The following is a 144,179-nucleotide window of genomic DNA, read 5'->3' as shown; positions in this document are numbered from 1 at the left end:
AGGTGGGTGAGAAGCCTGTTCTTCCTTCCTGGGAGAGAGAGAGAGAGAGAGAGAGAGAGAGAGAGAGAGAGAGAGAGAGAGAGAGAGAGAGAGAGAGAGAGAGAGAGAAATGTCCTCTGGGAACTCCTCCAGCTTGCTTAATGCTAACTATGGGCAAGGCCCATCCCTTGAGTCTATGGCTTCTCTTCCCTACCCATCATCACTGTCTCCAACAAGGTCACTTTTATTTATTTCTGGGAGTACTGCAAAGCCTCCCCTTGATCTTGCTGTCTCCACTTTGACTCCGTCTAATAGATCTGTCCCATCTCGCTGATCTTTTCACAATGTCCAGGGGGGCGGGCACATTTTGTTGTCTAAGACCTTTGAGCAGCTTCCCACTGCACTTTGAATAAATCCATGCTATGGCATCATGCCAGGCCACTGACCTGCCACCCTCTCTTGCCGTCTTGCCAAGCTCTGCCCTCGTGGGCCAGCTGTGATCCCTCCAACATGGCATGCTCCATCAGACCTCAGGTCCAGGCGAGCCTCTGATGGGCAGCTCCTCCTGCCCTTCCCTCTTCAGCCACACTCTCTTGCCTCTTAGAAGTCAGTGTGGATCCTCTGGTTTACCTGACATTTCACCCTTAATCTAAATTGGGCTGTTTTCCTCTTGGGCAGTTTCTACAGTGCAGCTCAACCTGGTACTTACGTTTTGAGGCATTTCGGTTGGCACTCCCCCCCACCCCCCGTCCCTATTACTTACCTAAAGCCACTAAAGCTGGAGCTAGACTATCACTTGTCTAAAGCTGGAGCTAGACTATCAGAGCTCAGGATTCAATGATTCTGTGAACAAATGACTGAATGACTGGATGAATGTTAATGGACAACTTTTTGAATAAGTATGCTGTACTGGGGAGACAGGACCGATAAAAAGTAATAATAAAGCTGACTCCCTAGACAGGCATTGTGTGCTCTATCTCACCGCACACACAAAAGCACCACCTCCAAGTATCACTCTTGGCCCCAGAGATGTCATTCGGCCTATGGGTGTACAGTCCTCATCTCTGCAGCCCAAATGCCCTGGTGAGGAACTAAACCAGGGCTATAGGCTGTGACTCCACGGTGCTCAAAAACGGGCAAGTGAAAAGGGCAGCCTGGAAATTAAATAGGCAGAGTCAAGAGGACAGAAGAAGGAAACAATGGAGGTCGCTACACACGTAGAAAGGGAAGTGTACACAAAATATTAAAACTAGCTTAAACGGGTTTCTGGATTTCAGGTCACACCGCCACACCGTATAGTCGGCATTCCCTGAAACACACCAACATCTACAATATCATCCCACTAAGATACAGAGAGAGTTAAGACGTGGTCGTGCACTGTCCCTCACAGGCTCCTAGGAGGTCTAAGTCTCTAGCGGGTCACTGTTTTTGGAGTTTCAAGAGGGTTTTTTTGAGGGCTAACTGGAGGAAGAATGTCTCTGGGGACACATGCTTAGGGTACCTTACTACAGCCATTCCTATATCCCCATCTCTGCTCCCTAGCCTTCAGGAGGTGACCAGCTTTCCTCCACCAAGCCCTGATGTCCTGCCTCATCGTGGGTCCTGCCTCACCGTGGGTCCAGAAGCAGAACGTGACCATCTACTGAACACTTTGAAAAATGAGCCGAAGGAAACCCTTCTGCCCCTGATTAGTTTTCAACAAGTATTTTATCCTACCAGTGAAAACTGACAGAGATGTGCAGAGACATGTGCACACACAATACATGCGCAGAGACATGTGTGCACATGCAACACCCGTGCAGATGAACCTGAAAGAACATGTGTGTGCACATGCGATACATGTGTGGATGCAGCTGGAAGTGCAAACGTGTGCATGTGCATCTATATTTGTGGAATTCTGTACGCTAGAAAGAATGAAGTTACAGCTGACACAGTTCCATGGAAGAAGTCTACATTATATTACGAGTTAAGAAATCAAGTTACAAAGTAGTGTGGACCCTAGGAGTCCACTTCTGGAAGAATGAGTGAAGGAGAAGGAAGAGAAGAAAGAAATGTTCACAAGTCTGGTGTATGTCCACAGTTCACTTCAGTCTCCACCGCTTAACGAAGCTCTGCAGTGGTTGGCCAAGCCAAAGCTCGGTAGCTTCTGCCTGGTTTCTTTGCGGCTTCCGCATTCACCTATATACTTCATCCATTATCTAATTTTATTATCTGGCTTTCCTGCTTAACTTTTACAAAGACAGATACCTAAACTCTTAGGCTCCCCTCTACCACCGCAGCAAAGGCAACTAAAAGAAGTTGGATTTCAAAAGTTGACTTGTGAATAAATTCCTGAGAACATTAAGGATTAATCTGGAAAAGCCTAGAAGAGACAGTGGAGGGAGGGAGGGGCATCCTTCATTTTTATCCCGGTGTTCTGCTTTGTGTTGTAAGGACACACCTCTACTAGAAGAAATAAAAAACGTCAATCTCAAGCAGGAAGAAGCTTTACTTATAGCTCTCTTGCATTTGTATTTACATCTTTACTTATTTATTTATCTCTGCGTGCAGGTACACACACGGCTCTGCATGCATGTGGAGATCGGAGGGCAACTTGCAAGAGTTGAGTCTTCCTTCCTACCACATGGGTTCCTAGGAATCAAACTCCAGTCTCAAGGTTGAAAAGATATCCACCAACCAGTAGCTTCCCAGAGCCAAGCAAAGGAAAGAACTGCCCTTCAGGTAGGGAATGGGAATTCCACAAGAAGAACAACAGAGCCAACTAATCTGGACCCTTAGGGGCTCTCGGAGACTGAACCACCAACCAAAGAGCATACAAGGGCTGGGCCCGGGCCTCCTGTCCATATGTAGCAGACATCGATCTTCACATTGGTCCCCCAACAACTGGAGTGAGGTTATTCCTAAAGCTGTTGCCTGTCTGTGGAACACATTCCCCTACATAGGCTACCTTGTCTGGCCTCAGCGAGAGAGGATGCCGCTATCCCTGCAGAGACTTGCTGTTCCAGGGTGGAGGCTTTAGTGGGGAGCCTCCACCCTCTCAGAGGAAAAGGGGAAGGAGAGGAACTGCTAAAGGAGGACTGGGAGAGGGATCATCTGGATGACCAAAGTAAATTAAAAAGTTAATAAAAATTAAAATGACTAAAATCTAGCAAACAAATAAATAGAGCTGCCCTTCAACCCTCTGACTGTCCATTGTTAAAATTCTTCCGCCTCAGCCTGACCTGACTCACTTCTTTCCACTAAAGTCAAACAAGGAGAGATGGGCACTGACCTCTGCTGTACCCAAGACAGGGAGCATTAACTGGGAGGGACAAGCCGAAAGAACAAATCACTGATGTCTAGGCAGAAGAGTGCTTCTGCTGAAGCAGCTTCATAAAGGACACAGGTGAAGCACTTAACAGGAAAAAGAACCATGCTGGTCAAAGCAAGCAGAGTGAGCATGCCTGAAGCCCCCATCCACTCGCATGGTGTCTCTCAGTCTTCTATCATCTGTGCCTGCATGGGCTCAGCACATGCCCCCTTCAGCAGCCATCTACTAAAGGGACTTGGATTTCGCTAATTTGATTTGATCAAGATCCCCCCAAAAAGGCAGGCAAGTGCCTGCTTTGCATCCCTTTTTAATCTGTAACCCAAAGGACAGGACAACCATGTGGCCAGTCACAGCAGTAGGTCCCCCCACACCTGGTGTGGGCTGTGTGCACTGGAGACTCTAAACAGCAACCTTTTCACCAGCAGGACCATGTATCTCCCACCGCACACTTGGGGAAAAGGCAGATTTAGGAGTCCCTCCCCTAGCAGTCTAACACAGGTGGCAGATTTCTAGTGAGCTGAATCACAAGTTCATAAATCAGGGCAGGAAACATCTGAATGCTCCCTAGCCTTGGAGTCTGCAGATTCTCATCTCAAGCACTGTAAGTAGAGCCTCTTGCCACTGGAGACAAGGGTCATTTGGGCAGTGGGGTGGGAACAATTAAGAACTGAAGAGGAGAGTGGGTAATGGGGGGGTGAGGGTGTGTCTGGGAGAGGAGTGAGGGAGGACTTTGATCTTGATATAGAGCAAGTGAATAAATAAATAAATAAATAAATAAATAAATAAATAAATAAATAAATAAATACAAGAAAAAGGAGTATTGTTACATAGCTCTGATTGGGCCAGAACTCACTATCCAACACAGGCTAGCCTCCAGCTTACAGAGAATGCCTCTGCCTCCTGCCTCTGCCTCTGCCTCTGCCTCTGCCTCTGCCTGCCTCTGCCTCTGCCTCTGCCTCTGCCTCTGCCTCTGCCTCTGCCCTGCCTCTGCCTCTGCCTCTGCCTCTGCCTCTGCCCTGCCTCTGCCTCTGCCTCTGCCTCTGCCTCTGCCTCCTGGGTGCAAGGAATTACAGAAAAGTGCAACTACTCCCTGCTAAACTGGACATTCCAGTAAAAATTAAGATTTCTACCCTACTCATCCTAAGTGGCTAGAGAATGAGCTATGTGAATTACCAGGACAGTCTGATTAATACCTACAAAGGGGATAAATTCTGAAGAAATTTGCTAACACTGACTCCATTCTCTCACACCTAAAGTTACCTGTCTTCAGAGCACTCAACCCTCAAATGCTCAATCCTGTAGTCTCTCTGACAGGCACTCTTGGCCTTGTGTACTACTGGGGTTAAGATCTGGTACTTGTCTCTCCTGGTTGGTTCGCTCCACGTTTGCAAGCATTGTGTAGCTTTCCTTCATTTCTCTAGAGTTCGTTTCCTCCCTGTATTCTTACCGGAACAGTGACCAGCACGTCGTGCCATAAGGGCCTATAAACACCGAGATGCGCCTCAGGTACTACATGGCTGTACTCCCTGAGTCACCAGCGACCTGGGCCTTTTTTTCTTTGTGTTTCATCAGCCCTAAAATCTCCTGTGGTTGATTTCCCCCTATATGCTCAAAGTTCTTCCTAACTCTACAGTGTGACCTTCTCATTCAATATGATCGTTCCTCTCAAGAACACAATCATCGAGTCCTCTCTTCTTATTCTGAATTCCCAACCCCATCCTCCACAGAGCCTCAGTCCTTTCCTTTGAAAAGCAGAGCCTGAAGCTGATTGTCTTTGACCAAGTCCCTCTTCCCAGCTCCAGGCCACAAGTCTGCTCAGCTGTAAACCTCCACAGAACAACTCTGCTTAGACCACAAACACTTCTTTATGCAACCTCTAAAATCCCTCTCCCATCCACAGGTAGGATCTGTCTACAAATATCTGCTCCCCCTTGCCATCAACAGAGTCCTTTACCCCAAATCACGTCACATCAAACCCTTTACCCTGTGAAGTCTAATTAACTGCTTAAAGCCTCCAACTTCAAGCTTTCCTACTATGGCATGACATTTTCTCACTCTAAATTCCACCAGGCTTTTGCACATAGTAGGTACTAAAAAATAAAGACACATAATCCCCACAACTGTAGCGAACCGGGCACATTCAGGTTTTCACAGGCACTAAACCTCCCTTCGATGCTTTCTTACCAACAAAGTACCAAATACTTGGCCAGGCACAGATAAGTTCTCCACTACTGGTTCTATTAATACCACTTCAAATCATAACAGTCTTTCTGTTCTGACTCTGTGGGGAGCATCGGGGTAAGAATTTATAGGGACTACGGCATTTAACCTTTGTTACTACCCTGTGAGGTGGCGTTAAAAATCCCACTTCACAAGTGGGACAGCTGAAGCATGGGGTAAACTGAGTCACTTCCTGCCCTTTAAAGGGCTCGGCTGAATAAAGACAGAGAGTAAGGTATCATTGTAAGGACAGGGAGTGTTATGGAGTTAAAAGCACCCGGTACTCTGGGCTTACAGGGGTTTATGACTTGGGCCAAGGGCCAGAGGTGCTTCCCTGGAAAAGCCACACATAGGTGAGTGTCTGAAGGAGGAAATTGGACTAAACCTGGAAACAAGTAATGGAAAGAAAAAAAAAAACCCTATCACATAAACAGGCTAGCCTTGAGAGTTTCACGGTTCTTTCACAAAATGAAATAAGCAAGAAGCTTCCTTAGGAGGGTGCCTCTGGTCTGTGGTCTCCCTGGGTACTGGAAAGGAGGAATGCCTATTGCCTGCTGCCTGCAGGGGTACCAAGTCCCCCTACTAAGCTGAGTTCTTGGGTTTCATTTGTGTTGAAACACTGAAATTAGGGTACTCATACAAGCAAACCCCTTATAGAATCCTACTCTTAAAAAAAATAAATAAAAAGATTCATAGAGCTATGTTATCTGTAGAACTTCACCACCACCACCACCCGTGATGGGTGTGATAGATTCCAAGGCTCCCAAAGGCAGAGCTTCTCTCATAATGTTACAGAAGTGCTCTGCATCTCCAAATCAAAGAGGGTTTGTCTCCGAGTGTCAATAATTATAAACTAATGATGGTAATTCCTTCAGCCATCTCGAACAATGGGGTCACCTTCTCCACAAAACACAATGGATTTTTTTTTCTCTTTCTCCTCCTCCTCCTCCTCCTCCTCCTCCTCCTCCTCCCCCTTCTTAATTTACAGCACCTGAGACAGGACTGTCCCTTGCTTATCTCTTCCTTCTCCCTTCCATTTGGCTGTAATGAACAGAATGCACCAAGCCCTTTTCTTGGGGATCGAAATTCTGTCTCCCTCCATCATAGGCAGCGTACTGTAAGCGTACAGCTTCTGTGACATCCACGCAAAGTTTTATTGTGCCGTTAGCTTTGATCGAAAGCACTGCGGAAAGTTGTTTAGAAATTAAATATCTAAAACAAGCTATTTTAAAATCCAGGGCCTTCACTATTTCACGTCTGCAATGAAGAAATTTCATCTTGGGGAGAGCAAGCTGTCTTTCACACCATATGGCTAATGGTGGTGCATAGCAATTAGCCAGGCTGATTAATGGCGAACAGACTCTAATTTTATGCTTATAATTGAGGCTGCATTTGCACCCCTGGTGCAAATTCAGCACATCCCAACTTCCACTTACAACAGGCAAGAAATCAAGAGAAATAGGACGGTATGGAAAGTGAGAATTTTTTTTTCCTAAAGCCCCCTAAAGAGCATCAGATTTGCAATTTAAAAGACTGTTAGCCACACAATAGATGACAGGTTTGTGTAATGGGGTCAGGGTAGCCCGTAAACAAACAGTACCCCTTCCACATCTATAGGCAGCCCGGGAAAGCAGTAATCTGTAACATTAGCAAGATGACATTTGGAATATGGCTTTCCCCCTCTTAGCCACGCGGTACAAACAGCAGTCATTTGCCTTCCGTGGCTTGAGAATTTTATTTTATATTTTATTTTATTTATTTATTTTATTATTTTTTTTTTTTTGCTATTTTTATGTTTCTGAAAAATAGAGAGAACGTCGGCAGTAAAGCACACCAACCAGCATAATAAAGCACTTTGGACCAATGAATTTTAAAAACAAGGAAAATATAAACTGCATTAATGGGGGGAGGGGGCTGTGCATGAGAGGCATAATATATCTCTAAGTAGTTCAAGAATAGAATTCTCTCCAGCATAATCCAAACATATGCAGATACGAAATGCAAATCGATGATGTATAGATAGCGCTTGGCCTGTTCGAGGGGATCCATCTTCCTGTTTCCTGTTTTGCTACAGTCATACGCAGCTCTACAGGGAGAGTTCAGTCTAATGGCATGTTAACGGTCGATGGCTAAAGTAATGGAGGGATGGTTGGGGAAAGAGTAACACAGACAAGGTTATGTTTCCACCGCTTTCCAGAACAGATTTTGCTCCTTTCCTTCTAGAACGGTGGGGCTCAGCTAGGTTACACCCAGTTCATCCACACGGGCTAAAACTAACTTCTTCCCTGCAATGAAGGAATCCCACACCGTTTGGGAGTGTTCTGCTACTGTCTTAATGAAGAAAAACAACCTGGTTTTTGGAATAATTAACAGGTTTTACAAATCACTGAAGTGAAAAACGTGTGAAACTCTTGTATATCTTAGAACTATAAATCAGACATATTTTTTTAAAAGAGGGGGAAAAAAACAGGACTTTTATAGAAACAAATGTTAATATTTGGGATTTCACTCAGAAAACACACAAAGCCCTTTCGAGTCTCTTTCCACCTGTAGAGTTGTGGATTTTTTTGCCCCAAGAATCCACAAGCAGCCAGTGAGGGCCAACCATGCCGAGAGGGCAGCTGAAGACCCATGCAGCCTGGTCAATGACATTCAGCAGCCAAACACACTTTGTGCCCGGGAGAGCCTGCTCAGCTAACAAAGCAATTAGGAGCCCTCCTCTGATGGCAAGTGGCATCTCCCAGCTTTGTCCAATTACTTGGGAGATGTTGGAAGCCAAACGCTGGGTTATTTTACAAGAAATAAGAGCATAAGTTAAAAGGCTGCCCCCTTGTCCCTCTCCAGTGCAGGTCTGGCTGAGGCCACGGATGGGGACTGTGTTCTCAGATGCCACTTCAGCATGATCACAGCAGAAAGTGAAGAGACTCATCGGTGAGGAACATGATGTCGTCTCTTTCTCACTATCCTTCCCCAAAACCCCAAAGCTCACTACCCCTAAGAAATGTTAGCTTCATGTTCAGATATATACAGGATAACTAAAAAAAAAATCCACAAGGAGAAAAGGGAGAGAGAGAGAGAGAGAGAGAGAGAGAGAGAGAGAGAGAGAGAGAGAGAGAGAGGAGATCAGAGAGAGAGAGAAAATGAGGCTCAGGTATCAGGGGGGGGTGTAAGAACTCAAAGGAGGAAGTGTAACTTTCAAGTTGACCCAAACAGAAGCCTCTGCTGACTTCAAGAGAACTCATGTTTTACTAAGCGTGCAGTTGAGCGCAAATGTCACCAAAAAGGAGGTTGTACTCGATTTGACTCCACTGGGAAGGATGAGGGAGAGTGCCACTCAGTGACCATGAACCGTGAGGTATCAAAAAACGCAAACCGATGTCTTCCGAGATGAAATGTAATGACTGAGAACCGCCGTGTGATCCTTGACAGGACTGCACGTGTCTAAGAATTCTTCTAGACGCTTTACCGAAAGCAAAAGGAGCATACGCCCCACCCCCACCCCCGGGGGAGCTGATTTCACCTAGGTTTGTGATCCAAATTCATCTTTACCTCGATGATGATGATGATGAGAGAGAGAGAGAGAGAGAGAGAGAGAGAGAGAGAGAGAGAGGTCTTACCTGCACATGATCTCGTGTGTGAGCAGTACTCGGCACATTTCCGGGTTCTTGTCTTGGCCTTCGTACACTATGGCCTGAAAGTAAAGGCATGCTTTTAGCTAAAAATAGAAGCAAGTACCAGAGGGTTCCGTGTAACAGTCCAGTTCTTCACCACCTTGCCCCTGCTGGGGGCCAATTAACTTTTAGGAGCAAAAAACCTTACTGGCCTGATTATTTCAGGACACATTGCTCAGGACCCGGCCCAGATCGAGTGGAGTGGGATATGATCCTCTCCGCCCTATCGGCCACCTCATTATGCACATCTTTGGACCAGAGCATGTGCTGGGCATCTGTTGTCAAGACAACCATGGTTCTCTTCTCAATACAGAATAAAAATAAGTCTAATCAATAGAGAGGGAAGCTCCAGAAGGCTGAAGAAGCTGCAGTATTTTGTATTTCAAATATAGAGGGGCCTGTGGGTTGTTTGATCAGCCAGCCGGGTACACTTGCTTTCCACACCGCTCCCAGCCCCCCACATTTAGCGTTCCACTGGCGAGTGAGTAGCAGGAAGCAAGTTTGGGAAAAGCTATGCGTCTATGCACCGACTACGTCATTTCTGAAGCGATTCAATCAGGGAAAACCCCTCTTCCTACCGAGAGGCTGAAAGCTAGTGCTGTTGCAGGGTGTACACCCGCCCAGATGGGAACCCTTGCCAGCATATGCTGTGTGGGGGTTTGAAATCACAGAGTCAGCTCCCTGAGCAGAGAATTACATCTCACTCTCAAAATCTGGATTCCCTCAACCACCATCCTCGGGTGCTCTGCTCCCTTTTCTTCTTTTGCAACACAATCAACATTTTGCCTTGGGATACCCATCAAGTTCCCCAAGCTTGCCATGGTTCTACAGGTTACTACCCCAGCCAAAGAGATACACAAAACGTCATTGGTAGACCCGGGGCTCTGCATCAGCATACATTTAACTCACTTAACACTGTATCACTGCATAATACTAATGTAACACAGCTTCAAATTGTTAATAAAATTACTTTCACACATTCACAGAACCCTCAGTTTCTTGGTGACAAAACTATTTAAATTAACCAGAGATTATTCGTACTGTTATGTGGTGCAGAAAAGTACTTCTGTGCTTAACTCGCCATACGCACTATGTATGGTTTTGAACTTGGAGACAGAACCACGGTGACCTAAGACCCAGTGTAGACAGATCCGTGGGTCGTGACCTGATTATAGTATCTAAGCACAGAGCAGAGTAAACTTTACAACAAATTAAAAAGGAAGAAAAAGTGGTTAGGCAAAAAAAAAGGGGGGGGGAGAAAAGAAAGAAAAAGCACATTTCTCTAACATTGGCCCATCAAAACTATCTTCTATGACTAGCTCATCATAACCTTGTATTTAAAAAAGTAAACTTGTTTTTACTTTAACTGTAGAATTCTAAAATGGTTGAAAGAATATATTTAGAAGTCCAGGATAGAATATTCATTACCCAGATTCCTCAAATGTTTGCGCTTTACTCTAAATTTGTTTCCTATTTTTCTCTTTCTCCTAAATCACTTTTTAGCAAATTGCAGATATATCCTCAATATATCTGCATGCATTTCCTGAAAACCAGGCTTTTTCATGCATAATCACAGCACAATTATCTAAATCAGAAAATTAGCATTGATACAATAGAATAATCTAATCTCCAGACCTTATTGAGATTTACCAATTACCTAATAATGTCCTTTACAGCGAAAGAAAATCCTGTACTAATCACCGCGCTCAGCTGTCCTGCCGACTTCCATTCCGAATATCCTCCAGTCACTGTGGGGCATGGCATTGGCACTGATGAGAACACAGGCCACTTACTTTGTAGAATACCCTTCTGTCTGGGTTCTATTCTGGTTCTCCAGCTCATATGGAAGTCTTAGACGGCAAGGCAGGACAACAGCACACAGTGATGCTGAATTCCCTCTGAACCAGGTTCTACCCATCCACAAGTTTATTAACAGCATTCGTTCTAACCATTTGCTCAGAGCGATGCCCACCGTCTACCAGTGACCACAGGCTAGCTTTTCACAATAGAATGTCGTAGTCCACCCCTTATTAGTCATTCAGAACTGTTGTCTGGGGCAATGACTTGCACTATGTTAACGTCCTACTATGTGTCAAATCTCTAGTCACTAGTTTTAGTGTGACTCTTCCTTCATTCTTGTTATAGTTATTTATCATATTGGGAGGGTGTGCACTACTGTGTGTGAGTGTTTGTATGTGAGAGTATATGTGTGTGTAGGTTTGTGTGTGTGTGTGTGTGTGTGTGTTGTGTATGTGCGTGTGTGTGCATGTGTGTATAGGTCAGAGAACAAATTTCAGGAGTTGGTTCTCTCTTCCCATCATGTGGAGATCGGAATTGAGCTCAGGTCTCCAGGCTTGCTCAGCAAGCCCCATTACCTTCTGAGCCTTCTTGCTGGCCCTTTCGCCAATATCTTAAACGACTTCTTCAAAGGCCCCAAAAGTTGCTTTATCCAAGAAAATGCATTAATTAAAAATATTCTGGAAACCAAACATTGAAGCAAGCAAGGTGGCTCATCAAATAAAGACGCCTGCCAAAAAGCCTAAGGGCCCAAGTTCAATTCCTGCGACTTACACTGTGGAAGGAAAGAACCGATGATTGTCCTTTGACCTCCACACATACGCTATGGAGTGCACATACATGAGCGTGTAGGTGCACTTAAGCACACACAAGCTAAATAATAAATAATTTTAATATTTTTAAAAACATAGATGTGTCTCTTCTATTTCCTACAATCGCTGTTTAAAAAAAAATTCAAGAAAGGAAGAAAGAAAACACAGTAAATTACTGATTAGCTCTCAAGCATAGTGCTGGAAAAAAAAATTCAAGTGACGCGTTTCTGCTAGCTCCCATTGTCACTACATTGGCTCTATGTTCTCCTGAAACTCTGCATAGCCTCTGCTGCAGCTCCAGCGTTTGCCTTGCTGCTAAAATAATAATAGTAATAGTAACAATAACAACAATAATAGTAACTCAATAAGTCAGTCTACAGGTCTGGAGAACTTTTCTGTGCTGGAGCAGGGAGGTGGCAGAGGAGACGAAATGACATGATTTGGGGGGACATGGCAGGCATATCAGTTACATAAGATCTCGGTTTGGAACTTTCTAGAGGAGATAAACATTACTATTACCAAGGCTGCTAGTTGAAATGAATGAGGCCACAATAATACCCAGTTAATAATACGCTTCAAAGCAAATCCACTGAGGACTCCCCCAGGCAATGGATGACAGGGACTCCCAGAAGTCCTGTGTTTTCTCCTTGGTAACTGAACATCACTTGTTAAAGGCCCAGCCCCTCCATAATACATCTCTTTACCAGATACTGAGTTGCCGCTTTGCTTCTGGCGGTGGAGTCAAAACAGAGAATCTTTCTCCAAGTCGAGCATAGAAAAATGAAACCAAGAGTTTGGATTTGCTCAGAAATAATTAAGAACTCTGGGGAGATCTGGAATCGGAGGTTTCTGCCCTCCCTCTCTCTCTCCCTCTCCCTCTGCCTTCCGTCTCCCTGCGCCTGGATAGAATAAGAAGGGTTCTCGAGGCACAGGGGGTAGAAAAAGAAGTACCTGCTTCTGGGGAATTCTGCAGTAAAATAGAGTGGAGTCTACCATGGGATAGGAAGGGTAAAATTCCTGCCCCTAGAGTAAACCGCACTGTCGAGTTAAGGGAGCAAGCTTCCCTTAAACACACATGCATGCATGCATGTACATACACAAGAGAGAGAAAATATTGGTCCAGAGGTGAGTGTTTAGATGGGACCAAGCGTAGGTAGATATGATAGATTTATTTGGGTGGCTCCAGTATCATGGTAACTTTAAGACAGACTCTCCCCCAATCCCACCCCCCACTGCTTCAAAGTTCCCACTCCAGCTTGCCCCCCTACTAAAAGCATCTCTACTGTGTACATTTAGCACGCACAGCAAGACTGCCTCACAGTTGAGCAAATCCAGACGTTAAACACCACCCCCAAGGGTAGGCATCTTCTAATGCCAATTTTGGAGGACAGGGGGCTTCAGCTTCTCTCCCTAATTTAAATGTATGCTTCTGTGGGGTTTGAGGCGAGATGGTTGAGGTTGGATCAGCTGGGAGATCCCAGGGGCATATAAACAGCCTTGACTATTTTAAGTGAAACCATTTTAATAGACAGCTGGCTTAGGATGCAGACAATGGAGCCCTGAGAAGAAGGCTTATTGTCATCCTCCACAGTAAATCATGCGTCTGCTCACTGGGAGGAAGGTGGTCTGCTGAGAAAGCAACAAGGACAACACCGGCTTAAATAAATCAATGTGTTTATCAGAAGTGTGGATGGGGGAGCTGCCACTCAGACGGGAGGGAGAGGGAGAGAAATTATAAAAATGCATTATTGAAATAGATCCATCGAGGGTGAATCAAGTTGAGCTTTATCACCATAGAAATAATAATATAATATATATGTGTGTATATATATATGTATATATATATATATATATATATATATATATATATATATAATCAAGTAGAAAATGCTGTTTACATTAACCCTGCCAAGGGCAAACAAACACCTCAAGGCCATAGGGATGCTTGGACAGAAAGAAACGTAAAACAATAAACAGAAGTAACTTCACCTCAACTTTCAAAACCTATGCTACTCAAGAGACAAGTTGTCCAAAGCGGTCATATTTGGAGACCCAACTTTCTGATAGGTCAGTAGTTCCTCTCTCTGAATGTCAGCCCCTAACAGAAAGTAACAAGCAAGCAGAAACGAATGCCTGTTCTTGTTTTCTGAATCATATTGTGTGTGTGTGCATGTGTCTATGTATGTGTGTGCGTGCATGTGTGATATATATTAACTAAAGAAGAAAACCTGGGCATTGACAAAACCTTCATACCCTTGAAGAACAACAGTTTCGTTGTCCGAAAGAGAAAATTCCATTCGTTTTAACTGCTTAATTAATTATATGTCAACATGGGCAAGTCTTAGAAAATCAATCCCTGTACCACGCCTGCCTCAGTTACCACTGTTTTAAAAGTCATCCCTAGGTTTTCAAAAATATTGCTGAGTCTTAAAATCTCACTGAGACTTCTTACTTCAGGGTAGAGACCACACAGCCAAACGTGGGGGTTGGGGGGACACACGGGGATCACACTTCAATGGGATGCCCACAGAAGTTCACAGAATTGAGCTTGCTTTCTTTTGTTTACTTTTCAGATAGTTTTAACTCCTTCTGTCCCAGGCCACACTCAAGGGAGCAATGAGAAGGCACATTTTTCTCATTAGGAATTTGTCCCCGATTTGCAATAAGGGGGGAGGGGGAGGGAAGGAGAAGGAAGAGGAGAGGTAACAGAAACTTGAATTTCCCACATAAATCAAAACAATAACCCTGAAAATGATACTTCTATTTCTGAAAACAAAACAAAAAGCAAAGTCTATTTGTCACCTCAGAGAAAGGGCCATAAATATAAAAAAAAAACAGCCTTCTTCAACCAAAAGAGGAGTACCTTCCAAATATGAACTAAGGATGATAGCAAATTACTAAGAATTCAGCTAATCAAAAGGCAATAATGATGTCTATAGTATCAATACACTGTACAGTAATGACTACATTCACCCACCATGTTCCACTGCCTTTCATTAAAATACATATATATAAAATAAAAGAGTGCTACGTAATATAGTCCAGTTTCCAGTAGGTGAAAGAACCCTAGTTAAAAAAATTAAGCCATGCCAAAGAAAACACCACAAACCTGGCATTCCATAAACAATTGTGTCACGCAGCAATCTAACATTAATAGGAGAGTAAAAAATCAAAACTCATTTTGCCTCAAGTAGCAACTTGGCTACTGGCGGACAAATTGCGAAGATGTAATTTCAGCTCTGCAGCTAAGCAGGCCTGTTTTCAGAACTGAGTGAGGCAAGATATCAGATTCACTGTGCTGCTCAGTTACACCACAGCCCCGACTAAAAGGCAAGCACGTTCCCAGCGCAGGGGGACTTTCTGTTACATCCCTTCTGTCTGGAAGATCTCGAAGCCCTTATATTATTCAAATGCCCTAGGGTTGGGTGGGGACTAAATACCTCAAATAATTCCATAGGACATTTTTTTTCCCCTAGAAGTAATAAACGATCTTCTACATAGATAGTTACTGCATTTACTGCGTTAGTAGATACAATTGACTTTGTCAACTCAGCCAGGCAGGAATGATAAAATCATAAAAATAGCTAGTTTATTATATATTTAATATATGCCAATCACTGTTCTAAGGTCTTAAGATCTATTTAATTTCCACAGCAGAACTTTGAGTTGGGCGCAACCATTTTTCCCATTTGTTTGATTCTAAATTCATACATACTTTTTCATTCCTCGCCAAAACCCAATCTTCCCTGCTCCAAAACCTATGTCAACAATTCACGCATGCCCACGTCCTAACAGTCGTCATCCCCAGTAAGAAACACACAGATAGCGGGCTGTCTGTACAGCCATATGAGTTCGATAAATGCATCCCGACTAATATGTTCGTTTTTAATGCTGTTCAAACATTCACATGGAAACAGCTCTAGCGTAAATATCCCCGAACAAATGGCTGTATATTATCCAGGAGGGAGCAGTTGGGCCGCCAGACTGGGGAAGTACTAGGCCATCTGGCTCCGGCGAGCTCTCCAAAACCATCAGCTTTGTTTTCACCCCCAGACTCCAAACAACACATTTTCCAGTGTGATGAGTTTACATTTTCCCAAACACAGGTCCTGATCATGCATAAAAATTCCAAACTTCTTCATTCCTCTATGTGCAAGGAAATTTAAATCACCTGCGTTTTCTGACATGTTACCGAAGGAGACAGAAAGCTGTTGAAATCTAGCCCCTGACATAAACCTGCTCTGTCCTCTCTTGTTTGACTCCCTGGGTATATGAAAGAGCCTCTCTGCTGGCCTGGTAAATTCCTTAGGAACTTATAGATACGTCGAAAAAAGAAAAACAAAATAGTGTCTATCACCAAATGAGCTGAAAGAGTAGTTAATCAAACCTATGCAGCCATGGTAGAATATAATGATATAACCAATGAGGGTAAAGTTAAAGCAGCAACTTTAAGGGCTGGGAACCTCTGAATAAATACAGAAAGAAACAGATCTGACACCCTTCACGTTTACTGTCCCTGCGCCCCCCCATTGTATCAGCACTGTTCACAGCCCTGCACCCACCCCACCTTTAAACCAATACATACAAACGTGCGGTGACTTCTGTTTGCCCTTCACAAAAATAAATAAATGAAATAAGGGGGGGGGGCGGAGAAACACTTTGGCTTGGGGGCAGGGAATGTGAGGTTGGGTTTCTTTTCTTTACTAAGTGTCACTAGGAAACACTCACTCTTAAAGCAAACTAGCGTAAGAAATGAGCTGGTTCGGCGTGTATTAACTACTTAAGGACAGATCTCTCTCGATCTCTCTCTCTCTCTCTCTCTCTCCCTCTCTCTCTCTCTCTCTCTCTCCCTCTCTCCCCCTCTCAATGAATGAACCACAGAGGACATCGCATCTCAAATCACACATGCAAAGCTGAAGTGAGACAGGTTAAACCTCAGGCCTCCCTAACTGGGTCCACGAGAGCTTCTGCAGTTGACACTGCTTCTGGATGCATTAGCCATAAACTTCTGGATCCTAAGGGCTTCTGCCTGCTCACTAATAGAATACCAAAAACAGCAACAACACAAAAACAATCTATTTTTAGGCCAGCTAAACTTGGTTTTCTCGAACAACCCTTCCCAAAAGCAAGACATTTCTTTTCTGGCCGAACGGGTTTTGATTTGGTTGTCGCTCTGTTTTGTTTTGCTCAAACTTTTATATTTTATACCCCATGTTTTACAAAAGAAAAAAAAGGGGGGATACGGAGAGGGAATCTCAGAGCCTTCTGTATTCGCTCCTAATGAGATTCCATAGTACTACTACAGAGTAGGGCCCAAAATTAGGAATCCTTCCTCCAAATAGTCTAATGAGACACTTTAGGAAGGTGTGAAACACTGTGTCATCCTCAGACATCTGGGTTGATTGAGTGCATTTCTGTCTGGCCTCCGTGTCGCTGCTAGATGTACTCAAAATGAGGAACAGCCTGGGCAGCTGTAGCCCAGCCACTCTTGCGTGGGACTGGCTGACGATTCCGTCTGAATGTTAACCCCAGCTTGTGAGTCAAGGGTACGACATCACGTGCGCAAAGGCACGTGTCTATTCACAGGAGGGGTAGTAGTAGGGTCACCAAACAACGGAGACAAGATTTCACGGTGGCCAGGTACTCCTTCCACCAGCTCTGGTGTCCTTAGACCTTGACAGTTGTACTCTGCTCCACACTCTGAATATCAAAATCTGAAATGCATCAGGAAGCCCTTCGCAGAGGGCAACGGGCCACTGTCTATAGCTACATAGAACCAACACTTTTAGAAGGTTTAAGTCAGACTGAGCGTTTAATTACCACAGAGTAATTTCAAACTACTGGGAGATCACTCCTGGAGCTGAGTGTAAACATGACCCCCCCCCCCCCCGCAGCTAAGAAAATACAGCTTCCGGGATCTCTATCTGCCTTTTTGGAGTGCATGATATTAACTGAGCCCATAAGAGGGTTACCTACTTCTAAAACTTTGGCAGCCTGGACTCAAAGGACAAGCAACTGGATACTGAACACAGATTACCTTTCAAAGTGAAAGTTATAGAAAGGGCGGGTACCCAATCACCATGAAAGCAGATGGAGACATCTTAAACTGTCTTTTGTCTTGATACTTTTACACCAACTTAGATAACTGTTAATTTTTTTTTTCAGATTGCTCCTGGCTAGAATATATAACTACATGTATTTATAACTTAAACTTACATATATGGCAAATGTCTTTCTCATACCTGTTATTTTTTATTTTTATTTTTTTTATTTTATATTTTTTTAAAGGAACCATTTCCCCTCTCTCCCTCCCCCATGGAATTTATGATGCTGTCATAAAGATACCTTCAGCTGTAGCTTAAAAAAAAAAAAACTCTATGGCCCTGTTAGTAAAATGTTTGTCATATTGCTTTATATTTTTTAAAAAAAATTCCTTCCACTGTTCTCATATGAGAGAGTTTGTTGATAAGAATCAATTCTTAGTAGCAATATTTGCTTAGGGAGGTAGGAATTAAAGTTTTGGGGAGATTTAAATCAAACAGAAACAATCTCTCCAAACTTATTGCAACTTTATGCTCCTTGGAGTAGAGCAACTCATAGCTCTCGGCCTGCACTTGCAGTGGTCAACGCTACATAAACACATCGACTCTGTACAGTTGTTGGTGTAGCTGTCCTTTCTCTTAAAAAGTAAGTCCTAATAAATACGTGTGGAGTAGGGGTTAAAGTTCATTCTTTTCCCTCTGGCTTCCCTGTTTTCACTCCTCTCTGACGAGAAGGACAAGAAATGACACCCATCGTATCAAAAGCTGTTTTTGAAAAACCAAATTCCATCTAATATATTTTGTTTTGATATCAGAAAACATTTTTAAAAAAACACTAAATCAAGTTTTTTTGTGTGTGTTTCTGTTCAGGAAAAAAAAAAAAACCAAAAGTTCAGTGTCCAAAGGAGAGAGAATTACTCTATGTAGCAATCAAAAGAATTCAAGAGAATAACTGTAGCTAGAACAATAAATGGGAATTTACTCTGAGCTGTCAACTAAGAAATAAACACAGTCTTCCAGGGGCAAAAATACGTAAGGGAAATAACACGATAGCAATTTTAGACACTTATTACTTTAAAAATATACTTCCTGTCCATAATTCCATATATTTTATTTGCATTACAATATAAACATGATAATCAACATGAGCTGTGATTAAATGCTTCTTGTTAAGATTTCCGACTCCCAACAGCTTATTAATGTGTACTATGCACATTATAGCCAGGCAGATCTAAAGCTATTTTCAATTATCCATGAACACCCTAATTCCAAACTTTCTAAGCCAGTGAAGGAAGAACACCCTTCCTTGTTTTGAAAGGAATATTTAAAATGTCAATCAAATAAACACATTTCAACCCTGCGATAAATTACTGTTTGCTGTACAAGAGATAACTTTTCCTTTTGTTTGGAATTCTCCCCCCCTCAATAAAGCCATCTTCTCTTTTTCTGTTACTTCAACTAACTAACCAGCTACTTCATTCTGAAACTATACTTTTTCTTAAAATCAAGAAGGGGGATAGATTTAAAAAAAAAAAAAAAAACCTTCCTGTGCCTCATTAAAATGTCAAGCCTCACTTCCAACTCGGCTCATAATTGTATCTTTTAAAACATAACTCAACCTTAATGTATACTGCCTGACACTGTGTGTTGGCAAGCTTAAGAAAATGCTGTCTGTGTACCTTTAAGACAGAAAGCTAGCTAGCTCTTGTTCCCTGGCTTACAGCCAAACTTGGAGGCCAAAGCAGGAGGGTTTTTTTTTTTTTTTTTTTTCAAATATCCTTGAACAACTGTAGGCTCCCACTTCCAACACTACCTTCCAATACCATCGCCTTTAAGAAAAAAAAAATCTGTGCAGAGTTCATTTGCAAATTCCAACAGCTTCATTTCTAGAGAAGCCAGAATTACCTCTCCCCAACTCCCCACCCCCAAACCAATTCCTCAGGCCTGAGCCTTGGGGGAGACCTGGCTGGTTTGCGTTTCGAGAGTTCAGTCCATACGGCCACCCCGGAGGGGGTTGTCTCTAGGGCTCTTTTTGCTTCCCCTAGGACTCCTTGGCCAAGCCAGAGGAAGTTCAGGCCTTTTTCCTTCTCTCAGCACCCCAGGTTTTAATCGCCAGGCCTGGCTTTCCCAGGGAGACAGTGAGCCTCGAGCAGAAATGGTCTGGGAAGCCTGCGCTGCAACAACTTTGCCAGGGCCACCCTGGCTTAGAGAGTTTGCGTCCCAGTCATCTTTCAGTAGCTCAACCAGCTTTTGAACTGCAGCAAATTTGGTGACCCGAGAGTCGTCCGTCCCCTCCGTGTGGAATTTTAAGAAACTTACTTGTTTTGTCATGGAGTCGATGAGGCGCACGTAGAAATCCTGTTCAGTCCTTATCCCTGGGGGTGGAGGGAGGAAGGAAAATTAAGAGAGGGGATAAGCCCTGAAAGAAAAGAGAACTCCACAATACACATAACAATAGCAACAAACAAAAACTGCACACAGTGGGGTCCAAGGCCAAGGGGAACTCCCGCTGTCCTGAAAGGGGCGAGCCAAGACGGTCCTTCCCAGAATCCAGAAAGGATCTGCGGGCCTACTCCCTTAGAAGCAAGCCTCCTCCAAGCACTGGAGCTAGAAAAGAGGGAAACCCCTCAACCTGGCCATTCTTCATCCCCCAGGCTAGAGTAACTCTGAAGCCGCCTGGATCCATCAGGAGCACCTCCACTCCTACCCTCCCACTCCCACCCCCAAAAATAACCCGAAGAGCCATGAGACCTGGAAATTTGGCCGAACAACACAGGCCTCAAGAAGGGGAGAAAGAAGACAAGCGAGTGTCTTGTCAGGGAAAAGTGGCCTCTGGTCAGCCCTGGACTGACCAAGCCGCCCTCTGCCTCCTCAGGTGAGAAACTTCTAGAATGAAATTTCGGAGAGGCCTGTTCACCTGGAGGGTGGCTGACGGCTGAGCTTCGCTGGGGGGCTTTCGTCCACCTGGAGCTCCGTGAGCCCCCTGCCCTGACCCTGAGCCCCAGGGTGCTGGCACCGACCCGACAGGAGCCTCACCATTGCTGTAGAGGAGCTGGAGCCGGTAGTGGATCCCATTATTGGTCTTTTCGCTGTTGGCTTCCTGGTTTGCAGCAAGGCCCAAAGACACAAGAGACGAGGAAAGAGGTCTCCGTGAGCGAGTGCACCAACTTCAAGGCAACTTTTCCCAAATGGGACCCCCCCAAATCCTGTAAAGCCAGCCAGCCCCAGTAGCAACAGAAATTGTGGCAAACTTAATCTTTTCTCCACAGTCATCCCGAACTGCTTTCTTTCTACCATTCCAGAAATTTCTGTGAGGTGCACATGGGTGAGACTCTTCCCAGAGCCTGGGGACTGCAGCCTGGGCCATCTGAGGCAAGCAATGCAGATCTGATAGTTCGAGCGAGCACACCCCTAGGCTCCCAGGGCTAGAGTGAAGTAGGGTTCCGTTCATTTTCCCTGGAATCTCTCCAGTTCTGGGGGCTCCATGTTAACTTTCTGGAGCAGGACCTTGTGTCCCAGGAGCCTGGATTCGTCCAGGACGGGAAGTAGCTGGAGGCGAGGGGGCGGGGGTGGGGGGGCTCTCACAGGAGTGTGAGCAAAGCTTTGCCCACACATGGAGGCGGCTTCTAAGGAGCCTGGGCCTTCTCTCTGAGCCCGGGACTACTGGGGACTGCGCTGCGCCCACTTACTTTTTCCTTCTCCACGAACCCCACAAAGGCCGTCCTCTCAATCTCCACGGGCTGGCCCTGTCTGTCGTAGAGGGCCAGGACGAAGTGGAAGAAGTTGGATTTCCGCAGGTTAGAAGGCGGCTGCTTCTCAAAGTGAGCCCGGGCCAGACCCACCCCGCTGCGACCAAAGACGCAGAGTTAGATGGCTAAGCCAGACTGTGTCCCGCACCCCTCTGTCACCCAGGACACGCGAGCGAACCCCCCAACACCCACCTTCTCTGCTCCCAAAACATCTCCTGGGCTCCTTCCATGACCCATCAGGAGCTCTAGCGCGGCTGACGAACCGCACAAATGTCACTCATGCCCCTGTCCTCCCCTACCAGAGACAGCGGGTCATCAGAACTCAGAGGTGGAAAGTTTTGTTTGGGTTTGGGTAGGGAGATGAAACGCTACAATCTTTACTCCACTGGAAGCGCACTGCGTGGAGAGGAAACGTGACCGTGGGTGAAGCGAAAGGGGGTTAAAGAGAAAGTGCGCAGTTTACTACTTCGAAGGCCAGGGCGTGGGAATGGGTTCCAACTACGCCTCCAAATCTCGCAAGTAAGTGGGCAGGTGGAAATGCATGCAGGGATGCTAGGCTGCTCGCTGCAGCAGCCACCCTCCAGGAAATTCCCTGGCCTCCGCCAGCTGCCGGTAGCCGGCCTCAGCACGCTAATTTTCTACACAAACACAAGCAAGGGGAGAAGGGTCCCAGATTGGGACTCGCGGCTATTAGAAATGATCGATCGCCATTGGAAAGGGAACGGGGGCGTTCTGTTTTACTGTTGTAGGTGGCTGTTGTTGTTTGGTTTAATTGTTTAATGAAAGACCTGTCTTGACAAAGTTTTGCCATTCTGAAAAATCATCCTCACACATTGCAGAAACTCAAAGGGCCAAGGCTGCTTGGCTGAGAAGATCCGTCTGGGACTGGGGACTGAAGATTGGGGTGCCCGGGAACACCACAATGTCAGCCCAAACTGCAGGACACTGGCGGGCAACACACACACACACACACACACAAACACACACACACACACACACACACACACACACACTTTCGCTTCCAGCCTAGTTACCCAATTCACTCTCACTACCAACCACTCCCAACCCTGTGCTCAGCGGGATGGAAACAGGACAGTTGTCCCTAGTCCTTGCCCCCCCCCAAAAAAAAACTGGAAAGATGGAATTACTCTCCCTTCTCCCTCTGCACCCTATATGTCTAATGGGGCCTGGGCCCACAAACTTTTCCCTAAGCCCAGCTGGTGGCCAAGAATGAAAAGAGCAAGGTACCATTTCTCACTTGGGACCAGGAGCCCCTGGACAGGGCACTGGGTGTGTCCAGGGAAGTTCCTCAAGTTGGCCTCCAAGAGCATGGCTTCCAAGCCACTCAGTGTAGGGTCTGGAGAGTGGGAGAGGGACTGGAGGAGGCCAAGGTGACGGGGATGAGAAAGGCTTTTAGGAGATGTGAGAATTAAAGTTGGAAATCACTACTCTACAGGCAGACTGAGAAAAGCTGAAGGCTAAGGAGTGGAGAGAGGGGAGAGTAAAGAACCAGATAGGAGAAGTAAGAAGACTACAAGGAGAGAAATGGGGAGAGAATAGAGGGAGGAGACAGCCGGGTGAGGAAAGAGTAAAGAAAAAAGAAGGGTGAAACTGAGAAGGAAGGAAAGAGAAAAAGAGTGAGGAAGGACAAGGAAAAATTAAAGAAGGTAGAAAAAAGAAAGGAAAGATAGGGAGAAAGGAAAGAAATGTGAAACGAAATGGAAAGGAAGAAAGAAAGGGGAGAGAAGAAAATTAAGAAAAAAGAGAAGAGAGAAGGAACGGGGAAAGGGAAAGAACTGAAGAGAAATTAAGGAAGCGAAGGGAAGGGAAGGAAAAGGGGAAAATATATAGCCACCCAGAAAAGAAACAAGCGGTCAGAAAAGCGCAGCTATCCAACACCGTGCTGCAGAGACGCCTCTTCTGGGTTAAAACAAAACGAAAACACTCGCAGATGGGGCTGCGGAAAGTGCCGGCAAAGCTTGGGCTCGGCTCCCTCCGGCAGCTCGCTGTTCTCTGGCCAACGGCGAGGAGTGCTGCGCAGCCGGGGAGCGCGGAGCCCAGGCGGCGAGCGCAGCGCAGCGGCAGACGCACTCGCGTGGCCCGGCCCCGGGTAGCGGCGCCGCGGTCTCCGGGCTCTCCCGCTAGCCGGCGGCCTCTCCTCCACGGTCCCCCAGCGGTACCCACCTCTGCGCCGCTGTGTTGGCGTCCAGCACCCCGGCGCCCTGCATCCACGTCCGCACCGCGTTCATGCCGCTGCCCAGCGGCTCTTCCTTCATACTGCTTCCACTCCGTTGGATGCTTTCCTGGATCCCAAACATGAAAACAACCTTTTCTTGTGGAAAATCTCCTCCCCTTTGAAAATATTAAAAAAAAAAAAAAAAAAAAAAAAAAAAACTCCAACCACAGATTTTTTTTTTGAGTCGATGAAACTCGCGCTACATCAAGGCGGGCTGAAAAGCAAAATTTTTAAAAATGTAAACCTTCGCTCAAAACTGAGCGATAACAAGGAGGGGGGGCGAGGGAAAAAAAAAAGAAAGGGAAAATCCAACGAAAAGACCAAAATTAAGAAAAAACAGAGATGTATGCTTGGCTGTTGGGGGTTGTTTGGTTGGTTGGTTTTGAGTTTGGGTGCTTTTTTTTTTTTTTTTTTTTTTTTGCTTTTTTTTTTTTTTTTTTTTTTTTGTAGTAATCACAGGCCGTTGGAGAACAGGAGGGGCTGGAGTTTCCTTTTGTAGCGGTACCTTCACTTGAAGAAGCAGGAAGAAAAAAACCACCCTGATGACAATTTAAGAAACAATAGATACGACTCTCGAAGCCGGCTTGGCTACTTGAAGTGTCATTTTCCACAACCAGGCAAGTTTTTTTCTCTCTCTCTTTTTTTCCTCCTCCTCTCTCAACCAAAGATGTTTCTTTCCTTTCGGTGCGTGTAGATGAGGACGCTGGTTGCTGTAGACAGATACACCGGAGAGGGTGGGGGGAAGGGGAGAGAGAGGGAAAGAGGAAGGGGGGGAGGGAAAGAGATAGAAAAAGAGAGGAGAGGGAGAAAGAGAGGGGTGGACCCTGCTGGATGGAGATTCTGTTTTCTCCTTGCTAAAATAGAAGTGATTTGCAGGCTCTCCCTGTGGAATCCAGTTTGACTCTCCCTAGAGCTAAACACAGGCACACTAACCCCAAAGGGAAGGAGGCGGGGCCCTCGCAGCCTGGACACGCCCCTTCTTTGCATAACGTCATCCTTCCGCCTTATCGCAGCCAATCGCAGCTCCCGAGCTGGCTTGTTCACAGAGCCTGGCCACACTCCCTCATTAACATCCTTCTCTGGGTGGCGCAGGGGAGCCGCCAAAGTTCCCGGCAAAGTGGCGAACGAGGGAGCTCTGAGCACCAGCATCTAGGCTGGAGGGAGCTCGGCCGTAAAGAGCAAGAAAGGGGGCAGAGGGAAGGAGATGGAGGTATCCTGAGCCGAAGGGGTATGCGCCATGGCAGTTCCTGAGCATCCCCTCCGCGCCCAGAGCGCGACGGAGGCGTACTGACTGCGTTCTCCCTAGGCAGACGCCTAGTCCCTTGCTCGGCTGTCCTAGGACTTCGGGGGCAAACGTGGAGGAAAAAGGACTGACCAGGCAGAAAAGCCAGGATGCCCATCCCAGGTGCCCAGCTCTTCGCTCTGAAGCAAGGGTAGCGGGTTGAACTTTGTGTGCGAGCAAGATCGAGACTTGTGGGCCCTCGGAAGACACACTGTCTCCGTGTCAGGAGAGGTAGAGAAGCCTATTGCCCCAACGAATACTTTAGTAGATCGCACAAGGGATTGTGTGATCCAGACTCGGTCCTTAGCAGGCCTCTGAAATGCCTCTGATTCTGGTGTTAGCCCAGACACAAACGCTGTTGGGCGCGGTTCTTACTCACTTCAGCAGTCTCTAAGAATGAATAGGTCTCTGGGGCTATGCCAGGGTGAGACTCTAAATGTCTTCAGATCCCCAAACCCCTCTCCTGCTCCGCAAAGTAGCTTTATTTTTCCTTACCAACACAGCAAGGATGTTGCCTTCTCTGATTAGCTGGTTATTTGGCACTCAGAGTTCTTTCTGTTAAACGGGAAGGGGGCTTAAGCCAACTTCCATCACAACCGCAGGGAGACTGGGAAGTAGGGAAGAGAGATGAGAGCGAGGGAGGGAAAGGGGGGAAAGAGGAGGAAGTGGATAAGGTGGAAGAATGTAAGGGGAGGAAAAGAAGGAAGGAAGAAAGGATGGAAGGAAGGAAGGAAAGAAGGAAGGAAGGAAGGGAAAGAAGGAGGAAGAGGGTAACTTGTCTTCCACTCCCACCTCAGGCCTATTGGCCTTTGTGTTGTGGCTGAGGAGGAAATGGGTGGAGGTTTATGGGTAATATGCCTGCCCCATCATTATTTTTTTAAAAAGATGCAACGTTTAATAAGCTCATGGTAAACTGTATCATTACCCTCAGAGGACATCCTGGATGCAGTCAAGGCTGCTAAGGACTCCTTGGGGGGAAATTCTTTGCCCCAAATCTAGATTCCCTTTTCTTCTGGTCTTCCTTGGCCCTCTGATTTATAAAATGTATCACTGTCAGTGATGGAAAGGAACACACATCCCTGTTGAATGGAACAGTTAAGGCCAGCAAATGTAATGCTTGGTGTGTCTGTCCAAGGAGGAAAGTGGAGCCCTTTTGTGATGAAAGATTGGGTGTATTCCAAGACTACAGGTTGAATGCATGGCCACTATCTTCAGACACAACTTTATCTATTATCTAGCTCCCAGACTATTTATCTGGACTACACATGTGCTGGGACATTTTTTTTTCTGGTACCATAATTAATGCCATCTCCTCCAAGCCATCTCAGCAGAGAGCATCTGATCCCATAGCATATGCCAGAGTTTCTGGCAAACAGTAGGTGTGTGTGTGTGTGTGTGTGTGTGTGTGTGTGTGTGTGTGTGTGTGTGTGTAAAACCTTCCCCATCTCTTTAGAATTTAAATGTACAATTGTAGCTGGGCCTATTAAACTTTTTCCAAAGCTCCAAGCTTTTGCTGATGTCCCAGACCCAGGATCCTCTTAACCTCAGGGCTTCACAGAATGAGCTCATTCCTTAGGTTCAGAGGTGATCCTTTAAGGTAGGGGCGTCAGGAAGCAGGGGCCACCCTCCTGCAATGGGTCCCGGGAAGTCCTAGCTTAAGACTCAGGCCTCCCTCCTTAAGCACTTGAGTCTCAAGACTTTTTAGTAATCAGGCCAAAGCATTTAAAGTTGTATGTAGTAGGGTAGAGGTCCTGGTGGTGGAAGCACACAGTCAGGAAAAGATCATTGCTGGAAAAGGAGAAATGCAGTCATATGGAGGCCCGTGGTTAGCAAGAGTCACAGAGAATATAGACATCTGGAGGTCATCCACGAAGGAGCCTGGTGCCAGTCAGTACATGAAACCCACTATCCCAAAAAGAGAGCCTGGTACAGAGAATGCTCTTTAGCTGTCCAGTTCTCCAGAAACTAACTAGGAAGGAAGCAATGTTCATATCCATCCACTAAGCTAAAGGAGGAGAAGTAGAAGAAGTAAAAAAGTAGTAGTAGTAGTAGTAGTAGTAGTAGTAGTAGTAGTAGTAGTAGTAGTATTGGGAGGAGGAGGAGGAGGAGGAGGAGGGGGGGGGACAAGAATCTTTGGACAGCACAGCACAGATCCCCTTTGGCCTGACAGCCAGTGGGCACCTCACCTGGGATGGTGGGCATATTTCACTGTCATTAAGCAGAGTGCATTTGAAGGTTTTCATCTAGGTGAATTGCCTTTTAACATGGCTTTTGCAGCCAATAATAAATGTTTAAGTATAAGGAGACTAGAAAGAGAGTGGAAAAGAGAGAGGGGCGTTACAGAAAACTGAGTTCTCTCTCTCTCTCTCTCTCTCTCTCTCTCTCTCTCTCTCTCTCCCTTCCTCCCTCCCTCCCTCCCTCCCAAGCTCCCTCCCTCTCCCCCTCTCCCCCCTCTCTCTGAACATTCAGATTCCTGGGCCTCGTTCACAGCTGCGGATCGGAGCCTCTGGCAATGGTACCTAGGAATCTATATTTAAAGACATTTAGGAAATCTTGCCTTCTCTCCAAACAAAGAGATAGGGAAGGAGCCACTGTAAAGAACAGGTTTCTTCTGGAATGCTGTTTTCCTGTTGAACTTCTGGCAGTTTCTTCAGCTCATGGGGGGTGGGGGGTCATGGATAGGTTCTCAGAGGGTCCACACTGCCAGGCAGGGCTGCCCAGCTGTCCTCCAGTGCTAGAGGAAGTTGAGGCTAGGGCACAAGAATCCCCTCCCTCTGTACCCTTCAAGCCTAACTTCTGGCACCCAGGCTGTCCCAAACATCTGTAAACCCAGACTCCTTCTCATGGGGCATATAAAATGATGCAATATTTTCTAGGGGCTCCGGTAGAACTATGCTCCCCTGCTTGCCCTTCAGTAAAAAGAAAGACGCCCCTGAATTTAGTGAAACTGGGACCAGAAGGAATGTCCCAAGAAAAAAAGGGGATGGCTTTTGCTTGTCTGCCCCCAGGAGGCAGGCTTGGGACTTGTCCTGAAGCACGTTCTACTTTTCTCTTCTTGAGGACCCCCGCCCCGAGAGCCAACAATCCGGGAAACAACCCCTCACCTTTCTTAGCTGTCTTGCCAGAGGTAACTGCGACCCCAGTGGGAGAGCAGGCTCTTCATTCAGTGGTGGGAGGAACGGGAAGTGGGCGACAAAGCGCCCGAGGCTCAAAGGCCCTCTGTCTCTGCGTGCTTCTGGGGAGTTGCGGGGGCCACTAGACTTCTGAGATGTGTGAGTGGGGCGGGCTGAAACCAGGCCACTATCAGGGGAACCCGGCAGAGTTCGTAGCGACCTGGAGTCCCTGGGAAAGTGGGGTGCAGCCAGACAAGGACGAGGGCGATGGGAAGATATTACGGATGCAGCTTGGAGCTACCTGACACTGGGACCCACGCACCCACTAAACCCTGGTCTGTCTGTCCCCGGGTGGCATCCACCCACCGCTATGGGGAGCGTGGGAGCCACAGGCCAGAACGCCACCGGAAATCCGGACTCTGATCCGGGCTTGCGACCTCACGGCGCTCCGGAAAAGTCCCTCCTTTGCTCATCCAGTCTCTGTCCCTGGGATAACCCTCCTCTTGTTGGAACCAACTAGAAAACTGAAGAAGAGAGTGACAACCACTCGCAGGAGGTAGAGAATAGGCTGTGTCGCAGAGACACAGTCAACGTGTGTGGGACCAGGCGCAGTGCGGTACCACAGAACTGTCCCTTCTCGCAATGAGCTGTGGCCTCTCTCTCGGGTTTCCCCCGGGATCGTCCCAGACAATAAATAGATCCCTTTTGTTGCTAGGTTTACCAGACATGAAATTACTCAATCCGCACCACAGTCCGCTCCCATTGTACAGGTGAGGACATGGAGGGTTTGTAAGAGAAGTGGAAGCAGAAGAAACCTTGCTTCCGCCACACCGCTAATAAAGTTACCAGGACGTTGTCTCCAGGAACAGTGCTGTTAACCTTGGAGTCAAACCTCCACCAGGCAGAAGCATCTTACTGTCTGTTCACCACCACTAGAACTCGCGGGTACACTGGGTCCTGGTTACACATAGCGGGGTGAAAAAGAGAGAGAGAAGGCACTTGTCATCCTGAGGACAAACCACACAGGAGCGAGAAGAGAGTGGTTTCGGGGAAATCTTAACGAATATGACTATTTGAAAAACAAGTTTGTGCTGGAATGTAAGTGGGTGCTTCTCTCCCAATCTTCCCCAGACAAGACCCCTCAGGGCCACACCAACTCCAGCCCCAGCTGTATCATGTCACCTCTCCCTGTCCCAGCTGAGGTCCAAGCTGTGGCAAGCTTGCCTAATGAACAACCTTAAGTACAGGACTTTGCCACAACGTCGGGTATTTGCGATGCCCGTTACAGGACAAAAGTCTGGACGGCTGAGTACACGTTTTAATTGTGGGCTGGGGGAACATGGTTCAGTCTTGGCCTGAGCACAGATAGCTAAAACTCGACATGACTCTGGGTTGGGGGAAAAACAGCTGACGGTGTTCCAGAAAAAGAACTGTAGTCTGGTGCTACCCTGGGATGGAGCCCGACTGGTACCCCACTTTGAGAATTTTGCCTATCTGTCTAGGAGACTAGAGCCGGCTCTCTCCAAATAGGGGGTGGAGTGGGGTTTCCAAGGATTTTAGAAAGGAGCTCTCTAGCAATTTATAAATTAACACTGCTTAAGTTTTAAAGCACAAACTGAGGTGGAAGAAAAGAAACACGGGACGATGGGGAGTGAGGGTGGGGGCTAAAAAGATTTAAGAGAGAAACGGGCCTGTTTCCCTAAAGGAAAGTTAAGAAAGGAAAAGCGCATTGGGGAGATGGGCTTAAGAAACCCAAGTGAGGAAAAACTCTGTGCGCTCCTTTCTTCGGTGGCTTTCTGGGTATTTGCGCGGCGCTGAACGCCTCCTGGTCCTCGTTGCTACCTTTGTTTAAAATGCCCGTGAATGTACACACGGGTTCTCAATCAGCGAGCGGCGGCTGCATATTTGGGGGGATCTATTCAGTGCACTCTTGGCTCCGAGCGAGCGCGCGTGCTCGAGTGCGGGGGCCAAGGGAGTGAGCACAGGTGCACCTCTATCAAGCGTGTGCACGAGAGTCACGCTAAGACATATTTTGTGTGAGTATCTCTATACTGCAAGCGCAGAAGAACTTTGTGTGTGCGTGTGTAGCAAGATCGTACACGTGAGCCCGCACTCACGCGTGTTTCGTGTATGCAGTTGCTTGTGTTAACTGCCGCAAAATCCTAAAAATCAAAGTCCAGCTAGGGCAAAAGCAGCAGGCTGCGTGGAAATCGAGGTGTCAAGGGCAGCAATGAGACTGCAGGTCCCTTGGCCTTACCGGTGGGAGGGAGCCTACTGAAGAAGTGCAGGGCATGGCCACAGGCCGGGGGTGAGCGCCCAGCTCAGCTCCCTGCAGACCAGGTGTAATTTCCACCCACAAATTACCCGAACTGAGAGCGCAACGGTCCCTGCTGGACAGTTCCGCGCTCTTAATGGTTCCTCGCGGACAGTTTCTGATTATTGATGCCGCGTCCAAAAAGAGACCGCTTCCGGGAGATTTGCTTGTGTGTTCATTCCCCTCATCTCTGTAGATTCGCTTGGCTGCTACAAAGACCCAGCCAAACCTACCAGAGCCACCAAGAAATCCTGAGCGGATCCCGTGGTGCAGGATACTTGCCGGCCAGAATTGTCTTCCAAGGTGGAGTCACAGCGCCACCTTGCGATCTTCTAGCTCCCTCGCGGCACTGCCACTCGAGAAGGAGACTTTGCAGGTCCCCAGCCTATAAATTCTCAATGCTGGTTCCTGTTCATATTCACAATTTCTTTTTCAGTTATTATTAAGTTCTTCATTTCCCCCAGGCACACTTTGAACACCTCTGGACTATCCACCCGTCAGGGTTCAATCTCCAAGGTTGCCTAATGAGGGAAACTCCAAGGCAGCCCAATGGTACATTTGCCCCTAAGGCTCATTTCACACTGTCAGAAATACAGTCTCTCTCCCATCCTGGTCAAGGAACTCCGTAATAATGTCGAAAATTGTTCTTCCTACATCAACCCAGTGTAGAGTTTATTGATGAGCAATTGTGAGGGAGTCTCTGTTTTATGCTAAGCACAAGACAGTCTTATTTAAACATGCTAGCAAAACCACATACCAAGCCCCAATGTTGTTGTTACTTATTATTATTATTATTATTATTATTATTATTATTATTATTATTCACATTAAAAATAAACAATGTTAGAAGGGAAAAAGTGCCCAGCCAAGGTCATGAGCCCAAGTTAGTCTGATGTCAGAGCACACCTTTCCCTTCTGTGTCTAGCTGACTCCATCAGAGCTATGGCTTCAGGCCATGTGACCAGACAAGGTTCAGAGTCAGCATTCATGTAAACCCATGCTCTAGAGAACTGAGCCAGGAAGAGAACTGACCCCTTGATTGCTGACAAAGCATATTATACCACTCTCTACCCAAGGAACCCTAGTCAAGTCGCTATCCTTCCTCCATCCTCTTCTTCATTAAAGATCTTTCACTATTTACTTCTACCATACTCGTATGTGCATTTCACCTGCATTGTGTCTGTACAATGCATAGAAGCCTGGCACGGAAGGTAGATACCCGGGAACGGATGTCAGCTCTCGTGTGGGTGCTGAGAACCAAGCCCAGGTCCTTTTGCAAGAGCATCAAGTGCTTTTAACCGGTGAGCCATCTCTCCAGCTACTCAACCTCCTTATTCTTAAAAGTAAGCTTGTTGTAAGGGACAAAGGAGAGACGTGGATGCTACATATCTGATATACTGCTCCATGCTCTCCAGCCAGCACAAAGGCGGCATTTGTGAGCATTGAGTCCACAGCTCAAAGAATGCAATTACTAATAGTCACCAACAAACACACGAAACAGTGAGTCTATCATCCCTACAAAGAGTTTATTACGAAACTACCTCGTGGTTATATCTTCATGTTCATTGTGGGCATGAGTTATGTAATGGGACATGTTTACTTTATGGTGGTTTGAGTGTTTATATTACCCTGATATTTAAAAGACACATTTAAAGGGTGGAGAGGGTGAGAGATAGAACTAAACAGTGCATCAGTAGGCTTTGCCGCTTGCCCTTCCCTTCCTTTGTAGACTTATGCCAAGAAAGATTTAAAGGGAGACTATAAAAATGTTTCTTACTCTGGAGAGTACAAAATTCTGGGGTGTGTGTGTCTGTGTGTGTGTGTGTGTGTGTGTGTGTGTGTGTCTGTGTGTGTGTGTGTGTGTGTGTGTGTTTAAGTTAGGGGAGATTCTGAGCTAGTCTGAGAAAACTAAAAAAAATTGTTACAACTAACACAGTAGATGCTTTGAAATTAAGCTAAGCAAATGTTTGTGTACAAATAGTGGCGCTCAAGTAAGAGAAACAAATTAGGGTTGTTGGAGGCAAAGGCCAGGCTTTTGGACATTTCTCTAAATTACATTTTAAAAGTTCAGTGTCTCTTTCTAGAATGGCTCCTCAAAGAGCTACTCCTGTTCAGTTTGCTGACTACAAACTTTGCAGCCTTCTCAGGTTAGACCTTCCGTGCTCTAGAAAGGCTGACGATCAGTAGTCACGTCATAGCTCTGGGTGATTTCTCCTCAGAGAAGCGAGGCAGAAAGACCCACGAGAGAGAGAGAGAGAAGTGTGCCTCCCATTCTGCGGACCCATGATCCATTTCGAGAGACCCCACCACAGGCTGGATCTAGTCCAATTCATATGTACTTGTTTCTTGTTTCATATGATGCTCTTACACAGGGAAAAGAGATGTGGGCAATTCTACCTGCATTAAAGGGGTCTGGTTGCATGACCGATGAGATTTTATGATCCTTGACTGGGGATTTGGTTCATACTAATGCCACGACCCACTGACTTTTTGGCAACATGGGATCTATTCTGTTTCTCCCTCCTCTTTCCCCTTCCCCTCCTTTTCCTCCTAATGTTCTTCCTCTTCCTCTTCTTTCTCACCATGACAGTCATTAGGGATAGCCACCAAACTCCTGGCTCTTTCTCTCCTCATAGAATACTACTTCCCACATTTCCTGGTTGGGGTACCCCAAGTCCTCTGTATGTGAAGAAGCCCTGTGATTTGCCTTGGCACATGAGGAGTTAGCAGGCATGGCATACCACTCATGGGCAAGAGGCAAGAAGAACCAGGGCACAGTTCACCAAATTCCCTCCCCTAGCGGCAAGACCTGATGGGTCCCCAAATGGAGTTTACAATCACCTGCCACTCTTTGTAAAGCTGATATGTACTGGAGTCCCCCTGTACTCATAGGGGCATTTAGCATGAGTGGGAAATTATCCTGTTACTATAAAGCACAGACAATTCTTTCCTGGAGGATGGCCTAGCCTCCTTGACTAATGCACTTAGGAAAGTAACATCTTTTCCTCTGGGAGACAAAAAGAAAGTTCTTCCCTTGAGTGAAAAAAAAAAGTGGCTTATTCCGTCTAATGAAAAGAATGATCAGAAATCTGAATGTCTTCGCTTTAGTCAAGTCATTCTTGGAGTTCCCAACATCATTTGGAAACTCCCGAAGAGAGAAAAGGAGATGCATTGCAGAAATCATTAAAAGGAAACTCGAAATTCTTTCGGGAGCCCCGCAGGACTTTCCAGGAGCATTTTGCTCTCTTGCAGACACGCTATGAAGAGCCTCCTTAAGGTCTGACTGGAAAAGACCTTCCTAGCAGTTCCATGGCGGGGGGATACAGAAACATTTCTCAGGACAGTAAAGATGGCTCAGCCGTCCAGGTTGTTGCTGGCTGGTCTTGCAGAGGACCAGAGTCAAGTTCTCAGTGCCCCCATCCGGCTGCTCACAACCACAACAACTGTACCTCCCGCTGCAGGGGTCTGACATCCTCTTCGGGCCTCCATGTGTACCCGCATGCACGTGGCAGGTCTCTGACAGACACGTTCATATATAATAAATAAAAATAACAAACCTTTATTTTAAAAAAGGAAAAGAAAAATTTCCTCCCCCATTACATTCCCTTCTACAATTTCAAGTTGACAGCAGTAAAAGTACTTAGCCAATTAAGTCTTTAAGAAATATAGCTAGGACAAGTTAAATTTCCCAGAATTTAGTTCCTCATCTCATGCTATAGAGTAAATGTTTACTATGTCCCACCCACCAAATCATATATTGAAACGTTGCCACCCTACCCCTCCACTCCACCCCAGTATGCTGGTGCTGCCTCCCTCCGGGCAATGGCAAACACAGTGAGAAAGTAACCACCCAAAGGGCAGGAGAGAGCTGCTTCACTGGGGAGGGGCCAAGATTCACCCGCCATGATTGAGCAGCAAGTTCCTATCACCCTAGAACCAGAGCGGAACATAACCGATCTGACATTGATCTCAGACTCCTATACAACCTGAGAGGATGAAATGTCTGTTGGTTAAAGCACCTGGTCTATGCTATTTTGCTACAGCAGCTTGTGCAGACTGCACATGGAAAAATTAAAAACAATTAGACCAGAGGGCCCGCAGGATAGCACCCCTTTCCAGCGAGCTGCCTTTGAAGGTATTTGAGTGACAGGACAGCCTTTTCAGGAACAGTGCCTTCAGGAATATCTCCCAAACCCAAACCAACACTCCCCCCCCCCTTTCTACAGTGTTCTCTGTGTTTTCTCATACTGACCCTGCAACCACAGCTTCCCGGATAAGCTAATGTCTCTACTCCTCAGCCTCAGATTAATGCAAACGTGGGGCCTGCTGGAAAACTGGAGCTGGGTTTGAAGCACGGGAAAGGCTTTGTCACTTTCTGGCTTCTATACCGAACACGGTTAAAGATTAAAGATTCTCCTCAGGTGTTCATGAGCGCTGGTCCTCTGAAGAAACTTCCAGAGAATTTCCAGGAAACTTTTGTGAGAAATACTGCTTGCGCGAGGAATGTCCTGGGCAAAGCCATTCTTCATCTTTGGAGTGACACGGCTGATGACCATCCGTGCAGCTTCTTTCATTCAGAGAATAACTGGAAGTTGACAGGGAGTTGCTGCTGCCTTGACACCTGTCAACAGGGCGGAGGAGTAAGGTTAAGCTTGGCCCACAGCTGCCTGCGCTATCAAGAAAGCTGCCGGCAACTTTGGCAGAGAATAGAGAGCATCCTACCATGACTGGATCTGGTGGCACCTGCCTTCATCTCAGTGCCAGAAAGGCAGCGAGCAAGCGGCAAAAAGCAAAAGGAGGTAAGGAAAGGAGGAAAGGGGAGGGAGAGGACACAAAGGAGGGAGGGAGGAGTGGAGAGAAGGAAGGAACTTACCAACTCCATAGGGCAGCTTTGTATACACAGATGCAGCGTGATGTTTCTCTTGTTAAACATCGGATACCTGGTTCCACTCCCCTGGGTGTCCGAGACGATGACAGTACTGTCTTCGAAATGCCATGCGGCCTTCTTATTTACTGAATACAGCATCCAATGGGAGATGAGAGGGCCCTCGGATCACTCCTTCCAACAAGCAGAGGTGGACGCATCAGTTTGCCTTCTGTGGTGATGAACTCCTGTTCTCCAACAGTACGCAGTGGGCGGGGTTTCAGCGAGCTCCGAAACCACTGAGAACCCGGCCCTGCTTCATAACACATCCCACGTCAGCCTGTGCCCGATGGACGCAGCTTCCGGTTTCAAAGGCAAGTCTGTTGTAGAAGAAAACTGCCTCCGTTGGGTAGACATTTAAACTTAACCATAGACAGATACCTTTTTAGAAAAATTCTGTTAACCAATTTATGCGCACATTACTTCCTTTTTAGTTAATTATCTACATTTGGACAGGCAAGGTGAAGAACCACCCTGACTCCGTTTTAGGCTTAAGAGTTACCTTTTTAGCAAAGACGAGCTGGGTTCATTCCTGTTTGCGATTAAACCTCTGTTTTTCAAGAATTGTGCTATGCTCCCACCCGCAATCTTAAGGAAAAATGGCTCTGTACCGCCTGTCCCAGGAAGAGCAAATTATGCCTTTGTTTCAAAATGTGGTTTAAAATCATCTTGCGACTCTACCTTTGTTTCAAAAGGTTGTATGACCACCACCTATGACAACACTTGTTGTGTTGCTATGACTGCCTTGTTTTGCCCACCTTGCAAGCATGTCTTTGTCTCAGGAGAAACCAGCTTGTTGGGCTTCTTCTCTGCCCCTATAACCCCGCCTCTTTTTTTCCCACCAAACCTTTCATTTGGAAACCCTGACCAATGGCTGAGATATAAAAGTCTTCTCTTCCTCACATCCAAAGCAGACCTCAAAGCCCTCACCTAGGAGGCAGCCCGTAGACAGGAATTTTTAAAAACCTGGCTTTAATTAATTTGGCCGTGGTGATTTGGGTTGGTGGTCTTTCTCCTCCCATCTCTGGGATTAACATTAAGACTATGAATTAATGCTTATATAACTAATGAACGACTGTGCGGGTTGAGCGAATTGGTACAAGCCTTTAATTCCAGAACTCAGGAGCCAGAGGCAGAGGCAGAGACAGGGAGAGATCTACAATTTCAAGGGAAGCCTGGTCTACATAAGAAGTTTCAAAGGGTTGGGGATTTAGCTCAGCGGTAGAGCGCTTGCCTAGCACGCGCAAGGCCCTGGGTTCGGTCCCCAGCTCCGGGGGAAAAAAAAAAAGTAGTAGTTTCAGACCGGGTTGGGGATTTAGCTCAGTGCGCAAGGCCCTGGGTTTGGTCCCCAGCTCTGAAAAAAAAGAAAAAAGAAAAAAAAAGTTTCGGACCAGCTGGATCTGAAAAATGATACCCTGCCTCAATAAATAAATAAATATATATATATAAATAAACAAACACGGCCATGGAAACCAAATTCTAAAGTAAATGACAAAGGAAACCCCACAAAATTAAAGATTTAAAAATAAACAACAAAATGTGTGTTCCATATAATGTTATTTTGCAGAAATGAAATTGTCACCAACCATAATGTCAACATAGTTCTGATTTCAATTAAATAGGTTCCTTAGGGTGTGGCGTGTTTATATAATATGTCTTCTGAGATGGCCCATTTTCTACTACTTTGCTGGTTTTTTCGAACTACTGCAAGATCCTCCTTAATTTACATTTAGCATAGAAAAAGCTCACTGCAATCATTTTAGCATAAGAAACTATGACAATTATGGATCACCGTTGGCGCCAATAAGTACATCCTAAAATTTGAGCTTAAAACGCTGTGCCAATATTCGGTTTTAAACTAATTGCCCAGATGAGCCTAGAGATGTTTAACCTTCTAAGATTATGACTGAAGTGAAAATACTGTTTAAAAATTCTTATTCAGCCCCGGGCTGGGGATGTAACTCCAAGGCACAGTGCTTGCCTAGCTTACCCCCCAAGGCCCTGAGTTGGATCCCCAGCACCACAGATAATCAGGAAAACAGCCAACCACTTAGGAACATCCCACTCTCAGAACACATTTTAGATGGCACTGAAGTGTACAGTTAAAAGATTAAAAACCACTAAAATGTTACCTATGTTTTTTTCTCCATCCAAATTCCTCTTTTCAGGGGACTAAAGAGATGGCTCAGCAGTTAAGAGCACATACTGCTTTTACGGGATCCTACTTTGGTTCATGGCACCCTCGTGAGGCAGCTTACAACTGCCTATCACTGTAGCTCCAGAGAAATCTAATACCCCTCAACTGCAGGCACCTGCACTGGTGCTCATATCCACAAACTAGAAATAAAAATTTCATATGTGTGTGTGTGTGTGTGTGTGTGTGTGTGTGTGTGTGTGTGTGTGTGTGTGATGGATTGTATATGCTTAGCCCAGGGAATAGCACTATTAGAAGGTGTGGCCTTAGAGTAGGTATGTCACTGTGGGTGTGGGCTTTAAGACCCTCATCCTGGCTGCCTGGATGTCAGTATTCTGCTAGCATTCGATGAGGATGTAGACCCCTCACCTCCTCCTGCACCAGGCCTGTGTCAATGCTGCCATGTTCCTCTTTGATGATAATGGACTGAACCTCTGAACCTGTAAGCCAGCCCCAATTAAATGTTGTCCTTATAAGAGTTGCCTTGGTCGTGGTATCTGTTCATAGCATTAAAATCCTAACTAAGACAGATATATGTATGTATACCCCCTGAAACCCCTCTCAGCCAATCTTGTTATCTAGCTGCTCTGGGAGCTAAAGGAAGAAAAGGAAGAAGAGGAAGAAGAGAGGAACAGGAAGAAGAGGATCGAACTTCCAAGGCCTGCCTGGGCTATGGAGTAAATTCAAAACCAGCCTAGGCAGCTTAGTGAATTCCAGTCTTAAAAAAAAACCACCACAATCTTAAAAGGGACTGGGATATAGAATACTTCCTCAGCGTGATCTGGATCCTAGTTTCAATCCCTAATAACTCTCATCCCCAAATAAAAGTGGGTGACTGTTCACTGCCGTAGTGTCATTTGGGGAACTGCTAAGCACTTTCCTTCTGGACCACAGCTAGCCAGAATTTCCCAGCAGCCCTTGCTGAAAGACACTCCCAGATTAGTCCATAAATCCTCCAACACAGTCTTCCGTCTGCTAGCTTCCGCTTATGTGGACTTAGCCAGAAGGTCCACATTGGTTTCCGGGCTCCACGTTATATGGGTAAGCTGCTCCGTGGAGTAGAAAGCCCACTGTAAGGTCAGCTCTGGAGTGGACTTCGCTGCTACGGTCACACTCAGGATCTGCCTCCCACCAGCCTGGTGCCTCCGCCATCACAGACTTAGGGAGTCTGAAACCCAGAGGGGTTAAAGAGCTTCCCCGAGTCCTTTGACTTCGTTGCTATCCATGGATGGTAAGACCTCTAGGGTCCTACCCACTTTCCCTATTTGAAACCTGTTTGTTGGGGGAACAATTGACCTCACCAGAGCGAGTTTCACATTTTCCCATTACAAAAGGAAAATGAGAAAAATATGTCCCAGATACCACAGAGAAAAATGCTTCCTCCTGTTAATTGCCTTTCTATTTCAATCGAGGAAGGCATTTAATTATTTCTGAACTACATTCAAAACTAACTCTCTCTCTCTCTCTCTCTCTCTCTCTCTCTCTCTCTCTCTCTCTCTCTCTCATATTACCCCTCTTCTTAGGTGAGTTAACAAAGTCTGTGCCTACGATTTCTAAGGACCGAATAGTAACATTGGACAGACGTTTGTCGAGCCCTTTCTATCTGCCATCAACTGTTCTTTTCATACTGGCCCCATCTACTCCGCACAGCAGGTCTGTGGTGTGGGCAGAGTTATTATTGCCCTCTAAACAGATGAGGGACAGACTCCTCTCTTCACTAGGCTGCCACCAGACAGACACTTGGCTTCTCCACTGTGGCACCCATTGCTGGGTATGTGCACAAACGCCACGTGGGGGCGTTTCAAGAGGACTGGGGGGTACAGGTGCTTCCGAGGCATCTCAGGCTCCTGGAGATTGAGGGAAGTGCTACAGGGGCTGAGGGGACAACAGGAACAGCGTTTAGATGGCTTCTTACACATTGAAGGAAATCTTGCTTCTGAGTGGCACCGCCCTGGGGCTATGCACTCAGTCACCTCCACTGACTTCATCACGACTGTGAAAGAAGAAGAAATAAACTCTCTGTATTTCATGATCACAACTGTTTTGTCACTCGGCTTTTTCAGACTAAAGTCTACTGGCCTGGTATTCCTACCCTCAGCTCACCTGACCTGTGAAGGCTGAGTTGCAAGGAGTTTTATGGAGGCCTGAAACCTAAATAGCACTGAACTCCATATTGCCTAGGTTCGTTTCCTGTACATACGAACCTACGCTAAAGTTGAATCCATTAGTTAGTGCAATCATTATTGCACTGACAATAATGAATGTTGGAATGGAACGCGGAACACTATCCTGCAATTAAACTGCCAGCATCAGTACCCTTGCACTCTGGAGCCATGGTTACATAAAACAGGAGTCAGTGAGCATCAGCGTAATGATGCTGTGATGGTCAGTTGGATATCTGAGGTGGTTGCTATGGCACCAAAGGGCGGATGGCACAGAGGCATGGGTATGTGGATAGAGGCATGAGTCACATCCAGCTCAAGAGAAGCAGGGTGGCATGAGGGCTGCTGGCCTTAGCACTCACAACAGTGTGCAATTTAACTCCCAGGAATTGTTTAGTTCTAGAATTTTCTATTTATTATTTTCAGCTGACCACAAGAAACTGAAACCATGGAAAAGAAAACTGTGGATAAAAAAGGGACCATTCTAAAACTGGGTGGCATGATACATGTGTTATATAAGCAAGAACAAAGTATCTTCTGTGATGGGCTGAACATTCAAAAACACCTTGTATGAAACTTCCTCAGGAAATTGATTCTTCAAATTGTTCACAAGCTCTTTAAACTTAATAATCAGAAAAGTGTGGGTTATTTTATATATTCAAACCAATGGGTTTTACAATCCGTTAGCAATATTTTATACTTTGAGGTATCCTTGATTCTAGTAGCACTCTTCTTAAATATTTTAATAGAAATATTCTATTTCTGTTAACTTTGCATGTGTGAGAAACATTGTTCCCTTAAAATAAAAAATGTGGCATTCTCATGAATATGTACAGATACTATGTGTCAATCAAAATTGATAATACATTTATAGATGAAAATATGTTGCCTCTCTGCCTAATAAACCAGAGAAAGTATGGATTCTTTGTACAGCTCCGAAAGCTTCTATTGCCTAGGATAAACACTTGCTTGAGACAACGTATCTCTAATAGGCATGTTAACATATTTTTATATGCACATGGGCTAAGGAAATGCACAGTGGTTAAGAAACTGGTTGCTCTCCCAGAGGACCCTGGTTCTATTCCCAACACTCACCCAACTCACAACTATCTGAAACCAGGGAATACAGCATCCTCTTCTGGTCCCTGCTGGTACTGCATGCACTTGGAATATAGACATATATGCAGGCAGAATACCCATATACAGAAAATAAAAATAAAGGTTAATTTTTTAAGTAAAATAACATCTTTAAGAATGAAAGACTACATAAATTCAGGTGTGTGTGTGTGTCTGTGTGTGTGTGTGTGTGTGTGTGTGTGTGTGTCTGTGTGTGTGTGTGTCTGTGTGTCTGTGTGTGTGGTATGTATGGTATTTGGTATGAGTGTGTGCTTGTGTGTATAATATATGATATGTATGTTTGTATGCATATATGTGGGGGTGTTTGAGTATATTTGTGTATGTGTTTATATGTATGGTGTATAGTATGTGGTATTGAATGTAATTTTTAAGTATTGTGGGAGAGGGAGAGAGAGAGAGAGAGAGAGAGAGAGAGAGAGAGAGAGAGAGAGAGGTGGGAGAGTTGCATGATCTATTTTGAAGCCACCTTATGATAAGGCATGTTTTCTCCCACCAGTCTACAGCCCTAATATCAGTTTCTTATGTTAAGACTTGTGGAATCCATAGAGCTTAAAACATACAAGCCTATATTGCTTGCTACAGGAAGGATTCAGACTGTTTTCTTTCTTTTCTTTTGTTTTTTCTTTGTTTTTGCTTTTCCAGGCATGGTTTCTCTGTATAGCCCTGACCATCTGGAACTCAGGCTGGCCTTAAACTCATTGATCCACCTGCCTCTGCCTCCCAAGTGCTGGGGTTAAAGATGTGCACCAAGACCTAGTGGACATAGTTAAAGAAATAAATGACAAATTTGCTAATATCTGCCAGGCAGGTGGGGAAGCCCTGTCGAAGTTTTTTTTTAACAGATTCAAAAAGAAACAGACAGAACTTAAATTTTTCTTATTTATATGTGTGTGTGGGGGGTGCTCTTGGAGACCAGAAGAGGGCGACAGGTAAAAGATGTCACTAAACCCAAGAGAGTTGATCACCCTGGCAGGCTCATTGCTATGCTTCAGGCAGCAAGAGATGGCAATCGTGGAGAGATCCTAGACACAAGGCCATTTGTGGAATAAAGGAAGCAGAGAATATGGGCGTGGGGTAGCCTGCCCACAAATTGGGATGATGCTTCCCAGATCCTAACATGCATCTCAAAATATAGCATGTAATAATAGTGTGACACAACTCCCGAGGCTTGGGGAGCAAAAGCATTCGCCCATCATTCTGGAGGCTAGAAATCCAGGTTCGAGGCCTCAACAGGCCTCTCTCTCTCTCTCTCTCTCTCTCTCTCTCTCTCTCTCTCTCTCTCTCAGGAAGATCTTGTCTCCTCCACTAGTCCTATGGCAACCTGGAACAACCCTTGCCTTGTAAAAACATCATCCAATCCCTGACTGTCCCATGGGTCTCTTCTCTTGTAAGAACATTGGTCTATATTGAATTAGGTCATGGCCTAATGATTTCATTTTCATCCTATTACATCCACAATCTCATTGCCAAGTCAGACTATATTCACAGGTACCGGACCAGGCATGGGAGGCTAAGACTTATGTGTCCTTTGAAAGAAAAGAACACAGTTCAACCCATAGCGTTAAGTAACACGTGAAATGATGAAACTAGGGCCGGGGAATGGTGCAGTGGGCAAAGTGCTACATAACTGTGAGGACCCAAGTTCAAATCCCCAGCACCCACACAAAATCTCTACACACACACATAGAGGATAAAATGATAGAACTAGAGTGTGCTATTTTTAAACTGATAAAGAAGGATATTCAAATTAAAATAATATCAAACAAATCCTATCAAAATCAGTGTTCAAAAGAATACTAGAAATATATATATATATATGGCAGTAGTGGCACATGCCTTTAGTCCCAGCACTTAAGAAGCAGAGGCAGGTGGATTTCTGTGAGCTCAAGACCAACCTGGTCTACAGAGAGAGTTCCAGCATAGCCAGGGCTACACATAGTGACGCTTGCTTTGAAAAACCAAAAGTCATCATCAATCAGTCTTCGTGAATACAATTGAAATATTCTAAAGAGCGTATTAGCAAGCTGAAGGCACAATGTGTGAAAAGGGTCACAGAAATCAGCTGTGGCCCTCGACGTCCAATAAACCCTTAGCGTTCCAACAGCTAAAGCAAGTTGATCACAAGTGTTACACCAGCTTGGGTACATACGCATGGAGACACTGTCTTTAAAATCAGTTTTTTTTAGACAGGACAAGTCATGAACCAGTAGAGTAACAATGCAAATGGAGTGGCATCGTTTTTTAATATTTATGAAAGGATGTTAGAGTGTAGAGGAGCACGGCGCCACGTTCTACTGAGCACACCTACCACGGGCTGGCAGCATCGGCTCACTTCTGTCACTTCCTGACATCCCGGGAGTCCCCACCTCAAGGGTGCACTCCCTGGACATGACCACTTGGCCTCCTGATAATGCAGGTCTAAGTTCTGTTTGCCACACTGAATCATCTCATGAAAATGTTGCTAAACTTGACTTTCTAATATCTTGCCCCAAGTTGCTGTATCTGTATTTCATGAAGGAAATCCATATGCAGTTTTCTTTCCCAGTGAGATCTTTGACTGGCGTTAGAAGGAGGATATTGGGAGCCTCGGTGACAAATTCCAGCATAGTCCCTCAGAAAAAGATATGACAGATTGATGTTTCTTCTCTAAAATTTGATAGAGTGTTCCAAAAAGGTCATCTATACTGTTCTCTGTAGAAATATTGTTACTGCTAATTAATTTAATTTCCTTCTTTCCTCCCTTTCTTCCTTCCTTCCTTCCTTCCTTCCTTCCTTTCTTTCTTTCTTTCTTTCTTTCTTTCTTTCTTTCTTTCTTTCTTTCTTTCTTTCTTTCTTTCTTTCTTATGAACACGCACTATAGCCCAGGCTGGCCTGAACTCATGATCATCCCCCTGCCTCCGCTTTTGAGTTCTGGGGTTACAAGCATGTGCCACCACCATGCCTGCCTTCACTGTCTTTGTTTCTTTCGTGGGGTCTATTGGTGTTAAAGTCATACGCTTGCTAAGCATGCTTGCTCTTACAAAAAAAAAATAGTAGTGAGATTGAACAACATAAAATGTAGTGTCACGGCCATTTCAAGTGTGCAATTCAGGACAGTACAGGACCTTCACACTGTCCTACAACCAATCTCGAGAACTTTCTTCATCCAGCACAATAAAAAAAAAAATGTTTCCCCTAAACAACACATGTGCACATTTCTCCCCATGGTAACTTCTATAATCACTATTCTTCTTCCTGTGACTCCCCGTGGACTCTTCTAGATTCTTCATACAAACGGAATTATAGAGCACTTGCCCTTTTGTAGGTGGCTTAATGTGCCCACCGATCATCCGTGAGAAGCATAGATGGTAACGCTTTTCTCTTTCCTTTTAATGGCTAAATAATACTCCTTCACATATATATTCCAGCTTGTTCATCCAGTCCTCAGCGGTCACTTGGGTGGTCCTGCATTGTGACAATTGTAAAGAATGCCAGGATGCGCACAGGCGCCCGGAGTCCTTCCGTTTATTCATGTGTTCCCCTTTCCTCTTCAGTCATTTTTAGAAACCTGTGGCTTTCTGGAAGTCTTGCTCCTTTAACGTAAGTTCCCTAGTAAACTGGCATAGAGTTATTTCCGAGTGTGGCAGTGCACACCGTTAGTACCAGCACTCGGGAGGCAAAGGCAAGTAGATCTCGGTGAGATGGAGGCCAGCCTGGTCTACATAGTGAGACCCAGTCTTAAAAACAGCACCAACGAAAAGGTCTTTTATAAACTTTAGTTTCCATAGGATTGGTAGTGATGTCAGTGCGTTTCGTTGTTGTTTGTTTATTGTGAGGTGGGTACTGTGGAAGTCAGAAGACAACTTACTTTCCTCCCACCGGCGTTTCAGGGGAGCAAACTCAGGCTGTGGGGCTAACTGCAAGAGCCTCTATGTAGCTAAACTGACTCCTTAGCCCTCGTTCCAGATCCTGACAGTTTCTTGCCTTATTTCTTCATCAAGCTTAGCAAAGACTTAATCGGTTTGTCGATACCTTCAAAAGAACCACCTTTGGTCTTATGAACTTTCTCTGTGGGATGCCAAGGCTCTCCCATTGATCTCTGCTCTAATATTTTTTTTTCTTTGCCTTCTGACGATGGCGTCCTTAGGAAAGAGCTATTGATCTCAGGCCTTCCTTCTCTTGCAAAACAGAAAGTACTCCTTGCTTGGGCTTATTCATCAAGTCCCGTGAACTCTGATCTTTTTCTCATTCAATTCCAAATGTAGTTTTGTATTTCCCCTGAGATCTCTTCTTTGACTCATGAGTTATTCGGGGGTGGTATTTGATTTCCAAATATTTGAGGTTTTCCCAGAATCCCTACTGTGGTGGGCCCTTCATTTAATTTGGTTGTGGTGAGAGAGAGAGAGAGCAAACTCTGTGTGACTGCAATCTTCTTAAATGTATGGAGAGAGCTGGGTTTCGGGTGATCTCTCTTGGACAACGTCCCATGTGAACAGGAAACTTGAAGCTTCATGGTTTATTTTATTTTATTTATTTTTGTCCTACAGTGTTGGTTAAGTCATGGTGATTAATCATGTCATTTAGCTTTTCATGTACTGCTTCATTTTCCGCCTAGCTGTTCTGTCAATTATTAAGTGTGGTGTGGTACATCAAGATCTCGGTGTGTATTCTTGCTGGTCATCTATTTCTTTTCTTTTCTTTTTTTTTTTTTTTTTTAGCTGAGGACCGAACCCAGGGCCTTGCCCTTGCTAGGCAAGCATTCTACCACTGAACTAAATCCCCAACCCCATCTATTTCTTTTCATGTTTTCAGATCCTGCTTTGTGTGTTAAAACACAGAGGCTCCGTGTCTGGAGCCTAGAGATACATAGTTGCTACATCTTCCTTATTTTTATTCTTTGTGTCTGCTTAAATTCCTTAAAATTATTTTGCCTGGTGTTAAAGTAGCATTCATTCCAACCCTCTTGGAGACGCTGGTTGCCCGATGTATGTTTTTCCCGCCTCTTCTTCAAACCTATTTGTGCGCTTGAATCTTATAGTGGTCTCTTATAGATATCATCGTTGGACTTCGCTCTTTTACTCAGCCCTACCATCTCTGCTTTTCAAGAAGGGTATTTAATCCAACCACATTTAATGTAATTGTTGGTAGTGTTGGAGTTTTTCCTGTCATTTTCAATGTCGGTTCTATTTGTTCCTTATATTCCTCTGGCCTTTATTTACTGCCTCCTTTGGGGCTAAAATATTTTCAGTGTGTTACTCTTGTTACTCTATTTCCTTGACACACATTTTATTAAATATCACACGGGGGCACATGTTGCAGTATGTGTACGGAAGACAGAAGATAACTTTGTGGCATCGGTTCTCTCTTTCCACTCTTGCATATGTTCCTAGGATTAAACGTAGGTCCTCAAGCATGGCAGCAAGAACCTTTACCTGATAAGCTACCTCACAGGCCCTCTGTTTCTTTTCCTTTTTTACTGCATTTTGTTTAGATCCTTTCCTATTGATTGTGTCAGAAATTTCAGTGTCGTCCTAACTCATCACGGTCTACTCCAGAGTAATATTAACTTAATAAAATGCACAAGCATTTCTTGACTGAGTCCTTCTAGTCTCCTTGTTCTCTGCTGCTATCCTTGGATGTATTTGATACTACGTGTACGTTAGAAACGCTAATATGGTGTCATAAGTGTGGCCTCATACAATCTTAGGTCTTTAAAAAAAACTAAAGGCAAGGTGAGAAACATCTGTTTCCAAAGACTTGTATTTTCTCACATGCTCACGTCTCTGGTGCTCCCCACTAAGCCTGGACTGGAGTTGTCATGTGGGGTCCCTTACTCTCAGGCAGACGGCTCTCCTCTTGTACTCCCATGGCAGCTGAGTGGTGGTAAAGATTGTCTGTCTTTGCCAATCTGTGGGGTGTCTTTGTGTTCACGTTTGAGTAAGTCTACTTTCTAGAGCACTCTGGGTTTACAGGGTTGGTTTTTCTTTCCTTCAGAACCGTGTGGATGTTTGTGTGTGCATACCTTTGTGTTGTTCTTGAGGCTTACTACACACACACACACACACACACACACACACAGAGAGAGAGAGAGAGAGAGAGAGAGAGAGAGAGAGAGAGAGAGAGAGAGTCATCAGAGCCCCTACAGCTGAAATTACAGGTTATAAGCTGCCTGAATGAGTGCTGGGAGCAGAACCCAGGTCTTCTGTAAGAGCAGCAAGTTCTCTTAGCCACTTAAGACTCTCTCTACCCCCATTCAAGATTGTTAAGTTTGTCTATGTGACTTGGATCCTCGGAGCTCTCTGGATGGATATTAATACATCTTTATGAGTTTTGAGAAGCCTGGAGAAGATAGAGTCAATATTTCTTCTCAAGTTCCCACCCCACTTTCTCATTCCCAGCTCCACGCAAGACTCCATCACATACCTGTCTGTCCTTCTGTGCCACAGGTCTGTTGGTGCTTCTGCTTTCGTTCCATGGGCTGCTAAGGACGGCCTGTTTCCTCTTTATTTTTCCTTCTTCCCACCTGTAGATCGGCCAGTCTGAACTAGTTATTTTCTAGCTCTTTCCCCTGCCACCTCAAAACCATTGCTGAGTCCTTCCGGTTCGTCTTTCAATCCTAGAATTTCCATGTGACTCGCTATTTCTCCCATTTTCCCAGGCAGAGGTCCCTATGCAGCGCTCAGGATATTTGGCCTCCACTTCTATTCCTGCCGGATTTCTTGGGTTCCTTCTGTGTGAGTTCCTTAGCTGGACATGGTGGGAGCCGTTTGGGATCAATCTTGTCACAGCTGCACTTGAACACACTGAGACAACACTAGCTGTATTAGGAGGCGTCCTCAGCCATATACTGTCTCCCACCTGAGCACTGCTCAGCTGGCCTGTCACTTCCGCCAGACAGAACCATAAGCTCAAGCTAGAAGATCACTAGCCATCTCTACCCCCATGTCACCAAGGTCTCCACTTACCCAATGACATTCTGAGTGCAGGACATCATTTTGGGCAGCAGCAACAAGAGCTGGTTTTCATGCCCTTGTTTTTCAGGTTAATTTTCAAGTTCTGACCAGCTTAATAGTGACTTTGACATTGTTTTGTTTGTTGTTTGCTGTTAAGGGTGGGGGTGGGGAGCGGGCTTAGCCGTTTAGCCCATGCTAGCCTTGAAGTCATGATCCTCCTGCCTCAACCGTCCAAGCACTGGGACTGTATGTAGCCTACACCACTAGTCTGGCTTACTAGTCTGTCCCTTCTTGAAGACATGGTTTCTCAGACTTGTTGCAGCATGCCGGCAGTGGGGGGTAGGAGTGGAGGAACAATCAAAACCAACGTCAAGCGAAATAATTAAGGTGTGGAAAAGCACATATTGTATAATTCCATTTCCATTTGTATCTAGTCCTAGGGACAGGGAAAGACGAAGCCCTGTGGTTTGGGGATGAGTAAATCCATGGTAATATGAACAAAACAAGCCAGTCAACATTCCACAACGGAAGACAGCAATTATGGCTGCAGAGGGATCATGTCTGGAAACAGATGCGGGAAAGGCAAGGTCAGGGTCTGGGATCCCATCACTATTCTGTTTCTTGCCTTGGGTGGTCATTAACAAATGTTCACCTCAGAACCCTTTAAAAAGAAAAACAACACACACAGGGTCGGGCATGATGGTGTGTGACTATCCCCCCAGCAGTTCAGATGCTAAGGCAGGAGAATCACCCCCAAGTTGAAGGTCAGCCTTTGCTACTTGGTGAGTTCCAGGGAGATCTGGGCTACAGAGCGAGCCCCTATCTCAACTCCCCAGGCAATTACACATGCGTATGTCCTTGCATGCACATTGAATATTGCAATAGAGGGAAGCATGATTCTCATTTGTATGTCTAGTTCCTGTTTACTGACAGACTCCAATTTGAAGTGCACAGTTCCAGACAATTAGCAAAAGAAATAAGAAGTCAGAGTCTTCTGTTCTCATTTGTAGCTAAGTGGCTACAAATACCTCACAATAAAAGGCAATTCATTTTACGTTCATTTTTTTAATGTATGGGGGAGAATGTGGGGGTGTAGAGAGAGGACAGAGACTGATAATGGGTCCATTCTTCGATGGCTCTTCCCTTTGTATATTGAGGCAGGGTCCCCTTCTGAACCCAGAGCTCTGCTTTCTGCTGTTCTGGCCAACCAGCTTTTTCTGAAGATGCCCAAATCATTATGTGTAAAGATTTGGATGGGAGCATCCCAGGCAGAGAAAATAGCGTTATCAGACCCTGGAACACCTGAAAGAGGAAGCAGAGGTTTGCAAACTGACCTCAGACCCCTCGAGGATTCCCCCTGTAATGCCCTCAGGAATACGGAGCAAGGACCAACTATCAGATTAAAAAAACATGGGAAAGCTAAATTCTCCTCAGGGAAAGATGGCTTTGCAACCATCGGAACTTGTCCAGAGCCCTTGGGGAGTGCACATAGATCCTGTCAGCGGAGTTGGCAATCCCCTCATGTTAATCTCTGCTCTGTAGCTGGACTTATCCATGCTTCTGAATGTGTCCGTGAGAGGGTTCCGAGCACGCTTTACCCAACCCTGAAAACGGGCAGCCCCATCCCACAGGCTGGGGTTCCAGACTGAATAAACAAGGAGGGAAACGGCAAAGCCAAGCCGAGCAGCAGCTTTCGTTGCTCTTGGCCTCCTGAGAGCGGACACAGGTGACCAACCAGCCGCCTCCTGTTCCTGCCACCATGTTTTCTGTGCTGAACTGTAGGCTTGAACTACGAGTCAAAGCAAACATTTACTTCCTAGGTTGTCACTGTTACCACACATATCACAGCAGTGAGAATAACTAAGGCATTTCCTGAGGTGAGTGCCCATGGTTCTTGGGTATCTCCCTGCCCATGAGGAACAGAATCCAGTTTCCCCTGTAGGGAATTCCTTGCCTCTTGTGCTAGTCGGCTCCCCGGGACTGTAACAAATGTCTGAGGCCATCAAATTATAAAGAAAAAAGGGTATTGTTTGACTCACTGTCTTGAAGGTTTCTGCCCATAGTTGGTTACCCCCCAGTGCTTGGCTGGGGTGTAGCAGCCCATCATTTGGGGGATCACATGACAGCACAGAGGGAATGAGAGAAATAAAGAAACATGCTCTTTCCTTTGAGCGTGTGTTCCCAATGACAAGAAGACCTCCTACTAGGTCCTGCTTCTTAGGGTTCTTCCCTTTTCTAATTGTACCAGGCCAGGGACTAAGCCTTTAAGCACAGGGGCCTTTGGGTGGCATTCAGATGTACACTGAATTGTTATGACAGCCTTGGCTGAGGTAGTGCCTGTCTGTAGACATCTGAACTAAGACTGGCCACACAGATCCCCCAACCCCAACCTTGAAATGCCTCTCTGCAGCAGGGTGTGGTTGGAGGTGGGAGGGGGGCTGTGCAAAGCTCTCGTTTCTATGGCAACCTTGTTGTTTCTATGGAGGAGGGGAGGGGTAATCTGACTGTAGGATTTGGGGACCACCCCAAGCCACCTGGCCTAGTATTTTTGCCTGAGGTTGACTTGCCACAGAATTGCCTGGTGGGTTTAAAGTCCTTAACTATCCCATTGGAGGGCTGACGCGAGCAATCACCCAGGTCTCTCTGGTTCTTGAGCTCCTCAGTCTGGTTCGCAGCTAATTTATTCTGGAATAGCTGTATTCTCCACAACATGAACGCCCTTCCGATTTCACTGGCTCAAGGCTGCTCTCTGTTCCTCGCACCACAGCAGGTTGATATGGCCGGGAACTGGCCCACAGTGAGATGACGATGGGGTCCTTAGACTCTCCATCAATGCTGTGGTTCTCGGTTAAATTCAAATCTAATCAGTCTTCCTCATCGGAATCCACAGACACAGGTGCACTGCAGAGACCCTGCTGGGCTCCACGGTGTAAGCAGACAGGCTGGCTTCCAGGCACTTGGAAACAACGTGGTAAGTATGACATGCAGCCCCCAGGGGCGGGATTCCAAACACAAGCTCAGCGGAACTTACACTGACGTTCAGAAGACCTCGGGAAGGGATGCTGCCAGGAAGGCTGTCACCTATTAGGATGTCGATCTATAACGAATTGCTGGAGTCAATGTGTTGGGGAGAGGTAGGTGAAGGTTGATGTCATTATGCAGGTGAAGGCAGGTACAGAATAGAACGAGGGCTGTCATTGGATGAGAAGGAAGGACGGGCAGGAGAAAAGTTTAGAGAGGCAGAGAAGGCTGGAGCGAGGAGGAGGGAGGCAGCTGAGAGAACATGGCGGTGGATGTTAAGATTATTCTCTGTGGGCTGAAGAGATGGCTCAGAGGTTAAGAGCACTGTCTGCTCTTCCAGAGGTGCTGAGTTCAATTCCCAGCAACCACATGGTGGTTCACAATCATCTATAATGAGATCTGTTGCCCTCTTCTGGCCTGAACGTGTACATGCAGGTGGAACACTGTATATATAATAAATAAATCTTAAAAAAAAAAAAAAAAGATTACTCTCTGTACATATTACAGGTTGTTATGACTTCTTATGGAATGGGTGTGTATAGGATTTTGTGTTATCTAGATTATATCTATCTAGGCATATTATATCTTATCTAGGTGGGTGGTTTATATCCTTATCAATTGGTTGTGAGTTTACTGTGTATATGTATTGTGGATTGAGAATTTAACATGCAAATCTGATTGTTGGGTTACAGGTTTTTTTTGAGCCTTGATTTTACCAGGTGGCTGGAACCAGAGAGTTTGTGAGTAGCAGAGAGCCTCCAGGAGATACTAATCTGAGATGAATTAGTGCTAGTTCCAATGGCCCGCTGGAACCAGAACTAGCGACCACCAGGGTATGCGCGAGGACTGGTTCTGGCTGCTTTTATGTTTTTACCACAACAGGTAGGGACCAGTAATAGAAGGAGGATCGGGAAGTCTTAACAGGGGCTCTTCTTCAGTAACACACTGGGCTCAAGGAAGCCTGGAGAATTCTTCAGAAAAATCTTGATATGTTTCCTGCTAGAAAACACTTTTGTTAGGGAGTGGGTATTTAAAGTTTTATTTTATTATTCACTTACTCGTGTGTGTGTGTGTGTGTGTGTGTGTGTGTGTGTGTGTATGTGTGTGTTCCTGTGTGTCCATGTGCCTGCAGAGGCCAGAAGAGGGCATCAGATCCCCTGGAGCCAGAATGACAATAATAGAGGGCTATGAGCCTCTGTGCCAGCGCTGGGAACAGAACTCTGTTCTCTACACAAGCAGCAGACATCCTTAACCAATGAGCCGTCTCTCAAGGCCTGGCACTGGCTTTCCGTGAGAGGACGCCTCACCGTTCACCCCCAGGTTGATCTGAAACTCATTACGTGACCCCAGAATGCCTTTGAACTCACAGGAATTCTCCTGTTTCAGCCTACCCGGTGCTGGGCTTACATTTTTATTTCCATATTCAGTGCCTCTGATGAACCCTGGTGTCTACTCCTGCACGTGTAAATTTGACGATGAAGCTGGGGATAAAAACAGACTTGGGGTTCTCAACCTAATTTGGGGATACGAAGGAGAGTAGGTTGAGTATTGTGTGCAATTCAATATAGAAAAAGAAAAATTCTTACTCGCTCATAATTAACCTTTCTGTAGAAAATTTCTTCTGGGAAGAAGCCCCCATTTCTTTGCATCTCCAGCTAGAGGGAAAGCACGCTGTTCCGTAGAATAAGGAAGTCCTCCTCTTGGCTATGCTGTACCTGGGCTGGGAAAAGAATGCAATCTAAAAAGTCACCTTTATATTACCAGAAATCATTGATGTATTGCTTATGTCCCCGTGTCTTCCCTTATAATCATCTTTTCTTAACGGCAACACGGACATTAAGAAAACAAAGCCTATTTGTTGGGAATTCACTGTCTCTCCCCTCTTTAAATTATTGAGCAGCTAAGGAATCGTCTCTGCTCCGGTAAAATGCCCTATGCTAATTGTGCCAGCAAATGAATAATTATAACAGATCGCTCAGGGTAGGAAAGGGCTGAGCCGATGTGAGGGGGGTAAGGGTGCAATTCAATGGCTCGGCCTCCCAAATCTTCACTCAGAAACCCCTCTAAAGACTCAAGAAGAAAAGCTTTGCAACCGGAATCGAAGGGGACTGGCTTTCTGATGGTGTCCTAAGGGACTCGGATGAAAGTCAAGCAATTTGAAGAATCCCCTCAGGTTGTACTCAGCGGAATTCCTGACCTCTGCCTCGTCCTATCTGTCATAAGCCTTTATCAGGAGGAGATGCGAAATCACAAGCCATTTGGTGGCGTATAATTGCTTGACACTGACAGAGAGGGCTATATATCTTCCCTGTAGACGGGGAGTGGGCACTTTAAATAGCAGAAGACAGATGACAAAAGCGGTTCTCCATAAACACGAAAGGGAAAGCAAACCAGCACAAAACCAAGACGGATACCAAACTAAAGCAGAATATGGAGTAAGCAGAAGTGTAGACGGAGGGACATGATTAATAATGTACGGCTTCTAGTCACATCCTCCCATATGTACCAGAAATGCTGAAGAAGCTAGAGGAGGGAAAGAGTGGAGGGGAGGAAAGAAAAAGAGTGAGATGAGGGAGGAGGAGGAAGGAGAAAAAAGAGAAGAAGAGAAGAGAAGAGGAGGGGAGGGAGGGGAGGGGGAGGGAGGGGAGGGGGAGGGAGGGAGGGGAGGAGGGAAGGGAAGGAAGGAAGGAAGGGGGAGGGATGGGAGGAGGGAAGGAAGGAAGAAGAGAAGAGAAGAGAGAATCGGTGAAGCTTTGGTGTGGTCTAAGGTGGTGTATGAGGTGCTGTGATAGGCATATGACATGCTGTGATCAATGTGCGAAGCACTATGATTGGTATGAAACACTGTAATGAATACGCGAAGTACTGTGTACGACACACTGTGTATGACACACTGTGATCAGTATATAGAACACGCGTCAGAGTATGAAATGCTGGGGTTGGCGTGTGAAGCCCTGTGATTGGTGCATGAAGTGCTTTGGTCATTGTATGACACACTGTGATGAGCGTATGGAACACTAATCGGAGTATGAAGCTCTGTGATTGGTGTATGAAGCACTGTAATTAGTGTATGAAGCACCGTGATCTGTGTATAAAGAAGCGCTGTAGTCAGTGTATGAAGCGCCGTGATGTGTTTGGTGGCTACCGTATCCAGTGATCCTGAACTTTCCTAAGAGAAAGGTCTTCACAGTCTCTACTTTCTTGCTTACTTCCTAAGAAAAGTCTCAGGGTGAGTCTGTTAGTGTTCTTCAATACCCTGTGACTCTACACACAGCAAGAGCCAGGCCCTGGCCTTCAGCACGTAGTATCTAGCTCAAATTTAATTACCCTATTTTAAAATATATCGTTTTTTTTATTTTGGGGTTGTGTGTGTTTATATATGTGGTGTGTGTGTGTGTGTGTGTGTGTGTGTGTGTGTGTGTATTTTCATGGTCACATATGTGTGGGTGGACATGTATGGAGGTGCATGTGTGCATGTGTGTGCTCGTGAATGAGGCAGTCCCGAGTTGAAGGCAGATGTCTTTTTCAATCGATCTCCATAAATCTCTCTGTCTGTGGAGGCAGTGTCTCTCTTTAAACATGAAGATCACCAATTCCGGCTAATCTAGCCAGCCAACTTGCCATGGGGATCTTTGGTCTCTGCGTCCTGGGTTCTGGGACTTACTGGCAGCCAGTACTCTTGCCCAGCTGATACACGGGTTCCGGGGATCTGAACTCTGGTCCTTGTACTTGCACGCCCACGCCTTTATTCACTGAGTCATATCTGCGACCTCTAAGTTGCTTTTGCTATATCTATGTTCTCATGGAGATGGTTTTCACTTGTGATTGTAACATTACTAACATCTTTCCTTCCATTTACATAAACAGAGATAAACATGAATGAGATAAATAAGGGGGTGGGCGGAGGGGCGACAGACAGAATATACAGCGATGGGTCCAAGAGTGGTCCAGAGCAAAAGTCCCCATAAGAACACTGAAGCGATTTCAGTGAGAAGATATCCGCTTAAAGGCACCCCTAACCCTCATTTTACACACAAGGAAACCAGGGTCTGGGGATCAGCAGGAATCACCCAGGCCACAAATGGAATGGTAGACACAAACTTAATCTAGAACTTCATCGTCCACCTCCATTACCTTTACCCTTATTTAATTTGTAGGCCTCTCCAAGTCTGCGTGTGTTAGACTTGCTTAAATGTACTAGAAATCCAAGAAAGGAAGTGTCCACAAAGAGCAGTTGGAAAACTGGACAAAGTGCAGGACCGTGATGACATCTAGTGGTCATCTCTGGTGGTGCAACTGTTTAGTCGCCCTTTGATTTAACCAGGCTTACTATGAAAGCAGAAATATTCTTTTGTGCACTGTCCCCCAGTTTGAGTTTGTCTGCTATGGTTATGAGATATACTTGAACAGTAATGTCATATGTAAGATTATAGGATTATATGTTGGATTATATATACATTATAGTAAAAGGCATGTGACAAAGGTTGGTCCTGACCACCAAGATCCATCTTAGAAAGCGACTGTGAATCCTTTTCTAACGAATAAAGGATTCATGGAATAACACTGTTGAGAGTTTGCAAAGCTAATGTTTTCCCTTGAAACCTCAGTGAAGTAACAGTTGCAAATGGTAACCTAATGTAGTCATTTTTCTCTAATTTTACTCCCTATACTCCCATTTTTTATTAATGAATTCTTACCTCATCAAGAGCCTAAGATTAGAATTCACAGGCTGACTCAGGTATAGCTTACATCATCTGTGTATGATGTGTCAGACACTGGTCATAGTTCTATATTAATTGCAGCGTATATAAAGCTTTCTATTTTGCTGCAGTGGGGATTGGACCTAGGGTGTCATGAATGTGAAGTCATTGCTCTGCCCCTGAGCTACAACCGAAGCCCCCTAAACCTTTACACAACCTGTATCCAGGCTGAGCCCCTGCCATGACCCCAACCTATCACCCTTAATTCTGAATAAAAGAAGTGTAGTGTGAACAGAAAAATGCTCTGAAATATAACCTTGCCTGTCCTAGAAAGAGAGAGAGAGAGAGAGAGAGAGAGAGAGAGAGAGAGAGAGAGAGAGAGAGAGAGAGAGATGGAGTGATGGAGTTTCAATCGGGAAATTGTCTATTAGTACTGGGTTTTTTTTCTTCAAAAATATAAATGTTATATGAGTTAGAAAACTATCAGAAAGTAGTCTAAGTCATAGGACTATGAAAATTCTATAACACAAGTGGAGATCCTAAGGGACACATAGTATGTCAGTCAATGTTCACTGACACATTAGGGACAAAGAGACATTATGTTTGTACTTACTTTCAAGAAGCTCTGTATGTTGTATTGAGAAACGGGAAACAAATACGGGAACTTGGAGAAATGGCTAAGAGCACTGGCCTCTCTTGAAGAGAACCCAGGTTCAGTTCCCAGCACCCACAGGGGGATTCAGAAGCATCTGTGACTCCAGTTCTAAGGGGTCTGGTACCCTCTTCTGGTACCTGTGGGTACTGTTTCTCTCTCTCTCTCTCTCTCTCTCTCTCTCTCTCTCTCTCTCTCTCTCTCTCTCTCTCTCTCCACGCACACACACACAACACACCCAGGCAAAACACCCATAATACACATAACACTCAAAAATGTCTAAATGTCAATCACAGTTGAAGGGTGGATGAGGGTTCACTAACTTTTCTGTAAGTTTGAAATTATATAAAATAAATTTGGCCAAAGAGGAAAAAAATGAGATTTTAAAGAATTTTTAAAATACTTTGTTAGAAAACCAACGAGCAAACCAAATAAACAGGTTAAAAAAAAAAACTAGCATCGAGAGACTTGGGAATTTCAAAGCACCAGGTCCTCAATTTCTTTTCATGGCTCTGAGTAGTTTGAAATAAAGTGTGGCTCTTTTCGTTCGGGAATTACACTGCTAGTCAAGTAAATCTATTATACATTATTAGTTTAAATTCCCTGGTTGTCTGAAAAATCTCTCAAAGGCACACATGTGAGTGGAAGCTCACGAGGATAATATCGTGATGCACAGAAGACGATATCCAGGCAAATCCTAGCCTTAAACCCAACCAACCACCTTTTATTTTGACTAAGGGGAATGGGGAGCAAACCTGAAGTAGGCTCTGAAATACAGTCCCTGCCACCTTAAAAGAAAACAGAACAACTAGTAGGGAATGGGACTTATTGGATTTGGGGATATAGGTTAATGACCCAAAAGAGAATTAATTTGGTCATCAAATACTGGCTTATGTTACCTTCTCTTAAATAAATCTATCCACCAGTAGTCCAGTATATCAGTAGCATTTAAAATCACGCCACTCCCCCTAAAAAAAAAAACACCAACCCCGGAGCAGGTGTCAGGCCGACCTGTCTCTGGGCCAGACATGGCGTTTGAGGAGCTTTGGAACCAGAGCATGATGAGCTCGGTGTTCTGCCCTCCAGGGGTTGGCTTGCACCCCACCCCACCCCTCCACATGGAGACCTCTCGTTCCCCTTTGCTTGTTCTTGTTGTTGCTTCCAGGGAGAGAGTGTTGTTTAAGAAAAAAGAAATTGGTCTGGGACTTGTAATTAAATAGTCGTGGATGGCCATGTAAGGCCTGAGAAGGTAAAGGACTGGAGTGCAAGCATGAAGCGCTCAGTTTAGATCTCCAGAAGGAGAGGACTCTGGCCAGAGTCCTAACCCGGGGTCTCCCCTTGTCCATTTATAAACTGTCATTGTCCTATGTGCCACATCTGTCTCCTTTCTATCCACAGGCTGTCCTCTATTCTTCCCCTTCAGGGACGAACAGCCCTTCCCCAGCTCTCTTGTTCCCTTCCCCTTCTCCCTCACCCTCCATCTCCTGTCTTTGTCTCTTATTCCCTGCCCTCTGTCCCTCTGGGCAAACAAATCTCCTCTGTGCTAAGAACTTGGCCTTGTGGGTCCTGAGCTGACATTTTTCCTAACACCAACCCCGTGTAAAGCTGAGCGCACCAGCCTGTCTTTAACTCCGGTGCATTTACACTTAGCTAGGAGACAGAGGCAGGAAAATCCCTAGAAGCTTGCAAGCAAGCTAGCCCGGTGTATAAAGCAGAGACACAGGAGACTCTGTCTAAAACAAGGTAGGGCATGAGAACTGACCTCTGCAAGTGTGTCATGGCATACCTGCACTCAGATACACTAATGCACACATGCACAGCTATGTGTACACACACACACACACACATACATACACACATATACATACACTCATACACACACATACATACACACATACACATACACACATACACACACACACACACACACACACACACACACACACACACACACACACACATACACATACACTCACACACACACACACATACACACACACACACACATACACACACACATACACACACATACATGCACACACATACATACACACAGACATATACATACACTCACACACATACACACACATACATACACACATACATATACACACATACACACACATACATGCACACACACATACATACATACACATACACGCATACATACATACATATACATACACACATACACATACATATACATACACTCATACACACACATACATACACACACACACACACACACACACACACACACGTCTTTACATTTTCAATCTGCCAGCTTATTTAACCACTGTGGAAGGTCAGTTTCTCTGGCAGCTGATCTGTAGGTGGCACTATTACACATGAATATAGAATAGAGTTTATTCAGGACATGGAGGAGGAGGGTTGAGAGAAAGGCAGGGGTGGGGGGAGCAGAGGAGTAGAGGCCAGCCCTGAGCATGTGGAGAGGAGGGCAGAGGGGAATGGGAGAAGAGAGAGTAAGGAGCAAGAGAGCAAGAGAGAGAGGAGGGGGCAAGCAGCCCCTTTTATAGTGTTAGGCACAGCTGGCTGTTGCCAGGTAACGGTGGGGCAGAGCCTAGACGAAATGCCAGCAGTGTCTATAAACCTAGGAAAGGATGCAGAAAACAACTGTGGATGAAATAATTTCTGGGTGCGTGACCTGCAAGGGTATCAGGTGACATAAGAGTCAAGGCCTGCAACTGGATGTTGGGAGCAAGTGTCCATCAAATGAGGTAAAGCCACCAAGCTTCTGATGACTATGAAACTTTCTAATTTTTTTTCAATGAAGCAGATTCTTCTTAATATAAAGTCTCTCCATTTTTGAATGGCGAATTTTTTTTTTTTTTTTAAAGAAACCCTTTCCAATGAGACCTGCCTGCTAGTCTGTAAGCACACAGGTGCCAGGCTGCCGTTCTGAGAGTAAGGAGGGGCATGAGAGTCAGTGGTTTTGACTGGTGCTGATTTGAGTGGAGACGGAATGCAGAGAACAGAAAGGTTCAGTGTGGAGGGAAATTGTGTGACGGCCCAGGGACACTGGACAACATGGGGCCCTACTACCCGACATCAGGAGTGTTGATCCTGGAACTGCAATCCCCAGATTTCCTTGCTCTGGGAAGTCACCTAAGAATCTTTCAAAAATTCCCACCGCTAGGTCCCATGGCCTATAGTGGCTGACGTGGGGTGGGGCCACAGGGGACTCCACTTACTCACACGGTGCAGGAGTGAGACCTAGGTCACAGGGCTAACACAACTGAGGTAAGCAAGAGCACACGTCCCACAGAAGGCAAGAGGGGGACACGTGTGTTTACTGAACCCCAACTACTTCTGTCCTTAAAGTGGGCTTTATATGCACACCTGTGACGACATAGGATATTCAGTTTATTTTCATAAGCGTATGTCTATGACATTAAAGTAGTCAAGGTCTGGGTTGGAGTGACAACGGCTCAGCGATTAAGACGGCTCTGCTCTTCCAGAGGACCTGGGTTCAATTCCCAGCAACCATGTGGCAGCTCACAGCTGTCTGGAACTCCTGTTCCAATGGATCCAACACCCCTCACCCAGACACGCATGCCGTCAAATCACCAATGTACATAAAATTATAAATAAATTAAAATGTAAAAGATAGTTCTTATTTTAACCAGTCAAGACTGCTTCCTGTCAGCTCGTGTGTGTGTGTGTGTGTGTGTGTGTGTGTGTGTGTGTGTATGTGTAAAGGCTTTTTGTTGTTGTTCAATGTCCTCTCTTCCACCTACAGTGCCACTGTACACTGATAAATAAATATTAGGTCCCGTTTCTCCCGCTTCATTTACTTGTTTTCTTCTCACACTTAAACAAGACGACAGAAACACTGCAAGCAGTGGTTAAGGTAAGCTGCAGGCTCGTAAGGTACTCATCCAACGTTTTAAGTAGCTGGGTAGAAGTGTGGCCAGCTGTCGACCTCCTTCCTTCACAAACACATCTCCTCAGCGCCTGTGTGCGCTCAGATGTTGCTCTCCACCTGCAGTGGGGCCAACGGCAGCCTCCGTGCCGTTTGAATAGCACAATCCAGTCCATCACAACAAACCAGAAACGCAAACGCCCCTGACGTCTCAGCTGTGTTCCCTTTGTCGTTGCTGCTGTTGGAGGGCACTTTCAGGGTAATTTAGGGAAGAGCAGAAGCTTTAGAAAAAAGTGTTATTGAACAACTGGGGAGAGAAGAGGAACTTACACTTGTAACATCACACGTGCATCTTGGTTTGACTCTCATCCTGAGAAGGATGCAGTTTTCTATTATTTTTTTTTTTAAGCTTCCCAGACACAGACTGGACTACTGGCCCCAAACCCTCCCATTCATATAGTCACACAGTGCGATCTCCCAGCCCCCACCGGGCTGTGGCTCCGACAGAACCTTCTGTAGCTCCCAACTTCCTACCTTGCTAGATTTCGGTGGCTGTGTATCAAAGTTGACTTTACATGTGAACGTTTCTCTGCTTCCTGTTTCTTTCCCCCTGTTGTATGATTTACCGAAACTCTTGTCTCAGATCAACAATTCTGAATATTATGCTATCCCAAAAATTCTGCTTAATCTCCTCTTTTCAGCAAAGCTCACATACAGCACCTATCGGCTTAATAAAATCTTTCTTTTCCACGAAAGATCTCATGTGGCCCAGGCTGGCCTTGAACTTGCTATGTAGGATAACTTTGAACTCCCAACCCTTTTACCTCCACTCCCTAAGTTGCTGGCATCACAGGCACCAATACATGGAATCATGCAAGAGCTTGAGCACTGAGTCCCAGCCTAATAAGGCTCTCTTGAACATAAGATAATACTCGTGACCTGATTTGATTTCAAGATGCACTGGCCTTGAACTCAGGAAGGCTGAGGTCCACTTCCCATCTACTATGCAGCCTCCTACAAGCCCATACTCAGCTCTCGGATGAAACCAGACTAGGACTCTCCATCTCTAAAAGCTGATCTGCTCCTGAGAGTTCAAGATTCTTTAGTTCTGTACGGTTGGAGGTGGGGAGCTGACATAAATTTATTTTCAAATACAGTTTCAGAGTTTTTTTGGTACTCAAGCAACCTGAATGGTCGGTTGACTGAGTTGGAGCTCACATGTACTCCTTTGTCACGAGTGGTTCAGGGTTTTCTTTTCCATTAGTGAATCCTGTCCGCTCATTATAGTGCACCAAAACCCTTAGCTACACACGCTCCTCAGGGATAAATGTCCTTAGGGTATTCCTTCTCTAAGAACCATCTTTCAAAAGAGCGGTAGGGTTGTAGAGGGGGGGGGTTGGGGATTTGGGTCAGGGGTAGAGCCCTTGCCTAGGAAGCGCAAGGCCCTGGGTTCGGGCCCCAGCTCCGGGGGGGGGGGGAGAAGAGATCTAGAGAGAGCACCTACTTGGTACCCAACTTCGGAGAACAATGGAGAATCAACCCTCACCTAAGCTTAGCCCCTGGAAATATACAAAGAGCAGATGAAGTTCACTGGAGACAGGAACCAAAGTTCTCTCATTTCCAGGGGGGTTAGGACCTGGTTACCACCCAAACCTACCAAGTCAGAATTATAGAGCTAGGCCTGGACATCTGAAGGTCTCATGAGCTTGTCACCTTGCTTCTGACACTAACCAACACTGGTCTAGAACCACAGAATAACCTCGGTGATAACAAGTTGTCATGGCTAATCTTTGTTGCCAATAAACTTCTAAGTACGTCTGTGAGAGTGTTTCCAGTGAGGTTCAGTGAGGCAACGCCAACCCTGAAGGTTGGCGGCACCATTCTGAAGGCTGAATAGAGAGAGGAAAGCCAGCTGAGCACCAACATTCAACCCTCCGCCCTTCCTGACTGTGGGCCCAGTGACAGCTCCTTCATACCCCTGCCACCACACTTGCCCGCCATGATGGACACCATCCTTTGACACTGTCAAACCAGTCCTTTCTTCCTTAAGCTGATTTTTGGCAAGAAAAATAACTATTATACAAAGTGAAATTTTCAAGTGTTTGGCCCTCTGTGGGAATTTCTAACAGCCTCCATACTCATTGGCTTGATACCAGTGGTTTGAATTGGGATTCAAACGCAGAGAGAAAATTATGTCTACACTGAACATAGACAGACTTTCCCTTCTTCTCATTCCTCCCTAAACAGCGGGTACAACTCTTCCCAGTGGATGTGCTCAGAATCAGGTACGTATAAGCAATCTAGTGTTAAATGTGCCCAACTTTCTGGAGGCTGTGCCTAGACAGGCTTAGTGTCCAGGCATGTCCCAAAAACAATTTCCCAGATACCGAGGGAAGGCTGTATTTTCAATTGACACACTTGACCACTGGTTTTGTCTCATTTTCTGAACTGGTACCATTACACTTTTGTAAGTGAACATCAAACTTCTCCTTATGGTGTCTAGAATCTTAAGCTCTCATCCATATTTCATTTTGATCAGTCAGAACCTCTTGGGTCTGGTAAGACAGTTCGATGCTGTACAAGCATAAGGTCCTGAGTTGAATGCTTAGGTCAACCGTGACGGGGTGCCGTGCTGTGCCCTTGTAATCCCAGGCTGGAGAGATGGAAACAGGCGGATCTCTGGGGCTCGCTGGATAGCCAGCCTGGCCTCATCAAGCAAGCTCGAGACTCAAGATGGCTCTATGAATAAAGGCTCTTGCCTCTAAGGCTGAGTTTAATCATGAAGTGGAGGTGAGAACTCTCTGGGAAGTCTGTATGTGTTCATCTGTCTTTCACTACAGGAGTTCAGAAAGAAACCCCTGCAGTTGCTAGCCTCCACACTCCACCGCTCAGGCTGTGGCTTCTATGCCTGCCCACACACAAGTAAGTTAATGCAATTCTTTTAAAAGTTCAAGAATGATTGACAGCCCGAGAGGAAAGTCACTTAATAAGGTTGACCTTTGGCATCCATCTACATGTACAGACACACACACACACACACACACACACACACACACAGGGGAGTGAAGCATACCTATCACTTTGTTGTGTTGGTAAATTTTAACATGGGTGCTGGAGATTCTAACATAGATTCTCAGACTTACACAGCAAGCACATTGCCTACTGAACCATCTCCCAGCCCCTTTGTTGTAAGATCTGTGATCGACAGACTGCTATCCTTGCCCAGTGTCCACCCGTGGCCTCTTCCAGGTGAACAGAGTCGATAGCTAAGGGTTTCTAGAGCAAGTAGCAGTGGGGAGGGATGGGGGTGAATCAGAAACTCCACCCACTTCGGTGTCTTCCACTGAGCAACCCATGCATGCAGCTCTCTATTAGGGCTCTCTAGAGGAACCAAACTAATAGCATGGCTATATACACACGTATATGTATCTATTCATATATGTGTACATATATATTCAGGCATATATATTCATGTATAAACAGTGGATCTGTTTGAATGGCTTACAGGATGTCGTCCAGTTAATCCAACAATGGCTGTCTACCAACGGAAGGCCCAGGAATCCAGTAGTTGATCAGTCAGTGAAGCTTCCAGTCTCGGCTGTCTTCGGTACCTGCTGGCATCAGAGACGTAGGCTCTAACGCCAGGGAAGGAATGAACTCATCGGAGAGAGAAGACAGGGAGACAAAGAGCAACAGCCTCCCTCTTCCATGTCCTCTCTGCAGTCTGCCAGAAGAAGGTGTGACCCAGATCAAAGAAGGATCTTCCCGCCCCCCAAAAGACCCACATTATAGCTGGGTCCTCCCACTTCAAATACGTGAATTAAGAAAAATCCCTCACAGGTATTCCAGTGGCTTGGGTTTTAGTTGATTCCAGGTAGAGTCAAAGTAACAAGGATCCAGTCACAGGCCCCTACCACTTTTTTTTTTCATACAAAGATCATATTTGAGTTTGCATAATAGACAACCTCGTGAGGCTTTACATGGTTGACAGCTAGTGCAAAGAAAAATGTTTTTCAGAGTTTGGGATCAAGCCCGTGGCCTGTACATTCTAGACAAGCACTTTACCACTGAACTGCATTCCCAACCCTCAGGCGTTTGTGGATGGCTGGGAATAAAATAGGGGGCTCAGTGGCTAAGGTTCCATATAGCTCTTGTAGAAGGCCAGAGTTCACTTCCCAGCACTCAGGCTACTTACTTCTGTCTGTAACTCCAGCTCCAGACCTCTAGTCTCCAGAGACAGAGAGACAGACAGACACAATTCAAAAGGAATATACCTCTTAAAAATAACCTCCAGAACCCCACCGAAACCTAATAACAGAGTAGAAACCTAATGCCAACCTCAGGACTGACGTGGGGTCTAGAAGCTGAAATCAATTAAGACAATCAAAAAACCACGTACAGAAACAAGTTCATCTAGTTGATGTGCAGTCCCCTGCTTCTAGAAGAAATAGTTTTGTGTCACATGGTAAGCTCCTTAGTTCACTCAGTTGCTTGTGTGGGGCTTCAGACCCCTTGGCTAATATTTGGCAACAGCACATTAAAAGTAGATGGCGTTCATTTCTTAGTCAGTGATGAAGACTTAAAATACAAATGGGCAAAGACCAAATGTTACCTCAGAAACCGTGACTTTTTTTCCCTAGCAAACTGAAACCGGCAAAAAAAACCAAGTGCCAAGAACCACACAGAGGAGAGAAAGCTGAACTGTGGATTCCTGACTCTCCCGAAGGCACCTCAACCTGTGTAGTCTGAGGGGAGCAGGAAGAACCATCAAAGGGCTCACTGCCACTCCAAGCTGGGAGGTCCTCATCTGGAAAGTAACAGGATCTCTAACTGTAACTGGTTCAGTGGAGATTACATTCCAGCTAAGTGGGAAGCCATTGTTCTCTTACCTGGGAATGTAAAAGCAATAGGGAAGGGGGACAGGTGTTGCTTACATTAATTAAAGCTGGAGGAACAATGGGCCAGCCAACCAACGTAGATTAGAACACCTGTGAATGGAATTTATGGGGACGGGGAGGCGGGGAACCACACCTGTGTTGTTGATTCTACAAGTCCGATTAATTTAAATGTGGAGAGGTGGGATGGTGTTGCAAATCCACGGCCAAAATCATCTCAGGATATCTGTAGTCCTTTTGGCCCACTTGTGTCTGACCTCACGGGCTTCTTCTATCAGGCACGCTCTCTAGAAGGCAATCTGGCAGACCATTGACTTTCACCAACCTAAAAGTTAAGGAAGGAGGTTAGCAATCCATGTCTAAACCTGTAGCGGGGGTCCCCCTGCTTTGCAAACCAGCTACCTGATCTTCCTACCACTGTAGCTGGGAAACGTCTTGGTTATGGTCTCTCTTCATTCTGGGACTAAAAAGAGCTCATGGGCCCAGTTCCATGGTGGAACATGTCATTTCCACAGTAGACGTGTAACCTGAACCCACGTCCCAGGCCACCTTCACTCAGGATTTTACATTTTCATTAACGCTTTCAGAGTTTTCAGAGTAGCTCTAGGAGAGCGAAGCCTGAGGCTTGACTGTTACACATGAAGAGCTGAGAAGGCAGCTGCATCCTGGTCGCTGCTGTGAAACTCACAAAGTTATTGTTAGCCTAGTCACCTACACCGTCAGAGGGCTGAGAAGGACACACTTCACTGAAGTGAGCAGAACTTCAGGCCAAGCAGCTTCTGCATCTATTAAAAATGTCAGAGGCTTACTGGCTACCTGGGAAATCACCCTACGGTCCTCTGTGGTCCTTGTGTGCAGAGGTCCTAGGGCAGTAGCAGTCTCTGACTGCCAGGCCCAGAGGATCCAAAAGACTATCCCGGGGATGAAAAATTTGAGGGGACTGGCCTACCTTGTCTAGACAAATCGGGGCACCCCAGTGTCCTACCTGTCTGGTTTTAACAGGGTCCTAGCGGTAGGAGAGATGAAGAGCTGTTTTGTTTTTTTTCCGGAGCTGGGGACCGAACCCAGGGCCTTGTGCTTGCTAGGCAAGTGTTCTACCACTGAGCTACATCCCCAACCCCGAAGGGCTGTTTTTTATCCAGTGACCTGCTTGGCCACGTTTAAAGCAACTTCTAGCAGGAGTTCTTCGGGGCCCACCATCTTCTTTGGAGATCTTAGGGATGCTTCCAGAAAATGGCAGCTCTAGCACAGGAAGCTTCCTGATTAAACCTTGTAAAAGCCATACTCAGCAGATCTCTGAAGAGTCTGGGGACCATTATCTAGTAAGTATATATCTGCTTATTAAACGGTGTAAGTGGTATACTTGGCAGATCTCTGAAGAGGTCTATTATCTACAATCTATTATGCTTATATAAATATACAAACTTTCTTTGTTTCTAGCTACATGTTTTAGGCTTCTCTTTGAAAATCTATACAGGAGGCTAAATAAAGCTAATTCTTATAATTAATTACATCAGTCCTTAGCATGTCCGCAGGAATAGTTCTGAACACACAACTAAAGAATTTGATCATTTCTAATGTGACTATTAACTCGCATGTCTTAATTATCCTTGAAAGTTTATAATAAGTTAGTAGTTTTTATAAGATTAGGATTTTTACAGCTTTATCCCTGTTACGTTTGAGCATTAAAAATAACAATTTTTGAATTAGACTTTTCCAGTATGAAAAGTAAACATTTATTCATACTGTGAACCAGAGTAGACCTTAGAGACTTATCAAATATACCTCATTTATCAAACATTTGGTGTTACTTATCTAAATTTTCTAGCAGTTTATTGTTGAACAGCTAGCAAAGACATGAGTAGTTTGGCATACATCTTAGCCTTTGTTCATGTGAATAGACCTTTATAACCTTAAAATTTTAAATCATCACATATGATATATTCTAACCCAGAGTTGAGCCACGTGTATAGTATGTTGTATCAAATATAACCTTACATTTTTTATCATCATACAAAAATCCATACCAACCCAAAATATCTGAGGCTTGCTGCTTCCTTAGTCTAAAATGAGATCCGATGATAACTAGAGAGCTCATTAGGACTGAGAAGTTTTACAGTGGTGGTTCTATGCCACAAGGTCATCTGAGGATGGTGGTTAAGTCACATGGTACATACTTTAACCTCAGTAAAGATGGCTACCAGCCATGTGGCTACTTACATCTTGAGGAGGTCATTGACCCAGATGTAGGAGAGCCACATGGTTTCTATTTAAAAAATCAGTTTTCCTAATAGATCTATTTTTTTTAAATCAGAGTTGAATCCAAGTTACACACACACACATACACACACACACACACACACACACACATACACACCACACACACACAGGAGTTGAATCACACACATACATGTATATATCCATGTTAAATTTTAATTATAAGCTTTTTGCTATGAATTTAAAGCCAGATTTTATTATAGATTTTTTTAACCATACGCAACGAGCAACTTATAAATCCTGAAATAAGAGTTTAATAGCAAAATGATGAGTTTTTTTTTTCAGAGCAGAGCACAGATAAGTCAAAGAGATAAAAGATTTTTTTAAAAACATTTATTTATTTATTATGTATACATCATACAGCTTTCTGCCTGCATGTATGCACCTGCAGGCCAGAAGAGGGCACCAGACCTGATTATAGATGGTTGTGAGCCACCCTGTGGTTGCTGGGAATTGAACTCAGGACCTCTGGAAGAGCAGACAGTGCTCTTAACCTCTGAGCCATCTCTGCAGCCCGAGATAAAAGATTTTTAAGAGTAGAAATTAGAGAAAGTGAAGCAAGTATGATATATCATATTTGGGAATTATTGGTTTGCACATAACTACTGTTATGAATTGTGAGAATTCGGAAATCAAGTTGGCCAGTTCTTTGGCCATCGATCTTTACTGAGGCCAAGCTGTTGTCAGTGAATGAAGAAAAGGGTTGAAAAAAACGGAATATTGTGTGGGCGTGTTCCTGTAAGCTCCAAAAGGGAGCCGAGGCTAAAGCCGTGGGACTGCAAGCTGGAACCAGAGATAGCCAGGAAAGTGCAGGGGAAGAGGGGGCCAGTAAGTGTCTTTAGTATAGAAGGCTCGAGCAGAGAAAGAAAGTTGCCCACAGGGTGGGAGACAGACCTAAGGGTATAGAAGTAGGCTCCAGGAGCCGGCATAAGACAAGGCAAGGAAAGGTTAAAGGACAAGGAGACACAGCCAGGAACTCCACCTTAGGAAGGGTTCCAATATTGTCAAAGCTATGAGGATGTGGAGAAGCTGCAGGAGTTAGGCAGCTCCTAAGGAGAGGCAAGGAAATTTACAAAGTACAGGCCCAGGAAGGCACAAAGAGAGATAGGGCCTGTAGCTCCAAGCAGCAGCCAGAGGCACAGCAGGCTGCTGGAACAGAGAAGCACACAAGTGCCCACGTGAGGGGCAGTAGTGGCTGATGAATCGAACTCTAGAATTCAGAATCCAATTCATTAAGAAATGATCAGTACACACCCTAGTTAAGTTAGATCAGCTTGGTTTGGAGCGGGAGCTGCAGGAAAGAACCGGTGTGTGCTGGCTATGGGCACAGGTCTCCTTTGTTTCATTTCCTGCTAAGTTGGGCTCCAGATCCCACTTTGCAACAAACTTACAGATCCATCAACAGTTGTCCCAAGCAGGTTTTTTTTTTTGGGGGGGGGGGCAGAGGGGCTTAAACAAACAGTAACTTTCGGGAATAAATTTGGAGCCCTCCAAATCCGGTTCCAGGAAAGGTTGGAGGTTTTCTATGAATGATGCCATTCCCATGGATGAGGAAGACTGGAAGGTCCAAGGCCTGAAGTCCAAGATGTCCCCAGGACTCAGGCAGTCCAAACGAGGAAGGCACTGGTTGTTCAAGTGGATCGTCACTTCACTTGACAGGAGTCAAGGCGAAAAGCCCTGGCACCATGGACTTTCTGAGGAAGCTCAAAAATGAAGGCTCTCCCAAGGAGAAGGGTCAGATATAGGTACCTCTGCCTCCAAGGGTACCAGAGACTCTGGGAAACATTTATGATGACTAAGCGGGATCACTCACCATTTACAGGTAATAGATGGAGGACCAATTGATCAGTGGGCTAGAAGGTCAATCTGTTAAGGGTAGAGCTGGCTGGTAGGATAGGGTGCAAATGTGGCTCAGAACCCCCAGGGGCCAGTCATGGTACCAATGTCAGGATTTCCATGGCAGTAGAGTGGTACCTTGGCAGACGGGGCCAAGGAATGTCGCAAAGATCACGCTACAAAACATCTCACAGGAGAGCTTTATTGGGGATGGGGGTAAAAGGCTGCCTCTGAGAGCAGGCTGTGACGGCAGGAGGTTTTTAAAGGGTACATTTGTTGCATTTGGTGGCTGGTGATGAACTGGCTGCTGGCGCTGAGTGGCTGAAGTTGACCTGGTTGCAAACAGGGTCATCAGCTGGAGAATGGTCCACCAGCTTTCTCTATAACTCTTCAGTTACTGGTCAGGAGGTGTGAACTCCCTTCCTCTCTATGCTGGAATGTTAACCGGCTTGATCTTGTGCACATCACGACCAGAAGGCAGCGTTTTGATCCGATTCAGAATAAATTCATTCCTTTAGCATAAGGGCTATTTTGCACCCATACCCCAACATCAATCAGAAGGGAGGAAATAAATGGGACTCTAATAGTTACCGCAAGACTTGCTAACCTCATGAAAGCCCTAACTTTCTAACGCTGTACCTTGCATATTATATTGTGCAGCCAAATGCAGAATGCACTGCACGAGAGAATTAAACCTTAGGATTTGAGTAGCCAAAAGGACCAAAAGGTCTATAATTTGCTTTAAGCATTTATGGCTACTTTCTAACTATTACCCACAAAACATGTACATCTGCTTTTGAAAGCTGTACCATTCTCCATCTCTAAAGACCAGGGAGGGAGAAACAAATAAGCCCTAACAGATGGATCACAAAGTTGTTTGACACATTTTAATTCCAGGAACCCACGATGGCAGTCGATTATTTAAAAAAAAAAAAAAAGATTTATTATAAGTACAAGATAGCTGTCCTCAGACACAGCAGAAGAGGGCATCAGATTGCATTACCATGTGGTTGCTGGGACTTGAACTCAGGACCTCTGGAAGAGCAGTCAGTGCTCTTAACCTCTGAGCCATCTCCCCAGCCCTGGCAGTAGATTTTTAAAGCACAGAAGATCACCCCTGGGTGGGGAGACATGCTTGTTGGTAGAGGTGAATTCTGTTATCATCAAACTCGAAAGGAACCTAGAGAGTTCCTAAATGAGATGAAGTATGAGTTTTTACCCTTTAATACTTTACTTCCCAAACAAGCAACATGTAAATCAGGGAAAATGTTTACCCTATGTTTAAGGTTTAATACAACGTTACCTTTAAAAAGATGCTACACTCCAGTGGAAGACCACACACCCAAGAATATAGGAAAGGCAAAAAATGATCTTGAGGGAATTTTTTCTAAGACAAAAAGTTGGGTAGATACAAGACGGTTGGATCTGGGAAGAGTTGGGAAAGGGTACGCATAACTAAAACACTGTATATGAAACTGAAACTCTGAAAGAGCTTAAAAAATTAAAACCAAAAACATGCAGTGGAGGCATGGGGAAATGTCCAACTCTTATGATATGGAGGGGCTTCAGGAGATCCAGTGCTTAGAAGCCAGACCTGGGAGTCCCAGATTTGACTCTGACTTTAGATTATTAAAAACAAATTTAGGGCATGAAAACCACCATGGCGAACCCTGTCAACAAGCATAAGGATTTGCTGAGCACTGAACTTAAGTTCCAGGTTCATAATTTAACAAAAAAAAAAAAAAAAAAGTAAGTTTCTGAGCATACTGCTCACAGGTGACATGAAATACTATCTATAAAATGGAACATTACGTGGTCAAGAAAAGTACAATCAATTACATTAAGTATAATTGAAGGCAAATTTTATTTCCTCAACTTTTTTCTCCTTTAACTAGATTGCTAGACTTTAGCAGATCTAAGTCACGGGTGTTGTGGCATGGAAAGTATTACCAAAAATGACCAGTGGTGAGCTGCAAGACGGCTCAGTGGGGAAAGGGACTTGCCACCAAATGTGACAACCTGAGTTCAATTCCCAAGACCCACATGGTAAGAGAACCGACTCCCGCAGGTTGTCCTGTTTCTGCGCGCGTGTGCGCGCACACACACACACACACACACACACACACAGAGAGAGAGAGAGAGAGAGAGAGAGAGAGAAATATGTGTGTATGTAAATGGCTCAGTAGGTGACATCATTTGCAGCCCTGCTGAACAACCTAAGTTCAGTCCCCAGAGCTTCCATGGTGGACAGTTCTGACACCATTGTCTGATATACTATCCCAGTGTTATCAGAACAAGGACCATTCAATCAGAAGTTCCTAAATAGTTTGAAGGAGTCATCAGGATAAACTAAACTTTTGAAAAACATGTATTAATAAAATCAGTTTTTGCTCAACAGAGTGTTTTCTAGTTTAAAGCCTCTTTCCAGGCCTTCAAAGATAGCTTTTGCATGTGACAGCCACTGCAGTGGTTCCAACCAGGGGATGCGGAGTGAAGGTGATGGTATCTTAGTGTCCTGCTGCTGTGAAGACACCGTGACCATAGCAACTCTTAGAAAGCGAAACATTTCATTGGGGCCGGCTTACAGTTCAGAGGTTTAGCCCATTATCACAGCAGGAAACATGGTGCTAGAGAAGGACTCCCAGAGTTCTACATCCAGATCAGCAGGAAGAGCGAGCCGCTGGGCCTGACATGGGCGTTTGAAACACCAAGGCCACATGTCCTAATCCTGGTCAAGTGACTGCCGCTCCCTAATGACCAAGTATCCAATGTTTCCTGGGGGCCGTTCCTATTTAAGTCACCTGTGTCCCTGCCTGGAAGAATGCTGCTATAAAGCCGTTCAGTCCTCCCACATTGGTGTGACTGTTAGGAAGGTTCAAGAGTGCCTGTTCCAGCCAGCATCGACGAGTCTCTGCCGGCTCCACACCCACACGTGCATGAAGATTAACAGTGCTTTAAAGCCATTGCAATGTTGAGGTTTGCCTCACTAGTGAGCTGAAGCAAACGATGGAGTCTTGTGGGGGTTTTTTGTGGGGTTTGTTGAAGTTTCTCTCTGTAGCCCTGACTGTCCTGGAACTCACTCTGTAGACCAGGTTGGCCTCGAACTCAGAGATCCACTTGCCTCTGCTTTCCTTATGACAGTGTGAGATCCTTTAGACAAGTTTCAGCAAGCTGTCATGTAGGTACTCTGTGCTAATAGACAGTCAGGGTAGGCGCGCCAGAAATGACTCCCAAAACTTACCTGCAGGGTTTTCCTTCACCAGGGCATATAGCTGAACAGGTACCTTCCACAGGAACATTGAAGTTCCAGATCAGCCCAGCTACTGAACAGAAACTTCGCCAGTACCAGGAGGAGGCATCTGCTTTAGTTTCTTCTAACATGCTCTCTAAAAAGACAGTAGGAATTCTAATGCAGCTGGACAGAGTGACCCGGGGAACTGCAAGTGCATTTTACATGCCTCCACAGCTGGCTGGTTCAGTACTTTTGAGGTGATGACCAGAAGTGGGGTGTTGTTTCCTCACTCTTCAGAAGCTCCCAGGAGCTTCTGATACAGGCCCGAGTGTGCTACCACCAGGGTTCAAGATTCCCACTGAGCAGAGGGCAGAAGACACGTAAGTGAGGAAGGACGAGGACCACCGTGAAGTGCCGTATCCAGGACACGCCACGGTCACTGCACTCATGAGACCAGCCAACGGGCAGTGCTAATTAAACCCAGTGTGGGTTCAAACCAGAGGACATGAAAGGGGTTATGTTGGGGGTACCTAGGGGAGTGGGGGTGCATAGGATCAAGATACACTGTTTGCATGTATGAAACTCAAAGAACAAGTTAAAGATGAAAAATATTCCACTAGTCATGGCTCACGTCTAAGACCAGCACTTCGGGGGCAGAGGTAGATGGATCTATCTCATCTCAGCAGATGCTCTCCATATAGAGTTCTAGGCCATCCAAGCATACCGAGCAAAGACATATCTCAAATAAGTCAACCAACCAACTGGACCTTCTTGAGAATTCTGCCGTCTACAGTGTGTGTGTGGAGAGGGAACGTGTGAGGTCCTGTGAGTTCAGAAGAGAAAGCTGCAGGGAGGAGACTCCTGACACAACACCTGCACTGTGAACACATCACAGGAACACAAGTTATCTTCAAATTTAAATTTATTAAGACATTCAGCTATGTCTGTCAGTCTACATCCAAATTTGCTACTAAAAACAAAGGAAAACCACATCCCACAGTAGGAATACCAAGTCTGAAATACGCTTTTCTTTTTTTGAGCCAAGCTTATTGTATAAATAAATGACTAGTTTCTTTTCATATCAAAATCCCATAAAAAAATGACATCCCCCCTCCCCAGTTCTACCTGCAGCCATGATGAATGTAAAAATTTAAATATGACACATCCTTGTCAAAGAAAGGGTGCAGAGTGTATTAACAGCTTCAAAAGTGGTGTCTGCAGAGTGGGGTCATACAGTTCAGTACTCATTCCCAAAATGCAAACACTGCCATAATTTAACACTGCTTTTGATTCAGTTGCGAGAATTAAACATTACACAGGATTGGACCGTACACCCAGGGCCTTTATCAGTGCCCTAAAGCCCCTCCCACTTTGGCCTCCTTTGTTAAAGTGGACTCCAAAGTGTTCATTAGAGTTTTAGTTTACTTCACACAGCCAGCCAAGTATACACTATATTAACAAAAGCTCCATATACATCAGGATAAGTGGACTCCAGCATCAAGTTCAGGAGTCTCAGGTGACGTGAACGCACCCAAGGCCCAGTGCATGCCCGCCCTCCTCCCAGGCACACCTGACGTGCGTGCGACTCTGTCTTAGAGTACAGTCAATGCGTCTACATCTTTGATTTCATTGCGGTTCTGTAGAAAACTTCAGAATCATTTGGTGGTTTTAATCAACTGAGGGAAAGGGGAGCGGAGACAAGAGCCGGCCGTTACCCATACTACACAATCAGGACGATCCTGTCCCCTGGGAAGGGACAGCCAGGTCCACCTCTGCCTTCATCTTCCCACCTGACTGACCTCCAGATCTTCGTTCGTCCTCTTAGCCCCTTTCAAACAGTCAGACCCGACTTCATTATCCCTCACGAATCAGGGGCCATTCCTCAAGTTGCCGAGGTTAAACTTTCTTGGCAAACCTCTACAAAACATCAGCATAGAACTTATAAATACATTTTGATTAGTGTACATTGCAAAATTTCTCCAACAACGTGAAGTGGGGTGGAGAGCAGGTGGTGTCCACTGAGTACCCCTGGAGTAGATCCTTGGAATGTCAGGTTCCTGCCTAATCCTCTCCTACATTCACTCCTCAGATCTGGGCGTGAATCCCACCTTGGGTGGCCTTCTCCACAGCACAGAGCTCCAAGCCTCGTTCTCCTCTAGGCGGACGCCACAGGACACGCTTCACCTTCTGCAATCTGAGGACCCTCTCCAGGATCAGCATCTCCCTCCCGGCTGGCTGAGCTTCTGTTGATGTGTTCACTATTGTCTCCAGAACCTTCCTGGGCCCCAGGCCCTGGCGGACTCTCATGGTCCGGGGGTTCAGGACCCTCCTGAAGTACAATGTTCTGCTCAGCCCCCGCAGGAGGCTGTGGAGCCGGTTCTGTCCCCAGTCCTGGAAGCTGGGAGGAGTTTTTGAGATGGCAGTGACACAGAGGGCAGGTATCCTGGACATACAGCCATTTCTTAAGACATCCTGCATGGAAGAAATGGCTGCAAGGTGTGATCACAGCGGATTTCATGTCCTAAAAGAGAGGTCGAAAGAGGTACCTCAGAAACGTCAGCCATTTCACCTTTCTGATGCCGCCCCCACAAGCTCTGACTTCAACACAATCTTTATAGCACAAACAGAAAACCTGCAGCACGGAACTTAGAATCATCTGGCTTCCCCCTTAAAGCTGCTATCAGAGGAGCCCTTACATAGTAATGTAGGAGACCCCGTGGACAACGAAACAAAAGGGAGTCAAGTGAGGAAGAAACTGTATCCTAAACACGGAACATAGAGGGCGCACTATGAGGTGAGAGGGTGTGAGCCACTGGTCTACGACAGTAATTATAACCTCAGGAAATCTAACGCAGACAGATTTTCCCACAGTTATGTGCCATTGCTGCTAGAGACTGTTCCACAATGAGCCTATACGCAAGGAGACAAACAGAACTCAGCCACGAACACCAGAGGGTTGGCAAGGAAGTGGCAATTGTATCAGGGCAGACATACAGACATTTTACAACTGCTCTGTGTAAACCAGTGCTTGCTCCTCAGTTTTACCCTACGCTTGGGCTGTACCAGACTACTGAGTTAGGAAATCTGAACCAGGATCCATCAATCTATACTCAGAACAAGTCCACGGTGACTCTTAGGTGCTCATGCTTGACAAACATGAGAATAAACGGTGACACTCTCTTTTGGTATTAGTATTCCTTGGGGAGGGAAGGCCTAAGAAAGGAATTAAAAACTCATTGTTTTTTTTCCCCAATAACTGTTTTAACATCCACAATCAAGGAAGTGTGAATGTCCCCCAAATTCCTTGCCAAGAACTGGTAACACCCAGGGGTAGGGGAGAGGCAACCGGGAAGCAGGGAGCCATCCACACAGAAGCAGCCAGCCAGGAAGCTAAGCAACTCCACTCTCGGGTTCCAGTGAGCGGCAGGTAGTTCAAGCACTTCAAAAAAAGTGATGTGACACCAGGGACAAAAAGAGGACCCTCAGACCCCACACAGGAGATCAGACACGGCTGCACAAGCTGACTGTGCCAAACTTGGTTTCCCCCAGGGTGGCTCTGAGGATGGTGAGGCTACAAAAGACATGGAGTCCAGTTCAGGAACACAGAGAAGGACGGACAGAGACAGGCTCAGGGCCATACGCCTTCTCAGTGCACTCAAGAGTTGGCTAGCATACAAAAAGATTCTCAGAACACGTTCAAAAAGTGGAAGCTTTGTGTTAGTAGGAGAAAAGATTTGTATCATGGTGGTTTTATACACACACAAACACCTACCCACAGCATCTGCACCCCAAGGCAGTCTGAAGGAAAAGCATCTCTGCACACTATCGATGGCCGTCTGCCACCAGCCTACAGACACTCCCGGTGATTTTACTCGGGGGCCGGCTGCAGCTGTTGCCAGGTAACTTTATCCACACCTCCAGGAGTGCAGCTTAATGCTAAATGCTGCACCTTTGTCCCCTGACAGGTGCTCGGGACCAACCTCTAACTGTGTACGTTTCCAGGATGACTTATCTTTCACTTGTACTAGAGGACAACCATCATCTTGGTATGAGGCCAGTGCTGTATGGATGGCAGTCAGTCTGTCCATCCTCGGTCCCTACAGGACTGAAAGTCTCTGATAAAAAACGGCAGCCATTCACCACCTCCATGAAGCCTGGACACTCCTGCCCCACTCAGAAGGTATTAGGAAGAGTCAAAGCCTGGGCACAGCACTTTTCTGAAGTTGCTGACTCCTGGTTGCTAGGATATATTTGATCACACATACACGTGAACACTGTGTCTGTGTGTATAGTCAGTAACAAATGTAAAATACACCTAACCTGTTTTTCCTTTATTTATGGGTGAGCAATAATGTTGAAAACAGTAATAATTAGAACTTGAAAGACTACATTAAAACTGAACTTAGCACTAAAATACTTATATCAGGCCTTTAATAATCTAACCTATGAGTCCCACTGCCTTTTTCCAAATCCAGAGTTAACTATGTCTGGAAATTTACAGCGAAACCGGTGCATGCGGCAGCCCACGGCCTGCCCCAGCAGATCCCCACTGGGCGGGTCACCTGGTAACAGATGGCACAGATGTCGTTGTGCCTCTCAAGCTGCTCTTTCGTAGCGATGGGGAGAGACTTAATCTTATTCACAGCGTCCCTGCGGAGAAGGAAGCTCTTCCAGCCCAGCTGGGCACGAAGCCACACGTTGTAATAGGAATGGATGAAGATGATCATGGAGCCCATCACGGTCCACTCTCCAAAGATGGTCTCTGAGACGCCGTAAGCCACCACACAGAGCGCCACAAGAAACTCCAGCAGGCGGTAAGTGCCATTCACGTAGTAGATGACATCGTCCATGTTTTCCACGGGCTCTTTGCGGAATTCCTCAACCATAAATAAGACGTAAATAAAAAGTGTTCCCAGAACCTGGGGAGGAGGTAGTACATGTATTAAGATAGAATGAATGTGGTTATAAGAAAAACATTGTCCCTGAAATTAAAATAATAATGCATGCACTCAGTACCCACTGAAGGTCCTGTGTGTGGGGTGACAGTGACCAATCACTGAGACAGAAGATCCTACAGCGTCAGAAGCACTGTTCAGTCTCCTTTTTTTCACTCTGAAAAGCTCGTTCTAAACGAGCTCTAAGATATTTCAGTGTTAGGGTTTTTATCAATTTAGGATCTATAAAACAACCCTGTATTCGTTACCATTTTGAAAAAAAAGTAAAAGTCTTAATTAATTTTCTGTTGTTGTTAGTTTGTTTTATTTTTGTTTTTTTGTGCACTTTTTGCTATGATGGCACCAAAAACAAAGAAGGAGGCCTCTAGGCCCTCCCAAAATCAAAGATGGGCTCCCAAAGCCAAGAAAGTAGGCAGTGATGGAAGGTAGCAAGAAGCTGGAAAACAATGCTTGCCCAGGAGACACAAGCTTGACGCTCTGCCACCACTAAGCCCCTCTGAGCCGGTGCTGAGTCAGTCATGAAGAAGACGGAAGGCACAGAGCGCTGTGGTCATTGTGGGTGTCAGGGCCAACAAACCCCAGACCAAGCCGGCTGTGAAAACTGCTCTATGCCCCTGATGTGGCCAAAGCCAACCCTGCTCAGTCCAGACAGATTACGGTGATGTGGACATTGCCAACAAAACTGGGACCACCTGAACTCGGTCCAGGTGGCTAATTCTACATACTTTCCACCATAATAAAAGCAAAGCAAACGGCTTTTATCATTACCACAAATGGAGCACCACCTGGCTTACGTAACATTTACTAAAGCAAGTATCTTCATGACATGTACACCTCATACTTGTAGGCAAAGACATTTCTGACCACATGACAGTTTATTATTTTCATAGCACGCTCTGCTCAGCATGCAGGGTGCTCTGGTAAAGAACGAAAGTGATGGCCACCAGAAGCCACTCACTTACTGCAGAAGAACCACAGGCACCCAGGAGGTGCAGCCTCACTGTGTGGCTCACCTGGAGAGAGGTAAGGATGCTACTGGAGATGATGATGAGAAGCCAGAAGTCCATGTGGAAGAACTGGCAAATCATGTAGGCCATGTACGCAGGGAAAACGAGGAGGAACAAGCAGAGGCTCACAGCACGGAAGTGTTTCCACAAACTCCTGGAGAAGGCACAAGAGTTCTTATGGTAAAGCTGCCCACACACTGCTTCCTCACCGTGGAGGTGAGGAACAATGGCTGTTCCTTAGATCTGGAGTCACTCGCGGTGGGTTAGGGCTTCTCACGGTGTTTCCTGCTCGCTGTAGCTGCTGGTCGTCTTCTGCTACTATAAACCACTAAGGCATGCAGGGCTGGGGCACCCAATGGTCTACTTCTGCCAAGAGGGAATCTTGTTTCAGCAAATGCTGCTGCAGCCACGAGTAATACTAACACAGACATCAACTCAAGACCCTCAGGCAAGGCTCTCCATCTGCTTCTGGTAGAGAAGGAACCAGAGTGCGTCTGACTCAGCATCTCTGAAGGGCTGCAGAACCACACCTGCTGCTCAGTTCTTGTGAGGCAATTGGGGGATTTTTCTCAGCAGCCTTTATAAACTTTCTACAGTGTTCTAGCATTTCCATCAATATGTAAAATTAGTTAATGTACTCTTTAAAGGACACTTTCAGAAACAACAAAATACAAACTGTAGCCAAGTGAAGGTAGGTCTAAGAAATGCTTTTTAGCTGAGCCCACCTTTAAACACCTGACATGCTTGATGGAGAAACGTCCAACTGTAAAATTGATCCCCAGTAACTGTAATTAACTACAATCACTGAGGTTAAATGACACATAGCCAAGAGCCAGGGTGACAGGAAACAGACTTCCTCAGCCACAGTACTGCTGAAGAGGACTTTACAAAATGTTTGCCCAAGCAGACTATGGAGCACTCAAGCAAAGATGACAAACTGTAATTAAAAGCTAATTTAAGAATTATCTTACAAATCTGCTCTCACAATTCTACCTCCCAAGAGACTACTTCCTCCAAGCAAGAAACTCAAACGTAGTTCTAGAACCAATCATCAAAATGTGGATGGAATGCTGGGAAAAAATAGTGACACTGCAGTTTAACCAGTCTTTTCTGGAATTTCTTGTATGAATTGCAAACCAAAATAGTATTATTAGTTTTGTGTGTTTGTTTTAGGTGCCAGACACTGATAGAAAGTCTCCAAACATCTAAGCAAGTCCTCCACCACTAAGCCAGATACTCCCAGAATGCAAAACAGTATCTTGGAAGCAATAATATTTTGGTTTTTGGTCTTTTAAAAATGTCTAGGCACCATCAGCTCAGCTGTTAAGAATGATCAGCTAACCTACGGAAGAAGCCTGCTGGGACAGCACGTCTGTAGTCCCAGTGCAAGTCTCAGAGAGACAAGAGGATCCTGGGGGCTGAACAGCTCGGCAGTGCAGCTAATCAGTGAGCTCCGGGTTTAGTAAGAGACCCTGACCCAAAATCAACCTCTGATACAGGGAGACAGACAAATGCATGCGTGCGTGCGTGCATGCGTGCGCGCGCACACACACACACACACACACACACACACACACACACACACACACACACACACACACACACAGACACAGACAGACTGGCAGGCAGGCACATGCTCCTCATTGAGGACCCTCTGACCTGATTATCACTCTCTGGCTTCTACAAACATGACTGCATACCTCAACATGCCCCACAGAAGATAAACAATATTTTTAAACAATAAAATAAATATAATTTAAGCTTTTTCTTAATACTAGATGTGCACAGATCCAGCTCCCAATTTTATTTGGTCCCATATGGCATCGAGAATCTGTTAGACCATCCTCCCACCCATATGCTGCAACTTCTTAAAAGACCATCAAAGAGCTGCAATTCTGTAAGTACCTGTGCTTATGAACACGAGCTTTCTTCTTCTCTTGCACTTTCCCCTAATGCTTTGCCCCCTTTAGCTGTCATTGCATAGGATACGATCACACATTATGCCATACATCTACTAGGTGCTCTTATACCTTGAAAACTGACATATAAAATGCATTAAATTTTTCTGAAGAAAGATTTTCTTTCGTCAAAGCTTCTGATGTGACTTTTAACTATAGAAACCCTAAGAGAAAACCAAAACTCATTAGGAAAGCCAAACACAGGCTGAGGAGATGGCTCAGTGGATAAAACATTGGCTGCACAAGTTGGAGGACCAGAGTACATGTCCCCAAAGTCCATGTCAAAGCCAGGAGTGGCTGCCTATGTTTACGGTGTTCAGGAGATGGAGACTAGACTGCCCAAGGCAAGACTAGACTAACTCAATCACCAGGCTCTGGTTCGGCCAGACCCTGCGTCAGTCAGTTAGGTGGACAGAGATCAAGGAGAACGCCCAGCATCCCTCTCTGGCTTCGACACGCACACGTGCAGGCAAAGGTGAGTATAACACAAACCACACACAGAGAATGAACAGCAGGTTCCCAGCCATCCTTCAGGATACAGCAATATGTGGGAAGAGAGTACGGCAACTGAATCGAAGCGTGGTGTTTTCCTTACTTGTCTCTAGACGCTCCCAGTGCCAAAACAATGGGATCTGCGATCTCCAGCATGGACTGCAGGATAGAGGCGACGACGATGAAGAGGATGATGCTGAGCAGGAACGCACGGTGAACCACCTGCAGTTCTATGAGCCCCGTCTGCACTGCCAGGATCAGCAGAGTGACTCCTTCCGTCATTCCCCTGACGGGCAGACATGTGCACACGTAAAGTCACAGTCCAACCACCCCTGAGCTTAAGGCCCTGAGTGCTGATTACATAGTTTTAAACCTGTTCTGACATTTCAAGCTAAAGTCCTGTCTGTATGCAAAGTAGCTTCATGCCCCAAGCCTCAGTGTGGTGGTGCACACTGATTTACATGCATCCTGACGTGTTCTAAAGCGTGCTGTTGCTTTAGGGTACAATGAAAGGAAGAACTTACAAAAAACATAAACAAGTCCCAAGCAGACTGTCACTGAGATCCTTCTGCTACTCACAGCCAGCCAATGAAGTGTAAAGATTTATAGCATCAGTTATATACTGATCTCCCTCCCACCCCCTATATATATGTATATATATATGTATATATATGTATATATATATATCTATCTGTCGCATACACACATGCCCATGCACACACTCAATATACAAGTATTTATTTAAAAACATTATTTTTAGGGGTTGGGGATTTAGCTCAGCGGTAGAGCGCTTGCCTAGCGAGCGCAAGGCCCTGAGTTCAGTTCCCAGCTCCAAAAAAAAAAAACATTATTTTTGTTTTCACCAACTTGGAGAAGATAATATCCCTTTAAAAAGACAAGAAGCTGTAGGCAGCACAAAGACAAATATTTTTGCAATTCAGTTTTCATATAGAATAATATATTCCAAGTCACAAACTTTATAATATCCAATTGGTTTGGTTAAAAAAAAACACATAAGTGAGAAATGATGGGCACAGGTTTTCATTTCTAAAACTGCGCTAGAAAATCCTTCAACATGTGACAGCACTGCACGCTGCAGCGTGAGAAAGCGAGCACACTGGACTAAGAACATAAACTGGAAAATAACTCGTGATGATAAATCACTGAATTCTGAGGTACAATTCACAAACCGGTCGACTCAACAATCCTACAGATGGTCTAACATAGACATTAAAACACAATAAAAGAAAACAGTGAATCCTGGGACATGCTCTGTGACATCACAAAAGAACCCAGCAAAAGTGGGACACAGATAGAGCAGGAAAATAAAAGACACCTATGTATTAAGGAGGTGTAAAAAATGGATCAGTCAAGTGCAACATGAGCCTTATTGGGATCTTATTAAGTAAAGTATTAAAAGATCCAATAGAGGAACTCGAATAACTGGATATCATGTCAAAGCTTCTGGTATAAGGGTGATTTGAACCTAGCTGTACCTTGGTGAGAACATTTACAGATGGGGCTGGAGAGAGTGCTCAGTGGTTAAGAGCACTGACCACAGTTCACCTCCCAACACCCACACAGTGGCTTACCACTAGCTATTACTCCAGTTCCATGAGATCAGATGCCCTCTTCTGCTTTTTTTTAGGCATCAGACATGTATATGGTACACAGACATGCATGTAGGCAAAACACACATGCATATATACATGCACATGCGTGCATGTGTGTGTGTGTGTGTGTGTGTGTGTGTGTGTGTGTGTGTATTCATGTATTTAAATCATAGATTGAAACTTTTAGGAGCAAAATTACAATACTGCATCTGGGATTTCCTCCAAAGATGTTCAGCTAGGCAGAAAGGTTAATTGTTCTGCCTTTGAGAATTGTAAATTCTCATCAAATCATCCTTTGACAGCTCAGGGAATCTTAATAAATTATGTTCACACACACAGACACACACAGACGCACGCATACACGCGCACATGTACAAAGCCCTTGGGGGAAAGCATCAAAGAGAAATCCGATTTTAGCAGCAGGACAGGTACTCCAAATAGGAAAGGGCAAGCTCTCCAAGCTCTCAGAATGTAGAGAAGCAAACTATCCAATACTTATCATAATACACACAATTAAAATGTATTTCTATATCGTAATTTAGTTACTATTTTTCATATACTTCAATCCCAATATTGCAACAAAAATCTTAAAAACTCCATTTTCTCTAAAATTCATCAAAGATATTCATGATTAGCACCATAGAAGGCTCAGATCGCAAGCGAACATTTACCTATTCATGGCGGGATCATTCATGAAGGCTCGATATCCCTGCAGGTAGAACTTACAGAGCGTCAGAACACCCAAGGCAACAAAGGACACCGTGAAGACCAGGCCCAGAAGGGAGTAGGGCGTGCTGCAGCACTCGGCGATGCTGGAAAACAAAGGCAGACAGGCTGAGCGCTCTACTTGTGGTAAATACCATTTTAAGCCTTTATGTTTCCAGAGTTTGATTAGATCATCAGAAATCATCCCAGATCAAAACCTGTGGTGGCTTCATCCATCACCCCAAAAAGAAGTTAGTTTTTCATTTTGCTATTATTATTATTATTATTATTATTATTATTATTATTATTATTATTATTTATTTGAGCAGGACTTCCCTAGACAGTCCTGGCTGCTTGCCCCCACCATGTTAGTTATATTTGTTTGGACAGGACCTCACTATGTAGCCCTGGCTGTTGCTTGCTTCCTTCCTTCCTTATTTGTTGGGACAAGACCTCACTATGTAGCCCTGGACGCTTGGAACTCACAGGAATCCACCTGCCTCTGCTTACAGAGTGCTGGGATTAAGAGGGGAATACCACCATGTCTGGCCACCATAAATAATTTACACCATTTTCCCACCTGCCATTCTAGACTAAAAGCCTTCTACCTCTTCAGCAAATATCACCATGTGGTGACACATCTCGCGAGGTCTTTATTTTTATTATCTGTCACCTTCAAGTGCAGTAAATGTCAAAGAGTGCCTTGCCCACATCTCCAGAACCATATAATTTCACATGATGGTAAATATTCCAAAGTGCCCCGCTATGCACACGTTGTTATGGCAACTGTTGGCTCTTCCAATAGCTCAAACTGTACTTCTCAGAACTCCCTACATGAGCAATCATTCTCAATCGTCACAAAGGCAGCAGTACCAACCACACTATGGCGGCCACCGATCTTTATTTAATTTAGTTATAGATACTGAAGAACTTTGATAACATAAAAATAAACATTAGGTTTATTTAATATTGAACTGGTCATTAAAATGTATCTGGTTTTGTTGATAATACTACTTGTTTACAAAAACTACTAATAATTAAAATACCTCATTTTTACAGTGTACACACAAGCATTCATATGACCACCACCACACACACACACACACACACACACACACACACACACACACACACTACATGAATAAATAAGACTGTGAACCAGGAACAAACATTTATGTACAGAGAGTGCTGGGCATTTCAAAGTCAATCTCAGTGGAAATGACAAATGTGAACCTAATACAAGCTCACAACAGACAACACTGCAGTGGGAAAGAACGCAAATGACACACCGGATGTCCGGCTATTCACTGGCAGAGGCTAAACAGGCCAGTGCTCTAGGATATATCCATTTTACCAATTGTTTTATGATCTCAATACTGAGCAAGACATGAAGAATATGAGACTATGGCCCAAGTACACAGAGCAGGCACAGGTGCTGAGCTGAGACCTGGCTTGAGTGGCAACTGTGTCTCTTGTCACAGTGTCACCAGGGAGATGCTCTCCTCACTGTAAACAGAAAATGGCAGTAAAGGTCCCTGTCCCACAAGACTACTAGAAAGGCTGACTGGGAGGAAGAATGTTTAGCAGGTAGCATGTATTACAAATGGAACAGGACCATCATTTAATAAGATATCTGCCAATCACTTGCTACATCCTGGTCCCCAAGGCAGCTGAACCAGGCCTAGGCCTCACCCAGCTGGCAATCCCACCTTGACTAAATACAGTCCTGTGCCATTGCTAAAAGCAGCCTGCACACCTGACTTCCCAGACCCACGGTCTCTCTTCCAAGGGTGGATTACCTTGTCAGGAAAAGGAAGAGAAGCCTCTCCCGGGAAGCAGGCTGATCGCGGGTGCTGAAGTAGGAGTAGATCTGAAGAGCAAATAAAACAAGCCAGAAGACCATGAAGAGCACGGGGACCACCAGCTGGTTCCACAGGGACATTCCCAAGGCCAGAAGGCCGTACACCTCCACTACCTGAGGAGAGACAAGGCTGCCTTAGATCTCGAGTGCTTAGAAAATGCACAGCTCACTCCTCCCACACAGCTGCTCTCATTAGACTTCTTTCAAAGGTGGGTACACAGTGGGCAGCATGGTTTCCTATGTACTGAGTTTCACATTCCTATTCAAACGTAGGATGTGTGCACAGGTCGGCACCAACACACTGCCCCAACGGTTGAGAGAGAAGGCTCTCAAGAGATTCAAACAATGGTGGTCTTGAAGACACCTGGCTTATAATCATGTCTAATCAAGATATTAAATAAGAAAATGGGGATGAGGTGAAATAGAGGGTGGAGTGGAGCTGGACAAATCTCATTAGCGGGACTCATTAATGAATGAATTCTTGATTACTACATCTGAGATGAGACATGTAAGCAGCAAGTTCCTGATCAGACACCAGGCCCAGGAGAGCCAGCAGCACTGGAACAGGTGGCCTACAAATCCTTAACCCAGCAGCCAAAGGAAGCTCTGATGTGAAGCCTGGGCATTTCGATAAAATCCAGAGCAGGAGGTGCAGTGTCAAAACGCACTCATGCTCATTTCTAGCAATTCCTTTTTCCCCAGACCCCGCCGCCCACACATTTATGTGTATGTGTGTGCCTGCGTGAGTGCATGTGTGTGCCTGTATGAGCCTGTGTGAGTGCATGTGTGTGCCTGCGTGAGTGTATATGTGTGCCTGTGTGAGTGCACGTGTGTGCCTGTGTGAGCCTGTGTGAGTGCATGTGTGTGCCTGTGTGAGTGCCTGTGTGAGTGCATGTGTGTGCCTGTGTGAGTGCATGTGTGTGCCTGTGTGAGTGCCTGTCTGAGTGTATGTGTGAGTGCCTGTGTGTGCCTGTGTGAGTGCATGTGTGTGCCTGTGTGAGTGCATGTGTGTGTGAGTGCATGTGTGTGCCTGTGTGAGAGCATGTGTGCATGTGTGTGCCTGTGTGAGAGCATGTGTGTGCCTGTGTGAGTGCATGTGTGTGCCTGTGTGAGTGCATGTGTGTGTGTGTGTGTGAGTGCATGTGTGTGCCTGTGTGAGTGCATGTGTGTGCCTGTGTGAGTGCATGTGTGAGCTCGTGTGAGTGCATGTGTGAGTGTGTGTGTGCCTGTGTGAGTGGGTATGTGCCTGTGTGAGTGTAGGTATGTGCCTGTGTGAGTGTGTATGTGTGTGTGTGAGTGCCTGTGTGAGTGCATGTGTATGCCTGTGTGAGTGTATGTGTGAGTGTATGTGTGTGCCTGTGTGAGTGTATGTGTGTGCCTGCATGAGTGCATGTGTGAGTGTATGTGCATCATGTGCATCCAGGGACCCACAGAGGCCACAAGGGCATCAGATGCCCTGGCACTGGAATTGTGTATGGGGTATGTGAGCCACCATGTATGTGCTGGACTTGAACCTGGGTCTTACACAAGAGCAGTAAGCTCTGTTAACTGCAGGACCATTGTTCTAGCCTCACATTTGTGGTTTTTCTAGTTTAAATTTTTCTTTAGTAAAACATACTTTTTCTACATTCTGGTCAAAGTTAATTTTCTTCCCATTTAGAAAAGTAACTGTTAAACAGTGGTTGGAACACGACTGTTAGAGGGCAACTTGCCAAAAGCAGACAGTGGGCCTCGGGTTTCCCATCACAGACACACCATTCAAAAGCCTGACATTTCCATTTCTTGCTTATGCAATTCTCAAGTCATAATTTTATAACCTGTAATTTATGCTCGTCAATCTCACCCTAGTGACGTGTGAACCACATAGCAACCACTCAGATCTCACCATGACCTTAAGAAACAGAGACGCTGTCTTATGGCCATTAACTATTTGATGTAAATAAAGGTTTACAAATCTAGAATTGTTCCACACCATAATGATCTGAAGAAAGAATGCAGGTCTTAGTTGACTGTCCTTTTCATCCTAAATACAAACACACCCTTCATTGAGGCAGCCCGGTGCTGAACAGTGGTCTACTTTGGGGAGACCACCCACGCTAATTACTGAGCAGGAGAGGAGAGGATCCTCAGGCCCAGGGCGTAGGGAAGAGTACCCAAGGGTCTGTGGCAGAGCACAGGACAGCACCTGTCCCCTGATCCAGCTGAGTGTTTCCTCTGAAGTGAAAGTCCTGCACATAGCCAAGAGGTGAAGAGAAACCAGACCAACACTCTTTTCATTTACAGTGAAGCTTATCAATTGGTCAATGAGAAGTAATTCTCTTCCCAGTGTCTAACCTGGGCAAAGAAGAGGACAAAGACAACTGCAGGCAGCACATCTGGCTGCCTCTGGCACTGCGGCTAAATGGGACCTATCACTGCAGCCCCAACTGAGGAGCTTCCCAGGTTAAACAGGTCAGATAAACGGAGGGAAGACACTGTTGACACAGTAGGACTAGAGTCAGAAGAGAAATCAAGGATTGCCTGTCAAATATATTCTTATTTTTTGTCTTTAGTATAATAGCTAAGACATAAGGATCTCACAGCTACCCTAGGGGTGAGGAGAGTATGGCGCTGTGGTATCAGCAGCTTCATTTTACACAAAGTAGAGAGAAGTGATTATGCCAAGGTCATGTAGGTCAAGAGCAGCCTGGGGGCATGAACCCAAACACTCTGCACCCATAGGTTCGCTCCTTCACTGCCTCCTCCAGTGAGAACAGGGGCTGCGAGTGTCCCCACATCCACAGTCTTCACAGAGAGATGTACTGACCCGCACGCACGTGCCCGGCGCTCTCACCTGAACTAACTCCCGGTATGCAGACTTAGCGAGGTTATACGGTACTAAGAGGTTAGACCCTAGAAAGTACAGGACTTCCAGTCCTGTAAAGATCATAGCGAATTTGTTGATGATGACGATGGTCTCCAGAGGGACGAGGCAGAGTCGAGCCAGCAGAGGAAGCATGTGCGCGGAGAACAGCCAGATCTGCTTCGTCTTCATGACACAGGAGCACAAGGTGCACACCACCAACTGACCTGAAACAGGGAGACAGGACTGAACCCTGCGCACGGGGACGGGGGGGTACTATGGGGCTTGCCTTGCTGTCAAGCTTGACAGCCTAAGTTAGATCCCCAGACCATCATAGTGCAATGAGAGAATTCCCAAAACAAAGTGTCCTCTAACAGCAGTGTGTCCACATGTTCGTGTGTTCGTCTCTCTCTCTCACACACACACACACACACACACACACACACACACACACACACACAATGTTAAAAAAAAAAAAACAGGATGATAACACAGCTTATGAAGGAGCCTAAAGATTCTTGAACAATATTTTAAGTCAGATTTCCATTTCATCTAGATGTAATTACTTATTTGCAGAGTGAACTTGGAATACTTACTCCCTAAGGCTGAATCAGAAAATAAATAGCCCTCTAGAGTTCTTAATCACATCTGTGATGGCTTGAGCAACAGAGAAAGGATTTTTAAATGTCTACTTCAATGTCGAAACAAGTCAGTTGCTGCTTCTCACACAGCTTCTCTTTCAATGTTTCGATACTGAGTATATTCTGCATATGTGCAAAAGCATAAAGCCCAGGATAAAGGCTGCCTGCCCATCATCACGCTTAGCCAGATGCCATCTGTTCTGAGGCCCTCAATCCCTGCCTGACTAAACCATGTAACCTCCCATATAACACACTCCTGAGAGTTAAGGTCGAAAGTTTGCCCACTTTGTTCTTCTCAGAGGGCCGAGGCTCACAGAGAGGAATGCGGAAAAACAGGGTAAAACCCTTCGGTCTCTTCTACTCCCATCACCCAGTCAGTGCCAGCAACTCCCTAGCCAGAAACATCAGTGAATATGAAGCCTACTGTGCGACACCAGCATATGAAACCCACTGTGCGACAGCTGTTCACTCAGTAACCTTCCAGATTTACTCTGTATATGAGCAGATGTTAATATGTTTTTGTTTTTAAAATATTTTATTCTTTATTGTTTATGTGTATTATATGCATATGCACATACATGTGTGTGGCAGAGAGGGCCAGAAGAGGGGGTCAGAACCCCTACAACTGGAGCTGGACTTATAAGACAGTGGTGAGGAGACAGATGTAGGTGCTGGGAATCAAACTCGGGTCCTCAGCAAGAGCAGCAGGTGTTCTTAACCACTGAGCCATCACCTCTGCAGTCCTGTGCTACACACCCACATTTATTTATATGAATGGTCAGTGTCCCAACTGCTCTGCAGTCGGTTTGCTCCACTCCATGCACTGCTGGGCCAGCTCTACCCCCAGCAGGCATTGTTATCGCTTGTCAGGTACATTATGTTGAGTGTGTCTGACCTATTAGCATTCAGCTTTTCCCCAAGTCACAGAATTAGGAAGTACTTGCAGGAATAAGCATACATATTTGTGACAGCCTTGCACTTTTGACAATAGGTGTGAGTAAGCTTAAACTGGGGATGCTTCCTCATATTTGCTAAGGTGGATCAGACCATCTTACTGTGCCACCCAGGTTGGCTCCGCAGTCAGGACCCCCTGCTTCCCTAGGACTACAGGTGTACGCTAGAAGCCTGGTAGAAAAAACACATTTATGGGCTCTGACATACACCTCCAGATAAAAGATCCAAGCCTTCCTTCTAAGAGTTAAACAATTCACATGAGAAATAAACATAAAAATAGTAAGAGAGACAGTCGATGAAACAAGGGTCAGAGAGAACGAACACAGGACTAAACGCAAAATGCAGAACCATTGGAGTCAGAGCTGAAAGCCAGCGAAAGCACAGCTCGCTTTAGAGACAGAATGAACTACAGAGAGGGCGGGAGCTGGAAAGGAGGATCCAGGCAGCAGGCCGCTGAAGAGCAGCCAGCAGGGAACGGTCACCAGGAACTGAAAGCGGCCTGGGGCAGATGGAGCACAAGGGAGAGGCTGCAAGAGGAAGCCGGGTTTCATCCTAATCAGCCCATTTCTGATGATAAGAATCCAGAATCCCCACATTTCCTTTATTAAATACGCAAAATCAGAAAGTGAAAGCAGAAAAAACAAAGGCAGTGAGGAGGTGCTTTGGTGGCAGTGAGGAGGTGCTTTGGTGGCAGTGAGGAGGTGCTTTGGTGGCAGTGAGGAGGTGCTTTGGTGGCAGTGAGGAGGTGCTTTGGTGGCAGTGAGGAGGTGCCTGGCATCCTGTTTGTTTTCAGTGGGCTCAGTGCTGCGCTGCCTCGGTTCCCCTGCTCAGCAGGATGGAAACTCCCCCCACGCCCAGCTCTGAAATCCCCGAGTCCAGGCTACCGCAAGCAGGGCTCACTCTGGGACTGCACACACCCACATCTCCTTGGAGAGACCATGACAATCGACCCTTGCTTCTGCAAGGGCGAGAGTGAACTCCCCTGCAGCTCCCGGACGCGCCTACCCCAATGGTAATGCTGAGCAAGTCAGAATATCTTTGGACTCTGTACTCTCTGGATTCAGGACGCCACAATAGAAAGAATTCTGGGAGGGATGCAACCTCCAAGAATCATTTACTACGTTTAAATGGCTTTGGTTTTCCTTTAAAAACACACCACTGCTGCCTTTGTGCCTGTTAGTTCTTTCTGTAGTGCTGGGAACAGAACCCAGAACCTCGTCCTGTTGAGCTAATGGTTCCTCTCCAGAGCTGACTCTCCAATCCAGAGGCTTATTACTGAAACAGGAGCTGGGATTTACTTTAAAATCAATGTGAGAAGAGAAACACCCGTTAATAAGGCACAGATATCATTTTCCTCATCAACTGGCTCTTAGCTAAGCTACTGATAGTGAGAACATAACCAGGCCGGCCTGGATCAGGGCAGAGTCTGCCTTGAATGAAACATGGTGCGAAGAAGAAGAAAAGGGTGGGGGAGGAAGAGAAGCCTAAGAAAATAAGACAGAATGGTAAGGCTCGAGTAAAGGAGGAGGAAGAGGAGAGGCAGCACAGTTGAGGGCTCCCCTCCTCTGCAAAATCAGCCGGTCTACACCTGGCAGAGCAGGAAGAGCTCTGCTGGCTTCTCCTTCAGTGAGTCTGTGGCACGGTGGGGACGTGGGTCAATTCCTGTTTGGCTGAATGCGTAATGTTGTGTTTTTGGTGCCTTTGAACTGGACAACCCTAACTGGTCTTCCTGGGGACAAATATGTGCGCCTCCAAGACTGACCTCATCACTAGGAATCCCTCAGGCACCACCTGCTGCCTGGTGAGGCTGAACAGAGCACTGGCCAGTTCTGACACTGAGATGTGAAGGTGGAGAGGAAGTACCGTGCAGGGTTTTTGACACCCTCCCTCCCCAGGTCTCAGGCAACTCGTCCATTGCCTTTACAATTCAGAAGATGCAGCTTGGAAAACCCTGCAAGGGATTTTTCACTCCACACTCAACAGCTCGACAGGTCCATGCTGGCCTTAGGTGTCACGGCAGAAGGAAGAGAGGGGCTACACACAGCATGTGTATTTTTCCTAGTAGTCATTTCAAAACGTAACAGAAAAGAAGTAAAAACAATATATTTTATATAATCAAATATACCCTAAATCTTATCAGCACATGTTAGAGATGTTTTACCCCCTCCTGCACTAAGTATACCTTGAGTGTGTGTGTGTGTTCTGCACACAGCCACACCATGTGTGAGAGCGGCTTTTCCAATGCTCAGCAGCCACACGTGGCTGAGTCCTAGACACCAGAGTTTTAGCTGTGCAGTCTAGATCAGTCCTGAGACACAGAGCCCTCTTCATGGTCCACCCTTGAGGCTTCTCTGTAAAGAGATCTGAGCGATCATCTCAGAAGACCTTTTTCCTTCTCTTTTATACCGTCCTACAGGAGGCCTGGCTTGAGAGATGGCTCCCTGACTTCCTGTCTGGGGTCTCTGCCACGGTGGGTGACTCTCTCAGGACTCTACCTATTTGCTTTTAAGCCAGCACTTTTATGGTTGACCAACACTGTGCTTCAGTCATGCACGGGATTTGTTTCTGACAACAGGACACTCACTTTCAACAGCAGTAAGTAAATCTGAGACACATCTACCTCGCTTTAGCCTTTCAAAGTAATGACTAGCTGTTTAAAAATTGATCTTCTCAGATACTTAAAAACCCTTTAAGAACCACAAGCCTCTGTGAACTATTTTTGATATGACAAATACAAATAGTAAAAAAAATCTGTGAAAAGCTTGATGACCTGAGTTGGAGTCCTAGGACCCACAGGATGGAAAGAGAAAAGCAATTCCTGTAAGCTGACCTCTGATGTACACACACACACACACACACACACACACACACACACACTCACACACTCACTCACACACACACACACACACACACACACACACACACACACACTCACTCACACACACACACACTCACTCACTCACACACACACACACACACTCACACATTCTCAATAAATGTGGGAAGGAAGGAAGGGGGAAGGGAAAAGAGAGGAGAGGAAAGGAAGGAGGAAGGAAGTAGGGAGGGGAGGAAGGGAGAGAAAGGAAGGGAGGGTTAGGAAGGAAGGAAGGAAGAAGGAAGGAAGCAAGTTAGTAACTGTGGGTGAGGAAGCAAAGGCGGGCTGGGGTGTATGTAGCATGGTTGGTACAGTGCCTGCCAGTGTGAGGGGTGACGGAGTGATTTTGTTTGTTTGTTTGTTTTCTATAAAGATAGTCTACCCAGTCTAAGGCCCTAAGTTCCATGAATTTAATTTCTTATCTATTATGCTAACCTTTTCATCTCCACCTGACAACACCTCTGTCTACTGCAAAGGCCTGGCTGCATTCCCATAACTGGATAATGGTTTCAGGTGCTGACTCCTGACCCCTAACCCCTTTCCCTGACTTCCTTTGTGCTGATTCTTTAAGAAAAGCCAATTTGAAAGACTGAGTCAGACCCCAGACAATGGAGAAAAGGCAGTCACCACCTGCACGGGAATAAATTCCACGTGACCTTGTTGCCCCAGTGTGCTCACGTCTGCTAGCTAGGTATGGTTTCTGTCTTATCCTTTTTGCAAAAGAGCTGCAGGTCCAGCTTCTTCCATTTTATTTATGTTTCTTTGTACATGATTGTTCTTTGTTTCTAACATAAGCAAGTATAAATCCCTGAGTTCAATCCCCAGCGCTTCATAAAACGCCAGTTCTCAGGAGAAGTAGCAGTTCAAGGTTATCCTTGGCTACATGTGAGTTCAAAGCCAACCTGGGCTATGAGGTGCAATCAGATATAAAGCAAGAAATGGAGGAAGGGAGGGAGGGAGGGGAGGAGGGAGGGAGGGGAGGAGGAAGGGAGGAGAACAAAGATACAGATCAAACTGGGAGTGTGGCACCACTTGCCTATGAAAACAGAATCAGGGAAGCAAAGGGAAGAAGTCAGGAATTTGAGGGAAGTGGAGGGAGAAGTTTGAGCCCGCTACCCCCATTACACAGCAAGACCCTACCTCAAACAATCAAAATAAAACAAAGACTCCTAGATGCAAACAAACAAAAAGACAAAACAAAACAGAAGCTTCATCTGGAGAGTCAATAAAAAACATGAATTTTTAAATTATTTTTTAAATGATTATGAATCAGTTTTTTTTTTAATCAATAGATAGTAAAACCGATCAGTTTCTATTCCTTTACTTCTTAATACTTACCTATTAAGGCTGTGGTAAAGCGATTCATGGAGAGAGGTTCTAAATACATTGGTCCTTCATAGGCAGACTCCAGTTCACTCCTTACGTAGTCCCTGAAGAACAGAAAGAATGTGCTGCGTGAGGGAGAGGCGGCTCAGTCACCCGCTCTTGTAAAGCGCATGGTCCCACCTCTCTCCACGTCTGAGAAAGACTCAGAGACGACGACGAGGTCAACACGGGGATGGACGTCATCTCATCCTCCATACAGTGGAGCCGGACGCAGGTGACCAGGACTGAATCCCACTGTGCAGAGAGGGCAGGGGAGCTGCTCTCTGTGGGGTTTTTCTCCTTCCCATCACGCTGCTCAGCATTTCATACCCGGCACAACACCAACCGAGACATCCTCTCTCAAAACTTAGGAACAGACAGCGCCTAAAGCAGACTACACAGGAAGTTCATTCGCTACCATCGCCACTAGTCTTACTGCCTCCAAGGTCTGTCCTCAACCATTCATGACTTAGACATTAAGCAACAAAGTAGCTAGAGAACTGACTCACAGCAGTGTAGTCCTTCCCAACCATTCTTCCAAATCAGAGGATCTGGGACAGTGCGGTACTACCTAAGGAAAATATCTAAGAAGGAAAAATGCAATCCCTATCTTCAAAACGTTTTTTTTTTCAGTATGTGTATACGTGTACATCTGTGTGTGGTTTGTGCCTTTGTGCAGTGCCTGGGGAGGCCGGGAGATGGACTCGGAGCCCTGGAGCTGAAGTTAGGTGGCTGTGAAGGTGGGGAAGCACGCGCCGTCCCCAGTTGGAGGAGAGTCTGTTCTTAAGGAAGTCACCCGCTCCATGTTTACATTTTTAAACAAGAACCAGATTGCACCAAGGAGCACTTTCCAAATGCAGGTCCTTCAGGATGGGACAAACAGCAGGCTTTAAGCACTCGTGTGAGAACTGTTCACACTGAAAGCACAGGCAGGAGGCTCAGGAGGGGAGAATCTTAACTTAAATCTCTGGTGGGACAAGGCAGCCAACAAAAGCTTTTTATATTAGAGACGAAAGTTTGTGGAAAATAACTCTTCCCTGTTCCTTCAAATGTTGTTATTTCCTATGCTTTAAAATACTTTCAATGTTTCGAATACTTTAAGAGAACTCTGTATTTACTTTTTCCATGAAATTACTTCCAGCTAGGCAATCAGGTTGAATTCCTTTAGCATAGCATAACGAGCTTTACGTAACTGGACAGGAGGGCTGCCAAAAATTCAAACTTTACAACTAATTTAAAAAAAAAAGAACAGTTTAGGGAATGACTAAAAGGCCAATGACTAAGTCCTCAGGCCATGGAGTACTGTCCTTTATGACCCTCCTATGACTGTCCCTAACACATGATGTACTTGCATTTGTACTGAAAGACAAGATCCAGAGTCTCAGAGGAAAGATCTGAGTCAGCGTTTGTCAACCAGGAACAACTGTCTGAGGGGAGGCTTTTGTCACACGGGCTGCCTCAGCTGGGGAGGACAGCACATGATTGGCACCTGGTGGGTAAAGGCTAAGCATCATCCCACGGTCTGAGCAGCAAACCCCAAAAACCAGTTCTGAATGGAAGAGGCACCAGTGCAACCTTTGCAATTAACACCTGAACACTGATTGACGTTAACAACCTCCCAGTCCTAGGGTAGAAGAGAAACAATAGGCAAACACACCACTAATACTCACAAAGCCTTTGAAATGTCACTCAGGCAACAAGTTCTGTGTGAAGAAGAAATGGCTAAGTCTTGGCACTGCCCAGGCCCTTGAAGCCCAGCTCTTTCCTTGTGGCCTTAGCACATTCTGTACACTGGTCCATTTCAAATTTAAACAGATGTCAGGGGAACTTCACGGACAGAAAGCAGACTAGAAGTCAACAGGGCCTGAGGAAGGAGGGCCCGAGTGTGGGGATATGAACTTAACTACCCATGGTGGTTTGTTTAAAATGCCAATTTGCTACAACCTAGAATCACCTAAAAAGGCAGTCTCAATTAAGGCCTTGTCCTGAACAGGTTGACTGTGAAAATGTCTGTGGGAGACTGTCTGATGATTGACTGATGACTGAGACAGAAAGACCTGCCCTGAATGAGGCAGCATTGTGTCACGGGCTACACCCGTGAGAGCAGAGGAAGCTGGCTGAGACCACGGGAGGAAGCAAGCGAGAGTCCGTGTGTCTATCTGCTCTGCTCTTAACAGTGAATGTGATGCTTTGGGCTCCTGCTTCGACTTCCCCACAGAGGCTAGCAAAACGCCCCTCCCTGCCCACCTGCTTTTTACCAGGATGTTGTAGCATAGCAAGAGAACTGGAAGCAGGCAACACCGGGGAGTCATGGTTTCATTCTGACATGTAGAACGGAGGGCCCTGTTAGACTTGTCACTGTTACCATCCACATTTGACAGTGCAACTGCAAACTCACCGTTATCTTTTAGATCAGCTCACTGCACAGAGAAATGCCAGGGCTCACATTACTATTATTATTATTATTATTATTTTTTGAGACGGGGTTTGTGTGTGTAGCCCTGGCTGTCCTGAAACTTACTCTGTAGACCAAGCTGGCCTCTAACTCAGAGATCTGCCTGCCTCTGCCTCTCCAGTGCAGGGATTAAAGTTGCTAGCCACCACCATGGCCCATCTAGTCCACCTTCTTAAAAGTTTCGCTTGGTCTTTGACTTTTTTCATTTTAAATTCTCATATGACGTAACAAAACGTACAAGGAGAAGCTGGGGACATAACTCAGTGGCCAGGACTGCTACTCCAATAGGAACTATTGCATATACACGATGCAAGCACCCTGCTGGGCCACAAGCAGCACCACTGTCACAATTAGTTACTTACAGCTGTACGAAATGCCGTAGTAACAACACAAATGTGGTGATCCTTTCAGACTTCTGGGAATGGGAGTGTCAGGTTCATGGCTCGGTTTAAAATGACAGCTGACAGTCTACACTGCCAGGTTCTTTTTCATCTAACTGGTTCTGTGCACCTTTTACTTCAGCCTGAGTAGTGCTTGTTTTACCCCTGGCTTTATAAGTTGTTATAAAAGCCAGGTCTACACTGCCTTTATCTTAAAGCCTTCTAATCCCTTTCACTACTTCTGTTCTTCATGCTCTGTATATGCATTACACTGGTCAGCTAAGGACCCCAAGGGAGGTCTACATCCCAGTAGAATAATCAGCCTTGGGGTTAGAACCACAGCACCCTAACCAATTCCCTCCTGCCAGTGCCTGTCCTGCCACCCTCAAGGACCCCAGGCATGGCTCGCTCCAAATGCTGCCACCTTCGCTGCTCAGGCCAACCTATCCCTGCCTATCAACCAACCTAGTCCAGAGAGCAGCATCTTTCCTAGGCCCTTTACCTCCCTTCACCTTCATCAAGTTTGTCTTTCTCAGGATAGGCCTTCAGAATCCACCTGGCTAGCTTTGGTAAGACAGACGAGCCCATAAGCAGATAGGCTCCCTTGCTGAGCTAAGCTGAGCTTGTCGGAAGTGAAACTGACTGTGGTGAGGGCTCAGCTCATAGGGAAACCACTATGAAGATAGACTTCTAGATAGATTAGCACTGCACACCAAACTGCAAGGAGGACTTGTGTTAACAAACATCTCCAAGTCCAACTTAAATGTGCCTTCAGTGCAACTCGGACTGATAAAGAGAGCACTTCCAATTCACGATGTAAGGAGGGAGAGAAGGGGGAATGAGAAAGAAGGAGAAGGAAAGATGGGAAGAGGGTAGAGACGAGAAGGGGGAAGCAGGAAGGACAGTTGGGAGATGGCTCAGTGCCTAAGGCACTTGTTATTGCAAACATGAGGAATGGGTTTCACATAAAAGCCAGACAGTTGGGGACCACTTATAACTTAAGGCAGAGAGGGAGGGGAACAAGCTGGCTAACCAGAGGAGCCATAAACGGAGAGCTCTGGGTTCAGCTGGGGACTCTGCCTTGGTAAATAAAAACAAAGAGCAATGGAGGGAGGACACCTGGCGTCAACACATGTGCCTCCATGTGCATCCAATCACATGCATGTGAACAGGCAACAGGCACACCACACACATGCACACCTCAAAACTCATGAGGACAGAGACAAATTCGTGGTACAGGCCAAGGAGCTCTAATTTTATCTGAAATGATCAGATGAACTGCACAGAAGGGACATTACCACTTCTCAATATGGAAGACCAAGTGGACAGAGCACTAAGCCAGCAGGAAGCAAGCACTCCTGCCACTCTGGGAACCAAAGAGTCTTTTCCTCCGTGGACCTCTGCCATGTATGTACTGTGTGGGATGCTGACAGTGAGCCCAAGCACTGCAGAACCAAAGCGAACACCGGGACACTGCTCTCCAGTCCTCTGTGGGAGCCTCACTACTTTCAACATTTTGGGGAGATGGGGAGGGGATAAAGAATGTGTGAGACACACAGAAAAGCCTTCAAAGACACCACCTTGCAATTAGAAAAAATAATCTTGCTATAAAGTAGCATAAAAGCCATTAAAAGTAGATGAATAGCAGCAACAAAATTAACAAATCCAGGGAGCTTACCACCACAGCTAGTGACTGAACTCTTTATGCAAGAGCCTCTTAGGTAGTCTGACGTGGCCCCTGGACAGCGTGGGAACAATCTGTACATTCTGGCCACTTACAGGAAGCTTTCAAAAGATGCTAATTTCAAAGAAACCTAATCTACTTTCATACTTAACAAAGAAGAGAGCCCGAAATCTCTGTGGTATGAACAAATAAGAAGTACCACACAAGAGCCCCACTCAGGTACGTAAGCACCTGCATGTAAGTGCCTAATGCATACACACACATGCACGCACATGCACACTCACACCTACTGCAGTCTTGGCACGGGCTCAGTGACTGGACTGGTGACCCAGGTGGATTTTAATTATTCTCATACCTGCTTTTTCTCCCCACTCCTTTCTGGCCTCCTCAGTAGATATTTACAGCTTAGACTTAAGGATGTCCAAACCAAGAGGAAAGAATGTGGAAACTGGTTCACTCTGCTCCTGTGGAGACTTAACCTTTAGTGTATGTACGACAGCATCCCACTTAAGGATCCCTTCACAGCAGCAGCTCAGGTCCCAGGTGGCTCAGTGCTGTCTGGGGACACATTCTGGCTGTGAGACTGCTGGGGAGGGGAAGCTGCCGCAGCCAGCACATAGAGGTCATGTTCAGTCCCCACCAGAGAGACTGAGCACAGCTAAAATGTCCTGTCCCGGGACAGGGGCTCCCCCATCTACAGTCTGCTTTACATTTGAATGCAAACCCCATGCTCATCCACCCAGAATGAAAATCATATACTTTTCCTCTTCTCAAAGCCCTCTCTAGTGGGAACTTAATTAAGGGCACATGTAAAATCGATGTGTTAATTCATAAATCAAGAGTTAAAAATACTAAAGTTTAACAGGGTTTTTTGTTCGCTTTGTTTTTGTTTTTTTGATAAAAGCAATAATTATAGATGTGATTCATAAGCAGAAGCTCACAGGAACATGCATGGGCTAGTTCTGGGTTGTCTCCATTTTAAAGCAGTAATCATTTGCGGATGTATATTAACTATACCACTGCACGTGAAAAGCAGCGTTCCACAATTTTTAAAATCAAGGAAAATAATATTTAATAATTTTAAAAATTATAACCAAGTTTAACTAGAATACTAACAATAAATATTTTTTATTACATCCAGGACTGATGGAATGCCTCACTAGGCAAAGGTGTTTACCGCCAAGCTTGACAATCGAGTTCAAATCCAGATGGTGGTAAGATCTCTACATGTACATCGTAGTGCATCACACACACACACACACACACACACACACACACACGTACATAAATGGGAAGATTTTAAGCATTTGTATTGTACTGAGTGAACTCAAGGAGGTTTGAATATTCTTCTGTACTACAGACTGTGCCTACAGTCAAATTTCAAACAAGTTTTTACCGACAGATAATTATCAGCATGATATAAATAAATTAACAACAACAACAAAAGACAGAGACCCAACTTTGCAAGTGTTGATAAACTTTTCAATTTGGAAAATTAATATGGATAAATATCTTCTATGGCAAATTGCTAATGTAGCAATTTAATTATTGAAATTGCCCAAATACTGAACCTCCAGGAGCAAACCTCATTGTGCCATGTCCTTCTGAAGGGCTCAGCCATCACTCCAGCCCAGACCCTGGATCTTATTATAGCAGTGAAGGAGATAACTTATCTGTTAACTATCTGGTAGGAAACCTGTGTCCAGAATTTAGACTTTCCAGACTCAGTAATGATAAAGACAGTCCAATCAAAATAATTGGCAAAGGGTAAATGTTTTTCCAGATAAGATTTACACTTAGTAGCTGAAGAGACAAAATCCAAAGAACAAGGAACTGCCACTTCACACTCATGACGAAGATGCCACAATGAAATGTTTGTTGGCAAGGGTGTTGAAACAGCCCTGCAGCTCTCAAAAAAAGGGCTGAATACAGAGACTGTACAGTTTAGCAATCCTATGCCAAGGTTGGTGCCCAAGAGAAGTAAACTCATATATCCACATACACATATATCCAGCACACAGAAGTCCACGGTACAAGAACTCCAAAGCAGAAATGACCTAAATGCCCATGCATGGGTGCACAACAGGTCATACACTGCACCAAAGCTACCCAGTGGACACTGGAGAGAAGTACTGGGGGCATAGCTCACTGGGTAGAAGCACGTCATTGCTTTAAAAAGAAAACAAAACAAACTCATACAAGAGGAGGCAGGGAGGGAGGGAGGGACAGCAAGAAGCAGGGAAAGGAGGAGACAAAAACTGCAATACCAATCAACCACTTAAAACTCGGCGCCAAAGACCATGCTTGTACAGTTCAAGATAAATTAATCAAAATAGACCAAACGGGCTAGGGAGATGAGATCACTTGCCGGGAAAGCCTAGGCTCAGAACTGGAACCTCCAACACCCACAGAAAAATGCAGACATGGCCATGCATGTCCTGTAATCCTAGCAATGTAGGGTGGAGACAAGCTGTTCCCAGCTCACCAGCAGGTCAACCTAGCTGAGCACTGGGTCAGCGATGTGTTAAGGCAGCGTTAGCTCAGGATACCTAGTTCCTTGGTCTCTGCTCACACATACAATCACATGGGGGGGGGTGTTGGGGGGAACCGTGGTAGTCTAGGAATGTTCAAGGACTTATGGTGGGAGGTTCTCGACCTATGGGTCATGACCCCTTCAGGGGCTGAGTAACCCTTTCACAGGAGTTGCATATCAAATATCCTGCATATCATATATTTATATTAAAATTTATAACAGTAGCAAGACTACAGTTATAAAGTGGTAACAAAATAAGTTATGGTCCAGGGTTACCACAACATGAGGAACTGTATTAAAGGTTCACAGCATTGAAAACCACTGTCTTAAGAGGGACTAGAAAAGTTGAATATCCATTGTGACCACAGTTTATTTGCACAGCTCTGCAAAAGCACTGTTAGGCACTTTAAAGAGCTGTGTAAAACTTGTGTGAAGCCACACGTGAACCAAAATGTAAAAGCATTTTTAAATTTGGTTACTAAGGTGACATTATAAATATTCAAAAATAGTGAATTAAGTGACCTGCAATTTTAATGTGTCAGTATTTTTAAAATACAAACATCAATATTTGTATCTTAAATATAGTATTTCAAATGTGACATGTCACAGATAATTCTCGGGCAGTACATCTTTGCTAACCTTTGACGAGAAATGGAAAGACAGTGAATTACAGTGACTTTGGAAAACACTAGAATATGTCCTATTTTCAAAGTCATCCAACATTAAAACTCTAAAGCAGGCACTGTCTGCTGCTTCCAAGCAGAGGCTTGCTACAGCACCATACTCACTGAGCTGACAAACTAGACTCTACAATTCTCCTTCCACTCACTAATCACGTCCCCCACTAAGAGACGCATACTCAAGTGGGGACCACACCTCCCTGCGGCTCTCCTGCACAAGATTCTTTCTGCAGATCCTCAAGTGACTCAGGAAGATGACCGTGATCTAGAGGGGGAAACTGTTCTTGCCCACTACAAAATATTCAAATTCTTTGTTAGTGTTTGGTATGTCTTAGCTTTCTAATGATGAAAACATTTAAAATAAAAACCAGTATGCTAAAACTAAAGAATTCCAATGGTCACACCCTAGAAGGATTCTTCTTTGTACCCCTGAAGCTGTTCTAGGTTCCATTTTCCTTACAGAACAGGATTTTGCCCCACTTAGAAGTGGGTGGGTTGGTAATAACGAAGATGAAAACAGAATTACATGTTTTGGGTTCTCACTCCACCGTTAGACCACATGGAAATGCTCAGCATTTCCACCCAGGATTATGACTGTAATCAAAACAATAGTTCTGATGGCTCTACCTGGAATTTTGAGATGTTTTTGATTATCTTCTCTGAAAGGCCAGGATCATGGCTGCTCATCATTTTAAAGAGTTAACTTTAAAAGACTAATAGCACCAGAAAACCATCACAAAACACAACTGTGGTGTATCCTCACAGAACTTTAGTGGAACTTTCAAAAGCCTTCACTGTCCTCCAGAACTGAGAACTTGAAAGGCCCATTTACTTTAGAGCTGTCCCTTGAGACTGCCACCATCGTTTCTTGAGGTGTGGAAACTCAGTCTTATCTTTCTGGTGCACACCAACTAGGAAGCAGTGAGTTATGAAACCTGCAATTATGTGTATCTATGCATCTAGCCACCCAGCCTTCCATCTAAGAATGAACTGCATGGCTCCTGGGTGTCTAGGCACTCATTTGCACACTGAGACGGTGGCTCCAGAGCCCTGGTCCTAAAGAGATTATATTCCATGGATGGGACTTTTATTTTATCATTTACAATGAGCAGCAAAGCATCTCCACTCTGAGTATGAACCAACGGATGCCACCTGGCACAGCTGTGTAAGGTCACGCTGCTCTCTCTGCCACATAACTGGAAACTGACTGACCCAGGGACACACGGAGTGACCAAGGTGACTGCCTCTACTTGGGGAACCAAGGTTGGTTTGAGCACGGTGAGGAGTCTAAGGAATCTGGGACCGTATTGTAAGTTCCAGACTGCATGACTTGACATCTGGGGCAGTAAGAAGGGCAGAAGTTAAGGACATGCGGTCCCTCCAGGTACCACTGCCCTCACCCAGGGAGGAGCAGGGCGGACAATCGGAGAGGACTGAGCGCTGAAGACACAACCTGCGGGTCTGAGCAGTGAGGACACCAAAGAGGATGAGGGAGCTGCACCCAGCTCAGGGGCCTCCACAGAACCCAGGAACACATGCAAAGACATGGAAAGAAGCTGGGGGCACAGAACACTAACAGAGCAGGTAAGTGTCACTGCCTTAAGCTTTCTGCACTTCCATAAAATCTGTCTACAGTGAGCACTGCAATTTTATAACCAGAAAAAAATTACAATTTTTTTTATCATTTTAAAAATCAATCACACATGTAACATGAGATCATTCCAAGCCAATATTAAAATGTGGAAGGTCTGTTTTATACCCAAGGCCACTGCCAAATCTCCTTAGAATTCAGAGTGAATTTCATTACAGTAAGCACATGTCAATCAAACAGAATGAAACTCAAGTTCCACAAGAAACTATACCTGGAAATATGCACACACCATTCCAGTTAATATTTCAGGCTCAACTCCACGCTAGCACTCTTACCCCACCGGCAGCAAACTCATATAGCAGACTTTAGCTTTGACATTTTAGTCTCCCAGACCCGAGTAACTGATGTAACCAGCCCCCTACACTTCTACAACTTAACCCTGACTCCCACCATTTTAAACTGGCTATCTTCAAAATGAAGACCGAACCGGCCGAGGTCAGGCCGAGTTGAGCTGTTTCTCAGTCTGTCTGCAGAGAACTCCCTTCTCAGGTAATACAAAAGCTCATCTCTAAATGTGACCTTAAGGCCTATTTCCTGTCTTGCTTCCCCCACCCCACAAAACCATAATCTCAACGTAATTCCAGCTATTCATCTTGAATGGTAACATCCGCGGGAAAAGTATCTGAAAAAAATCCGTGTTGGAAACCTACTGCGCTGCTCGCCTTGGCTGTCCTCTGCTGTGAGGGGTTTGCTTAACTGGATTATTTGAAGTAGAAAAGCTACTCTGAAGTAGCCAAACCTGCTAGGCCAGATACAAGGACATGGAAGAAGGAAGTGCCACTTTTTGCCTGTTTTCCCTCACACTTGCTGGCACGCACATCGATCTGGGCACAGCAGCATCCGCCACAGGTATTAGAGCCGACTTTCTTGGACTTTCAATGTAGAAGACCAGCAGCCGGACTAACTCCACGGCATCCTGTAACCCAACCTAACAAAGCCCCGCTTAATACAAATGTACCTACCTAAGTCTTAGCTTTGTAACAATGTTCATAAAAAACACCATATTGACATTAAACACAAACAAACTAAAACACAACCCACAAACTTTCAACTCAATCCCACATTCCGGAAACTGGGCTTGCAGCCTTACCTGGATATCTGATGTCCAGCATAGAGGAGCAGGGCAGTCAAAAAATACAAATAAAGCTGCACCAGATGCTGCCTGGGCAAAGTGAGGAGCACGACACTTAAGATATAACCTGCAGCAGAGACACAAACAGAAATGGTTGCCGTTCTGCCTCCCAGGCAGCCGTATAGACATGTTGAAGTGAATTATTTTCCGAGTAACTATTAACAAATGAAGGTTATCCCTTTAATTTCACTACCAAGGTTCAGTCAGTTCAAAACTATCACTGCGGATTTGAAACTGGAAATAGCCTTGCACTCTGCACCGTCTTTCCACCTCATAATTAGATGCAGCACAAAGAGGCAAGCCGGGGCTCCTCTCGCCGCCCACCCCTCCTCAGCATCTCCTCCCTGTTTTACACAATTCCCTCATCCTGTCTCTGGACTCCCAGGAGCTGCGTCTTCAGATCTCTCCACCTGCAGATGTCTTATTGTGTGTCATTATCCCACCCCAACCTCAACCCCTCCACCTTCCCACCCATCACTCCAACACCCAACTCAGGTCCTCTTCCCCATCCCAGAAGGGAAAACCCAGAATGTTTCCCTTCACAGCAATCTCCCCTCAGTGATTAACTTTTTCACTACATTATTTCAGACCATTTGTGTCCAATCCTTTTATTTTCTAACTCTTCCTCTGCTATAAAAAAATGTTTTCAGCTTTCTGCTACCTAAGCCAGAAGCCAACCACATCCTGCTGATCCCCACGTCTGAGGCAAGACCCTGGCAACACTGTTATGCTTGACCTGTCCTTTCTCCCTTCTGCTTTTTCTTTCACCATCCTCAGAAAATGCTGGCAGTGTGCTCTCTACACAGTTACTCTTCTCTCTACGAGCCACAAAGGATCTGACATAAAGCAATCACTCTTGTTTTGAATACTGACAAGTATTTTTGATCGTGATACAATACCCACAAATCATTTATAAAATCCTCCTGGGTATAAAAACAAACAAACAAACAAACAAAACCCTATTTATTCCGAATGGACATCCAACATCAAAAGAAGAGCCTGTTTGTGTGTCCACACATCCAACAGGTACAAACAGCTCTTTGCCTGCTCCTGACAAGGTAGCATGACCCCTTCCACCATGAGAACCACTCAGACTCACGGCTTGATTCTGAGTGAACATGCATCACTATCTGCTCTGTGACAGTAACCGGCGACCCTGAATAAGGTTGATAATGATGAAGCTAAGCCAATGGCAATTTATAACTATAACTATAACTGGCAACATTTAAAAATGATGGCCTGTTTAATAAGTTGCTGACTGGGGATGGAGAGATGGCTCAGCAGTCAAGAGCACTTATATTCTTGCAGGGTTTGATTCCCAGCACACAAACTGTCTGTAACTTCAAACCCAACACATCAGATGCCCTCTTCTGGCCTCCACAGACACCAGGTATACACAGGGTGCACAGACATACATGAAGACAAAACACTTAAATATATAAAATAGAAAATAAACACATAACAGTAAAAGCCATTTCTTTTATTAGAGTGATGGTAGGACTATAGAAGAACTGAGGAAGGGAGGAAGGGAGGGAAAGGAAGGGAAGGGAAGAGAAGAAGGAGTCATAAGGAATAGAGGAATACGTTAGACAAAGACCTGGGGCAGGAAATATTTGTAAGTTTTGTTGTCAAAGCAGCAGCTTGGGTATGGCTGGCGGTCAGCTCTGAAAAACATATTTAAGCAGATCTAAGTGTTGCTCTCTGCATGAATGGTTAAAAATACAGAAGTGGAGGTGGCCGTGAACTTTCTAGCTTAGGTAATCAAGAGGACGGATCTGCTACTAAGAGAGTAAACACAGGAGGAAGAGGAAGTCTGACATGAAGTAAGGTGTGAGTGCAGTGGCTGGTGGCGAGGTAATTAATGTCCAGGCTGGTCACATGAAGCCATCTAGCAGGTGGTTAGAGGTGAGCTCCCTGAAGATCAAGTGCCTGCAGGAACGCAGAGATAATAGACAGCCCATGTGACCAGACAGGAGCTCATGATCTCTACAAGAGAGGGCCTCAGTGCAGCAGACGCAGCATGGTAGACTGCAAACGACTGACTGCTCATGGTCGCAGAGGGGACACTAACTCCATCCAAAGGTGGTCCAGAGGCCCAAACAGAAACAGCTGTGAGCTCAAAACTGTGAGCGATCCCCCCAACCACCAAAGCTGACAATGGAACACAAACACCTAGGTAGTCTGAATCTCAACATGGCGGAGGCCCACGCTGCTGAGGAAAGAGCACTGAGAGGTCAAGGCCAGCCTGAGCTATGTACTGAGGAGTAGCTGCCTATCAAGCCTGTGTCTGCCTCATACCAAGGAGTAGCTCCTATCAAGACTGTACCTGTCTCAAAGAAGGAAGGTAGGAGGGGAGGGAGACGGGGGGTGGGAGAGGGCACTTGTTAGCTTTTACTGTGGATGTGACATAACCTAGAGTCACCGGGAAAGATGGAACCGCACCTGAGGACTGCCTGGATCCCGTTGGCCCGTGTCTCTACCTGTGAGGCAGTCTTGATTGAGGGTTAACGTGGGGGGCATAGCCCGCTAGGAGTGACACCATCCCCGGGCAGGCGAGCCTGGGCTCTATGAGAAAGCACGCTAAGCTCGAGCCAGTGGCCAAGGCAGCGAGTAGGCAGTGTCCTCCGTAACTTGGACTTCGGCTCCACCTTGGGTTCCAGCCTGACGTGGCTCAATAGTGGACCTGGAAGTGTTAGCTGAAACAAACCCTCATTTCCCAATTTGCTTTTGGTCAGTGTTTTAGTAAGAGAAAGCAAACAAGGGCAAGGCAAGGACCCGAGTTCTCAGGTCCCCAGGCTCAGTGCAAGACAACAGGTCACGCAGAGCGTGTGCGCGATGACCGTACTAGTGCCACGGAGGCAGAAAGAGGCAGGCCTGGGGTCAGTGAGCAGCTGGCCTATCCTATTAGCCAGTTTGAAGCCAAGGAGTCAATGTTTTTCTAAACCAGAAAAATCCTGACTATAGACAAGCTGCCCATGGTTTCACAGAAGGACATCCTTAATGGTATCATTTTACAGTAACAATGAAATGCAGTAAAATTTCTACAGGGTTCTTGTCTGAGGAGTGAAACTAGATAATTAAACTCTCACAGAAAACCAATGAAAGAGCTATAATTTTGAATCTTGATGAGAACAGGATTGACAGTTATTTCAAATTGTGTCCTGCTTTTTGGAAAAAATTTTCATTTTCTAAAATCAAATTTTAAGAGGCTTCCTCTCCTAAGGAATGAAGGTGGGGAGAGAGAGAAGGACGGAAGGAAGGGGGGAAGAAAAAGGAAACTAATAATAAAAGCACTGAGAAAGAAGAAAGTAACCATCTCAGGCTATAAAACACCATCCAAGCCCTCAGTGAATAAAAGTCAGGGAACTAACTGGACACAGGCACACAAGCCTAAAACAACAGGAGGATGTTTGGACAGGACCAGAGCATACAGAACTTAGTACACGTCACTGAGGAAAAGAGGAGTTAAATTAATGCATATGCCTTAGAGTTGTCTAGAAGAAACTGTTCAACAACACACCATGGCCTAGGCAGAGAAGTTCCAAGCAGAGCAAAGGGTTCAATGTAACCACAATAAATAAAACAAAACACAACACAACCCACCCTCCCACCCCCAGTTTTTCTGAGATTGGGACTCATTTAGTAGCTTGGATTGACATCAAACTTAGTTTCCTTCCTCCTAGGCAACCAAGTGCTGTGATTCTAGACACACAACGTCATACCCAGCTCTAAACGCTTGAGAGTGAAGACTTATCGGGTGGGGGCAGGGGAACATTGAAGTAGAAGCTTACAGTTTGGCAGACTAGAATGTGCCAACATTAAAAATACAAAACAACACAAACTTTATGTTCCCAGGTGTGATAAACACCTGTCAGGAGATTATTAGGGAAGTTGAAGCAGGGGGATGGTAGCTTTGATACAGCATCTGGGGAAAGCCTGGGCTACACAGTAAAACCCAGTCTCAACAACAACAACAACCAACACAAGCACCTGCACACAGTAGTGATGTTGCCACATCAGCAAGTGAGAGCCAGGCTCCCGAGCCAGGCCCACTATGCCCATCACAGAGAAAAAGAAGATACATGTACTCATATTGACTTACACCCACACAGGATACCTTCTACACGAGGAAATAACAGCTACTCTGAGGCACTCAGAGGACTATATAAAGAACAGACAGGAGGGAAAGAAATAATTTTAACAAACACTTCTAAGGTTCTGATTTCTGACCACAAATGCAATTCTCTGACACTTGAGAATTTTTACAATGTATCTAGGAGTAAATGTTATAAAAGGAAGCATTAGATTACATAGTACTCTGACAGAGGCAACAAAATACCAGTTCACACAGAGGCTGTGTTCACCCTACCATGGACTTTACCTAACCACTGTATGTAAGAAGACTCAACTGAGTTCCCAAAGTCACAGGACAGAGTGGATTTCAATTGAATCAGAACCTATCCAACTTCTAAAATTAATGTTTCTACCTACGAGGCACTTGTCTTGTAATAACTAGTCCTAACATTTTAGAGACATAATGATAACAGGGCTTTTCTAAAACCACAGGTAAAACACGTCTTACATGAAGGCTAAAAAAATGTGTCATTCTCTGTTCAACAACTGACTGGAACTACTTTCCATACATAACTGGCTCACGTGGACAGTCTAAGGCTGAGCATTCCAGGGTCCCCGTCATTTTCCCACTGTGGTGTCACACGAGAGAGATGAGCTCATGGTGCCCACATGTTCTGAATCTCACTCACGTGCTGTCCTTTCTCCCTCAACTTACTTCTCCCCTAATGACTGACCTGGGATACTCTGACAGGCTTCTAAGGGCTAAGGTGTTGGGACTCAGGAACCCTTCTAAGGATAAAATGAAAATCTCAAGCAGGACAACTGTCTACCATTTTATAAAAAGATGTACTTTGTCGCTTTACAAATCCATTAACAAAATTGTCTTTATGTATAACACACCATTTAATCTGTGTTTCAATAGTTGCTAAGCTGAAAGCTAATCGAGTAGATTTTGTTTCATGCCTGAATATCCTGACTTTCTTTTTTTTTTTTTTTATTCTTTTTTTCAGAGCTGGGGACCAAATCCAGGGCCTTGAGCTTGCTAGGCAAGTGCTCTACCACTGAGCTAAATCCCCAACCCCATATCCTGACTTTCTTTAACCTCAAAACATACCAAGTCTTACTTAAGATTATCTTTTTCTGAGGAAAAAACTATTACACACTAAAATTTCATTTAGTTGAAGCGAATATTATATTTGCAAGTGATTTTAATGCTTTATTTTGACTCGAGAATAGTAAGAAAGGCTAGAGATATGGCTCGGCAGTTAAGAGCACTGTCTCCACTTCCAGGAGACCTGGATCTCTGGTTCCTAGCACCCATATGACTGCTTATAACCATCTGTAACTCCAGTTCCAGGGGCTCCAACGGCCCCCTCTGGCCACAGTAGTCATTGCATGTCTTCATCTAGACAAACCCTCATACAACTATAAAATAATTTTTTACTAATAAGAAATACTGAATAAAAAAAAGTTTACTTTGCAATTCCTACTTAACCCCAAACCAGAAGAGGCCAGATTCCAGGAACAGTATCTCTCCCGTTTTACATTTCATCGTATTGAAAGGAAAAATGTTTCCCCATGCCTTCCAATATTTAAGTCTAGCAAAATCGACCCTGCTTCCCTCTGGTTCTGGTTAGTCCTATACGACGATGAGACAAAACTTGCAAATGCATCCATTAGCACAGTCAACTCCGTGTGCTGGAGGCTCGTTTTATCTAAATTAAAACATGGATGGAATGGCAATTAATCAAAAAGGCGCTATAAATACGGAAAGAGAACAGAGAGGGGCGCGTGGGAGGGGTTAGAGGTAGGAAGGAGAAGGGATTAGACTGTAACTCCAGAAACCCTTAGCATATAAACAAAACAAAGCTGTCAGGAAGCCAGGAGCCGTGCAGACGCTTACCTACATAGTGCATGTTAAGAGCCAAGTACACGCGTGCAGACACTTACCTACATAGTGCATGTTAAGAGCCAAGTACTTGTACTGGAAGAGGGGGTTGTTGCTGAGGCTGCTCCTTTGGATCTGCTGGAAAAAGGAGCTGACGTCCCACCTGTACAGGACGTCCAGCAGCATGATGCTTGGCACCCTCAAGGCCACGTTCAACACTGCCTCCAGCTTCTCCTTTGCAGCCATGTTTGGTCTTTGATTGTTTCCTTGGAGCAGACCTAAAAAAAAAAAAAAAAAAAAAAAAAAAAAAAATCAAAAGATGAAGGCTGTAAAGTGAAATCAGCACGGACCACCTTTGGAGAGCCTCCCAGGAATCTAACGCCGCCGCCCCCCCCTTCCCGGAAACATCCCTACTGTGTTTCCCTATTTATAATAAATGCATCAGAATGCTCACACTTTCAGATCTGCCCCAGTAGTGTGATTCAGACTAAATGTTCACACTTCAAAACTTAAAGAAGCCACCGGCTCCGAATCTACCTGGCAACAAGAACGGCCCACGACAACGTTCTAACTTGTTCTAATTTGAAGAAAATACCTTCCCCGTGTAGTTATTTGAGAGGCAAAAATCTTACATATTTACTAAATGAAAAAGCCTACAGTACTAATCAGAGTGTTTCAGGTTCAGTTGTCTGCATCTGCCCTTGTCCTTGTTCGCTCAGAATCAAAACCGAAGTACTAGGTATTCCTTTTGTTCCTTTTTACAGCTGCAGAGTTCAAACCCAGCACCCTGCCTCTGTGAAGAAAGCCTAGAGAGCCACACTCCCAACTGAATACTGAGTTTACAATGCAGAGAATGTTCGATGAAGACACAGGAATCATAACTTGCAATATTGTTTTCTTTTTCTACACTTAGTTTCCAATCCTCAGAGTCTCTCTTTGGAGAAGGAAAATGAAACTCATCAAATGCTTCCCTGGTACGGTGGCCGACTTGCATAGCCATGGGAGACGCCAAGCTCTGAGTCTGGAAGATCTTTGCTTAGACAGTACAATCATCAAGAAAATGGAAAGAACAGGGGTGGGGGGTTGCGGGGAGGAAGGAACTGGAAAGCAGTTATCGGGATCTTAGAGGACAATTTGATGAAATAGCTACAAATTCATCTGTGGAACGGCACAGGGCAAGCCCAAGTGGGCGAAGGATAGCTTTAAGAGTAAGGAGGCTTCTGGACTCTTGGCTCTGACAATATCCTTTTAAGAATTCTGCTGAGAAAGCTAAACACATTTCTAGCTTTGGCAGTAATTTCAGACATTACAGAAATGAAAACATTTATTTGTGAAGGAAATTATAGTGACAGACTGCTGTTAGTTGAGTGTCAGTGTTCCCGTCCGACTCTGGAACTGTCGAACTCCCTAGCTGACACTCTGAACTAAAAGGAACCCGGCTTAGCACACCACTGAGAGGATATTAATGACCCTCTTGTCAATCATTCCCATAATGGGAATGTTGTCATATAGGTAAACACGCTGCCAATAATATGCCATTGCTGTCAGACAAAGACTGCAATGACTCAAAATGAGTAAGAGCTTTTAATCATTTTCCTATATACAAAAAATATACCGTGGGACGCGAACAGAGCAACTCTGTCCTGAGGAGAAACTATCACGAAGAATAACATCTCTATAACCAGCTTTGGCTGTAAACCGTAGTCGAGAATTGTTGACTGAGGGGAAGCTCTTGCTACTATAGTCAACCATGTGCATCCACAGGGTCTGTATCTGTGCAGTCAATAATCTTGCCCTGAAAATACTGAAATGTTTGTTCTGAATATATACAGACCTTTCCTCGTCACTGATCTCTAAATGATAAGGTATAAAAACTACCTACCTAGTTCATAGACTGCATTAGGTGTGGTAAGTAATCTAGAGATGCTTTGAACACCGGGAGTGGGTGCAGGTGAGATGGCTCAGCAAACAGAGAGTCCTTGCTGCGAAGCCTGGAAACCTGAGTTCAATCCCTAGAAGCTACACCATAGAAGGAAAGAACCAACTCCCAAAAGCTGTCCTGGGTCCCACCCCTAGGCCTCTGCTGAATGGCATTAATACAATTTAATAAAAGCATGCAGAAGGATGCTCATTAGCTGTATGCCATTTCTGAAAGGGACCCGAGCTTCTGCAGGTTTGGGTATCTAAGAGATGTCCCATAACCTAGAGGGAAACAACAGTAGGCAGCCTTAATAATGGAAAAGTCACAATTTCTGCATATTCTAGAATCCAATATAAATCACTACTGCCGTTTGTCTAACAAGCAAAACTGGGCATCACTGAGTTATTATTTGTGGTCAGTATTTATCTAATCTGGAACTTTCTTCTGTGTTTGATGTTACTTCTTAAATGAGGACAATTCCCATCTATTGTAGCTCTTAAAGAGAAAAATTAGCACATACTCCTGTTGTGGAAATCTGGATGTGAATGTAGGTGGGGAAAAATGCCACCTAATCCTTAGAGGGATCATCTATATTACAAAAGAAACCCATTAGCCGAAAGGTCCATGTTCTGTGGGAATTCTCACCTACAGCTATTGTCTCACAAGTAAAAGAAAAAAGAAACTGTGGGTTCCCAAAGCTACCAGTGCAGAAGAATGCCCAGAAACAAAGACCAACACAAGTCACTCATGAGCCAAATGTCTGAGGGGACTGGAGTAGATGAAGTAGCCCACTTAAGAACAAATCTATTACCTATTCCATGGATCACTTATTTCTGGACCTGTTATAAGTCATTAGAAAGATGTCCCGTAGAAACATGTGGAGGACACAAGCATTAGCAAGGCACAGTAACAGATAACCAACAATCCTAGACACAGGACAGCCAAAACAAAAGGTCTGGCACACCCAAGTGCAAATATATACACTTTCTGCACTATCTTACCTCTCCTGTGAGATCCTAACACTCCCTTGAGTTATAGAAAGAAACTGGAAATGAATTCTCCATCATGTCTCTGCAAGCAACATAAACTAAGGATGACTCAAAACCACTTTATAGAGCACCAAAAAAAAAAAAAAAAAAAAAAAATTAAAGTTTTCATCCTGGAAACAAAAAAATTTTTCTTCCCAGAAACAGAAAGATTCAATAAATGCTCACCCGAACCCCAAACCGTAGCTGTTTCAATAAATGCCTCTCCAAGACATGGAAACAATCTCTTGTATAATGTGCAGTTTATTATCGGGCTTGAGAGTTAGGAAACACAGATCCTCAGATAAAGAATCTTTGACAATAAGAAAAATAGAATGGCTGGGCTCTGCTGGAAAAACTATCTTAAATAAAAGAAAGAAAATGTGGTATTACAAAAATAAAAGATAAAAGGAATCCCGCAACTCCTTAACTGCCTATTTAAAAAGGCAAAGCAAAAATAAGAATAACACATAAAATTAGCGACGACTTAAATCGATAACATAGATGATTTAGGGCTGAAAGTCACACCTCTTTCCTCCTTTGAAAGGTAAACAAAAACCATCAACCTTTCCTTGCCGCCAGCAATTAAAACAAAATCTAAATCATTTAAAACCGATGCTAAACAAATGCTAGGCAAGGAGGCTGTCTCTCTATTGGGATGCTGAGACCTTAAAAAAAGAGAGACAAGAGAGGGCGAAGCTGGACCCTAAAATCCGAAGTAACTCCGCCCAGAAGGGAGAAACCAGGAAAGAGAACTTCCTTACATAAGCGTTGGCAAACGTTTTAAATATAGCTAGTCCTCCCCACTCCCACTGTGTTGCTAGCTAACTTTGTATGTACTTGGTTTCCACAGAAACTACTAGCAATCCTGTGATTCCTCATCATCTCCGAAACCACATCCATGGATAAGAGTCCACACTTAAGTGAAAAAGAGCCATCGTCCAACATAAGGGACCGGAACTGACAGAGAGAAGGAAAACAATGCTACCTCTGCCATTGGACGCTCAGCCTGGGTCACGACTGCAGCACCGACAGCTCATCCTTTTGGGTCTGGTTCAAGATTCACAAAACTGCACACTCGGTATTTTATAAAATAAAGACACACACACACACACACACACGGCCTCTACGCACCACCCCCCTTCCTTTCAGACTAGTTTCCTGTTTACTGCAGACAGTGATGCAAAGCCATCCATTAATCTTTGATGCCTTCCCACTGCAAAGGCCCCTTCCCCCGCCCCATCTCACTCTCTCCCCGCACCTCCCCCCACCCCGCCTGCTTTTCTCAGATACATTTGAACTATAGTAACCCCAAGCCAGCTCGCCGCAAACTGGCAGCGAGCACAGCACAGCAGCAAGGCACGGACGCAGCAACCCCAAGGCTAGGGGATTACGTGGAGCAGAAACTCTGCCAGGAAGAGAGGCCCGGGTGCTCCCTGCCTCAACCAAGGGTGCTGGCTCTACCGCGCCACACACCGAAAGGCGCGCTTACAAGAGTCGAGCCAAGTTCCTAAGCCCCAGATAGAATGGGGGTTAACTCCACAAGGGTCCTAGGGTGGGAAAGCAGTGCTGGAGAGGGCGAACCCAGGGATGGCGAGCGGGAAAAGGAACACAGTAAGAAAGAGCAGCTCGAGATTGAAGAGTGACACACCGCACGCTAAGCCAGGGGTCCCCCTAACTCGATGGGCTTGGCAGCTCTTTCTGAACCCCGCAACCTGCACCGCCTGCACATGGTTAGGCTGAGTTTATGGGCTGCGAGGTGGGGAGACGCCAGGAAAGAGGGAGGAAGCTTGAATGCAAAGAGTGAACAAAAACGCAAAAGAGGGAAAGTTAGAAATGCAAACCTGAGCAAAGGAACCCGGACTGGGCACCTCTGCGAGAGAGACCGGGAAAGGCCTTGCAACAGGGGTGCTGGAGAGCAGAGAGGGGTGAGCCCCAGTGAGGGCATCTCAGGAATGTGAGGGTTCTCTCCCTCTCCCGGCGCGGGAGAGAGGAAGGATGGAGGGTGCTGAAGAGGAAAGCCGAGGCCCCGGGAACCACTATGAGGCTCTGCGAGGAGGTCGCAGGAGACCGACTGCTGCTCAGGGGTGGGCGGGAGGGCGGGGTGCGGAGGGGGACCAGGCCCCGGCCAAGATCGGGAGGAGGAGGGGGCGCGGCGGGGAGGAGCGAGGGTGGGGGAGGGGAAGCGCAGTGGGCAGCAGGCCTGCGGGATGCTCCCGGCTGACCGCAGTCACCTGGAGCCGCAGCCTCCCTGCCTGCGGGGCGGCACTGGGGATGGCGGTGTTCGCTGCTGCCCGGTTCCGATTCCCGCCCCTCCGGTGAGATCTTCGGTTCCGACGGCGGGGGGCCCGGTATGCGCGGCTTACAGCGGCGGCTCTCCCGCGTCCGGCCTCGGCTGCGGCGTCTCGGGAGGCAGAGGCAGCGGAAGCGGCCCGAGCCGTGAGGTCACCATCCTCCGCGGCGACAAAGGCGCTCCCGGGCCGAGCGCCGGCACCAGCGCCCGGCGGCCGCCATGGCCTGGTCCCGCGCTCCGGCTCCGCCCCCGCGCTCTGCGGCGACCGCCGGCTCGCGCACTCTGCGCCTGCGCGCGAGCTCGCCATCGCCCGGCCCCCGTGCGCCCACGCTCACTCACAATCGCGCACGGCGGGATCTTCCCGCACCGCCTCCGGTGAGTGGGCCCGAGACGCCGGTTTCTCTCTGAGGCTGGTCCGGGAGACTATTCCGAGAAAGGATGAGGTGACACCCGGACATGCACTGTGACCCCAGCCATTCTGACACGTGTTCGCGCTCACTCCGCAGACACCACGAGCCGCACGCGCCCACACCCACACTCACCTGCTGGGACCACGTGGGACAATGTGAAAGGCTGGTCCCTGCCGCGTGCAAACCCAGAGCAATTTTTAACTCTCTCCTTGACTAGACTAATACTCGTCTTCAGGGCATCGTGGACTACGAAGAGTTAAAAAGGTCCGAAGATGGATGAGTGAATGGTTTGGAATTGCTCCCCGGGACTGTATTCCGAGTCCTTCGTTTGGTGCAAATGATTAACTACCGTATGAAAAGAAATGGTGTAAATGGATTTGTCATTTCTTTTGGTTCAAGGTTCAAAACACGTTAGTGTGCACACACCCTCTCCCTGACATCCAGGAAACCCTTTTGTTCTGCTCTAGTCTCCTAATATTGTGGCACACTTCTGCCGTATTTTAAAATGTAAAAAAAAAAAAAAAAAAAATGCTTTTAGAGCAGAAACAGTTCCAATAGTATAAGGTTCCAAACTTGCTGTGTGTATTATTCATCTGAGAACTTAAGCTGGTCTTTGCAGGAATCTATTAGTATGTTCGTCTGTATTACCACACCTTCTGCAATGTGCTCTGTTGTTCCTGGAGTTTTTAGTCCCTGGAGAATCAGTTGCCACTAGAAACTAGTGTGGCCTTTCATTAGGCAGTGCCTAGGTAACAGAAGATGAACACCAAGTTATTTGTAAGGCATTGCAATCATTCTGGTTCATTCGGAAACTTGCCAAGAGCCTCCACCTTACAAGCTGTACAAGACAAAATGAGTATTCTTGATATTTGTGGGTGTCTGTCCACTGCTTATGAGACACACACACACACACACACACACACACACACACAATTCTGAACCTCTGGGCCTCCCCTGCTATGAAATTGTAAACACAACCTCTACATATAGACAATGTCATCGGAGTAGGAGAGATGGCTCAGCTCTTAAGAGCACGTTCTCTTCTTCCAGAAAAGGGTTCGATTCTCAGCACCCAGGTGTAGCTGTTAACTCCAGTCCCAGAGGATCTGACGCCCTCTTTTGGTCCCCACGAGCACTACAAACATGTAGTACACAGACATAGCCGCAGACAAAACACCCATACATGGAAAATAAATTATATAGAGGGAGAGGGGGAGAGAGAGAGTGAGAGAGAGAGTGTGTCAATGCCATCTTGGAGTAAAATTCACATCTCTTCCTTTCCATCGTGTCTTAGCTTCTTTCCCTGTGATTGGGATAAAACCTGGACAGAATTTATGGGAGAATGGATTTCTTTCAGCTCAATGTTTAACGCACAATCCCTCGTTAAGGCATCAGGAACTGCTCAGTGCCTCACGCCCCTCACTCCTAGGCAGTCCTGGATAAAGCTATCCAAGGAATAGCATCACACTAAACTAGACAAGGCTCTCCACAGCCATGGTCCCATGTGACTCTAGTTTCATTTTAATAGGAACTGCCACATACTAGGTTCATAGCAGGGTTTAAATGTTTCTGGGAATTCTGTTCATAACTCCTTATAACCACCTTTGTTCTGATCCCTTAGGCCACTTTGGAACAACCATTAAACCTGCCACGTCACAGAGTGGTGGTTTCATGAGTCTGTATATAGCCTACTAAGTAAAAATCCACACTGGCTAATGGTTGCAATAGGAGCGGCACTGGCTAATGGTTGCAATAGGAGCAAGGTGCCTATGCTAGCAACAGCTTCCTTGGCTTTTACTCTCCAAGTTTCACTACCGGCTGAGGCAGAAAAATAAGTGGCCAAAAACACATGAAAAAGAATTCAAAATGCATATAACACTAAACTTGAGTCGGTCACCTTTATTCGTCTCTGATAAAATTGCAGAATTTCGACAGTACTTTACTGTTAGATTTGTGCTTTGCCCTGGTGGAAGGGAGGCCTGCCTCAGCCCTTTGCCCTTCTTTGTCTTTTCAAAGAAGAAAGAAAATGGCTTCAAAGCGTAAGGACTCCGCCATAAGTACCCTGGACATGTAAAAGCAAGAAGGAATCACGAGTCCTTTTACCTTTTGAGTTGTCCAGGAGTGGCTTGTAAATGCTGAAGTTCAAAACAGCGTGTGAAGAAAATTGCTCTGGTAATGAAAGGGTTACTGCAGGAACCTTGCTGCTAATCCAGTTTGGGGAAGGCTCCAGAAGCTGCTAAGTAAATCAAACCGAAAAGAAAATCCCAGAAGCAAGAAAAAGAACCCAGCTGGGATTGGAGAGAGGGTCACTCAAAGTCAAAGAGAAGAGTCATAGAGTAAGTACTTCCTGGAAAGAGTCACTCAGCCACCCAAATCAGGAAAACCAGGAACTGCATTTATCGGAACAAACTTAAGGAAATGCCCAAATGCCACAACTTGTTCATAAAGGGAACCGGCCTGGGAGCTAAGGGGAATGGGAAGGACAGCATACTAGGTTCTAAAGCTATGTCCGCTTAGGAGTGCATCTGACTGCCAGGGGAAAGTCAGTGTTCCAAGCCTTGTGTTATTTGTTACGGTTCTAGCTATTCTGAAAGACTAGCTCCCGAATTCTTTATAGAGCCAACTCCTGGTACTAAACAGAAATGGGCTTCTGTGGTAGATCTACAGGTAACTGATGACCAGTTCAGTGGGCACTGCTTTCTCAATCCAGAGTTGAGATCTCCTAGCACAGATTTCACATGGTAAAGCCAACCCCCAAAGACCTTGGGTAGCCAACAGTGAGAATTTAAGGAGAAGGAAATGTTTCATGTGTTCATTTATTCTTATGTTACTATTTTCTGAATATTTAGAAGTCTTTTCTGCCCAGTTCAAATTATTGTGCAGTCAGCTTTGAGAATTTAAAAGGCCTAGGAAGATAGCTCAGCAGGCAGGAGGCTTGCTCTGCAAAGGATCTGAATTTGGATTCTCCAATACCCAATAAAAAGCCAGCCATAGCTGAACATGCACGCCTGTTCCCTAAAACCGAGCGGCAGAGACAAGTGAATCCCAAAAGCTTGCCAATCACCCAGCCTAGACAAATGAGAGACAAAAGAGAACTGAAAACCTCCTTTGTGATCTGCGTCGTTCACTCCCATATGCTCAGACAAGCACACTCACCTGTCTAACACACGTGTGCCACACACACCACACGCTCACTCACTAATCACCTGCCTAAATTAGAAGGCTACAAGGTTCCCATTCTAGTTAACTGTCCCCCATGGTTTCATTCTGAAAGTTAACTTAAGGGGAGTGTGGTGGTTTGAATGAGAACGACCCCCACAGACTCATAGATTTGAGTGCTTGGTCACCAGTGGCACTATTTGAAAGGATCAGGAGGTGTGGCCTTGTAGGAGGCGTCACTGAGGGTATGCTTTGAGATCTCAAAAGCCCAGGATTTCCTCTCTGCCTCAGGGTCAGGATATAGAACTCTCTCGGCTATTGCTCTAGCATCTGCCTGCATGCTGCCTTGCTTACCACCATGATGAAAATGGACTAAACTTCTGAAACTGTAAGCCATTCCCAATTAACTATTTGTCTCTGTAAGAGTTGCCATGGTCATGGTGTCTCTTCACAGCAACAGAACACTGACTAATGCTGACATTTGGTCTGGTGCCGCTGTGTATTCAAATGCTAAACACTAGCTCACAAGATAGGGTTTCCCCCCATACCCCGATGAGCTGAGGTGAGCATACACCGAGTGATGCTATCTAAATTTTGCTCCCCAATTTAAAATGATTGGTTAACTAAAGTGACCACAGCTAATTACTGGGGAGCATAGAAGAGGTATGGTTTTAGTTACATGGCTAGGGGGGTCTCAGGTAGAGGCCATGAGAAAAAGAGGAGGAGAAGAGAGTGAAGGAGGAAGAGGGAGAGAACAAGAGGTCTCTATTAGCGGTGATGGACCAGGAGCGTGTGCCTGAGTGAAATGTCCCCCAACCCCTCCAGGACAGACGGCTGGAGCAGAAGTCGCCCTCAAAAGATTCAAACAGCCAGTATTTGGGTACTGGAGCTGGGAAGTAGACAGCCTAGCATTAGAAATACAGATCAGGGCTAATCCCCCAGTAATTGTGCAAGAGCTGATTAAATAAATCCACAGACCTCTGCCTCGGTTACTGGGGGATGGGGAGGGGGGGAGCCTAGCCACGTCATATTAATAACTAATAGAGTTTATTAAAATCCATTTACAGACTAAGGGAGATTGTTTCCTTTTTTTTTTCTTTTACTTGTGACAACTGAATTCACGAACCGTTGAGTCTATCGAAATGCTCCCATTCAGTGTTTTTTGATTGGTTTTTTTTTTAATTATTCTGAGTCATACAACCATCACTACAATCAGTTTTAGGACATTTCATCATAACCTCAGGGGAGCAGTATCATTAACAGTCGCTCTAAGTCCTTCTTAGCTCAGAGCAATCAGGAATCCTCTGTCTTCACCTGCTCTCTGCTTTTCATACCAGTAGCATAAAGGGGAGCAGTATTTGGTGGGGCACAGGTCTGGCTAATTGCATTTAGCGTAGAATTTTCAAAGAAAGGAGGCGGGGTTTGTCTTTTCCAGGTATGAGTTTGCTAGTTAATTACCCAATACTACATGGTCAGCCCTAAAGACATACATGCAAGCAATGCTAAATGGAACCAGCAGGTTGCATTTATTTATTTATTTATTTATTTATTTATTTATTTATTTATTTATTTATTTATTTATTTATGCATTTGTATATATGTAGCAATAACAAAGGAAAAGAGGCCACGAATGTGAGAAGGGTTGGAAGGGAGAAAGGGAAGGGGGTAAACAACGTGATTATGTTTTATTTTTAAAATGAATGATGAATAAGTAAACAACAACAGAAAACAGCAGGACATGGCCGCATATCACAGCGCTATGGAGGCAGAGACATCAAATCCCAGGGACCCACTGGCCAGTTAACCTCCTACTCGGAAAATTCTAGGCCAAATAATAAATAGGGATTGCAAATGAGGAGTAAGGCCTGGGGTTGGTGGTTCTCTGTCCTGGACACGTGTGCTCTTGTGTACCGAAACACACAAGTAAATCCACATGCAAAGTGAAATTATAATACCCTATTAACAGAGAAGTAGACACATGGCTGGCACTACCCATAGGTGCTTTTCATATATAGTTGGGAAATCAATAAATCTTATTTTAATAACAAAATAAGCTTAAGTCTCTCCATCTTTTATGGAACTAATCCGAGACTCCAGAAGGAAACAACAGAAAAATAAGCCAAGTTTGGGTGATTTTCAGTGTGTGTGTGTGTGTGTGTGTGTGTGTGTGTGTGTGTGTGTGTGTGTGTATCAGTGTGTATGTGTGTATATGTATGTATCTGTGTGTATCTGTGTGTATACTGTGTATGTGTGTGTCTGTGTTTCAGAGTGTGTGTGTGTGTATCAGTGTGTATGTGTGTATATGTATGTATGTATCTGTGTGTATCACTGTGTATGTGTGTGTCTGTGTTTCAGAGTGTGCGTATGTGTGTGTGTGTATCAGTGTGTATGTGTGTATATGTATATATGTATCTGTGTGTGTATCACTGTGTATGTGTGTGTCTGTGTTTCAGTGTGTGTGTGTGTGTGTGTGTGAGAGAGAGTGTATATTGATTTTGCTGTTTATTTTGGATTTTATAGATTTTTCCTGAACACATTTCCCACCAACACTTCATTTACGGAAGAATTGAGAGCACATTCTGATGACTGCCTGTACACACACTTTGTAGAGTCAACACTCGTCAATGTCGTATGTTACTTGCCTTACCTCTGTGTGTGCCACCCATCTATTTGAGGTAGGCTTCGAACACCACCACACCCCACCCATAGGTATTCTAAGGCTGCCTCTGCTACTTTCTTCAAAATTACCAATTGCTATTGCTTCACCTAAGAGAAGGAACGATGCTTTTAATTTTTCTGCCGCCCAGCCATAAATCATCCTTATTGTCAAAATGTCACTTACGTAGCATTTTTTCTAGTGAGGGCCCCATCAAGGTGAATGACTACTCTCATTCTTCCCAAAGATAAGCCAGCTTTACTTTGTTGCCTTTTGACAATGCCATTAACCTACTTACTGTGCTCGAGATCAGAGTGACAGCCTTGTACAGGCTAAGCAAGTCGTCCGCTAGCCACAGAGCCGAATCCCTATTCCCCCACCCTCTGTCTGGCTTTCAAGATAGTCATTTGTGACTCTCTTAAGTTCCTAATGTTATCAGAAAAAAATATTCTTGATTGTTGCTTTCAAACCTAGGCTTAGCTGGTGTGTACCTATCTACTCAGCTTCTTTCTATGTGTTTGTTCCAGTTCAGTTTGCAGTAGGGAGTAGTATGAATCTGTGTGTCATTTTCCAAGCATGATAAGATTAATCAGATAGAATGGATACTGATGGTGCTAGTCAGGTACTAATCTACCTGACACACACACACACACACACACACACACACACACACACACACACACTAGTCTTCTTCTTTCTCTTATTCCAGTAATGCCTTGAACTGGACTAGCCACGTGGTCTGCTGGCCATATGGCATAGAAGGAAGAATTGAGAGACTTATTTATCTTAGCTCTTAATGAATAAATCAAGGAAGGAGCTTCGACCTATGAGGATAATCAGAATGAAGGTAAGGAACACTAGAGCTTCTGACTGAACTGTTGGAAGGGAAAATTTACCATTGGACGGGAGACAGGAAGCCTGTACAAATGTTCCCCACCTGGGTTGTGTGCTGATAAACTCCAAGAGGGAACTATTGTAGCTGAAAGTTCGTTTAGTACACTTGCCCTGGCAGTCACCCTAGCTTAGCAACACAGAGCAGTGCAGTGTGGGTTGCTCACTCCAGAGATAGCAGGGCTGGGTGGCTGCCCAGATATCTGACAGCGCCCTGTAACATACCACTAGCTCACTGAAAAATGTTAAGGTGCTGTAGCAGCAAAATAATTAGATACGTGAGTCAACACTGACTTGGGGGTTGCCACTAATGCTGAGACATAAAAATAAACCCAGAGCAAGTCTCAGGATATGGGACCTAGCTCAGCCTGTCCAACAACATGCCCATACCCGACTCTCCTACCGACATTACCCATAAAGCACCTTGTTTCCTTATGGCAAATTAGGTGGTACTTTGTGTGATATTCAGCTGAGAGTCCTGGGCTGTTCAACCTTTTAAGTTGACACTCATTCTTGAGTAGTATATGTTCTAAGACAAAGGAGCAGCACACAGGAATGAGTGCTAGCTTCAGGTGTCCTGGGTGCCAGTACAATAGAAGTAATTAGGCCTGCAGAGGGACCCAGCAGTAAAAAAAACGGAGTTAAAAATCTGGATGACATGGAGATTTGGGACAGATGAATCCTCCCACATCACAGCTACTAGTGTTAAGAATCATCAGACAATCCATAGAGAGCCACCCACTTCTTCCCATGATTGAGTATATATATATATATATATATATATATATATATATATATATATATATATATATATATGACTGTCATTCTACAGTGCAGAGGCAACCTGAGGAGGGGCTGGCCTTCCCCTCAATCAATGCATGGAAACTGGTTCACCAAACAATTCGAGATTCTGTGACAGTGTGGGCTCTCTTTTACCAACTAGGGGACTTTAAGCTGTGTGTCTACACATCCTTTTCAATGAATTGCTATTTTTTTTAAATATGTATTTATTTAATGTATATGAGTACACTCAGATTCCATTACAGATGGCTGTGAGTCACCATGAGGTTGCTGGGAATTGAACTCAGGACCTCTGGAAGAGCAGTCAGTGCTCTTAACCACTAAGCCATCTCTCCAGCCCCGCTATTTTTTTTTAAATGTTATTAACCAAGAAATAAAGAGCCAAGACAAGCTTCCTGGTGGATTTGAAGAACGTGAAGGACACCTAGTCCCGTACAGTTCACCCAATGGAGTCTGATCAGCTGATATGTGTACAGACAATACCTAGATGGAGAGAGAGCAGAAGCCAGACATGGGCCTTCGCAGACAGAAACAGCATGGTAACGTTGTTGTTGTTGTTGTTGTTGTTGTTGTTGTTGTTGTTGTTGTTCCTGTATTCCATTTTCAGACCAGGTCTCACAATGTAGCCCAGGTTGACCTGCAGACTCCTGCTTTTGGAATAGAGGCTGAGGTATTTAATTAACACTTAGCTATGTAGTCTATTCCAATCACCAAATCAAGACTGAGATTTACATCTTAAAGTCTACCTACACTGGCTATATTGGACTCGTTCCATTTCCTTTGCCCTGTCCCAATAATTAACCCCAAACCAGTGTCTAGAAGTTATTCCTGGGAGTCCAGGGTCCCTGGAACGAAGCTTTACAATTTCTTTCTGCTATTAGAGGTTGACTGCTGGGTAGCAACATAAGTTCCCAGGACAATCCATCTATCAGGAGGACCAGGGTTGATGTTAGAATACTCCCAGTTAGCCTTCTATATTACGTTTGAGTCTGTGTGACCACAGGCCCTGAGGATGGCTTAGAGGGAAGAGTTGCTCATTTTGGTTCATCGTCTCAGAGGTGTCAATACACCATGGTGAGGAGCTTCAGTAGAACACAGTAGGTCATGTCACTGGAAGCCAGGAAATAGGAAACAAAGGGCATACCAAAAGAGGTCAAGGAAAGTTACAGCCATGAGAGACATGTCCCTCCGCAATGCCCACCATTCGCCTTGTACCATCTTGAATAATGATATCCTAATAGTGTATCCACCAGGGGACTAAGCAGCTCATTACAGCAGTGCCCTCATGTCTTAAATGTCTGTCAAGATGCCCTCCCAGACACACCCAGATGTGTGCTTTACTCATCTCCTAAGCAGTTCTTCCATGAACTGTCACATCTCCCCTGAAATAATGTCAGACTTTCCTCAGAGCCTGCTGTAACTTTCTAGATGTTCTCGAAGCTTACGCTCAGTCCAACATGCCTTCTAAGCATGCCTTCTAAACAGCAGCTTATCATTGGCTCTCCCTGGTCCACTTCTCTGATAATCACAGGCCGGCTGCCGGGTGGAGCCCAGCAGCTGGGGATGTTGATTAGGCTGCCAGGTTCCAGCCTAAACTGTTGGCAAAGGTTCCAGCCTTGGTCCTGATGCCGCTGCTTTTCTTTTTGGGTGTAGTAAGTGAATGGAATCGTGTGAGTACCCTCTTGAGTCTACTCAAAGGAAAAGGAGAAAGCGCTCTCTGTCCACAGAGGTGAATATGGATGGCTTTTGATTGCATACATGGAGACAGATGCATGTACCTGAATGGCTTCATCCCACTCCCCCAGTTGATACTTCCTGGGAAGGAAAGAGTCAGCAGATTGGTTGGTAAGAGATGCCATTACTGGTACTAGCAGAGCTGTCCTCTAGTAAATGGGACATAGGTCATGGGTAGGGGGATATAGTGGTGGCCTCTCAAAGGGAGCCCTGGAACATGATGCCTTAGAAAAGCTAGATGTATTCACTGGGAATAGAGGAGAAAAGACTGGGGGGCGGGGGGGGGCAGAGGGGAAAGATACAGGAGAAATCAGAGGAACCACAAGTGATTGAGGGCTTGCTCGAGTTTTAGGAATGAAGGCTGCCAATGTGACCCCATTGAAAGGATTTCAGGTGAAATTCCTGCAAAAGGAGTCTACTTAGAATATCTGCTTCCCAAGTAGTCTGTGTAAAGGGGGTGGGAGCATAACACAGTATACAGCTCTCACAAAAATGGGCAGCTTTTTTTTTCACTTTTAATTACATTTCTCTCTCCCTCCTCCCCCTCCTCCCTCCTCCTTACTCCCTCCCCCTCCTCCTCTTTGTGTGTGTGTGTGTGTGTGTGAGTGCGTGCCTGTGTGTGTGTACATATGTATACTGCAGCACACACATGTCAATCACAGGATAACTTGCAATAGTCAGATCTCATTCTCCACCATGTGGATCCCAGAAATTGAACTCAAGACATCAGACATGACAGCATGCACCCACACTCACCAAGCATTCTCACCACCCTGATAGAGGAATAGAGTATGAATGTATGAGACCTCAGGACACTTGCTCTATTTTTATAAGAAATTGAACTGTAAAATGTAACAAAGTTGGAGACGTAGCTCAGTGGTTAAGAGCACTGGTTATTCTTCCAGAAGACCTGGTTTGATTCCCAGCACCACACGGTGGCTCTAAACAGTCTGCCATTACTCCAGTTCTAGAGGCTCCAACTTCCTCTTCTGCATCAGGCACTCGTATGGTACACAGACATATATGCAGGCAGAACGCCCATACATATAATTTTCTAAATTTTTTTATTCTTCTCTCAAATATTCTGACCAGTTTTTCCCTCCTTCCCCTCCCCCCTAGTCTTTCCCCCAACTTCCCCTCTTCCCCAGATCCACTCCCCGCTCCAACCTCCCCTCAAAACTTTAAAAAAAAATATGATACAATAGTGTTGGGTCCTGTTTTACAGATAAACTTCTCCAAAACTGGAGATAAAAAGCGGTTATCTCTAAGGGACAGACTCACGGCCATATTCAATGGCTCCATTCAATGGGTCTATTGTTTCTGCAGCCAGGTGTCCCTGGTGCCAAAGAACGGCGATAAATATACCTGCTAAGGCCTTCAGAACGGAGCGGCTGGGCACTTTTCTTTGGGGAAGATAACCAGTAAGCTTAGTGCATAACCAACTGTGATATGGAGACATCTAAGGAAGGAATCAGGATAGAAGTTCTCAGAAGCAAAGAGACACTTGTTTTGCCTCTTGATGTAGGCAGAAGGGGAGAACTGTCTGAACAAGCATGAACTTGAAGACTCTCTGCTCAGATGCAGATAGAATGGGCAGTTAAATCCATTGCAGAAGATGCTGGAGTATAGAACGCCAAGCTAGAGAGATGGCTCAGTCGTTAAGAGCACTTCATGAGGACCAGAGTTCAAATCCCAGCACCCATGTCCCAAGCCAGGTGTCTCATAAAAGCTCAGAGGGGCTCATCATCGCCATCTTTTGGTCTCTATGGGCACACAGGAACATGTGTCTGCACACATATGTGTGCATGTATTCGGCGACACATAAAACAAATATTTTAAAAATATTAATTCCATAAAAAGACTTCTCCGAACACTGAGATGATTGAGACGTTGCTGCACATAGCCAAGTAGATACAAGCAGGTAGTTAACGAGCGAGGGTGTGGGCAGTGCCTATAAAGATACAGAAAGTACTTTGGGTGTATGAGGTCCCGCCCTCTGTTCCGGGTGACTGGGGATGATCGCAGCCATGCGCCAGATACCGGAAAAGGAGTAGAGGGTCTCATTAGAGGCTCACTGGGCCATCCAGGTCTTGCTTTCTGTGAACACCATGCTTGATACTGTCTGAGAGCATTTGCAGGGCCCACAGTCTACCCAGGATGGGGTCAGACAGTAGGGCAAGAGTCAAAGAATGGCTTTATTCATTGGGAAGAAAACATACTAGAAGTCCGATGTCTTTTAAGATCACCTAATGAATAAAAGAGAGATTTGGGACTAGAACCATACATTTCTCCCATTGGGAGAAGCCCTGGGAATGAAGTATGGTAGCTTTGCTATGCACTTATGTACTTGGGTGGAATTTTTCTTGTAGTCAGCAGAAGGACCCAATGTCACTCTTTCCTTGCTGTGAATCACTTGCTCCTTCACGGGAATCGTAAGTGGTGAGCGAGCACCGCAAGCCCATTTCACTGTTCCACCCCATGTCCACAGAACCACAGTACATCCGCTCCAAGCTGAGACAACCGACATGCAGCCCCAAGACAATTTGACCAACTCCTTGTATCTTCCTGGCTGGATTGCCGACGAAGTTGCCAACCAGGAGTGGGGAGTTAAGGAAGGACTTCTCACTGAGTGTTCCCAGCTTTGCATCAGCGCCAGAAAAAGAATTTATAAGCAAATAAGAGGGGAACAGGGAGAAAACTTTCCTTACAAAGCCAAAGGAGGCATCGGAGGGTAAGCGTGGGTAATCTCGGAGTGAGTCCTATATGCAGGGTTTAGATCATACTCTTGGGAAAGCTAATACACACGGAGAACAATTCATGCACTGAGGAAGGGAAAGGGTGGGGGAACTCCCAGAATGTGTAGGAATTTTGCTGAAACAGAATTTACCGCCCGTTTCTGTTGTGTGGGAATTTCAGTGTGGCGTGGCGTCACATGCATAATGGAATCAAAGCTGTGACCGTGGAAACACGGATAGGCAGCTGCAGAGCGGCAGAGGAACGGCATTTGGCGTCCTCGTGGTGGGTCGCGTAGTCTGCAGCGTGTTCTGATGAGGTCTTATGTCCTCCCCGAGTGCTCGCATGACATCTTCCTATAGGACGCTGCTGCTATGCTGTTGCATACGTCAGCCACCTTGCAAAGTGCCTTCTTTAAACCCATAGGTTAGTCGGGCTCTCCAGCTTCCACTTTCAGTAGGTGGCAGCTAATATAGAGACTCAAAACTGGTCAAAATGCAGAGAGTAAGTGACTGGGTAGTGCTCATGCCCTAAACTAGTCCTTGAATCAACCGCACCTCCACACCCAGATCCGGGAACACAGAGGAGGAGGGAGTGGGAAGACTTGTAAGAGCCAGAGACCTGGACAGACATGCTGTGAAACACCCTGTACTCATAACTCCACAGCAGCTGCCATTGCCTATAAGAAACAAACAACACCAAACTAAAACAGAAAACCGATTCATATGATTTGCCCCGCCCCCATAATGACTCAACACGCATGGAGGAGGGGCTCATGAGGCTCCACCTCTCAGTGAGGGCTTATGGGTAAATAAAAAAAATCAAACTAAGAGGAGGCTTGTTGAGAAGAAGGTTTCAGTGGGGCCAGGGGCTGCAAACTTCTCACCTCATTATATACACACATGAAAAGTCAAAGACTAAAATAAAAAGAGATAAATAAATCTTTCCTCAGACAGAAGGTTTTGGAACATTTACCAGCACATCAGTATTTCCAGCTCCTTTTGAAATTTCCATATAGGAATACTATTTAAAGGAAAACACTGCGCGGAGCTTGGTATGGTGGGGTGGAACACTCACAGGACTGTTAAAATGAACGCAAGCAGAGAGGGACAACTGCGAGAGGCCTTGGTGTCTGTAAGACTTGGTGGTGCTGCAAAGAACGGTGGCGATAAGGCACAGAGGATGAGGTGATTGTCTCCCCAGGAATAGGAGTCAGTTTACAGCCCCCCTCCGATGATCCCAGAGAGAACATTTCTATCCGGTACACAGTCACATGAATCTCAGATGTCCCAGCTTCAGCTGTCGAGGACCTTCAGGCACCTTTTTTTTTTGTTTTGTTTTGTTTTGTTTTGTTTTGTTTTGTTTTGTTTCGTACTATGGCAGCTCAGATTTCTGAATTCCATCACTGTTGACTGGTGGCTTCTAAGCACAAAATAATTGAATCCTTGACTCAGTCAGTATCTATCTCTTTTTTGTTGTTGTTGTTGTTTTTGTTTTTCGAGGCAGGGTTCCTTTGTGTCCTGAGGTCCTAGTGTCCTGGACTTGCTTTGTAGACCAGGCTGGCCTCGAACTCACAGAGATCCACCTGCCTCTGCCTCTCTAGTGCTGATATTAGTAGTGTGTGCTGCCACACCCTGGGGGAGTGTGATAGGGTGTTGTTTAGACTTCCGATGTCTCCTGTCCTGTGAGTGTTGCAGGATGTTGGTCTCAATGTGGAGTCTGATGCAGCATGGCAAAGCTTGTAGAATGTTCACAGGAGGACACCAGAAAAGAAAGACATGGGAAGTGACGCTAAGGGGATGCTCCAAATCCTTCCTCATGCAACTCAGTGTTTGGTAGAACTTAAAGCTTATGCTCTGCGTAACACAACTCTGTCATCAACCCATACTGCGGGGATAGATACAGATGTCCTCTGACTTAAGATAGCTGGTTTTCATAACCATGTAACATGACACACACTCAACATTGGACACACATTCACGTGGCATTTCAGTTTTTGAGCTTCAGTTCTCTTTTGGACTAGTAATGTACATTGAGGTCTTCATTTGGGACAATGGGAATGGCAGTGAGCTGCCACGTCCAGCCAGTGCGACATTCTGTGAGATTCTGTGGCTAACCCAGGATGTTCAGTAGGTCAGATGTGTTAAACACATTTAGGAGATACTGTTTTTAAACTTCAATGGGTTTTACACCAAAAGTCAGAGGCCAATTATGTTTCCGGAGATGATGGGTTATGAAAATGAGGAAGTCCACTTTGAACAGAGTGATTGTAGTGAAAGTCATACACAGAATAGAGAGAGTGCGCTGTGGTCATTGCAAGATTTCTAGACCCAGCTCTGGGTAAGGAGAGAGAGCTTCTCATAGAGAGACTGTATGTTAGATGAATCTTGAATTAAACCAAATAGGTTGAGGAATGGGGTGGAAGGAACTCTAGGTACAAGGGGAAAACATTAGAGTAGACAAGATATAATGATCAAAGCCATTTAGACTCTTGCCCGAATGGTTATAAGGGATGAGACTGGAGGTATGTGTATTTTTCAATGATATATAAAAGAATTAGGCAGTTAGGTACCGGCAAACAAAGGATACAATATCTGTAGAGTATATGAAACAATAAAAAATAAGTAGATTGCTAGCAAGTCTACAGGTAGACAGATACACCAGCATATACTTTTCCTGAATGCTGTGGGTGATAAAGTAGCAGAGATATGGCTCATAAGTCCTGTCTTAGGGTTATCATTGTTTTGATGAAATACTCTGATCAAAGCAACTTGGGAGGAAAGAGCTTATTTGATTTGTTCTTTCACATCACTGTTCATCACTGAAGGAAGTCAGGACAGGAACTCATACAAGGCAGGAACCTAGAAGCAGGAGATGATGCTGAGGCCATAGAGGGTGCTGCTTAGTGGCTTGCTCCTCATGGCTTGCCCAACCTGCCCTCTTATAGAACCCAGGACCACCAAGCCAGGGGTGGCCTTACCCACAATGCCATGGGCCCTCCCACATCAATCACTGATTAAGAAAATACCCTACAGGCTTGTCTGCAGACTGATCTCATGGAGGCATTTTCACAATGGAGGTTCCCGCTTCTCAAATGACTCTAGCCTGTGCCAAGGTGACATAGAACTCGCCTGCACAGGTCCCAGATAAGCTCATGCCTTTGATCCTTTGTTATGCATATGCAGTTGGTGGGCTCTGTTTGGTGGAGGTTATGAGACCTTTAGGAGGTGCAGATTTGCTGGAGGAAGTGCATCACTGGGGATAGAGTTTGAGGGCCTGTATCTCTGCTTCCTGTTTGAAAACGAGAACAGTGATCTTTCAGCTTCCGCCCCTGCTGCTATGCCACGCCCTCCCCGCCACAATGGACTCACTCAGCACCGGAACCATGTGCTGGCCAGTTTTCCACTTGACAGAAGCTAAAGTCATCAGAGAGCTTCAGAAATCTGCTTCTTGGGCCCTCTTCTCTCGCCCACAGTCCTCTCGGATCCCTGATGGCTTTGGAACCTGTTATTCACATCTGAGCCTCTTCAAATCTTTTTCCTTTAGCACATCCACTGACATTTTGTTGTTTAAATTGTTTTATCCTTTGATTCTACTTCTTTTAAAAATGAAGTTAATTTTCTTTTTCCTCCTTTCTTGCTCTCTCTTCAGCTACTCTCTTCTTTTCCTTCTCCTTCTCCTCTTCCTCCTTCCTCTCCCTCTCCCTCTCCTTCTTCTTCCTCCTTTTTCTCCTCTTCTCCCTCCTCCTTTCTTGGTATGGTGAAACCAAGTAGACAGCCTTTCTGAGGGGATTGAGAATGGGAAACAAGAGCCAATTAATCTTAAATCACATTTCTTGAGGAATTATGGGGGACCGGAGAGATGGCTCAGAGTTTCCAGCACCTGTGTTAGCAGCTCCTCGGCACCTCTACCTCTGTCACTGAGGGATCTGACGACCTCTTCTGGACTTCGCAGGTACACAGGTGGCATACCCTCACACGCAGATACGCACAGAAATAAGTTTAAGGTAAAATAAATCTTTAGGACAACATGGATGAACAAAAAAAAAATAAAATAAAATGCAAAGTGCCAAAAATTCTATTATTGTATATTGATTTGCATTCAGATTTTATTCCTATCCATTTATAACACACATAACTATGAATTGCAAAAATATCCTTAGGGGCTGAAGAGGTGGTTCAGCAGTTAAAAGCATGGTATACTTTCAATGATCTATAGTTCTTGTGTACATACCCCCCACATGGACACACATATACATATATTATTTTATAAAAATAATAAGACACATATTTTCAAAATGTCCTGCTGATAGGTATTCTTTCACAGTTTTCTTTGAACAATTTCGTATGGTTGCCCAGTCTTTAGACCGTGTATGTTTAAGAAATGGAAGTGAGTAGTATAGAAAGACCTTGACGTGACTGATTATGATGGCAAAGGGATCCAGTGGGTGATTTCTAAGTCTTGGCCAAGGGCAACTATGTAGAATACAAGGGGAGCTGCTGGGAGTGGAGTCGGGCAGGCGATAGCTAAGGCATCAGGCTCGCTCACTCAGAAGCATGTGGAACCCGACAGCAGAGATGTCTGAACTCTGAATCCTACATGAGTACACCACGTACCTACATGCGCGGTTCTGGAGTTTAGAAAAAAACCACACAACTGTGAGCCATCACCACCTAAGTAGAAGCTGAGACTCATGGGGCTGGATGAAACCGCACAGTACCTCGAGCTACAGAGAACACCAAGTGTAGAATCCTAGGAATCCCAGTGCTTAAAGGGAGCCGGAGGGAATGAGCTCACTAGTGTGACGTAATTAGGACTAGGACTCAGAAATAGGGCTCTGGCGGCCATGTTATCAAATACCTGGGATTGGAAAGAAAGAGGAGACATGTCCCACGCGCCCCCTGAAGGAAGAAAGATCATGAGTATCTCTGAGGCAGCCTGAGTATCCTCATGGGGTCCTCACCTCCCTCCCGCCTCCTCATCTCCCGCTCCCCCACCCCCCACCCCTGCTTACTCCCTGTGTGGTCTCGGTAAGTGGAATGTTTGTGTCCCATGCTATCTCAGTCTTTTGACCACTGTGTGTGCTCTTTATGAGATGCCACAGCCCAAAGGCCCCCACATCAGACCCCCCAGCCTCCATAGGCCTGTATTGTTTATCAAGCATCCCCCCTCGGGGCTATTATCAGTCTTAGGAACCGACTACACCACTCAGAAACTCAAGTAGCACACAGCATGCACCAACCAGTTTCATTCTTTTTAAAAAAGGCTGGTTTTTGTTTTGTTTTGGCTTATGTTCAGCTCCAGATACTTGTAAGAAACCCATTATACCATGGCTCCTAACAGTTCAAACATAAGGTCAGAAACTGACACAAATGAAATTTCTATCACCATTAAAGTGGATTCTGAAACTGTGACCCCTTCGGTTCACAGAATTGTCTAACTTGGTGAGGAAGAACACAACGTCACAGACAAGTAGATGGGTCCCAGATCCACTGTGAAGGGAAAAGCCATAGAAAGTCAGACCTGACATGACCTAACTGTAGGCTTTTGCTTTTATTTTTATTGTGAGAAAAAAAAAACAAATTCCAAATTATAAACAGTTTGGAACCTTGACACATGTGGTGGGAGGCAGAAAAAACAAGGGCCGACTTAACACCATATTAGGGATAATGGCTACCTCTAGGTAAGGGCAGGCATGTGATTACAAACCATAATGAGTCTTTGAAGGAAAGAGCCAGGCTTCCCTGGAGGTCATAATTAAGGACTCGTCTTGAGGTATCCTGAGCAAAGGGCACTCCGTCTGATGTGTGAAGCATGAGAGAATGGATCAGACCACGCCTCTCGGATGTTAGAGTCTAAGTGATGTGTGCGCAATGGTATGGCTCCATCATACTGAGGCGTCCGCTTATGTCCCAAACGCCAGAGACGAGAGGTTGAAGTGCCTGCCTTTCCTCAAAGGGAAGAAAGAAAAGCACATTAATGTTTTTATATAAACCCCATTCCGATATAATCAGAAGATTTCAGTGTGTGTGTGTGTGTGTGTGTGTGTGTGTGTGTTTCAAGTGTGCATACGTGTGTGCACCCATGCAAGTCATTGAAAGATGTCGGATGCCCTGATCTACCATGCTCTATCATGTTCTTTGGAGCGAGGCTTTCCCACACAGCCTGGAGCTGGCCACGTTTCAGGCAGGCTGGCTCCCAGTGCTGCTCCAGACGCGGGAGTCCTCAGGCAGCTTTTTCCTTAGGTGTTGGGGATCTGAGCTCAGGTCCGCATTTGCACAGCAAGCACAGTTAACCACTGAGCCATCCGTACAGCCCCAATTTCAATCTTCTTTTAGAAAGGCAGCCTGGGATCAAGTAGTCTTAATTTCTTATTTATTTTAAAAAGGAGCGTTTTAACAATAACTGAAAATATCCTATTCGTTACCAGGGGGTTAGATGAACAGATTCTTTAAATTAATTTTTGATAATTTCATGCACGCATAATTATTTACATCATTTCACCACTTCCTCTTGCCTGTCCAACTCCGTCCATGCCCTCTTCACCCCCTCTCAAGTTCATGTCCCCTTCCTTAATCATTACTGGTCCTCGAATATAAATAAACACACAGATACCCCACAGAGTCCATTTTAGTGTTGCTTATGTGCGTATGTGTTAAGGGCTCATAGTTTACCAGGCAGATTTTTAAAGAGAAATCTGAGCATTCAGAACCAATTGAGCTGAGACTGACAGAAAATGAGAGAGCTGGTTGTTAGAAAGTGCAGGGGAAGTCCAAGTGCAAGAGGGTGAGAACTGAAACAGCCCTAAGGTCAACACACGGGGACAATGGCACAGCCTTAATAAAAGGTGGCTTGGGCAAGAGCCTGTCGTCTCAAAAGTATAAGTCTGTATTCACAAGAAGTTAAAGGGAAGGAAAAGAATAAACAGAAGAGGTTAAAACTTCTGGGGAATTTAAGATTAGGCTGCTGTTCTTGGCTAGTAGATCTGAAAGCAGGATCTCGCTTCCTGGGCAGTGAGGGAAGATTGGCCAGAAGACTAATAAATGGGGGTTTTATTGAGGTGAAATTCAGGAAGCATGAGTTAATCATTTTCTTTTTCAAGGTATTTGAACCAGTGCCTTTAAGTATGTTCCCAGACCATTTTTGTCAACTCAAAAGAAACTTCATTTTTGTCAACTCAAGGGAAACTTACGCTCGGAGAGCCCAGCTTAGTGACAGCCCTGTAACTTCTCCCTCTAAACTCCTTCAGACTAATAAAGTCATCAGGCTTTCTAAGCCAAGAAAGAACAGCCTGGCTTCTTGTTACCTCAGTTCTGGTCTCAGGGGGCCCCTCTCCCCAGGGCCTTTCTTCTTTGTTTCTCAAGCACTGGAGGGCTTTGGAGGCATTCCTGTGAACAAAGAGACATAACTGAACTGGGACCTCAGAGGTCGTGGTGTCTTTCAGGGAGCTCTCGGACAACTGAACCTGCTGGGACTTCCTGGTACAGTCTTTGAAATTGAAAGAGGACCTGGTTCCAGCTTTTCCATGACTAGATGTTGACTTCTAGAAGGAGCTGGGAGTGGACTCCTGCCAAGGCAACTCCCTCAAGCAGTCCGTGTAGATTACTGAGAGCCCAGGTGCCAATCTGGTCTTGGGAAAAGCTCTGGAGTTTGGGGACCAGAAAGGTGGCACTAGGGACCAAGCCTTTGGCTGAGGCTCTGAGCAGAGGACCAGGACAGGCCCTGGAGAGAAGCCTCCCCAACTCAACAGTAACACCTTAACTAAGCCAACAGGGCTTCTCTGTGTAGTCCTGGCTGTCCTGGAAGTTGGTCTGTAGATCAGGCTGGCCCCCAACTCATAGAGATCCACCTGTCTCTGCCTCCTCGGTGCTGGGATTAAAGGTGTGAACCACTACATCCAGCTGTTTCAATGTAATTGCCTATTAAAATAAGACCATATTGGACCATCATGTATGTGTCGAGTCGTGCTTGAAGATTCTTTCAAGCCTTGGGAATGAAACTGAAGAAGTCGCAGAGCAGCTCTGTTTTCAGCATGTAGGAAAGAACTCCTTTCCACAATGGCTGCATTATTTAACACTCCTATCAGTGGACTCTGATTGTTCGTTCCCTTGCCAATATTTGATGTGTTTCTTTATCTAAAGCAATGCCCGTTAAGCCAACACCGTGGGCATGAGGCAGCCTTACTGAGGCAGCCTGACTGAAGTTTAGATTTGCATTTCCCCAACAATATCTGGTATGAGGATCTTTTTATGTGTTTACTTGTAAACCATGACCATGAAGGTTTACATCTGTGTTATTAAAATGGAGTTTTTAAAAAAAGATTACTAATTTCATTATATGGATGTTTTGTCTATCTGCATGTCTATGGACCGCATGCATGCAATGCCTGTGGAAGCCAAAAGAAGGCATCGGGTCTCCTGGGACTGGAGTTGGGTGCTCGGGAGCTTATAGATCAGTGCTGGGAATTGAACCCAGGTCCTCCAGAAGAGCAACCAGTGTTCTTAATTGCTGAACCATCTCTCCAGCCTCCTGAAGTAGCGCTTCAACGAAATTAATGACTGGGGTAACTGCATCTTTAAAAAAGAAAAACCTGGCTAGGGGGAGCCAATAAAATTTATACTAAATTATTAAAGGATTGCAAATAACAAGTGAGCTTACGGATAACATTTAGGGTCTCAAAAACGCAGTAGCTTTGTTGCAGTCAGAAAAAAAGCAGTTTAAGCCAGGTGGTGTGGTGCATGCCTTTAATCCCAGCACTCGGGAGGCAGAGGCATGTGGATCTCTTAAGTTCAAGGCTAGCGTGGCCTACAGAGTGAGTTCCAGGACAGCCAGGGCTACGCAGAGAAACCCTGTCTCAAAAATCCAAAAGAAAAACAAAAACCCAGTTTGAAAGTGAGATCCCAGAGCATTATCAAAAACATCAAAGTTAATACTAAACCTTATCAATAAAACAAAATGATCACCCTGTACTCCATTTAAAATGATTAACAATTGAAAGTGATGATCCATAAATAGGTAAAATATTTGTATATTTGTATGCATATGAAGACCTGGCATCTTCAGAATGCAAGCCAAAAGTAGTCTAGAAAAATCAGGAAAAAAAATCATTTGGTTCAGATTTATTTACAGAGAGAGAGAGAGAGAGAGAGAGAGAGAGAGAGAGAGAGAGATATTTTCAGATTCACGGCTGAGAAAAACTTTAACCACTCAAGGAACTAAAATCCATACTTGAGAAAAATGATTACGGAGAACTTAAATTACAGCTCCTTAGAAACACCATTTTTATGCCCTTCAAATTCCAAAAGGACACGTGGCAAAACTTCAAGAGGTACTGAAATCCCAAGCAGGGGGAAGATGAAGGATGAGGTAGGATGTCAGAATTACGTTAGAAGGAAATAAAAATACATGTTCTAGTCTCCAGAAATGAACCCACCAAAGGATCAAGGATGGCTTAAGGATCCCGCACTGCATTGGGTAGAGATCAGATTCTTCTGTCAGGACAACTGTATCCTGATCCTTCATGGTGGCAAGATCGGGCTTCTCCTGGGGCTCCTGGGACTGCCAGGCATCAGGACCTTGTTTTGAGAACAGTAAAAGACACACTTCTTTAGAATGGAGGTCAGCAGGAGTGACATCACTGGGGATCCTTGGGCAGCGAATTATAACGGAGCCAATCCTCCTACCGGAAGAAGAAGCAGCTTCTCTTCCAGGCTCTGCCGTTCTTCAGTTTCCTGCTAGAGCTCAGATGTTACCGATCTGTTTTGGAGAAAGTTCCAGACAGAAACCCTCCTGTCATGGCCTCAGATGCCTGTATAGACCATTCCAAAACTCCTTTCCACAGAGCATCTTACGGAGGTACTAGACTTCATTTCTGCCTCGCACAATTCGAAAAGAGAAGCTGTGCACCTTCAGGGCTGATCCAGCCTTTAGCGGGCCAATTTCTGGAGACCAGACACGCATTTTATTTCCTTCTAACGTCATTGCAACATCCTGTCTTAATTTTATTGTCACTAAGTGATCACTCTATGCTTGAAATGGAATGTAGACAGAGTAGAAATTCTTAAGATACTGTTTGGTAACCATTGATTACACAAATGTAAATTGTTACCATTTCAGTCCACTTTGAGGTGGGACAATTACCATACTTTTTATTATTGCTATTTGAAAACAACAGAACAGCTTGATGTGTTCACTAAAATCATTCAGAAACACAAGAATTTTTGCCTCCCTAAGTAAATGTCAATATTTTCTTCTGGCTTCATGGCTTCTTCCTAAGTTATCAGGCAAGGACTGGGATGGGAAGGCAGCAGAGTGCATTGTAATGCCAGACCTCAGGGCAGAGTTTCACAGATACACCGTTTGCAAGAGAGGTTTTTTTTTTTTTTTAAATCAGAAAATTGATTCCGTTTTATTTAATTTCTACACGCAATATATAGTATTTTTATGCCCCTGTTCAACAAGACTCTTCTATGGTATCGATTCAGAAAATGGCAGGAATGTTTATCTTGTGAACTGCTTTAGCCATTTTTCAGCTCCAGCTTTCCTGGAGTCGTGATTTGATTACACAGCCGCTCAAATGGGAGGTCGATAGGACTAAAAGTTTTTACGAGAGTGTTCAAAGATTAACCTAAAAGGAAATTTAATTTTCTTCGGTCCCTAGATCGTATAAGGATAGGGTTTCAACTGTGGGCGTTTATCAGGGCCATGGGGCCAGGAACGGCAGCTGAGTTACGAATTGTACACAAGCAATTTGTAACGCATGCAGAGGCTTAAAGTTAAAAGCCCATTTCTGCATACTGGGGACTGAAATTACGTGCGCTAAGGATCAGTGGGGCTGGAGGAGTTGCTCAGTGGTTAAGAGTATGTACCGTTCTTGCAAAGGACCTGAATTTGGTCCCCAGCACCTATGCAGGAGGCACACTACTGTATGTGACTTCAGCTGGCCTGTAAGGGCACCTGCACACACATTGTAGACGCTAACACAGACTTATACACGTAAGTAAAAATAAGATAAATGTTTTAAAAATAAGATCTATCTACCTAAATAAATAAATTTTCATTTTAACCTTTGCCTTAAGGGATTTTTTTTTTATTCTTCATGATTTAAAAGAGGTATTTGAGGGAAATGTACATTTTAATTTTTCTTCTGCCTTGCATGCTACATAGACCCTTAGGGATGTGGGTTTTCTTTTAGGCAACACAATCTTACACTTATTAAAGGCAACATATACCTCGGAAATAAGAAAGCCTATAATCATGAGGTGTCTTCTTGGGGTTGGCACCTGATGTGGCAGATAAGACTGGCAAATCACTACTGAGGGCAGCTGGATAGAGCAGTAACAAGTTCCTTCATTTGACTTAAAATGGCTTTGCTTATCAATAAGTCCTCGGCAACTCAAAAGTGCACTTCACACACACTGGGCAACCCAGCTTAGCATCACAGTCAGCTGTTTCCCCTCCTGGTGGCATTGCTGACCTGCAGCATTGGCTGGCTCTGCTGTCCTGTATCACAAGACCTTCTTTCACAAGACTTGGAGGCAAAATAGAAATTCAAGGAGTTAAAAAGTTAAAAGCCAGCAAGATGGCCTTATCAGTGGATAAAAGCACTTGCTGCGTAAACCTGGCCACCTGAGCTAGATCTTGGAGAGCCCAGGTAAAGGTGAAAGGAGAGAACTGCCTCCCGAGGCCTCTCCTCCAAATCCACAGGGGGCACCGCCCACCCACACTCACACGTGCACACCATATGCCCACCCCTCCACGCACAATAATGACACATTCAAGTTTTTCTCTTAAAATTGGAAAAGTACAAATCAAAATATTGTTAATTGGGAGATCTCGCTTCCTTTTTAAGAGAAGGGAGCCTGGCCTAAGGCTTTACTGCTGTCAAGAGACACCAGGACCGCGGTAACTGTGATAAAGGATAGCCTTTAATTAGGGTTGGCTTGCAGTTCAGAGGGTTAGTCCATTATCTTCATGGCAGGAAGCATGGCAGCGGGCAGGCAGACAGAGTGCTGGAGAGATAGCTGGGAGTTGTATGTCTACAGGGAGCAGGAGGAAACAGTGAGTTTGAGCTTCTGAAACCTCAAAGCCCACACCTCCTCCAGCAAGGCCACACCCACTCCAAGAAGGCCACACCCACTCCGACAAGGCCACACCTACTCCAACAAGGCCTCACCTCCTAACAGTGCCCCGCCCTGAGTCTATGGGGATCATTTGCATTCAGACCACCATAGAGTCTTTGTCTAGCTTCTGGAAAGTACTGTAGTTTCTGACGCTTTGCATGCCAACCAATGCTGAGTAAAGAAAAAAACTGAAGACACAGGCACCGTGTCAGTTACTTTTCTGTTACTGGGACAAAATGCCTGACAAAAAGAACTTAAGGAAGCGAGTTTTTATTTCTGCTTACTGTAGAGGAAACAGTCCGTTATTACAGGAAAGACACTGGGGGCTGGGGTGTGAGCCATCCAGTCCATTTACATCTGTAGCCAGGAAGAGTCGTTTAACTGAGGTGGGAAGACCAAACCTTAATGTGAGTGGCATCGTTTTACGGGCTAGGGTCCCAGACTGGATACAGATGGAAAAGGGAAGAAGCGAACGAGTGCCAACGTTCATCTCTCTCTGCTTCCTGGCTGCAGATGCACTGAGATCCACTGCCTCACACAACACTTACCTCAACTAGATAGAGCCCGTGGAATGATACTACCTGTTCAGGGCACGTCTTCCCGCTTCAGCTAAGCCTATCTGGAAAAGCCCACTCTGGTCTCTCTCCGGGTATGTCTCAGAGATTTCAAGTCCAGTCCAGACAAGGAACACTAAACGGCAACTAAACTCCTCGTTAAAGGATTTTTTGAAGACAAAAATCATATTTATAGCCAATGATGAAAATGTACCAATTCCTTCACAAATGAAGTATGATTTCGATGTTAGTTTTCTCAGTTTGGAGTGCTCAAATCTATCCTTTTGTGCAGCATAATCTAAATCTTTTCCAGAAGTAATGGTATGAGTTATTTCTTTAGAGGTTTATTTTGTGCAGTGTGTGTGTGTGTGTGTGTGTGTGTGTGTGTGTGTGTATGTGTGTGTGTGTGTGTGTGTGTGTGTGTGTGTGTCTTTGTGTGTCCCTCATGTGTGTAGGTGCTGCGAAGGCTAGAGGTGTCTGATCCTCCTGGAGATGAAGTTAGGCTGTTTTAAACCACAACACACGGGTGCTGTGGGAATCAAGTTTGGGTCCTCTGCAAGGACAGTACACAGTCTTAACAACTAAGCCATCTCTCTAGCTCCCGATGAACTAAGTCAATTCCATTGTTGCATATATAACTTGCAGAAATTAAGGAAATGTAGAAGAATCATAATAGAGGGATACATAAGCTGGAAAAATCGAATGAGAGGAAGATTAAGTATTTAGGGTATGTTTCAGAGTTATGCCATTTAGAACAGTAGCCACCAGCCACATGTGCTATGGAGAACTTGAAATACAGCCAATATGCTCTCAAATAAGCTTTGAGCGTGATATGCACATTGGAGTCGTGACTAGTAAGACGAAAAGACTCCCGGGCTCTCTCTCCTCTCTTTAGAAGTCATCTCTAGGGGTTGGGGATTTAGCTCAGTGGTAGAGTGCTTGCCTAGCAAGCGCAAGGCCCTGGATTCGGTCCTCAGCTCTGGAAAAAAAAAAAAGTCATCTCTAATGTTGAGTTCCCAGATGCAGGGGTGCCTCACGCTTTGAGCACATTGGGAACGGGCTCTTGGCAAGACCTAAATGAAGGGGAGTACTGCCAGACGGACATTAGGCAAGGTCTGAGAAGAAGGAAGTGCTCAATAATTCAAATCCTTTGTCTTCAAGGAGGAATAAAAAGCAGATGCTGGGGAACCCAACACTTTAAGCAACTCTCCATTCTCCAACTTTGCCGCGGCTGAAATTTCCCTGCGTCCATGAAATGTTGCATAATTACTAGAAATTATCCTGTTTAGAAGATTTTTTTTCCCTCAAAAATGAGTGTCATTACATTTGGGCATGTTTAATTCCCCTTTCGTGCACTTATCTGAAAGGTAATCTGTAGAATTTTATTCAGTTACCAGGAGGTGTAGAGGGGTGCTTGATAGATCATAGTAAAATAGACCCATTTAAAAAGATAGTATTTGAATAGAAGGTTTCATGGGTGGATGGTGTCCCTATCACTCCATTGCGGTTTCTGCCTGGCTACTGGAGGGGGACCCTTCAGGTTCCATATCCCCAATGCTGTGAGTCACAGCTAAGATCAATCCCATTGATTCTTGGGTGCCTTCCTTATCCCAGGTCTCCGTCTCATCCTGGAGATGCCGTCTACCTCCTCACTCCCATCAGTTGCAGATTCCCATGGTTATCTAGCCATCTCTCCTGCCCCCCCCATACCTGATCCTCCCTGTCCCCCTTCCCACTCAGTTCCCTCCTTTCATCTGCCTCTTAGATCTATTTTATTCCCCCTTCTAAGTGAGATTCAAGGGATGGGGGATGGGGCAAAGACTGAGGAAATGGCCAACCAATAACTGGCCCAACTTGAGACCCATGGGCAAACACCAATCCCTGACACTACTAATTATATTCTGTTATGCTTGCAGACAGGAGTCTAGTACGGCTGTCCTCTGAGAGGCTCCACCCAGCAGTTGACTCAGACAGATGAAGAGACCCACAGCCAAACAGTGAATGGAACTTGGAAACTCTTATGGAAGGAGGAAGGATTGTGGACCACGGAAGGGGATAGGAACTCCACAGGAAGACCAACAAAGTCAACTAATCTGGACCCTTGGTGCTCTCAGAGACTGAACCACCAGCGAAAGAAAATACACAGGCTGGGCCTAGGCCTCCCTGCACATCTGTAGCAAACTGCAGCTTGGTCTTCAAATGGGTCCTAAACCACTGGAGTGAGGGGCTATCCCAAAAGCTCTTGTTTGTATGTGGGATATGTTCTTCTAGCTGGGCTGCCTTGTCTGACCTCAGTGGGAGAGGATGAGCCTAGCTTTGAAGAGACTTGATGTCCTAGGGTTGGGGGGAATACCCAGGGGACCCTTACCCTCTCAGATGAGAACTAGATAGGGGAATGGGGGAAGAATTGTAGGAGAGGATGACTGGGAAGGGGGCAGTGAGCAGGATGAATAAGTTAAAAGAAAAAAAGACAGTATTTACGGAGCAGTCACCAACATACCAGAGATTAGTCTGTGAGATAAACACTATTGTGTCAATTTTAGTGATTGGAGAACTAAAGCAAACACTGAGGTAATATGTCCAAAGGAATATCCTTGGGGGGGGGGGGGGTATGGCACGGAGGACAAATGGTTCTTTAGTGTGCCTCTATTCTTCAGTCTTTGAAACGAAGCTTCAGATATGCAAATGTCTTTGTTTTATTGTATGCCCATGTAGACCCTCAGGACAAGCGGATCATTTATCTTGTAGGCTACTCACCCTAGGGAGAAATTCAGTCCATTTAAGTCTTGGGAGAAAGCATCAAGGGTCAATTTGCTGGTATCTCAAAAGGAGCACAGCTGAAGGAACTATAGAGAGTATTCAGACCAAGATACAGAAACAAGTCTCACGTGATGGTGAGGGCGGAGTCCCTATCAAGTTCTGTGAGTCTCTACTGACAAGGAAGAAGAACCCCAGGGAGGACGTGCTCTGTAGCAAACTGCTTACCATCCAAGCATGGGGAGTTGATGTGTACCCCCAGAACCCATGTGAAAAAAGAGGTTTTAATCTCCGTGCTGGGGGGGTAGATTTCTGGGGCTCACTGGTCAACTAGCCTAGCCTAACAAGCAAATTCCAGGCCAATGAGAGACTCTGTCCCTAAGCGAAAGGTGACATGGTTATGGGCTGTACCTGAGGAACAGTAACACCCAAGGTTAACCTCTGGCCTCTGACATGCACAGACATGGATGTTTAAGTATACCTGCATATACATGTGTACCTGTGTGTGTGTGCATTTGTGTATGTCATGCATGCATGTGTGCGTGGTGTGTGTGTGTGTGTGTGTGTGTGTCTTTGTAACTGCCACAATGGTCCAGAATCGAGAAAAGAAGGACTTCTACAATACTGAGCTTTTTTTTTTTTTTTTTTTTTTCGAGCTGGGGACCGAACAGGGTCTTGCCTTGCTAGGGGCCTACCACTGAGCTAAATCCCCAACCCCAATACTGAGCTTTTCATAGCAGAGTTAGGATGCCAGGACCTTCTTGTCTGAGATTTCATTGTTTGTTTTATTCAATTATTTATTTCATTATTTTATGTGTGTTAGTATTTTGTCTGCACATACATATGCATGTGCACCATATTAATGCCTGTTACCCACAGAAGTCAGGAGAGGATGCTGGATTCCCTGGAACTGGAGTTACAAATGGTTATGAACCACTGTGGGTGCTGGGAATAGAACCCTGGTCCTATGGAAGAGAAGCCCATGCTACTATCTGCAAAACCATTTCTC

At 45.3% G+C, this 144,179-nt stretch overlaps 2 protein-coding genes across 5 annotated transcripts in view; both read right to left on the bottom strand.

The window, feature by feature from the left end:
- The window catches only part of Ebf1 (EBF transcription factor 1), a 386,748-nt gene extending 362,830 nt beyond the window's left edge, over positions 1-23,918 (bottom strand). Inside the window, exons 1-5 of one of the 2 annotated variants that reach the window (XM_032913237.1) lie at positions 23,764-23,918; positions 21,520-21,676; positions 20,867-20,930; positions 20,150-20,205; positions 9,127-9,200 (exon numbers count right to left, since the gene is read on the bottom strand). In XM_032913237.1, coding sequence (XP_032769128.1) covers positions 9,127-9,200; positions 20,150-20,205; positions 20,867-20,930; positions 21,520-21,676; positions 23,764-23,897 — 485 coding nt within the window. In that variant the 5' untranslated portion in view covers positions 23,898-23,918. Of the gene's footprint in view, positions 1-9,126; positions 9,201-20,149; positions 20,206-20,866; positions 20,931-21,519; positions 21,677-22,827; positions 22,911-23,763 lie in introns of those variants that run through there. The other variant, XM_032913238.1, reaches the window with a different exon arrangement.
- A 49,355-nt stretch (positions 23,919-73,273) lies between these two features.
- On the bottom strand, positions 73,274-116,078 carry Rnf145 (ring finger protein 145). Of its 3 annotated transcripts, none has more exons than XM_032911999.1 (11): positions 115,295-115,577; positions 110,177-110,392; positions 104,111-104,219; positions 93,611-93,702; positions 87,794-88,029; positions 84,899-85,074; positions 83,066-83,206; positions 80,885-81,067; positions 78,338-78,485; positions 76,932-77,288; positions 73,274-74,890 (listed from the first exon to the last, which is right to left on the bottom strand). In XM_032911999.1, exons 2-11 carry the CDS (start codon positions 110,358-110,360, stop codon positions 74,525-74,527), a joined length of 1,992 nt encoding a protein of 663 aa, XP_032767890.1. In that variant the 5' UTR covers positions 110,361-110,392; positions 115,295-115,577; the 3' UTR covers positions 73,274-74,524. The 3 variants fall into 3 exon arrangements, with proteins under 3 accessions (XP_032767890.1, XP_032767891.1, XP_032767892.1); XM_032912000.1 differs by lacking the exon at positions 115,295-115,577 and adding an exon at positions 115,896-116,078 and having other exon boundaries at positions 73,277-74,890; XM_032912001.1 differs by lacking the exon at positions 115,295-115,577 and adding an exon at positions 115,693-115,712 and having other exon boundaries at positions 73,277-74,890.
- Positions 116,079-144,179: the final 28,101 nt, after the last annotated feature.

The sequence above is a fragment of the Rattus rattus genome, chromosome 9 (genome assembly GCF_011064425.1).
Source record: "Rattus rattus isolate New Zealand chromosome 9, Rrattus_CSIRO_v1, whole genome shotgun sequence".
Classification (NCBI taxonomy): Eukaryota; Metazoa; Chordata; class Mammalia; order Rodentia; family Muridae; genus Rattus; species Rattus rattus.
The sequence above is the reverse complement of the archived record's forward strand: the minus strand, read 5'-3'. Positions and strand labels throughout refer to the sequence as shown.

Bases quoted from the DNA above. Each gene is read 5' to 3' on its own strand.
- Rnf145 (XM_032912000.1), bottom strand. From the start codon at position 110,360: ATGGCTGCAAAGGAGAAGCTGGAGGCAGTGTTGAACGTGGCCTTGAGG. The intron at 104,220-110,176 runs GTAAGTGTCTGC...TCTCTGCTGCAG, and splicing joins TCTTAACATGCACTATGTAG to GTTATATCTTAAGTGTCGTG. The intron at 93,703-104,110 runs GTAAGGCTGCAA...TCTGTTCTTCAG, and splicing joins GCTGGACATCAGATATCCAG to GGACTACGTAAGGAGTGAAC.